This window comes from Lytechinus variegatus, chromosome 17, assembly GCF_018143015.1.
Source record: "Lytechinus variegatus isolate NC3 chromosome 17, Lvar_3.0, whole genome shotgun sequence".
NCBI classification, from domain to species: domain Eukaryota; kingdom Metazoa; phylum Echinodermata; class Echinoidea; order Temnopleuroida; family Toxopneustidae; genus Lytechinus; species Lytechinus variegatus.
Window position 1 is genome coordinate 13,601,032 of NC_054756.1, and position 131,590 is coordinate 13,732,621.

At 37.3% G+C, this 131,590-nt stretch overlaps 5 protein-coding genes across 5 annotated transcripts; 2 read left to right on the forward strand and 3 right to left on the reverse strand.

Moving 5' to 3' along the window:
- Positions 1-10,100: 10,100 nt before the first annotated feature.
- On the forward strand, positions 10,101-46,095 carry LOC121430636 (lysosomal-associated transmembrane protein 4A-like). Its single transcript, XM_041627954.1, has 6 exons — positions 10,101-10,396; positions 15,020-15,149; positions 30,226-30,440; positions 31,623-31,730; positions 43,036-43,122; positions 43,857-46,095. Exons 1-6 carry the CDS (start codon positions 10,304-10,306, stop codon positions 43,932-43,934), a joined length of 711 nt encoding a protein of 236 aa, XP_041483888.1. The 5' UTR covers positions 10,101-10,303; the 3' UTR covers positions 43,935-46,095.
- Positions 46,096-48,333: 2,238 nt separating this feature from the next.
- Positions 48,334-49,461, reverse strand: LOC121431025 (histone H2B.2, sperm). Its single transcript, XM_041628488.1, has one exon. It carries the CDS (start codon positions 48,901-48,903, stop codon positions 48,472-48,474), a length of 432 nt encoding a protein of 143 aa, XP_041484422.1. The 5' UTR covers positions 48,904-49,461; the 3' UTR covers positions 48,334-48,471.
- A 1,950-nt stretch (positions 49,462-51,411) lies between these two features.
- Positions 51,412-62,507, reverse strand: LOC121430948 (putative defense protein 1). Its single transcript, XM_041628385.1, has 6 exons — positions 61,387-62,507; positions 56,845-56,990; positions 56,075-56,166; positions 55,541-55,641; positions 54,980-55,012; positions 51,412-52,348 (listed from the first exon to the last, which is right to left on the reverse strand). Exons 1-6 carry the CDS (start codon positions 61,589-61,591, stop codon positions 52,272-52,274), a joined length of 654 nt encoding a protein of 217 aa, XP_041484319.1. The 5' UTR covers positions 61,592-62,507; the 3' UTR covers positions 51,412-52,271.
- Positions 62,508-66,042: 3,535 nt separating this feature from the next.
- On the reverse strand, positions 66,043-81,365 carry LOC121431248 (deleted in malignant brain tumors 1 protein-like). The gene is made up of 10 exons (XM_041628758.1): positions 81,290-81,365; positions 79,829-80,146; positions 77,584-77,910; positions 75,560-75,862; positions 74,478-74,804; positions 73,837-74,160; positions 71,677-71,997; positions 70,820-70,879; positions 70,099-70,180; positions 66,043-66,941 (listed from the first exon to the last, which is right to left on the reverse strand). The coding sequence occupies exons 1-10, from the start codon at positions 81,363-81,365 to the stop codon at positions 66,608-66,610; spliced, it is 2,472 nt and encodes an 823-aa protein (XP_041484692.1). The 3' UTR covers positions 66,043-66,607.
- A 21,108-nt stretch (positions 81,366-102,473) lies between these two features.
- LOC121431249 (deleted in malignant brain tumors 1 protein-like) lies at positions 102,474-129,574 on the forward strand. The gene is made up of 9 exons (XM_041628759.1): positions 102,474-102,519; positions 120,004-120,324; positions 121,026-121,331; positions 123,381-123,698; positions 124,389-124,715; positions 125,319-125,639; positions 126,133-126,231; positions 127,459-127,540; positions 128,551-129,574. Exons 1-9 carry the CDS (start codon positions 102,474-102,476, stop codon positions 128,756-128,758), a joined length of 2,028 nt encoding a protein of 675 aa, XP_041484693.1. The 3' UTR covers positions 128,759-129,574.
- Positions 129,575-131,590: the final 2,016 nt, after the last annotated feature.

The following is a 131,590-nucleotide window of genomic DNA, read 5'->3' on the forward strand; positions in this document are numbered from 1 at the left end:
CAACAAAACTTGTCATCTATGTTAGTCATTCATGGTAATTCTTAGATGAGAGAGGGGTGATATATAGTTAAAATGTATTCATCATTTTTAAACTGATGTGTGATTAGAAAGATATGTCAACAACTCATTTGCTGACTTTCATTCAAGTTAAGCACTTTTTGAAGATTGTTATTTTGTTATGATCAAGAATATAAGTTGACTTTACAAGGAAATAAATGCTAATGATAGCAGTCGAGGCGGAGTAGTATATCATCAACTTCAACTGATAGCAGAATTGAACAAAAAAACTGTATGTAAACTACATTGCAAAATTGTACATATGCCAATTTCTATTTATTCATTATTTTGAAAATTGAAAGTATGATGGTGGAGTTCATGTAAGTGGAAGATACATGGCTGGAAATATTATAGAGTACTCTTTATGGATTAGGTTGTAAGTAGGTCACTTTGAGTGAACTACCATCAGTAGGTTTGGAGTCTGTTTCATAGGTGTGATCTTGGTACATGTTATGTGTATTAAGACATGCATGTACTTGAGTTGCATGAAATGCAGCGCAACAGTCCTTGTTACTAAATTTTATTGTAAAATGATAAAGAATACAGCTTATATACACTTAGTTTCAATTTAAGCAAGTGGCAGAATGGGGAAGGAGATGGGGGGGGGGGGTGGTGGTGAAGGAGTGGTAGAAACGGGAAGGAAGCGAGGGTGGGGGAGGGGGTCTCTTTAGAGGCAAAGTTGTTAGAAAGACAGCATTATGAAGGGGTATGATTTGAGTGATGATCTTTTTTGCAGCTTGTCAGAGAACTTTTCCACAAAAATACTCAAAGAAAAGGTGTAAATACTTAGGGGGGGGGGCACTTGCCACATAATTTTGCACGGAAGAGTTGGTCTGTTAATGAGAGGTCAAAATTGTTAACATTCATAACGATATTTGATTTTTGTAATTCATTCTTTTGCATAAAAGTGTAGAAAAGTCTTGAACCTTGATTTGTATTCATTGTTCTACAATACAGTCCATTCTCTGTGTGTGTGTTGGATCATTTAGAGAGTATATGTGCACTTTATATCTGTAATACTAATAGGTATGTAAGCTGGCCTAATGTTGCCAATTTAGATGATGATTTATGACTTTCGCCAAATCATTATTATCATGTCTTTATTGTTTTGAAAAAAAGCAGAAAATATTTGAGAAAACTTCTTTTGCAATTTACTTTGAGATAATATCTAATTTCTTTTGTCAAGAGTTTTTCTATGAAAAATATATAATTGTAAAGAGGTTTAGATAATGTAAACAATGAATAATTTTGAAATTTGTTTAAAAGAGGTGCTTTGTTATAACTATATTATATGTATATAATATGGAATACACTTATCAGTTCAAATAACCTGCAATCAAGCCTATGTAGCTTATTACTAGATATAATTTAAGAAAAAAATGTTTAATATTTATACAATCTAATTGGCAATGGTAAACATGTGTTTATTTCTTTATTATCTTTATTTTTGTAATTCAAATTCATATCTGATAATAACTATTGATAAATATTCATTTACCTGGTACCCACATTCTTTCACCTGTGCACAATCATTACATAACTTGCGACATGTGATAAGTCACATGATCGAGCTCACAAGATATTGATCACCTGATGTAATTGATTTCATGGTCACAGGTGCCATGAGCCTAATTACATCAGGAGGGCTCAAGATATTCGTTCGACCCAACCCATTCAAATTTTTTTCAATTTGATGTTGCTGATTGACAAAACTGTATGAATATGATTTAAAATCTAACACTGATTCTAGAAATGGTTACTACTGAACTTCCTTCGACCAAATTGAGAAGATAAAAAAGTGACTTGGAACTACTTTTTTGACTGGCGGACTAATTAGGGCTATTTTACTGTTTGAGTCGATAAATTTGATCCGTTCATAGTTATCTTCATAAATGGCAATTTATTTTTTAAATGAGCTGGCTACGCTACCCTTTCCTGGTCAGATATGGAATGCCAGATATATATCCTATCCAATGGTAGTAAACATTCCACCCTCTAATTTCACATTTATTTTTTATGAATTTTTCAAAAGTGCCATTTTAACACACAAGTCTATGGGGAATGTTTTACGCGCGTGACACCTATAAGTAATATGGGAAATCCCTAGTAGTGGATGGAATTCCTGGCCAAACTCTTCAGTAGCAAACAAATTCTCACTGATATCAATATGTTTAGTCATCAAGAGGTGCAAAGAATTGATTTAATGGCTAGCAAGGCCATATCAGCTAAAGTTAGTAGGTCTGTGTATATGTAAGCCTATATGTAGACTGGTCAATGTATAGAGCGTCTATGCCTCTTTTTGTTCTGATTCATCATTGGTATGTGTTAATGTACATCACATACTTAATATTAGAAAGACCTTTACAAATTGCTCATGTTAAAGGAAAGGGGTAGAGAGGAGCTTTGAGAACTTTACTGAAGAGAACTAGAGTGGTACCTTCAAGAAGGTATTTAGAAAAAGGCACAGAGTAAGGTAAGGTATCTAAGGGCTAATAGTGCTCAACTATGGAGGGATGGGGGGTGTGGCTGTGTGCTCCAATCTTAGTCTACCCCCCCCCTCTTTATAAGCCATGCCATCTATGAAATCATCTTTCTCTTTCTATCTCTCTTTTTTTCTCTCTCTCTCTTCTATCTAATTTTATGTATCTCTTCCTTCTTACATCTGAGAGGCAATAGCCCTAGGAAAATTTTGATATGATAGGTCAAATGCAAATGTACTAAAGTAGTATGTTCTTATACTTTTATTGTTTCCTCATTCAATCTCATGTATATCTGGTAATTTTGTTTGAGGCAGTTCTGGTATCCTGATATCTACACAAAATTTAATACACCTTTATATTACAATTAATAGGGACCTATTGTCATTACATTCACTTCTGGGCTGTATGCAGGCAGGATATGTATGCATCCATATAGTGAATATAACATGTATGAGTAATACATTAAAATGGGTCATTGCATAGAAAATAGGCATTTTCAATGCATTTCTTTGTGCTAGTGTGAGTGTACAGATATGAAAGAATAGCAAAGTAGCTATTCAATAAAATAAAATTCATAGGTCATATAATATAGGTGCCATGAGCCTAATTACATCAGGAGGGCTCAAGATATTCGTTCGACCCAACCCATTCAAATTTTTTTCAATTTGATGTTGCTGATTGACAAAACTGTATGAATATGATTCAAAATCTAACACTGATTCTAGAAATGGTAACTACTGAACTTCCTTCGACCAAATTGAGAAGATAAAAAAGTGACTTGGAACTATTTTTTTGACTGGCGGACTAATTAGGGCTATTTTACTGTTTGAGTCGATAAATTTGATCCATTCATAGTTATCTTCATAAATGGCAATTTATTTTTTAAATGAGCTGGCTACGCTACCCTTTCCTGGTCAGATATGGAATGCCAGATATATATCCTATCCAATGGTAGTAAACATTCCACCCTCTAATTTCACATTTATTTTTTATGAATTTTTCAAAAGTGCCATTTTAACACACAAGTCTATGGGGAATGTTTTACGCGCGTGACACCTATAAGTAATATGGGAAATCCCTAGTAGTGGATGGAATTCCTGGCCAAACTCTTCAGTAGCAAACAATTTCTCACTGATATCAATATGTTTAGTCATCAAGAGGTGCAAAGAATTGATTTAATGGCTAGCAAGGCCATATCAGCTAAAGTTAGTAGGTCTGTGTATATGTAAGCCTATATGTAGACTGGTCAATGTATAGAGCGTCTATGCCTCTTTTTGTTCTGATTCATCATTGGTATGTGTTAATGTACATCACATACTTAATATTAGAAAGACCTTTACAAACTGCTCATGTTAAAGGAAAGGGGTAGAGAGGAGCTTTGAGAACTTTACTGAAGAGAACTAGAGTGGTACCTTCAAGAAGGTATTTAGAAAAAGGCACAGAGTAAGGTAAGGTATCTAAGGGCTAATAGTGCTCAACTATGGAGGGATGGGGGGTGTGGCTGTGTGCTCCAATCTTAGTCTACCCCCCCCCTCTTTATAAGCCATGCCATCTATGAAATCATCTTTCTCTTTCTATCTCTCTTTTTTTCTCTCTCTCTCTTCTATCTAATTTTATGTATCTCTTCCTTCTTACATCTGAGAGGCAATAGCCCTAGGAAAATTTTGATATAATAGGTCAAATGCAAATGTACTAAAGTAGTATGTTCTTATACTTTTATTGTTTCCTCATTCAATCTCATGTATATCTGGTAATTTTGTTTGAGGCAGTTCTGGTATCCTGATATCTACACAAAATTTAATACACCTTTATATTACAATTAATAGGGACCTATTGTCATTACATTCACTTCTGGGCTGTATGCAGGCAGGATATGTATGCATCCATATAGTGAATATAACATGTATGAGTAATACATTAAAATGGGTCATTGCATAGAAAATAGGCATTTTCAATGCATTTCTTTGTGCTAGTGTGAGTGTACAGATATGAAAGAATAGCAAAGTAGCTATTCAATAAAATAAAATTCATAGGTCATATAATATAGGTGCCATGAGCCTAATTACATCAGGAGGGCTCAAGATATTCGTTCGACCCAACCCATTCAAATTTTTTTCAATTTGATGTTGCTGATTGACAAAACTGTATGAATATGATTCAAAATCTAACACTGATTCTAGAAATGGTTACTACTGAACTTCCTTCGACCAAATTGAGAAGATAAAAAAGTGACTTGGAACTATTTTTTTGACTGGCGGACTAATTAGGGCTATTTTACTGTTTGAGTCGATAAATTTGATCCATTCATAGTTATCTTCATAAATGGCAATTTATTTTTTAAATGAGCTGGCTACGCTACCCTTTCCTGGTCAGATATGGAATGCCAGATATATATCCTATCCAATGGTAGTAAACATTCCACCCTCTAATTTCACATTTATTTTTTATGAATTTTTCAAAAGTGCCATTTTAACACACAAGTCTATGGGGAATGTTTTACGCGCGTGACACCTATAAGTAATATGGGAAATCCCTAGTAGTGGATGGAATTCCTGGCCAAACTCTTCAGTAGCAAACAATTTCTCACTGATATCAATATGTTTAGTCATCAAGAGGTGCAAAGAATTGATTTAATGGCTAGCAAGGCCATATCAGCTAAAGTTAGTAGGTCTGTGTATATGTAAGCCTATATGTAGACTGGTCAATGTATAGAGCGTCTATGCCTCTTTTTGTTCTGATTCATCATTGGTATGTGTTAATGTACATCACATACTTAATATTAGAAAGACCTTTACAAATTGCTCATGTTAAAGGAAAGGGGTAGAGAGGAGCTTTGAGAACTTTACTGAAGAGAACTAGAGTGGTACCTTCAAGAAGGTATTTAGAAAAAGGCACAGAGTAAGGTAAGGTATCTAAGGGCTAATAGTGCTCAACTATGGAGGGATGGGGGGTGTGGCTGTGTGCTCCAATCTTAGTCTACCCCCCCCCCTCTTTATAAGCCATGCCATCTATGAAATCATCTTTCTCTTTCTATCTCTCTTTTTTTCTCTCTCTCTCTTCTATCTAATTTTATGTATCTCTTCCTTCTTACATCTGAGAGGCAATAGCCCTAGGAAAATTTTGATATAATAGGTCAAATGCAAATGTACTAAAGTAGTATGTTCTTATACTTTGATTGTTTCCTCATTCAATCTCATGTATATCTGGTAATTTTGTTTGAGGCAGTTCTGGTATCCTGATATCTACACAAAATTTAATACACCTTTATATTACAATTAATAGGGACCTATTGTCATTACATTCACTTCTGGGCTGTATGCAGGCAGGATATGTATGCATCCATATAGTGAATATAACATGTATGAGTAATACATTAAAATGGGTCATTGCATAGAAAATAGGCATTTTCAATGCATTTCTTTGTGCTAGTGTGAGTGTACAGATATGAAAGAATAGCAAAGTAGCTATTCAATAAAATAAAATTCATAGGTCATATAATATAGGTGCCATGAGCCTAATTACATCAGGAGGGCTCAAGATATTCGTTCGACCCAACCCATTCAAATTTTTTTCAATTTGATGTTGCTGATTGACAAAACTGTATGAATATGATTCAAAATCTAACACTGATTCTAGAAATGGTAACTACTGAACTTCCTTCGACCAAATTGAGAAGATAAAAAAGTGACTTGGAACTATTTTTTTGACTGGCGGACTAATTAGGGCTATTTTACTGTTTGAGTCGATAAATTTGATCCGTTCATAGTTATCTTCATAAATGGCAATTTATTTTTTAAATGAGCTGGCTACGCTACCCTTTCCTGGTCAGATATGGAATGCCAGATATATATCCTATCCAATGGTAGTAAACATTCCACCCTCTAATTTCACATTTATTTTTTATGAATTTTTCAAAAGTGCCATTTTAACACACAAGTCTATGGGGAATGTTTTACGCGCGTGACACCTATAAGTAATATGGGAAATCCCTAGTAGTGGATGGAATTTCTGGCCAAACTCTTCAGTAGCAAACAATTTCTCACTGATATCAATATGTTTAGTCATCAAGAGGTGCAAAGAATTGATTTAATGGCTAGCAAGGCCATATCAGCTAAAGTTAGTAGGTCTGTGTATATGTAAGCCTATATGTAGACTGGTCAATGTATAGAGCGTCTATGCCTCATTTTGTTCTGATTCATCATTGGTTTGTGTTAGTGTACATCACATACTTAATATTAGAAAGACCTTTACAAATTGCTCATGTTAAAGGAAAGGGGTAGAGAGGAGCTTTGAGAACTTTACTGAAGAGAACTAGAGTGGTACCTTCAAGAAGGTATTTAGAAAAAGGCACAGAGTAAGGTAAGGTATCTAAGGGCTAATAGTGCTCAACTATGGAGGGATGGGGGGTGTGGCTGTGTGCTCCAATCTTAGTCTACCCCCCCCCCTCTTTATAAGCCATGCCATCTATGAAATCATCTTTCTCTTTCTATCTCTCTTTTTTTCTCTCTCTCTCTTCTATCTAATTTTATGTATCTCTTCCTTCTTACATCTGAGAGGCAATAGCCCTAGGAAAATTTTGATATAATAGGTCAAATGCAAATGTACTAAAGTAGTATGTTCTTATACTTTTATTGTTTCCTCATTCAATCTCATGTATATCTGGTAATTTTGTTTGAGGCAGTTCTGGTATCCTGATATCTACACAAAATTTAATACACCTTTATATTACAATTAATAGGGACCTATTGTCATTACATTCACTTCTGGGCTGTATGCAGGCAGGATATGTATGCATCCATATAGTGAATATAACATGTATTGTGTGAGTGTACAGATATGAAAGAATAGCAAAGTAGCTATTCAATAAAATAAAATTCATAGGTCATATAATATAGGTGCCATGAGCCTAATTACATCAGGAGGGCTCAAGATATTCGTTCGACCCAACCCATTCAAATTTTTTTCAATTTGATGTTGCTGATTGACAAAACTGTATGAATATGATTCAAAATCTAACACTGATTCTAGAAATGGTAACTACTGAACTTCCTTCGACCAAATTGAGAAGATAAAAAAGTGACTTGGAACTATTTTTTTGACTGGCGGACTAATTAGGGCTATTTTACTGTTTGAGTCGATAAATTTGATCCGTTCATAGTTATCTTCATAAATGGCAATTTATTTTTTAAAATGAGCTGGCTACGCTACCCTTTCCTGGTCAGATATGGAATGCCAGATATATATCCTATCCAATGGTAGTAAACATTCCACCCTCTAATTTCACATTTATTTTTTATGAATTTTTCAAAAGTGCCATTTTAACACACAAGTCTATGGGGAATGTTTTACGCGCGTGACACCACAATGTGTTTTGGTGGAGATGTAATTGCAGGAGCTCTTTATATCGTATTGCATATTGGACTAAATTAGAGAAACATTAAATTTGGCAAAATGATAATCATATTGATTGTTGTATGTTTGCAAAAGTGTTGAAAGCCATCAGCTATAATAGCTCTTATTTCTGTTTGTTCTTTGCCAATGTTGAATCATATACTGTATGAGAATCATTACAATATACAGTGCAAGTGTAATAAACTATTTGTGGAGTGTCTTGTAAGAAAACATTTTAGTTGTGATGTGTGCTTCTTGAGACTTTTGTTATTTCTTAACTTGACTGCATGGTCTTTTTTATTTTTCTCAAATTTCTTTCTGTCTAAAAACTGTCGTTAGAGTCATTACAAATAAATATTTAGTTTTGTTAAACTTGGAAAGAACAAATCCTAAAGCTTTACTCTAATTATCTGCACTTTGTCAAAATTGATCAACAAAATCTCCAAAACGCTTCTTGCTACAATATAGGTTAATCTGAGAGAGAGGGGTTGGGGAGAAAGAATAAGAAGAGAGATGGAAAAGGAGAAATATGAATGAGTGACGAAGGGGTAGAGACGGAGCTGGCAGTTGAAAGAAAGATATAGATTCAGAGAACTGAGAAAGCAATGTTGACATTTTGAGGTTCAATTATTCAAACTTTGACATGGGCATACTCTTCTAAACATGCTAAATGAGCCGAAGCTCTGATCAGTCTGAAAAACCCCGCCTTAATCTTGTGTGTGAATAAACTTCATTATTTCATCTTCTTATTGCAGGTATATAGCTCGAGAAAGGGTAACATTCTAAAACAATTATTTCAATGAGGATGTCCCGGCTTTACTGAACAGGGACAATTCAAAGAAAATGATTCATAATAATTTATATAGATCTCAAATAATCAACTATCAATTTGCAGTTATAGCTTATAAATCTGAATCACTAAAACTTATTGACAGAACTCTTCTGCTACTGAGATTTATTGCAAACCCTTTACATTTGTGGGTTTTTTTCACCTGAAGAAATTTCGGATAAAGCAATTTATCTGAATAATTGTTGATCAAAAGCCTCACAGTATTCATGCTATTTGTATGTTACAGATCAGAGACTTAGCATAATGTATGATACCTATTTGCCGCGGTCGAGACCCACATTTTCAGCCTAAATTTCCGTTCCAGAGTATTACCAATTTTGAAAGCCATCGGAAAATTTTCCCCCGTTCCAGACCCTCAAATTCGTGGTTTCATTGTTATCACATACTTTTCTATAATTCTCTTGTTACTCATTCTTCCATTACAAGAAGCAAAGTCAACAAAATAGAGTTGATTTTAAGAAAAGAGAAACAGACTACAATGAAAATTTCTTCCAAATTCTTTTTGTTTTGGTCATACAGTGTTAAACATAATATCTTGACTCCAACATAAAGCCTGCGGAAATGTTGATTCTAAATCAGATCTATTCAACCATGCCTACTCATAAATCATTTTCATTTAGGGAAGTGCATCCTTTGCAACAAGTGGGCTTGTGTGGAAAGAGAAAATCAAAGAATAAGATCTAAGAAAGTTTGAGAAAGTTGTGAGCATAGGAATATTGCAATCACTAATGCTATGGAGATCCTCCATTGGCAGTGAGAAAAAGATGTGTAATGTCACATGTGAATAACTTTCCCTGTGGGGGACTATAATATACCCCTAAATTGTCCTCTTTTTTTGCTCATTCTTATCCAAAATGACTGTATTCTTGAAAATTCTGTATGACGTGCCCTCCGAGAGGTATTTTAAGTGAATATATGTAATGCCGAAGTTGTTTACATGTGACATGACACATCTTTGTCGCATTTCCGACCGGAGGATCTACATTATGATAACTTTGTTATTATTTATTCAAATTTTCTTAAATTTTTGTTGATATTTTTCTTTGATTTTTCTGTTTTACTGGTTCTCAAGTGAGTAAAAACATGCCCGGGGTACATGCACATGAAGCCTTCAGCATATTACTCAATTTTTGCAAACTTTATCATGGCTTAATGTTTGTATTTGTGCTAATTCATGAGTCGTGACCTCCCCCCCCCCCCGTCTCCTACGCGGGGCTAGCTGGAGCTATATTATGGCGTGCGTATGAGCTTTAGGTGCCCCTTGCTTGCAGCAGCATGCTGCATGCATGCGCTATTGCATGCATGATAAACAATCACTGCGCGCACGGAACACTTCATTTATGACAACATAATAAAACGGGAAAGAAGTCTCTGCAATAGAAATACGTTCCAGTTATTTTCAGTAAAAATTGTGATCTATTCATTTGTATTTATCCAATTTTTCCTTTCCATCGCGAGCAAGGAATAGTGTTTCCGATCGTGGAGACCATATTTCTGCTTATAGTGTGAATTTTCAGCAATAATCATGAGAACAAGGTGGGGATCGCCGAATGCTCCGGCATGTTGTTTGTGTTTGGACGTGAGAACAGGATCTATCCTCATCGGATTATGGCATTTGGTAAGTCGTATTTCATAATAATATCCCATAGGCCTACATGAAATCACAAAAGATTATTTAGGTACGGTCGATCAATTTTACTTTGGTGTAAAAACTTTGCTATACTATCTTGAAATTGGATGCGGGTGGTGGGGGGGGGGGGGGGGGGGGACAGGAGGCTGATATCGTGCCATGGCATGGCTGGGCATGATGAGCGCATGCAATAATTGGCCACACAATTCTAATGGGGATGCGCACAGTTTCGTGTATCATGGTCATTTGAATTGCACAGGAATAAATCGGGGGGGGGGGGGGGGCAGTCAAATATATTGCTGTACACACGCGTGATAAAAAAAACACATTGAAAGAATAAAGCTAAAGGGGTGTTTTTTTTCAGTTTTGGGCGCAGTCCGCGCGTGGCCCTCGTCATGCTCGTAAAATTAAAAGGGTATGGTACTGCCTGGTAGTGGTATCAAAAACAGATTTTCAAGAAAAAGGGGTGTTTTTTTTCCTGAAAGACTGGTCAATGGTCGCTGGGTCAAATGCACTCATGGTTTCAATCGTCTCGTGTGTGAAGGATTCATATGCATCTGGTGCACGCGAATCTTTCACACCCTTTTTACTAAAATAACTATGACTTTACATCGTAGCTAAGCATTATATTTATTCTATGACACTTACCGAACCATATGGATCGTTTGTTGAATTCTGTTTGGTGTTGTTTTTAATAAAATAAGAGCATTTTTCGTGATCTTCACGTAGATGCCTCTTGATCAGCGTTGATATCAACTTTTGCCTAAAGAGGGCGCGCGATATTATTTCAAAGTCGGTAGGCACTTAAGAACCAAGTTTGAAAGGATACTCGTAAAATTATGTCACTCTTGCCGATGAATATTCATTAGATCGTGGTCGTGCGTGTTCAATACACACTGAGTGCATGCATGCAGAGAGTTTTTATTGAACACGCACGACCACGATCTAATGATTATTCATCGCGAGAGTGACGTAATTTTACGAGTGTCCTTTCAAACTTGGTTCTTAAGTGCCTACCGTACCTTTTGTTTACGGCGTTGCAAGCTAGCTGCATTCTAGGCGATCAACATTATTTTCTTGCTCGTTCAATCCACTTTCATCATCATCTTGTCAAAAGATGGCGTACTTTACCAATAAGTATATACATGAGATGCAACCTGTTGATTTTTGGTACAATTTCCTATTATGCGCTGACGACTTGAATTGAGAATGTTCGATACGAAAAATTGCTTTTCGATTGTTGTTTGCGTACTTTCCACCGCAGTATTAAGGACGGATCGAACGGAGTATCCTGGTTGAGACTTGGAGGTAAGCGATAAAAACACTTTTATAAATAATTTCCAATTCATTGAAAAAAAAAGTTAAATCATAAAAACAAATTTCCATTAGTGGAGAAATACTCAAATGTTTGGCGCTTTTCATTCCCTCACATTCGTGTGATGAATGAAAACGTCAAAGTCCACTATGAAACCACATGCGTGGTTAATACGCATATTTATGCTAATACGCATATTTATGCTAATTTGGGGCACCTAATTTGCATAATTTGTAAAATGGGTGTTACGTAAGAGACAATTATAAAAGCTCATAGAAAATGAAAACAAAACTTTAGACATAGGTGGGACATGGACCCCCAACATTTTATTAAAGGACAAGTCCACCCCAACAAAAACTTGATTTGAATGAAAAGAGAGAAATTCAACAAGCATAACACTGAAAATTTCATCAAAATTGGATGTAAAATAAGAAAGTTATTGCATTTCAAAGTTTCGCTTCATTTCACAAAACAGTTACATGTATATGCACATCTCAGTCGGTATGTAAATGAGGAACTGATGACATCACTCACTCACTAATTCTTTTGTATTTTATTATATGAAATATTTTTATTTTCTCGTCATTGTCATGTGAAATGAAGTTTCATTCCTCCCTGAACCCGTGGAATTCCATTATTTTAACATTTTGTGCTTCAGGCAAGGAGGTCCTAATTGTCAAATTCGTAAAAATTGAAATATTGTATAATTCAAACAATCAATAACAAAAGAAATAGTGAGTGAGTGACATCATCGACTCTCTCATTTGGATGTAACTGGCTCGTTCATATAACTATTTTGTTAAAAATAAGCGAAACTTTGAACTGTCATAACTTTAAAATATTTTACATCTGATTTTGATGAAATTTTCAGCATTGTGCTTGTCTGATTTTTGTCTGTTGATTCAAATCAACATTTTTCTGAGGTGGACTTGACCTTTGATTTTTTGGGAAAAAGTGGTGTCATCTAATTAATTATGCATATTAGGTCTTGTCCAAGGATGGAATGTCCCACGTAACATTTTGAGGATGTTTTTTAAGTTATTTCTCATAATACAATACTTGTATTGTTGCATCTCTGGGAAGTTCTAATTTATTAAACTTGTATGAAAATGTGATACCACAAAAAGTTTCAAATTAGAGTGTACTTTTTAATTAAAAGTTCATTACAAAATTGTTACGTATGGGACAACATGTTACGTATGGGACATTTACACACAATGTCAATGGGGAGATTTTTATACAAAATAAATGGGGAAAAAACTAATTTCAAGAGTAGGCCCGTTTTGAAAGTCCATTTTTGATGCACGTGTACACGGCATGTTTTTCGGTCGTGTACATGTTGTAAACACTGTGAGAGCAAGTTATGTTTTCATGTCGACACGGACCCGCATCAACATGTCATAAAAAGGGGTCTATATAGCCTAAGTCACGGTTTTAAAGCTTACCTGAGAAGTTTGAAGTATCAATCCACAAACATTTGTGCAAATTAAAAAGTTTACTCGACTTAGCAGCGCATTAAATTAACAAAGAATGCAAAAGAAAATCAGTGCAGAGCCCTAGCTAGCGCCGACGCTCGTTGGATTTTGTATACTGTACCGTACGTGCATGCACAGATCGCTGCAGAATTAAGTGTAACTGAAGTTATCGATTGATTTTCATTATTTTATTGCCAATTTGAGGAGCGTTTGTCACAGGCTTGTAGCACATGTGTACGAGCGTATAACATGTAAGTTGTATGTAGCAATGATCGCTGTCACAATTGGTGATTCTCAAATTGGCTCTGAGTGTGAGAGCAATGCTTTCGAGACCGGAGCAGACCCATTTCGTGGTACAAAAACTTGAGTCTCCAGAATGAATGTGGATTAAATCGGCGATTTTGGAAGTGAACTCACTCTAGATTAATTGAAATATATTGACATATTAGTAATTAAAACATGTGCAGTGTCTGAGAACTAAGATTTAATGTGAGGCTGTGAGCTTGTTCACTGACTTTGTAGTCCCATGCAAGCTTTATGCAGATGCTACCGTGTACACGGTGATGGAATTTAGTGCACGTGCACTGACTTGACCGTGCGTGTACACGTGTACCCGTGTACCCGAAACGGGCCTATTTATTTGCCTTTTCTTTTATAGTTTTTAAAGACTGATTTGTTATGAATACTGATTAATGGAAACAATTGAAGTGAAAAAATTGTGAAAATGGAAAAATATGAAAAAAATTGAATAGAAATATATAAATTCATGAAACCATGAAAAATAATGAAAAAAATGTAAAAATGGCTAATTTCCTTTTCAGTCATATCAAATACAATGTATGTCTCAATAGAACATTTTAAAAGAAATAAACTTTTTTTATTTCCATATTTTGAATTATTTCATTTTTTTAAATATGGGGAAAATTGTGTACGTTTTCTATGGGTACGAAATGTCCAATAAGTAACATGTCATTAATTTGTTTAATTAGAGTCTGTAATTAGAGGGATTTGGCTTATGACATGAAACGCCTTAGATGTACATGTACATGTACGAGAGTATTGGGACTTCTGAACACTAAGTTACAAGTTGTCAAATGAAATACTTTCAGAGAATTCTCAACTTGAAAAAAATGTTTTAAAAATTGTCTTTTTTCTGCGTCCCATACATTGTACGTAACGGCACATCTTTTCTCTCTAAAAGATCAAGGTCATATGTCACTATTTTGTGCATGATTGTTCTTCTGCTAGATATCTACCATCATGAGGGTATTCAATCTGATCAAAGTTATTTAACACTCTATTTTTTCAGGTCATTTAAGCCTCTGAAATGTCCCATGTACATGTATGTAACGTGCACAAATTCTTGGACTTGCCCTCAAGCAGAAATATTTTTCGACAGTTATATCGTCATTTGCTTAAAGATCTGTACCAATGTTAAAATGTGGAAAAATCTTCAGGATATTACAAATCTATAATTTTACAGGATTTTTTTGTTAAGTGTTAACTTTGTTTTTTTGATATACACTGTAGATCTAGGTACATGTATCATGCCATACATGTAGGCTATATGAAGCATTATTAAAATGTTGCTATGTCGGGTGATGTTCATCTTCCTCCAATCCTTTCCCTGAACTATTCTTTATTTTGCCTGACAATAACCAAAAGTAGGGGTTGGATATATGTAAGTACTGTAAGTAGCAGTGACAATGTTGAGTTTTATCCTGGTTAGCTGACCAGCATTCTTTCCAAGAATCTTTGATGTGGCATTAATCGTGTTTATGACAAATCCCCATATCTTCTTTCTCTCTTCATGTTATTCAGATGGGTCAGATGTTTGCCATGCTGCTGATCGCTTCCATGATCATGAGAGGAGGTGACAATGCTGTGATGAACATGGATTTAGATGACCCACCACAGGTTCCATTCAGTGCAAACAGTCAACATGATGCATGTAAGTTTGACAAATGATGATGATGGTGATGACAGTGATGATGATGTTGATGATGCTGATGATGCCGGGGGGGGGGGTGCAGTCAATTATATTGCTGTACACACGTGTGACCAAAAAAAATGCGTTTAAAGGGGTGTTTTTTCAGTTATGGACATGGGCCGTGCACTCGTTAAGGTTACCTCAAAACTGATTCCTTTTTTTTTAAAGGGGTAGTTTTGAAAGACTGGTCAATGGTCAATCGCAGGGTCAAACATATTTAGGGTATGTTTTTTTCCAAATGTTTTTTAAGACTAGCCAAACATGTTTAGGGTATTTTTTTCCCCCAAGCTTTTTCCAAGGGGTCATATTCTGGCAAAAACTTGTTCAGGGGCCAAAATGTGTAAATTAAACCTGCGAAAAACTTGTTTAGGGGGTTCTTTTGCACACAGAGAAAAACTCGTTTTTAATAGCCCATGTTTGGAAATAATTTAGCCACGTGTGTGTACAGCAATACATTTGACTGCCTCCCCCTCCCCCCCCCCCCCCCCCCCCCCCCCCGGGTGATGTTGATAATAATGATGATGATGATGAATTGATCGTTTAAAGCTGTATGATCAATGGACTGAATGATAATAGACTGACTGTGGTGCATGAGACTTTATTAGTCAAATTGGTAATTGGACTACTGGTTAACGGTTATTACCAAGATCTGTGGATAATTGAGCAGGTGGTATTTTGTCCAAATTGATGTACATGTAAACAATGAAGCCGTTTATTGGAACAGGTTCTATCCTCAATTCAATACCTGACTGCTATTTCATTAAAAGTACATGTATATGTTGCACGGATCAGTGAGTGGTGGTGTTCACAGCTTAACATCTTCAAACGCTCCCCTGCCCCTATGAAAGGAAAGGAAATCTTGATGGTGGCTTAGTGCAATTTAAGAGATAGAGAATGGCCTCTGTTACATGCACAGAATAACCAAATTTAATACCAATGTCGGATTGCATTCAACACCAAAAGCTATTGAAATTTGTAATGAACAGGGCTCACTGCTCAGTATTTCGAATTTGCAATCAATTGCTATTAAAATACAATTTAGCAATCATTACGGATATCAACTAATGGCCAATCAAGATCATTGGTGCATGCTTTATTTTATTCAAACACTATTAAGAGTCGATCAGTATTGCCCTTGCATAAATGGAATCCATTGCAAACCTGCAACCAGATACTCTCATTCATTCCATATTACAACATGTTTTGTTTACAGTAAAGTTCTGTACATGCACACCATCTGTGCAGTAATTTTACAGGGATAAATGAAAAATCAATTTTTTGAAGTGCAGACTTAGAGGTGTTCGTTAATCATTGCTATGATTTCTTTTTTCTTAGGGATCTACTGAGCTAAAAAAAGCAAATAAAGTTTTGGTTTGCTGTATATTATCGTTCATTCGTTCTAAATTTTTTGCGTTGTTGGCTTAATGTTTGATGAACATCAATGGTATATGTAGGGGAAGGCGGGGTAAGTTGAGCATAGGGGCAAGTTGAGCCACCAGCCCCAGGCCAATAATGAATGAGTCAGACATTGTGGTGGTGTCATGTATTGATGACCCATAGCATAACCCCTAACCCCACCACATTGTTTTCAACTTTGAAACAAAAAGTAGTTTTTTAGAGGGAAAAATATGAATTTCAGCCAAAAAAGTAAAAAAGAGTGTGAAATAGATAAGTGCTTTATAAATACACACGTCTTTAAATATAATAAAGACATATAACAACATTATTAATCAAGGTATGGATCCTCATTCTTGTCATAGTCTTTTATATGATGGATGCATAATAAATGTGTGAATACAAAATTATCGCACTAAGTTCGGACTGGGGTAAGTTGAGCCAAACAGCATGGGGCAAGTTGAGCCATGGTAATTCCTATGGTAATGTATCTTAAAAAACAAACCATAAAAATTGATTGAAATGCTTGCTGAAAGGAGCAAATTTACATGACTGCTCTTTTCCTTTTAAAGGATGTTAGTATTTATAGAGAATTAGCAAGTGAAAAAACTATAAACAAAAATTGACATTATTAATCTCCCCTCATACATTTTGTACATAGTTTTTGTGGCTCAACTTACCCCAGAAGGTGGCTCAAACTTACCCCATATATGGGGCAAGTTGAGCCATTTGACATCGTTTTTTTCAAAGGTCACGGTGACTTTCAGTGTGGGGATAGAAAGTTATATATAGGTGGAAAATATTTCAGAAGAATTAAATTTCAAGGCAAGGTACTTATTTCGACAAGATTATTAATCATATCAATTCTAACATGCAAAAAGCAAAAACTGTCACAACTTACCCCGCCTTCCCCTACACATATTCAAATCATGCCAAATTTATTTCAGTCATTGAAATATTAATTGTGCAGGGTATACAGGATTAGGCGGGGTCCACCCGCCAGTCATAAGGACCACTGGTCATAATACCCGCTAGTTATAAGGACCGCTAGTCATAATAGTCATAAGGGTCGCTATTCATAAGGGGCTTTGTTCATAGAGGTCGCAAGTCATAATCAACGATGGGGTTCGCCATTCATAATCAAACAAGAGGGTCGCTAGTCATAATAAAGGAAGAGGGTCGCCAGTCATAAGGAGGAAAAGGGTTCGTTGATCATAAGGGTCGCCATTCATAATAGTGGATGAGGGTCGCCAGTCATAATAGTAGAAGGGGTTCGCCAGTCATAATGGTAGATGAGGGTCGCTATTCATAATAGTAGAAAGGGTTCGCCAATCATAATAATGGATGAGGGTCGCCAGTCATAATAGTAGAAGGGGTTCGCCAGTCATAATGGTAGATGAGGGTCGTTAGTCATAATAGTAGATGGGGTTCGCCAGTCATAATAATGGATGAGGGTCGCCAGTCATAATATTAGAAGGGGTTCGCCAGTCATAATGGCAGATGAGGGTCGCTAGTTATAATAGTAGATGGGGTTCGCCAGTCATAATAATAGATGAGGGTCGCCAGTCATAATATTAGAAGGGGTTCGCCAGTCATAATGGCAGATGAGGGTCGCTAGTCATAACAGTAGATGGGGTTCGCCAGTCATAATGGTAGATGAGGGTCGCTATTCATAATAGTAGAAAGGGTTCGCCAATTATAATAATGGATGAGGGTTGCCAGTCATAATAGTAGAAGGGGTTCGCCAGTCATAATGGTAGAGGAGGGTCGCTATTCATAATAGTAGAAAGGGTTCGCCAATCATAATAATGGATGAGGGTCGCCAGTCATAATAGTAGAAGGGGTTCGCCAGTCATAATGGTAGATGAGGGTCGTTAGTCATAATAGTAGATGGGGTTCGCCAGTCATAATAATGGATGAGGGTCGCCAGTCATAATATTAGAAGGGGTTCGCCAGTCATAATGGCAGATGAGGGTCGCTAGTTATAATAGTAGATGGGGTTCGCCAGTCATAATAATAGATGAGGGTCGCCAGTCATAATATTAGAAGGGGTTCGCCAGTCATAATGGCAGATGAGGGTCGCTAGTCATAACAGTAGATGGGGTTCGCCAGTCATAATGGTAGATGAGGGTCGCTATTCATAATAGTAGAAAGGGTTCGCCAATTATAATAATGGATGAGGGTCGCCAGTCATAATAGTACAAGGGGTTCGCCAGTCATAATGGTAGATGAGGGTCGTTAGTCATAATAGTAGATGGGGTTCGCCAGTCATAATAATGGATGAGGGTCGCCAGTCATAATACTAGAAGGGGTTCGCCAGTCATAATGGCAGATGAGGGTCGCTAGTCATAATAGTAGATGGGGTTCGCCAGTCATAATAATAGATGAGGGTCGCCAGTCATAATATTAGAAGGGGTTCGCCAGTCATAATGGCAGATGAGGGTCGCTAGTCATAATAGTAGATGGGGTTCGCCAGTCATAATAGTGGATGAGGGTCGCTATTCATAATAGTAGAAAGGGTTCGCTAGTCATAATAATGGATGAGGGTCGCCAGTCATAATATTAAAAGGGGTTCGCCAGTCATAATGGCAGATGAGGGTCGCCAGTCATAATAGTAGAAGGGGTTCGCCAGTCATAATGGTTGATGAGGGTCGCTATTCATAATAGTAGAAAGGGTTCGCCAGTCATAATAATGGATGAGGGTCGCCAGTCATAATAGTAGAAGGGGTTCGCCAGTCATAATGGTAGATGAGGGTCGTTAGTCATAATAGTAGATGGGGTTCGCCAGTCATAATAATGGATGAGGGTCGCCAGTCATAATATTAGAAGGGGTTCGCCAGTCATAATGGCAGATGAGGGTCGCTAGTCATAATAGTAGATGGGGTTCGCCAGTCATAATAATAGATGAGGGTCGCCAGTCATAATATTAGAAGGGGTTCGCCAGTCATAATGGCTGATGAGGGTCGCTAGTCGTAATAGTAGATGGGGTTCGCAAGTCATAATAATAGATGAGGGTCGCCAGTCATAATATTAGAAGGGGTTCGCCTGACATAATGGCAGATGAGGGTCGCTAGTCATAACAGTAGATGGGGTTCGCCAGTCATAATAGTGGATGAGGGTCGCTGTTCATAATAGTAGAAAGGGTTCGCCAGTCATAATAATGGATGAGGGTCGCCAGTCATAATAGTAAAAGGGGTTCGCCAGTCATAATGGTAGATGAGGGTCGCTCGTCATAATAGTAGCTGGGGTTCGCCAGTCATAATGGTAGATGAGGGTCGCTATTCATAATAGTAGAAAGGGTTCGCCAATCATAATAATGGATGAGGGTCGCCAGTCATAATAGTAGATGGGGTTCGCCAGTCATAATGGTAGATAAGGGTCGCTATTCATAATAGTAGAAAGGGTTCGCTAGTCATAATAATAGATGAGGGTCGCCAGTCATAATAGTTGAAGGGGTACGCCAGTCATAATGGTAGATGAGGGTCGCTATTCATAATAGTAGAAGGGGTTCGCCAGTCATAATAGTGGATGAGGGTCGCTATTCATAATAATAGAAAGGGTTCGCCAGTCATAATAATGGATGAGGGTCGCCAGTCATAATATTAGAAGGGGTTCGCCAGTCATAATGGCAGATGAGGGTCGGTAGTCATAATAGTAGAAGGGGTTCGCCAGTCATAATGGTAGATGAGGGTCGTTAGTCATAATAGTAGATGGGGTTCGCCAGTCATAATAATGGATGAGGGTCGCCAGTCATAATAGTAGAAGGGGTTCGCCAGTCATAATGGTAGATGAGGGTCGTTAGTCATAATAGTAGATGGGGTTCGCCAGTCATAATAATGGATGAGGGTCGCCAGTCATAATATTAGAAGGGGTTCGCCAGTCATAATGGCAGATGAGGGTCGCTAGTCATAATAGTAGATGGGGTTCGCCAGTCATAATAATAGATGAGGGTCGCCAGTCATAATATTAGAAGGGGTTCGCCAGTCATAATGGCAGATGAGGGTCGCTAGTCATAATAGTAGATGGGGTTCGCCAGTCATAATAGTGGATGAGGGTCGCTATTCTTAATAGTAGAAAGGGTTCGCCAGTCATAATAATGGATGAGGGTCGCCAGTCATAATATTAAAAGGGGTTCGCCAGTCATAATGGTAGAAGAGGGTCGCTAGTCATAATAGTAGATGGGGTTCGCCAGTCATAATGGTAGATAAGGGTCGCTATTCATAATAGTAGAAAGGGTTCGCTAGTCATAATAATAGATGAGGGTCGCCAGTCATAATAGTTGAAGGGGTACGCCAGTCATAATGGTAGATGAGGGTCGCTATTCATAATAATAGAAAGGGTTCGTCAGTCATAATAATGGATGAGGGTCGCCAGTCATAATAGTAGAAGGGGTTCGCCAGTCATAATGGTAGATGAGGGTCGCTAGTCATAATAGTAGATGGGGTTCGCCAGTCATAATGGTGGATAAGGGTCGCTATTCATAATAGTAGAAAGGGTTCGCCAGTCATAATAATGGTCGCCAGTCATAATAGGAGAAAGGGTTCGCCAGTCATAATGGTAGATGAGGGTCGCTAGTCATAATAGTAGATGGGGTTCGCCAGTCATAATAATGGATGAGGGTCGCCAGTCATAATAGTACATTGTAAAAAATAAGGTGCTAATTTAGCGCTTACAGTGATTGTATAGTGATTGCACTGGGAGTGTTGGTTTTCTAGTTTAAATTTGAACTAGAAAATCAGCACTAGTAGTACAGTCACTATACAAGCACTGTAAGTGCTGAATTAGCAATTAATTTTTACAGTGTAGTAGGGGTTTGCTAGTCATAATAGTAGATGAGGGTCGCAAGTCTTATTAGTAGAAGAGGGTCGCTAACCATGATAGTGGAAGGGGTTCGCCTGTCAGTAGAAGGGAACTTTGCTACATAATAGCTGAGGTGGGCGCAAAGCGTGAGAACACAAAAAAATGTGATTTTCAAGCCTAATATGTATTATATTGTAGTTCAAAAAGGGTATTTAATTTCGAATAAGAGCACATTTTTATTTTGAAAAATGGGATTTTTTTTAAATCATAACCAGCAGGAGCTATTAAAAATGACACCCTTTAGAAAGATAAATTATCTCATGTTATTGACATTACTTTTGAAAAAAGAGCACATTTCATTTTGCCAAAAGGCTTTTTCCTTTTGAAAAAGGGCATTTTTTTTTACCTACGGCGATTTTTTTTTCATCATAACCAGCAGAAGTTGTTAGAAATGACACCCTCCCCTAAAAAAAAATCAAATTATCTTTAGGCGAAAAGGTGTAGATTGTGAATGATTCCAATAACAAGGAAATCTTCTTTGAATATATGCATTTAAGATAGTGTTGACCTAAACCTGTACCACAGTATTTTCTAAAAGCCTTTTTTTTTAATAGAGGTTTTTTTTTAAGAAAAATGTCTTTTCTATCTATATTATACTTTTTTTTAGTTGATGTTGAATATGATATGAGCATGAAATTATTCCTTCATATTATATATTTCATTTTTTGAAAAGGAAAAAAAACAAATATTCATTGTTTACAGGACACTCATTTTGTAAAGGATTTGGAAGAAAGCATCTTAAAGGAGTGGGAGGAAGGTTTTTTTCTCATATATATCATCTAATGCAATGCTATATTATTTGATAAAAACATACAACTTGTTATTAAGAGAGTAAAATGCGACACTGATGGAAAGTATGTTCCTTATTTCATTGATTTCATTGTATGGGCAAAATGACCCTAAATTTTTTAGATGTATTGAAAGTATCTTATTGGACTATGATGATCCTCATAAAATCCTATGTGGTGATTGGAACCTGGTCCAAAGTTTTGAGTCAGTGAGTTAATTTAGTTGATCCATGGCGTCAGTTAAATCCAAATCCAAAATGTTATACTTGGAGACAGCCCACACCATTGAAGCAAAGTAGAAAACATTATTTTTTTGATATCTTCAGATATTATTTCTTTGGTTAGAAAATGTGATATTTTTATTTATTTATTTTTTTTTTTTTAAACAAGTGCACACCTAGTTACCAATAATGCATACAGCATTTCCATTTATTTGAAAGCAGGATAAAAGAGCATTGTAGATTAAATGCCTTGCTCACGGGCATAGCTGCTGCGGCCGGGGATCGAACCCCGGACTTTCCATGTATAGCCAGGCGCCTTAGACCACTCGGCCACGGCACCTCCACGATATCCTAAATATTGATTTAGGATATCGTACCGATCACACAATGATCAGTTTAGAGATTGTGTTAGCTAAATGTTTTTACAGTATCTTGATATTGTCTTCATGGTAAAGCTTTTGAAACTGTTAGAAAAGAGAAACTCAGATTTATTATTGATTATCAGTTGTTTTTTTATACACTGTTCATAGGCGGATCTAGGGGGTCCGAGGGGCCCACCCCCCCCCCCCCCATTGGCGGAGCAAAAATATTAAAAGGGGGGAAGAAAGAAAGAAAGAAAGAGAGAAAAAAAAGAAAAAGAAGGGAAAAGAGAGGAGAAAAAAAGAAGGGGAAACACAAGAAGAGGAAGACGAGTGAATAAAATAAGATGAGGGGAAGCCTAGGAAAATGATTTTTAAAATCCTTAATGTCACTATAAAAAAAAATCTCTTGCGCTTCTCGCTTGCATTGCATGTAAGGTGATTTACATATCAATATGGAGATTGAAATATTAAAATTTGAAGTCAACATAGAAAACATATTTCAGCTCAGAAATCGTACTTTCATTATTTTGTTTGATTTACAAAGTGATTTTTAAAAAGTGCTCAGCAAAACTTTTTGTTTTATGGTCTGAATTTTTAAAAATTTCGGCTCGCGATTATGTAAAATGAGTAAAATGAAAGGATCAATTTAAAAAAAGTTTCATCAAAATCGGTTATGAAATAAGCAAGTTATGGGAGTTTGAAAACTCTTGTTGTACTTTCTAAGGGCATCCTTAAATTGGCAAACGTGCTTCAATATGGCTGATTTTGTGGACAACTCTCCATTTGTTTTGTACACAAATTTTCAGATTTTCCTCATTATCTTTCAAGTTGCATCTTGCCTCCTTCTGAGCACAACATATGTCATGGGAAAATATAATCCACACAATATATGTCAAGGTCAGGAGGTGATAATGTGAAATATGTAAAATAAAGGGGAAAATCTGAAAATATGTGTACAAAACAAATGGAGAGTTGTCCACAAAATCAGCCATTCAGTCAATTCTGCTCGCGCTTCACGTTCGTAGTAGTTATTTGCATGCACATCTTTTTCAGAAAAAATACAAAGGATTTCCAAAAAATTAGCTCGCGCTTCGCGCTCACATTATATAAATAAAGATGATATTGTCTATAAATGTTCATTCATAGGAATAAAGCTAAGAAGTGAGTATTAGGATTACCCCTTCAAAGAAACCAAAAATTATCTTCGAGTGGCCGATCGGGGAAAATATGTCTGAAAAAAATTCCGCCCCCCCCCCTATTCAACATTTGTTGAATTGATTCATGATAATGGTACAGTATTGCAAGAACAAACAGACATCTTAAGAGAAATTGGGTCATATAATGAACAGTTATATAAATATAAATATCATGGAAATAGTGATGCTGAAGAACTTTTTTTTATCTTATTAGAGAAGAGAGTTTCCATAGTCTTACAGAGGAAAACGATTCTTCTTTAGGAGAAATATCTTACAGTGAAGTTGATTTTGCATTAAAAAAATATGAAAAATAATAAGCCTCCTGGACGAGATGGATTTACAACTGATTTTTTTAAAGCATTCTTTCAGGACTTAGGTATATTCTTGGTACGAAGTATGAATTTTGCTTATATTTCTGGAAAATTATCCATCTCACAAACAATAATGGCTTGATAACATTAATTCCTTAAGGTGACAAAGTAAGACATTTCATCAAAAATTGGAGATCAGTTTCATTGTTGAATGTTGTTTGTAAACTGTTGTAAAGTTGTATTGCTCACAGACTTTAAAAAGTATTACCATATAATTATTCATGTTAATCAATCAGGATTCTTGTCTGGACGATTTATTGGTGAAAATAGGAAAATTTTGTATTATTTAATTGTGTATATGGAGAAGAAACATATTCCTGATTTCTGATTTTTCATGATTTTTTGTTTAAAACGCTTTCCATTTTTAAATTTGGCAAATCTTTCATGACATGAATAAAAATACTTGATCAGAATGCATTTTCTAGTGTTATAGTCAATGGGCAAATGACATTAAGATTTGTTTTTGTTAAGCGCTAGAAGTCTTGGGTTGTTAATTCGAAATTAACACTCTGCCAAACGAATTTATGTTGGCTTAAAAGAATACAAAGTTCTTTAAAATGCGGATGACACAGTTTATTTCTCAATGGTGCAGCTGCCAGTTTCTGTAATGTACTAAATATTTTGGATTCATTTGCTAAATGTAGTGGGTTGAAGGTCAATACGCAAAATCTACCATATACCTCAGCTACCATTTTGACTGGCGAACCCCTTCTACTATTATGAAAATCGACCCCCATCTACTATTATGACTGGCGAACCCTTTCTTCTATTATGACTGGCGACCCCAATCCATTATTATGATTGGCGAACCCTTTCTACTATTATGAATAGCGACCCTCATCTACCATTATGACTGGCGAACCCCTTCTACTGTTGACTGGCGAACCCCTTTTAGTATTATGACTGGTGACCCTCATCCATTATTATGACTGGCGAACCCTTTCTGCTATTATGAATAGCGACCCTCATCTACCATTATGACTGGCGAACCCCTTCTACTTTTATGAATAGCGACCCTAATCTACCATTATGACTGGCGAACCCCTTCTACTTTTATGACGGGCGAACCCCTTTTAGTATTTTGACTGGCGACCCTCATCCATTTTTATGACTGGCGAACCCATTCTCCTATTATGACCGGCGACCCTCATTCATTATTATGACTTCCGAACCCTTTCTACTATTATTAATAGCGACTCTCATCTACCATTATGACTGGCGAACCCCTTTTATTATTATGACTGGCGACCCTGATCTATTATTATGACTGGCGAACCCTTTCTACTATTATGAATAGCGACCCTCATCTACCATTATGACTGGCGAACCCCTTCTACTGTTATGACTGGCGAACCCCTTTTAGTATTATGACTGGTGACCCTCATCCATTATTATGACTGGCGAACCCTTTCTGCTATTATAAATAGCGACAGTCATCTACCATTATGACTGGCGAACCCCTTCTACTTTTATGAATAGCGACCTTAATCTACCATTATGACTGGCGAACCCCTTCTACTTTTATGACGGGCGAACCCCTTTTAGTATTTTGACTGGCGACCCTCATCCATTATTATGACTGGCGACCCTCATCCATTATTATGACTGGCGAACCCTTTCTACTATTATGAATAGCGACCCCTATCTACCATTATGACTTGCGAACCCCTTCTACCATTATGACTGGCGAACCCCTTCTACTTTTATGACTGGCGAACCCTTTCTACTATTATGAATAGCGACCCCCATCTACCATTATGACTGGCGAACCCCTTCTACTTTTATGACGGGCGAACCCCTTTTAGTATTTTGACTGGCGACCCTCATCCATTATTATGACTGGCGACCCTCATCCATTATTATGACTGGCGAACCCTTTCTACTATTATGAATAGCGACCCCTATCTACCATTATGACTTGCGAACCCCTTCTACTTTTATGACTGGCGAACCCTTTCTACTATTATGAATAGCGACCCCCATCTACCATTATGACTTGCGAACCCCTTCTACCATTATGACTGGCGAACCCCTTCTACTTTTATGACTGGCGAACCCTTTTTAGTATTATGACTGGCGACCCTCATCCATTATTATGACTGGCGAACCCTTTCTCCTATTATGACTGGCGACCCTCATTCCTTATTATGACTGGCGAACCCTTTCTACTATTATGAATAGCGACCCTCATCTACCATTATGACTGGCGAACCCCTTCTACTATTATGAATAGCGACCCTCATCTACCATTATGACTGGCGAACCCCTTCTACTATTATGAATAGCGACCCTCATCTACCATTATGACTTGCGAACCCCTTCTACTATTATGACTGGCGAACCCCTTTTAGTATTATAACTGGCGACCCTCATCCATTATTATGACTGGCGAACCCTTTCTCCTATTATGACTGGCGACCCTCATCCATTATTATGACTGGCGACCCTCATTCCTTATTATGACTGGCGAACCCTTTCTACTATTATGAATAGCGACCCTCATCTACCATTATGACTGGCGAACCCCTTCTACTATTATGAATAGCGACCCTCATCTACCATTATGACTGGCGAACCCCTTCTACTATTATGAATAGCGACCCTCATCTACCATTATGACTGGCGAACCCCTTCTACTTTTATGTCTGGCGAACCCCTTTTAGTATTATGACTGGCGACCCTCATCCATTATTATGACTGGCGAACCCTTTCTCCTATTATGACTGGCGACCCTCATCCATTATTATGACTGGCGAACCCTTTCTACTATTATGAATAGCGACCCTCATCAACCATTATGACTTGCGAACCCCTTCTACTATTATGACTAGCGAACCCCTTTTAGTATTATGACTGGCGACCCTCATCCATTATTATGACTGGCGAACCCTTTCTCCTATTATGACTGGCGACCCTCATCCATTATTATGACTGGCGACCCTCATCCATTATTATGACTGGCGAACCCTTTCTACTATTATGAATAGCGACCCCCATCTACCATTATGACTTGCGAACCCCTTCTACCATTATGACTGGCGAACCCCTTCTACTTTTATGACTGGCGAACCCTTTTTAGTATTATGACTGGCGACCCTCATCCATTATTATGACTGGCGAACCCTTTCTCCTATTATGACTGGCGACCCTCATTCCTTATTATGACTGGCGAACCCTTTCTACTATTATGAATAGCGACCCTCATCTACCATTATGACTGGCGAACCCCTTCTACTATTATGAATAGCGACCCTCATCTACCATTATGACTGGCGAACCCCTTCTACTATTATGAATAGCGACCCTCATCTACCATTATGACTTGCGAACCCCTTCTACTATTATGACTGGCAAACCCCTTTTAGTATTATAACTGGCGACCCTCATCCATTATTATGACTGGCGAACCCTTTCTCCTATTATGACTGGCGACCCTCATCCATTATTATGACTGGCGACCCTCATTCCTTATTATGACTGGCGAACCCTTTCTACTATTATGAATAGCGACCCTCATCTACCATTATGACTGGCGAACCCCTTCTACTATTATGAATAGCGACCCTCATCTACCATTATGACTGGCGAACCCTTTCTACTATTATGAATAGCAACCCTCATCTACCATTATGACTGGCGAACCCCTTCTACTATTATGAATGGCGACCCTCATCTACCATTATGACTGGCGAACCCCTTCTACTTTTATGTCTGGCGAACCCCTTTTAGTATTATGACTGGCGACCCTCATCCATTATTATGACTGGCGAACCCTTTCTCCTATTATGACTGGCGACCCTCATCCATTATTATGACTGGCGAACCCTTTCTACTATTATGAATAGCGACCCTCATCTACCATTATGACTTGCGAACCCCTTCTACTATTATGACTAGCGAACCCCTTTTAGTATTATGACTGGCGACCCTCATCCATTATTATGACTGGCGAACCCTTTCTCCTATTATGACTGGCGACCCTCATCCATTATTATGACTGGCGACCCTCATCCATTATTATGACTGGCGAACCCTTTCTACTATTATGAATAGCGACCCCCATCTACCATTATGACTTGCGAACCCCTTCTACCATTATGACTGGCGAACCCCTTCTACTTTTATGACTGGCGAACCCTTTTTAGTATTATGACTGGCGACCCTCATCCATTATTATGACTGGCGAACCCTTTCTCCTATTATGACTGGCGACCCTCATTCCTTATTATGACTGGCGAACCCTTTCTACTATTATGAATAGCGACCCTCATCTACCATTATGACTGGCGAACCCCTTCTACTATTATGAATAGCGACCCTCATCTACCATTATGACTGGCGAACCCCTTCTACTATTATGAATAGCGACCCTCATCTACCATTATGACTTGCGAACCCCTTCTACTATTATGACTGGCGAACCCCTTCTACTATTATGAATAGCGACTCTCATCTACCATTATGACTGGCGAACCCCTTTTACTATTATGACTGGCGACCCTGATCTATTATTATGACTGGCGAACCCTTTCTACTATTATGAATAGCGACCCTCATCTACCATTATGACTGGCGAACCCCTTCTACTATTATGAATAGCGACCCTCATCTACCATTATGACTGGCGAACCCCTTCTACTATTATGAATAGCGACCCTCATCTACCATTATGACTGGCGAACCCCTTCTACTATTATGAATAGCGACCCTCATCTACCATTATGACTGGCGAACCCCTTCTACTTTTATGATTGGCGAACCCCTTTTAGTATTATGACTGGCGACCCTCATCCATTATTATGACTGGCGAACCCTTTCTCCTATTATGACTGGCGACCCTCATCCGTTATTATGACTGGCGACCCTCATCCATTATTATGACTGACGAACCCTTTCTCCTATTATGACTGGCGACCCTCATCTACCATTATGACTGGCGAACCCCTTCTACTATTATGAATAGCGACCCTCATCTACCATTATGACTGGCGAACCCCTTCTACTATTATGAATAGCGACCCTCATCTACCATTATGACTGGCGAACCCCTTCTACTTTTATGACTGGCGAACCCCTTTTATTATTATGACTGGCGACCCTCATCCATTATTATGACTGGCGACCCTCATCCATTATTATGACTGGCGAACCCTTTCTACTATTATGAATAGCGACCCTCATCTACCATTATGACTTGCGAACCCCTTCTACAATTATGACTGGCGAACCCCTTTTATTATTATGACTGGCGACCCTCATGTATTATTATGACTGACGAACCCCTTCTACTATTATGACTGGCGACCCTCATCACCTATTATGACTGGCGACCCTTATGATTAATGTAGCCTCTTCCTTTTTATGACTAGCGACCCTTATCTAGTATTATGAATACCGACCCTCGTTGTTGATTATGACTAGCGATCCTTATGATCAATTACCCTTATGGTCCATTATGAATAGCGACCCTTATCTTGCATTATGAAAATCGGACCTTATGACCCATGGTCCTTATGACCTTATGACTAGCGACCCCTTTTGCCTATTATGACTAGCGAGCTTTTGGGTATAGGATTTTACACGTTATGACTAGCGGTCCTTATGACCAGTCAGTATTATGACTTATGGTCCTTATGACTGACGGGCTTATCCCGATTAGGCGACCCTAAAAAATGTTAAACCTGTATCTGGGGAATCTTTATTGGATACATGTAATGGAGAGCAAATGAAAAAGAAATTACCAAATCAAAAATGTATTATTAGGCAAAGCCAATATCCTGTATGGTTTTATCATGTTTTACAATACATGTACATGTACTTTATTTTCACTTTTATTTTCTCCAGCTGATTACTGCGTTGGTCTTGTGATTGTGTTCTGTTTCCTGCTAATCACCACCATGATGATGAAGGGGATCATTCAGTATCGCTCCGGGTACATCCTACCATTCTTCTGTCTTCAGCTCTTTGATTTCTTCATCACGTTCCTAACCTGCATCGGTGTCATGTCCTACTATCCTGACTTTGACTATGAAGACAGCCCTAAATTCCCCTACAACCAGGTACAATGCAATGACGACAAGCAATTACATGTACATGTATGCAGTAGAAATTATCAATATTCTGCCATAGTTAGAATAATGATTTTCTAAATAATCTTCAATATTGTTTGCAACAGATCTTTGGGCAACTCTAGAAAGAATGATTGCCCCAAAGCATGCATTTTGGGGGAAATTTAGGGCAGATCTGTACTGTCATGAGGGCAAAGTTGCCCATCGTGCCCTCGTGTATTTCCTATGCTGCAGTTGTGTAAGAAATATAAATTTTTAAATTTTCATTCTGATTTTGGGACCTTAACATTGACTTTAAATCCCCTTTTTGATCTTATGTGTCAGGCCAAGGAACTTCTGTCTTTATGATGTTAGAAAGTGCAAACATGATATGCTATAAGTACATGATGCGAAACAAGCTATTCTTTCTATCACCATCTGTTACACACTATTGATTTTTAGTCACATTTGGACAATTTGTCATTTTTGTTCATTTTTTAGTAACTCGTATTGCTGGTTTGATCTCATTCAAGTGATTAAAGGTCAAGTCCTCAGAAAAATGTTGATTTGAATCAATAGAGAAAAATCAGACAAGCACAATGATGAAAATTTCATCAAAATCGGATGTAAAATAAAAAAGTTATGACATTTCAAAGTTTCGCTTATTTTTAACAAAATAGTTATATGAATCAGCCAGTTACATCCAATGAGAGAGTCGATGATGTCACTCACTATTTCTTTTGTTTTTTATTGTTTGAATTATACAATATTTCAATTTTTACGAATTTGATGATTAGGACCTCCATGCCTGAAGCACAAAATGTTAAAATAATGGAATTCCACATGTTCAGGGAGGAATGAAACTTCTTTTTACATGACAATGATGAGAAAATAAAAATATTTCATATACCGGTGATAAAATACAAAAGAAATAGTGACTGAGGGATGTCATCAGATCCTCATTTGCATACCGACCAAGATGTACATATAATGAACAGGTAACTGTTTTGTGAAATGAAGCGAAACTTTAAAATGCCATAACTTTCTTATTTTACATTCCAATCTTATTTTACATCCAACTTTCAGTGTTATGCTTGTTGAATTTTTCTTTTTATTTAACTCAAGTTTGCGTTGGGGTGAACTATGCATTCTGAGTTATAATTTGTTATATTGCCATTTAACCTTTGACCCTAGGAATTCATGCACTGGAAGGAGAACCTACCTGTTAGCAAGTATGACATTGAATCACCATGGTTTACATTCATCGCTCTTGCAATTTTCCTCGCAATCATGTTATTTAAGGTAAGTGTTCTATTAACTGCCAGACAGTAGGTCCTACATGTAAAGGGATAGAAAGATAGGTTGGTTGATAGATAAGACAGTTATGTAAACACAATATTTTTCATAACTGTCTTTCAGATTTTTGATCCCTTAGCAAAGCAGAAAACATTCTTAAGTTATTATATTGATTGGGAAAAAAAAAGTCATAGATAGATAGATACATGTAGGTAGATGTAGGTTCATGAAGGTGTACATGTACAGTGTATGCACATTTTCTTTGTGAATAATGTAGGACAATGTATACTTGTGTGATTTACACTGTAATTGTAGCATTGAATTTATACAGAGATATATGTAAGGCAATAGCTTCTTGGAAATATTACCTTCGCAGATGTTATCATATCCTTCACTACGTCAAAGGTTTTGTAACTGGAGAGAAACGTGCATAGTTTACACTAATTCTTAGACTTGGTATGTGTTCACTGTTTCATCATACATGTACATTGTACTTAAAACCCATTCATGCCAGATGTATAGTTTACCAGTTGAAGAAAAGATTTGAGTGTTTACATGCATTTGGAATGATAGATGATGACAGTGTACTAGTACATGTAAATTACATTATTGACCTTTATGAAAGTTTGAATCAGGCTTGAAATATATACATACAACACTGTAGTACTACCCCGATGGGGTCACTCACCAGCAGAGGGGGACGCGTATGACCGTTACCATAAATGCAAGTAACCCCCTATTGCAGTCAATTTCAAGGACATTTCGTGAAATTTACCCCCCTATTTTCACGCAAAACAAGGACAAAATTGCGGTAAAATGGTACCTTGAAACACCCCTAATTATAAGATTGTAAGGACACTTTTGCCCATTTCGCAAACTTACCCCTATTTACCATATTTCAAGGACAGGGCATTTATACCCTTTCCTCATTAGAGGAAATTGCAACACAGGCGTCAGAGTGCTCAGTCCTTAAAGATAACCAAGAGCCATGTCATACTGATACAATAATCCAAAAGAACTTTATTTTTCTTGAAAAATAAGAAAAGTAGAATTCTTTGTAAAAATAAATGTAGAGTTGTCCACATAAAGATACAGAGCATGATGAGCGCGCCCTCTGCGGCTGGTGGCTCGGCGACGGATTTTACTTCCCGTGATCGTACTCCCCCTTTTCCTGACCCCTATTTCTATCAGATCGAGGACGGTAAGCACCCCTATTTTCACTACTTCGAGGAGTGTTCTGTCCACGGACGTTCCGTGAAATTGACCCCTTTTCCCGCAATTTTGGTAACGGTCATGCGGTCCCCAAGTCATATTGAGTAACCCCTGCGGGAGTACTACAGATACCTCTCAGCCCTCAATTTTGTAACATCCATGCATGCAAGAGCCTACATGTACATGTGAATTGTGATACTGATATCAGTTTGAATACAATAATGTACATGTACATGTAGAATTTGAGTGACAGGATGTTGATAATTTAATTATCAGATCCTTTATACCCTTTTTAGACAGGCTAAAATTTCCTTAACCCCGTACTATTGGTGGGGCTAAATGGCAATTTAGCCCCACCTATAGTACGGGGTTAAGCTTAGCCCACTTTCGTTTTACACAGCGTTTTTGCAAAGTGGGCTAACCCCACCTATAGTACGGGATTATTTGGCCCTGCAAAAAAGCAGGGTTATCCCACCAATTGCGGTGCTAAGAGCAATAGTACGGGGTTAAGATCGCATGTGTAAAACGAAAGTGGGCTAAGCTTAACCCCGTACTATAGGTGGGGCTAAATGGCAATTTGGCCCCACCTATAGTACGGGGTTAAGGAAATTGTAGCGTGTGTAAAACGTGTACGAGTGAAGCACTTGTACTACGAATGATCGACAAAAACCACTAGTCCGGGGTTAGCGAGTTTCGTGTGTAAAAAGCAAGCATTCCTTATCCGGGGTTAGCAATAACAATTTGGCATGTGTGAAAAGGAAAAAAAATAGTACGGGGTTAAGGATAGTACGGGGTTAGCGATAGTCCGGGTTAAGAAAATCCTGTGTAAAAAGGGCAATAGACAGCTTGTGCTTATGAATGGGAGGTACATGTATGGAATTCATAAACTGCTTGCAATGTCTGAATATCACAGATTTGCGAAGTCGTATTTGAAATTAGGAACTTTGCCAACTTTGTTGTAGAATAATACTGTTTACACTATTCATTTTCATTTTTGGAATGATGTCTATTGTCATGCAGTGATTTCTTTTTGTTTCAGTTCTTTCTCTTTCTTGGTATTGCATTTTATTTGCCTTTGATTCCTATTTCCCCATGTATAGTACAGTGTACTAGTATTTAAGTTCTCTTTCTTTTTTTGTTCGATTCTTGGTTTCTGTCTCCTTATATTTTTCTTCATCCCCTCTTACCAACTTCCATATATCCTTATATCCTCTTCCTTACATTGTAGTACTGATTTCTCTCAATATTGTTACATATATGAATAATTGTAGAAGAATTGTGAAAGCAATTACATTCATCTATTAGTTATTTCCCTTTAAGGATAGCCAAGAATTGTAAAGAACATTCAAGAATGTCTTTTTATTATGCAGGCCTTGCCTATTTAAAGGCCAAGGAGTTGTATTGTTATTTCTGAATAGAGATTAGGAACAATAGGCTTAGCTATGTTATTGACACTCTTGATTCAAGGAGGTCATTCAAGATTCAAGAGTGTTCTGGATTTTGACTGCTCCTGAAAGAAGAAAGTTTTTTTAAAGAAAATGCTAGAACCTTCCTTAATAGTGAGTTCTAGAAGAATAGCTGCAAACTATATAAAGCTGGTGGATTCTTCAAGATTATCATCACATCATATTAGATCACTTGACCACACCATCACATCATATGAGAGCAGGAGATCACATCACATCATATGAGATCACTTCACCAGATCAGATCAGAGCAGTTTATGCATCAATGAACTGTTTGCAGTTATTTTGAGAAATTATCAGTTCTCATCGAGATCATCAACATCATCAACCTGTTCAATGAACACGCTTCAACCCATGGATTACTGAAATTGACTGTTAATCATCATCAACATCGTCTTCACGGACATTTCAACTCGTAGCAGTGACTCTTATTATTCATCGGACTTCAACATCAGTTTCATCATCGCCATCATTGTGAATTTTCGCCAGTCAACTGGGATTTTTATCATTTGGATTATTACTTGGATATAGCATCATCACTTCGGGATTTTACATCGGACACTTCAAGAGATTTATGTAAGATCATTATTTGTTTTATTTTATGTATAATTATTTCCTGTAATAAAAAAAGGAAAATTCAAACTTTATATTTAAAAATCTTCTTTGTTATTTGTTGCAGTATCGTAACAAATAATTTTGGGGGCTTGTCCGGGAAACGAAAACCAAATTTGTACAAGCCAAGGCAATTTGAAACGAAAACCAAATTTGTACAAGCCAATTTGAAACTAAAAAAAAACCAGTTTTTCAGGAAGCGAAAGCCAATTGTGAGACGAAAGTCAGTTTGAAACAAAAACCAATTTGAATTGAAAACATTTTGGAAATTTTTGGAAAGTTCTAGAATATACTGTACTGTGTTATTACTTGGTTGTATTTGTGTATATTCACTATGGCTACATTTGATGTTGAAGAATTTCTTGCAATGACAGAATTGTCATATGATCATTTGAAGTCACTGAAGAAGGATGATTTGATAACAGTTTGTGATCGTTTGGGTGTATCTCTAGCCCCAGGTTTAAAGAAGGCAGAGATAATTGACTTGTTAGCTAGTCACATGAAGCTTACAGAGGAGTCTGAAACTTCTATCAATATTTCAGACGATGCTCAGATACAACTGGCAAACATTGAATTGGAAAAGGAAAGAATCAAAGAAAACCTTGAGAAGGAAAGAATCAAAGAAAACCTTCAAAAGGAAAGAATCAGAGAAAACATTGAAATGGAGAAAATGAGATTGGAGTACCAGTTAAAGTTGAAAGAAATGGAGTTAGCTCATGCAAATACTAATACTAACTCTGTTAAAGATAAATCTCCCCAAGGCTTTGATGTGGCGAAAAATATTCGCCTTGTGCCAAAATTTGATGAAGAGGGAGTTGATACATATTTTGTGTCATTTGAAAAAGTGGCCAAGAGACTAAATTGGCCCGAGGAATACTGGACTCTTCTCCTCCAAAGCGTTTTTGTTGGAAAGGCTGCAAAAGTCTATTCTTCACTCTCTGAAACGCAATCATGTGACTATGCTACAGTAAAAGAAACAATTCTCAATGCATATGAGTTGGTACCAGAAGCGTACAGACATAAATTTAGGAACATGCAAAGACAAACAGGCCAGACGTATGTTGAATTTGCTAGGGAACAAGAAATGATGTTCGATAAGTGGTACAGATCACTGAAAGTTGACAAAGATTTTGTTCACCTTAGGGAAGTTGTCCTCCTAGAAGAATTCAAAAAGAGTCTTCCTTTTGGCATTAAATCTCACTTAGATGACCATAGAGTTACTGAAGTCAGTAAAGCAGCCATAGTAGCTGATGAATTTGAGGTCACACATAAGGGTAGTGGAGATAGGCCTCCTTTCAAGAATTATTGGAAAAAGAAAGGTAAAGGGTCATTTGAATCCCACAATAAACCTAGTGAGGGAAAATATGCAAGCAAGGACAAAGACGCTAATAAGGATCAGGCTAGTGGGGGCACAGAATCAACCAAACGGTCTGAGAGTCGTAGTTCCAAAATTTGTACTCATTGTCATAAATCGGGACATTTGAAAGAATCATGTTGGAAATTGGTTGGAATGCCAACCAAAACTAAGAAAGACATGGGTTTTGTCAAGCAAACAAGTGTTCCCTCGATGGAGTTTGTTCCATCAGAGCCCAATCAAGATGTTGAGAGTGTTTCTCTGGTATTTGCTGATAAAGTTAAACAGGTTGATGAAACTTTTAGAAGTTTTTTTGCATGATGGTGAAGTATCCCCTTGTTCGACTGGTGCTGCTGGTAGGTCAGTGGTGATCCTTAGGGATACAGGGGCTGCACAGTCCCTGATGGTGCCAGGTGATTCGGCTCTTCCTCCGGAGAGTTCAGAGAATGCCAACGTCTTAGTTCAAGGTATTGGCCCAAATTTCATGTCGGTTCCTTTGCATAAGGTCGACTTAAAGTGTGACCTAGTTAGTGGTCCTGTGACTGTTGGTGTCGTTCCAGAATTACCCATGAAAGGTGTTGATTTCTTGTTAGGTAACGACTTGGCTGGAGATAAAGTTGTTGCATCTCCAGTGGTTTCGGAAAAGCCCGTTGAGGTAGCTGAAACTGAATTGTTGCAGGAAGATTTTCCAGGGATTTTCCCGGATTGTGTTGTTACTAGGTCTCAGACTCGTAGAGCTGAAAAGGATGATGCGGAATCTGCTGATGTAGAGGAGAGTACTGATGTCTGGTTAGCTGAAACCTTTTTCAAGGATTTGAATGGGGATAGTGTTGAAGGCTCTGTTGCTAACAATGATAGTTTGTTTAGTAAATCCTCCCTTGTACAGGCACAACAGGCAGACCCAGAATTAAAAAGCTTGTCACAAAAAGCATGTTCTGAGGCTGAGGCTGATAAGGTTCCTGAGTGCTTTTATGTCAAAGATGACATTTTGATGAGGAAATGGAGACCTCCCCGGAGACCAGCTGATGAAGATTGGTGTATAATTCACCAGGTTGTAGTTCCTCCTTGTTACCGCACAGATATTCTGAAAATGGCTCATGAGTTACCTATGGCAGGTCATGTCGGTATTCGGAAGACAGAAGATAGAATTATGAGGCATTTCTATTGGCCTAAGATGCACAAAGATGTTGTGCATTTCTGTAAGACATGTCACACATGTCAGATTATTGGTAAGGCACAGCCTTCTATCAAGCCTGCTCCATTGATACCCATTCCTGCATTTGATGAACCTTTTACTAGGGTTCTTGTTGATTGTGTCGGACCCTTACCCAGAACGAGGTCGGGTCACAGATTTCTCCTGACAATTATGGACTTGTCTACACGGTTTCCAGAGGCGATACATGTACCTTTGAGAAGTATCACTGCAAAGACAGTGGTGCAGGCGTTAGTGCAGTTTTTCACTAGGTACGGTCTGCCAAAGGAAATTCAATCTGATCAAGGGTCAAATTTCATGTCAGGAATATTTCAGCAAGTTATGAAGGAGTTGGGAATAAAGCAGATTAAGTCTTCTGCTTATCACCCACAGTCCCAAGGAGCGTTAGAACGCTATCATCAGACTTTGAAGACCATGATTAGGGCTTATTGTGAAGACTATCCCGATGACTGGGATAAAGGGATCTCATTCCTACTGTTTGCAACCAGGGATTCCCCGAATGAGTCCACAGGTTTCAGTCCATTTGAATTGGTCTATGGTCATGAGGTTAGGGGTCCTCTAAAGCTTATCAAAGAGAGGTTTATGGTTCAGGATGATTTATTTATTTATTTATTTATTTCACATCTTTATCCAGAGTAGCCTGTTCAGCTTCATACAAACAAATATGCAAAATTACACAATATATACAATTAAAATATTCATTAAAAATCGCTGGTCTTCCACAGGGCTCTGCATAAATACCAAAAAACATATATTTCATAACATAAAGAAAACATAAGTAAAGAAAATATATATACACATCAGAATAAGATTTGGAATGAGAAAGTAAAAGGACATGGTAAGATAGGAAGAAAGAGATAGAGAGAGAGAAAGGGCCAGAGGTAAACAGAGAGAGAGTTCAGGAGCAAAGGTAATTATGTAATATTTGACCAGTCAGGCATATTCTTAAGAATAGCATAAGATAGCATAGGATAAAAACCAAATCGAGGAAGTGATCATACATTTCTAATAAAACACAATACATGTAGCATGTGCTGTAAGTATGAGAAGTGATGTCATATTCTTATCTGTGATTATATCATTTTAGGAGTAATTTAAAGGAGGCTGGCCGCTTTTCTAGTCGCGTAGCGTCCGGAAGGTTGTTCCACTTTGTGGCACCTGAATAAAGGAAAGAATTTTGATAAAAAGAGGTGGAACATTTTGGGAGTCTCAAAATCAGTTTATTTGATCGTCTAGAGTTCCTCATTAGTACGGTGTCTAGAAGTACAATTCTACGTGAAAGTATAGGTGGGGCAAGTTCATGAATTATTTTAAACATTGTGCAGCAGGCAGATTTCCAAAAAAGTTTGTCCAATGTTGGCCAAGATAATTTATTAAATACTTCATTGGACGGGGTTTCCCAAGTTAAGTGTGAAATTAAGTATGCTGCCCTTTTATGTAGGCGATTAAGGATATCGTAATTGACATCACTTCTCCCTGTCCACACATTGCAACAATAGAGAATATGGGGCACTATATACCCCCAGTAAATCTGTGACAATTGTTCAGCGGAGAAGGTAGATCTCAGTCTCCTCAAAATACCCAACTTTTGCTTAACATCTTTTGCAACTTTGTTTGTATGACTCCTAAAGTCTAGATATGAGTCAATGATAACACCAAGGCATTTATATTCATTTACACATGCTATGGATTTTCCGTCTATAATAATATCTAAGTTTTTATTTTGTAATGTGCAAACTCTTTGACGTGAACCAAGTAGCATTGTCTTAGTCTTATCGACATTGAGAATAAGCTTGTTTCGAATTAACCATTCATGTGTTCGCTTCATTACTTCATTAAGCTGTGTTTCAATGTCGTGTTTAGATGTGCCTGATACAGATATGGTCGTATCATCGGCATACATGAACACAGATCCAGATGATGATGTAAACCTTCTAGACTATGTGTCAAAGTTTAGAGAAAGGCTCTCAAAAGCTTGTGATGTGGCTAAGGAACACTTGAAAGAGTCGCAGGGAAAAATGAAAGCTCATGCTGACAAAAATGCAAAAGAGCGAAGTTTCAAGCCTGGAGACAAAGTATTAGTGTTGTTGCCTTTGCAAGGTGAGCCCTTGAAAGCTAGGTTTAGTGGTCCCTACATAGTGAAAAAGAAATTGAATGATGTCAACTATGTGATCAGTACCCCTGATCGAAGAAAGTCTCAAAGAGTTTGTCATGTAAACATGTTGAAAGAATACTTTGAGCGAGAGGCTAGTCAGCCAATAGGTACAACACAGGTCAAAGAAGAAGAAAAACATGTAGATGTACATGAAGAAGAATGTTATGGAAAGACAGATAATGAATTGTCTTATACAGATGTATCTAAGAACGAACCATGTGGTATAAAGTTGTCTAACTCAGAGATGTTAAGAAACATGGATGAGGCATTAAAACACCTGCCTGAAGATCAAAGAAATGATATATCTGGCCTGTTAAGAGAATATGAGAATGTATGTAAAGACAAACCAGGTCGTACACCTTTAACTGTACATGATGTAGACGTAGGTGATGTAAGATCTATCAAACAGAATCCTTATAGGCTCAATCCAAGCAAGTTGGAAATGGTGAATAAGGAAATACAGTTTATGTTAGATAATGACATAATCGAACCGAGTCAGAGTAGTTGGAGTTCTCCCATTGTAATGGTTCCAAAGCCAGACGGCTCTCAGAGATTTTGCATTGATTACCGAAAGGTAAATGCAGTAACTAAGACTGACTCGTATCCAATTCCTAGGTTAGAAGATTGTATTGATAGGGTTGGAAATTCTGCCTATATCACAAAGATAGACTTGCTTAAAGGATATTGGCAAGTGCCACTGACTGACCGAGCCAAAGAGATATCAGCCTTTGTTACACCTGAAGGCTTGTTTCAATGCAAAGTCATGCCTTTTGGAATGAAAAATGCACCAGCAACCTTCCAAAGGTTGACAAATCAAGTGATTGCCGGACTTGACAATTGTGTCGTATACATTGACGACATCCTAGTATACAGTGATACTTGGAATGATCATCTGAATCATTTGCGAGCACTGTTTGACAGGCTGGACAAAGCCAATCTAGTAGTGAATCTGATGAAGAGTGAATTTGCCAAGGCAAAAGTCACATATCTTGGTCATGTGGTTGGTCAAGGGCAAGTGCTACCAAGAGAAGCCAAGATACAAGCTATCTTAGACTTCCCAATTCCCACAACTAAGAAAGAATTGCTCAGATTCTTAGGTATGAGTGGCTTCTACAGGAAATTTGTTCCAAATTTCAGTACAGTGGTTAGTCCTCTGACAAACCTGCTGAAGGCAAAAGTGAAGTATGTTTGGTCTGACGAATGTCAAAGATCATTTGAGAAATTAAAGGCCATTTTGGTGAATGAGCCTGTTTTGGCAGCTCCAAACTTCACAAAGCCATTCAAAGTAGCTATTGATGCATGTGATGTTGGAGTAGGAGCAGTATTGCTCCAAGAAGATGAAGAAGGCATCGAAAAACCAGTGTGCTACTTCTCTAAGAAACTCAATAGATTTCAGAAGAAGTACTCAACTATTGAAAAAGAGGCCCTGAGTCTCGTACTAGCCCTTCAGCAGTTTGAGGTGTATCTAACCAATGGAGAGATTACAGTCTATACAGATCACAATCCTCTTGTGTTTTTGGAGAAATTCAAAACAAAGAATCAAAGACTGTACAGATGGAGCCTAATGCTCCAACCATTCCCTTTGAAAATTGTACACATAAAGGGAAAGAATAATGTAATTGCTGATGCTCTATCAAGAGTATAAAAAGTGAAATTATTCATGATTTTGACCAAGTGTGTCATTTGAAGAAAACATCTTTGATGTTCATTTATTTTAACATGTTCGTTAAGTACTATATCTTTGTACACGATAACTGTAAATGATTTATCAAGATGACTTTGAACAGTTAAAAGAAAAAATAATCATAAAGAAACCTTTACTACGGTAAAGCTTTCTTTTCCCTGGTGGGGGAGGTGTTACATATATGAATAATTGTAGAAGAATTGTGAAAGCAATTACATTCATCTATTAGTTATTTCCCTTTAAGGATAGCCAAGAATTGTAAAGAACATCACATCATATGAGAGCAGGAGATCACATCACATCATATGAGATCACTTCACCAGATCAGATCAGAGCAGTTTATGCATCAATGAACTGTTTGCAGTTATTTTGAGAAATTATCAGTTCTCATCGAGATCATCAACATCATCAACCTGTTCAATGAACACGCTTCAACCCATGGATTACTGAAATTGACTGTTAATCATCATCAACATCGTCTTCACGGACATTTCAACTCGTAGCAGTGACTCTTATTATTCATCGGACTTCAACATCAGTTTCATCATCGCCATCATTGTGAATTTTCGCCAGTCAACTGGGATTTTTATCATTTGGATTATTACTTGGATATAGCATCATCACTTCGGGATTTTACATCGGACACTTCAAGAGATTTATGTAAGATCATTATTTGTTTTATTTTATGTATAATTATTTCCTGTAATAAAAAAAGGAAAATTCAAACTTTATATTTAAAAATCTTCTTTGTTATTTGTTGCAGTATCGTAACAATATTTTATGCCCCCATGTTATCTCTCTCTTTCTTGTTTTATCTATTTGATTCTTTTATAATCTGATCGCTCTGTCTCCCTCTTCTGTTTCCTTTCTATTAATCCCTGCCCCTTCGTACCCCTGTCTTTCTATTCAACCTTCCTACAGTGTAAAGTCTGTTATCTACCACCATGCTCTGCCTCTAAATGTACACATGTGCCCCCTCTTTCCTTCTTTTATCCTCTGTTTCCTTTCCATGTCTTTCTGTTCAATCATTCTAAATGTACATGTATCCTCCCCTTCTGTCTCCCCCTCTTTCATTCTTTTTTCCAAGGTGTTGACCAACATTTGCCACTCTCCACCAGTTGTAGTAAAATGGGTACCTGGTACATGTAGGAATAAATCATTCAATGCTTGAGTACCTGGGGGCCACTTTACAAAGCTGTTCGTAACATATGAGTAACTTTAGGAACGACTGGTGAACCTTTTACACGTGCTTAACCATCGCCAATGAATGTACCATTTGCCACTAGAAAGGATCACCAGTCATTCTTAAAGTTGCTCTTAACTTACAAAAAGCTTTATGAAACACACACTAGGTTGGTGTTTCATATTAAGCTGTTCGTAAAATACGCATGACTGGTGATCCTCTCTTGTGCTATGGGACATCCCTATGTAATTGGTATACATGTACATGGTTGACCTATTACATGTTCCAGTCGTGCGTAACTTTACGTAACTTTATGAAACACCCACCTGATCCTGGTAGCCATATAACATGGGGTAATTGCAAGCAGCATTCAAATATTGTATTAAGTTCGTTATTAATGATTTATTGTTATTATTGTCTCCCACTCTGTAGTTCTACTGCATTGCCTGTATCTGGGCCTGCTACAAACACACCGCCAGTGTGGAGCTGAGAGAGATCGAGCAATGTCCTGACACAGAGGTAAATATCCTGCAAACATTTGAATTGCTTGTTCTTGCTAAAGGCTAAAGTACCTATGTAACTTCTGAAGGTTTCCATGGCAAAGAAGAATAGTGTAGTAGGTTTCACAGTAGACCATGGACATGTATCTTTCTTGGGCAAAATTTCAGAGATTGGGTAGTCCTTTTTATGACCAACATTTACCTAAGATACATGGTGTAGGTACCGTGAAACCTACTACAATAAAGTACAGTACCTAATTGAACAAATTCATTTCCAACTTGTACAGTGTACAGTACAGAGGAGGGGGTAGATGAATACATGTAGATTATAGGAAGAATAGCTGAAGGAAGTGGATGGGGATAGGAGAAAGATTTGATTAACAGATCAACTAGATATATGGATATTATGTAGGAGAAGTAACAGTGGTAGTAGTAGAAGTAGTAGTAGTATAGTAGTAGTAGTAGTAGTAGTAGTAGTAGTAGTAGTAGTAGTAGTAGTAGTAGTAGTAGTAGTAGTAAGAGGTGGTAGTAGTAGTAGTAGCAGTAGCAGTAGCATAGATCATCAAAATACAATATTTCAGTTACCCCAAAGGAAATTCAGGGAATCCTGAATTATGAAAAGAGGGCAAGAAATAATTTTAGAAGATATGTGGGAATCGTTTTGGCATTAATATTTTAATCATTTATTTTGCAATACATGTCAAAATGTTGTATGTATACTTAATGATTTGACCTTTTTTATTTCAATTTCAGGCTCTCCTGCCTTCTTATGATGAAGCAATCAAAATCAAGATAGACAAGCCCCCTCCACCACCAGCCTACCAGGAATAGGCAACATCAGCAACAAGAGTTACAACATTGTCAACAAGAGCTACAACAAATTAAACGCTTTAAGTCTTGAATGACAAAAAAATATTTGCAATAGTATTATTTATGATTAAAGAATCTAAGAATAAAAAAAAATAACTTTGGTGGGGCTAATAAGCATTTCTTTCATGCATCATATGATGTTGACATTAAATCAACACAATCATGCAATGTTTCAATCCCAAAATGAAACGTTTCCCTTTTACAAGGTTAGGAGGAGACTTTGTAACATACATATAGTCATAGGCTTCAGTCTTATGTCATGGTAATGGGAATATTTCTTCATCCATTCATTGACTTCTAGGGACTTAATTAGAACCTAAGGTAAATGTATATATACCATATATTATACATTGGTTAAGAGCTGTATAATGATACGTATTCCTTACGTAAGTCCTAAAAATATTGAAAATTTTAAGTGCTATGGTGTTTGAGATGAGGGAGGATAGTGTTGCGTAAGAAGAAATTTATCAGTGACATAAAAGAAGAGAAATATTTCTTTGATTCGTCACTTTTAGTTGAATATTTATGTTCTATTAATAATAATCATTGCATACTTGACACCATCAGAAAGGATATTTGATTTTTGTATGATATCTGCACAGTACCTCTTACAATTGCTTGAGATTGTGAACGAAGTCGGCATTGAAAAGTTTCGAAATGTTCTTTCAAAAGAAGTAAATATCACTCATTTTGATGATATCAAGCATGTATATGTATTATCAGATTTGAGAGAATAATATCAAACTTTGATATTTTTTTTATTTTAGATAGTGAAATTTGAGGAGTTTGATGCTTATAAATATGTATCATATACTACATGTGATTATATTTACAGAAAATGCATAAAAGTTGAACAACAATTTGCATTATAATCTCTTAATTTTCACTTCTTTAGTATTTCTTTTCTCTCAGCTTTAGTCTTTTTTCATTTTCTCAATTTTTGTTCCATTTGTTTTCCCCTGCATATTCGCATTCCTCCTCGTACATTAATTTTCACCAGATTCTCTTGTATTCATTTCCAACCAATTCATCATATTTACATGTTCCTATATGTACTCCGCTGTGTAGCTGTGAAAATCACAACAAATCAGAGATCTCTGCAGAGGGGAAGAGGCAAAGCGCCCTCTTGCAACAGTTTGTATATTTTGAGTGTTTTCCATTTTTTTAAAGCTCCACTATTGAACAGTTTAAGAAATGTCACAGCAAGAATTCCTCTGCACAGCTACATAAAACAGTAGACACTTCATGCCAAGTTTATTGCACCAATCATAAGGAGTAGTGGTTCTGATGATTATTTTGTAATCAATTTTGGTTAATTAGCAATTCGTAGTGATAGTGAATTGCATGTGTCTAAAAATGCCATGGAGTTGAACATACTGTGATGAAGTGATTTAATGATTTCCACAAAAAATAAGGTCTTTCAGCTTTCTGTGGGCTACAATATAAGTTATTGTTGGTATGCCTGGTTTCAGTTTTGGCTAAATACACAATCTCAGTATCTGAATTATCATATTAAGACTTATAAGAGCTGATTTCTAAGTTTGATTGCATTGTATATTACATATTGTCAGTCTTAAAAATCAACCACACAAAAAATCGCTAAGCTTTATAATACATGAGTAAACCTGAAAAGGCTAGTGAATGATGTGTATATCTAGAATACAATCATTTATTTGTCTCATCAAACTGGTCAGACTTGAGCCATTTGTGGTAATCATTGTCAAAAATATACTTTGAAACATGGGCTAAACAATTTTTAAAAATTTAGAAGAAAAAAAAAGATTGCCTGTAAATTAATTACCAATTTATGTGTGAAAAAAAATGCTTTTAGAAGCAAAGCACACATGCTGAAACTGTGTTGTATGATAAATGGAAATGGGCAATTTAAATATGAGGACTAGTCCTTTGTGCAAAAGGAATAACTGAAGCAAAGAAATTGAGATAGTGTGCCAGGGGGTGGGAATATCACTTGAAACCATAGACTTTATCTAATGTAAAATGAATTGCAACAACAGAGAAAGAATGCGCTAGGAAATATCCATGTGTTTGTGAGTGATTTTCATTGTTAGGCATCGCACAGATTTTATTGTCACTTAATAAACGATTATCAATAATAAACGTACATTCATCCTTGGATAAACACTGTTTTATTTTTGAGTTTTGACAAAATTTTTGACATATCCGTGTGATGGTTAGAAAATTTATGTACATAGGGGTGAGTCTATAAAATAACTATGTCCGACTCCCTGTTTGTAGGTACTTTCTGAAATGATTTCTCTGTTTCTACATCACCTCAATTATTGTACTGCTCTCAAATGTTACTGATGTAGATAAGATGTGGTGAAATATTGGAGAGAAATATGGGTCTTTTGAACAAAAAGGTTATTTTAGAGAATACCCATCTTTTTCTTTTCTCAATTTATAAAGAGTCTAACAGTGGACCCCCTTTCCCACCCCCCCCAAAAAAAAGAGACGCATGCAATGATGTGAATGATGGTTGATATTGGATGCTGTTCACACTCAAACTCCTATCAGTTGGAACTGGTTATTGGGCGAGCATGGATGGTGTGACTGAATAGCAATCTTAGGATGCAAAAATTCTAAAGGTGAATGTGCCTCCACAGAATCTCTTGTCTTAAGTTTAACCAAGTAAATCTGAATGAGCTAATTGACTAGGAGAGTGTATGCTGCATGCATTGCATGGTGTGGTCACAAAATGAAGAGAAAAGATGCAGATTTAGTTTGATATGCACAGAGAAATAATGGATGTTACATTTCCTGAATGATGCTGTGCTGTAAATTGAAGTAAAATTAAACTTAAAAAAAATCAACTCTAGGTCTCCAGTTATACACATCCTTTTACAGACCTGTGTAAAAACAATAATACCTAGGATTATGTCTGCTCATGTTTTCAAGTTTGCTTTATTGTAATAATGGAACCTATTTAAAAGGGTTACTCCAGGCTGAAAATTTGATCAAAATATGCCAAGGAATAATCATGTCAAATATTTGCTTTATTCCGGTGAAACAGTTCTAGGTCAGTTTTCATGAATATTCATGAAGCAAACTGATGTCATATCCCCACTTATTATTTTGTATTTTATAATATGAAATTAGGTTTATTCAAAAAATTTCCTCCAAGAACTAAAAGATTGGATTGACAATTTAGTGCATTAGATATTCTTTGCTGCAATTTATTTCATTATAAGAGAGACATATCATTCAAACATGTATGAAAAAAATGTAAACAATTGGGATTTCATGTAATAAAATTAAAGAAAACAGAAAGTGGGGATGTGATCATCAACCCAAATGATGAATATTCATGATGGTGTGCATAACTGGTTTTACAATATATTGCTAAAACTTTAAAATGCAAGAACTTGCTATAGTATTTTCCTCTGATTTTTAATCTTTTTTTTTTCATTTATATATTAATATTTTCAGCACAGAGTACCCCTTTAATCTACAGTAGGCTTTTGTCAGGGATCGGCCCACAACGCCATGGATTACATTCATGTACATGAACATTTTTTTGTTCTGCTTAACCTAATAATTATATAAATTTGCTTTTGATCTAAAAACATACCCCGAAAGTGCATAGTTGACTTCTGCATTGTTCTATTGACTTTTATTATCATTTAAACAATTTTTTTATTTCAGTTGAAAATCAATAATTGATGAAAATTTTGTTTTGATCTAGATCTATACAAAACATACATGTACATAATGGGTTGCTGTGTGCAACTAGAACGAATATAGACTTACAAATAGAACAAAGATTTGTGATACTAGGGGCCTGGGAATGATTTCTTAAAGAGGCCTGGGCTGAAGGTTTTTTTTTTTAAGTTTGACAGATTTAGACAAGCAAAAAACAATTTCCACTCAGGAATGAAGCCAATTGTAATCAGAAATTGACACACCCATTAAAAAAGGGGGGGTGCTTGCAGACGGAAGGGGATTTGGGTAAAACCTGTTAGGGCCTACTAGCACACAAACCAAATTTCCAGAACACCCCTACTTCCTAGGTCATGGTTTTGGAGTTTTTTTCCTCATGTCCTATTTCAAATTATCGTTTTAATTCCCTGAAAAAAAATCCTAAACTGAGCACAAATTAAGACAAGGCAAAATGAAGTTTCAATTTTACTTTTATGGTAGGCCTAGTCCTAGTCTGATTTTGCAAACATTATCTGGAAATATGATCGAGATTTATCCTAGAGTAGACCTCTGTCTATTTCACAAATTCTTCTCTAGAACTATTTTTATTTTTCATAAGTTATTTTTCATTTTAAAATCGTTGGCTTTTCAATAAAGTTTCACCAAGGTCAAGGACCCTCAAGCACCACGTCCCAGACCCAGACTGTTAATAAGTGTTATTTTCGTTTCTTAGGTTACAATGGATAAGGGGCGAGATGACCTTTTGATTCTTTCTTGAATATGTGGTGGCTCTGATAAGAGCCGTTTGGTTATTTCCCAGCTAAACGAAAGCTGGTGAAATTTAGCGGGAGGTGGTATATTTGGTCACAGCCTTCGTTCCCTCAGATACAGCATGCTTGGCCAGTTCTCCTGGGAGAAGTAGGCGAACGGCAGTCTGGATCTCCCGGCTGGAGATGGTGCGACGTCGGTTGGCTTGACACAAGCGAGAAGCCTCCCCAGCGATCCGCTCGAAGACATCGTTGACGAAGCTGTTCATCACAGACATTCCGCGGCTCGAGATGCCAGTGTCTGGGTGGACTTGCTTCAGCACCCTGTAAATGTAGCTGCCGTAGCTCTCTCGTCGACGGCGGCGACGCTTGACGACGTTCCTACGGCGACCTCCTTTTCCAGCTCGCTTTGCTCCCTTTCCACCACGCTTCGGGCTGCCTTTGCGAGGACTCCCCTTACGAGGACTGCCCTTCCTTGGGCTACTCTTCGATGGACTTCTTGGCATCTTTCAGTAGTTCGTAATTCGATTGAAGTTAATCGGAAAACTATGCAAGTCACTTGAAACGATTTCCTATTTATTGGATATGTTATGCAAATTAGGGACCGTTCAAGGGAGGTGAACTGGCCAATCATACCACGCACAATAATGTAATGGAACTTTTGACCAATCACCGCATCGGATCCTAACACAAACGAGAGCCAAGCGGTCCAGTGCGCGTGTTCAAGCCACGCCCAGATTGTGCAATGAACACCTTATTTGCATGAGAGTGCAAGCAGAGCGGTGAATTTGCATAAACGCATTTTGCATGCGGTCTAGTAACAACTCCCCCCCGACATCGACATACCGCTGTACAAATAAATATCACGATGCTATGCACATTTTGACCACATTCGTCGACCCCATCTTTCCAGTTTTCTTTTTAATTTCAGCAGGAACTACCGCTTTTATCTAACATTTACTTATTTCCCCTTCTCATTTCATTTTTAGGCCTATTGTTATTACAAACAAATGAACAACAGAAGAAAGGAAAATCCTTTTTTTTCTTGCATCAACCCAAACTTCCAAGTTCCAGACCCTCACCCCCAAAATTAAAAGATTCAAACAGAACAAAAGTAAAGATATAAATGAAGAATGAAAGAAAAGAAGAAAGACAGACAGATAGGAAGAAAGACAGACAGAAAGGAAGAAAGACAAACAGAAAGAAAGAAAGACAGAGAGATAGAAAGGGAGAAAGACAGAGAGATAGAAAGGGAGAAAGACAGACAGATAGAAAGGAAGAAAGACAGACAGATAGAGAGGAAGAAAGACAGACAGATAGAAAGGAAGAAAGACAGACAGATAGAAAGGACAAAAGACAGACAGATAGAAAGGAAAAAAGACAGACAGATAGAAAGGAAGAAAGACAGACAGATAGAAAAGACAGGCAGATAGAAAGGTAGAAATACAGACAGATAGAAAGGAATAAAAAATGGAAAAGAAAGAAGGGATAGAAAAAAGAGACGGGCAAAATAAAGGATGAATGAAATAAATGGTGGGAGGAATACTTGTGGGTACTTGTTACTACTAGAGGCCATCGATTTTGAGAAAGAAAAAACGCGGACATCGTGAGATGTGATAACCCTCTAGCTATCTTAAATATTATCTTAAATATCGTGAAAGATAAGAAGGAAAAAAGATAAGAACGTTTTCAGAATACCACTTATCTACATTCTGTTCTTATCTTTTAGCGCGCTTTGGTATTATATGCGCGAGTTGTAAATTTACGCGCTCAGCATTGGGTGGAGAGCAAGATAAGAACAAAGATAAGAACAAAAGATAAGAAAAAGATAAGAACGTTTTCAGAATACCAATTTAAGAAAGTGACGTAGATAAGAACAAAATTAAGATAAGAACGTTTTCAGAATACCGCCCTTGGTCATTTACAAAACCGTATTGCCCTACATTTTCTGAATATCGGGAAGGGTAGGTATATTGTTTGTATTTTCCTCGGTCTCAATGCGCGTATTTACTTTGCATGCAGCGCAGAGACGACGCAAAATATACCTTTGTATTTTATATTTTCCCTGGTCTCACATCCGGGCATTTGTGGATGCGTATAAAGAGATACGCTTAATAAGGATCCGCCCACCAACAATATACGTCATAATAAAGACAACGCTGGATCAGAGCGCTTGCAAGTACGTCATAATGGTAAAGTGCAGAGCTTAGACAATAGAACTCTATTTTTAAAAGAAATATCCACATTATCATGATTTTTGCTCTAGATATCTGATTTGGATGATAATAAAAATATTGACTGGCTCTTCTTTCGGGGAACATCAAATATATTGCCCTTAAAAGACCCATATTGCCCTCGTCTAAAGACTCGGGCCAATATGATTCTTTTGCTGGCAATATATTTGATGTTCCCCTCAAGGCCAGTCAATATTATATAAATAATCACCTGACCTCAATACACAGTCAAATATCTAAAACATGGCAAAACTTGATTTTCTGGTGGGGCTCACTAACTTCGAGCACCACTGTACAATGTAAAATGTACATCAAACTCAACAGGAGGGGGGGGGGGGGGTCAATGCAGCAGCAGCAAGGCTAATTCAGTATACAATTCATTTAAACGGGTTGCATTATATTAAAAGAAAACCATGATCACTTTTTCAAGTGGCTTGATAATTTGCATCTCTGGGGGCAGAAAATATTAAGATTTCCTTTCGCGAGAGTATTCTTAAACGTCTTTCCTAAAGACTTTTAAACCGAATTAGTTAGATCCATGGATCTGTTTGATACAGAAGATTTTCAGTCATCAGCTCAGTACGGTATACAACCGATACATTAAGTAAATTACCCCTGCCTAAACACACCTTTCTCCAATTCTTTAACTATTTTGGTTTTTCACCCCCCCCCCCTTCTCGCTTCCGGATCTCGATCTGTAAACTTCAAGAATCAAATCCACTATTACTTCATAATATAAAGACCATGGTAAGACACGAGTTTGTTGATTTTTTTCTTTAATGCCATATAAAATCTATATAAGTTATTGCCCGTCATCATGATACGAGTACACATTATAAAATGGCACCAGGGTACTTTGATGGGGCGGGAGCAAGACAGCCTAAATACAACTTTTTTTTTACAAACGAATGATAGGGGTATAATATTCGTTACCCCACTCAGGCCTCTCTTGTAACACTTTTTTTTAAACTGTTTCTTCTTCTTTTATTATTGTTTTTTTTCATTTCCCCCTCTTTTCCCCTTTTTCACTACTAAAAAATCAACTAAGGGCGGCGGTCGCCCCTGCCCCTTTCTGTTGGCGCAGTCCCTGGCTGTAAACATGACAACCAGCACATGTTAGAGGGCCTATTAATCAATTCTCAACCTCTAAAATATATAATAAAGATAATGACCTAAGGTTCTACTGAGTCCATCATGTGACTCCTATTTTATAGTTGCGCAGAGCGCATTAAGGACGAGTTAAGCCGCTATTTCCCAAACCATTTTATAAATTATTGAGAAAACACCAGATGGCAGGATGCAGGGGCACTTTATCCCCAAAGTTTCACGACCAAGAAAAAAAGAGTATAGGGTATTACTTCTTACTTAAATATTGATTTTTTTTTAATCAAAATTAATCACAAAATTTAGAAATTAATTTCAAACTTTAAAATCGTCTATGTTGCTCCACACACACAACCAACCTGGAGTGTCCCTCCCCCATTTCGTCCTCCTTTTTTTAGGGTGGGGTAATTACGCAAACAATAATATGCGCGTAATTATAGGCGAGAAATTAAAAGCTCATAAAATCAGCATCATAATGTTCATTCACGAAGTCTACACCTCTATTGTGCATAATGTTGTGCGATAATGAAGGAGGATCATGATCCAACTAGCTGTATTGCTGCGAGTACACATGATGATAGAACAAGGAGGACCGATGAGCCACAGACAGCATCTATGAAAAGAAAAACATAAATAATTGTTTAAAATAAAAATGTTATTGATATATCGATGGATATGTTGGTCCTCGGATATCCGTCTGTTTTAAACTGAGGAAAACTCGAAAAGCCATCCATTTTAATTACAGTTGAGTCTGAGATGGAGGGGAGGGGGCGGGGTGAGAGCGTTTTGAAATAGGGTCAGTGGAATGAGGTAACAATCATGGGTTTCAAATAACACTGAAGATGAGGGGTTTTCGTGCATGGTCAATGATGTCAAGACTCCTTTTTTAGTATGAACTAATAGGCCTATACATCATTTTGCATAAAAAGCAAAACAAAAAAGAACCCTGAAAATAAATAAATAAAAGATTAAAACATAATGCGCACCAGGCCTATACATTAAACCTTTTGCAGCTCAGCATCGTTATTATTTAAGATGAAAAACATGCATAAGAAACTTAAAATTTAAAAGGACTGGGCTATTGAGATGTACTGAGGACGGGGGAGGGGGGGCATGATGCCCCCCCCCCTCCTGATCTCGGCCGCCGTATACGCGCGATCGCGCCGAATTTTGGCACGCATGCACATTCTTTACCAAATGCGAGCCAGTATATAGAAAATTCTGAAAATAATGATTTTTAATTTATTATGAATGATACATTATATGCAAATTTATTCGTGAAAATTTTAAGCATTGTTTGCATATTCAACTTCCAATTTCATTTCAAATTTTCAACTTTTTTCCAGATGTCATCTTCGTAATCTAATTTGAAGATTTCAAAATAACGAAAAATTGCGAAAGCCAATTTTTTCTATAATGTAGGCCTATTTCTTTGTTTTTAGAATTTCTTATGTATTTCTGTTTTTTTTTCATCTTTTGGTTTTTCGTCGTTTATTTTCAATGGAAATTAACCCCAACCAATTGGAACAAAACGTAATCGCCCATTATGAATTTTATCTCATATACTGTTCACAAAGTATAAAAATGAGCCATTTTCGGCATGATATTCAGGGCCGTCACCAGCTTTTTTCTAGGGGGGTGCTTTTTATGAAAAAAAAACACAAAAACACAAAAAACAACGTATTAACTCAATTTCATGCAGTTATATAGCCCGCCGGCCAGAATGGATATAGAAAGTACACACTGGTTTTTTTAATTTTTTTTTTTGGTTCTGAAGAGGGGTGCGTTCGCACCCTCCGCACCCCCCCTGGCGACGGCCCCGATATTGTCTCGTAAAAAGTCATGTGGCGTCGCCTACCCGTATTATCGCGAATTTGGTCTCAAAATTTGTGCGAAACTTTAAAGAAAAGGGTCAAACATTTTGCGGCGCTAACTTTTGGGGTTTTAGAAATCAGTATATCGCGCAAAGAGTTGACGGGGGGGGGAGGGAGACGCAAACCTTTGTCCCATCCTTGCGTTGGAAAGAACACTGTAAAAATTATTGTAACCCGGGGGGGGAGAGGGGCAGTCAAATATTTTGCTGTATACATGCGTGACCAAAGGCACCCCTGAACGATTTTTTTCTCTGTGTTCCAAATACCCCCTATAAAGGCCTAAACAAGTGTTTTTCATGCGCTTTATCAATTTTGGTTCCTAAACAAGTTGTCGTCAGAATAATGACCTCGGGGAAACTTGGGGGAAAAACTTACCTATATAAACAAGTTTGGCTTGTCTAAAAAAATAAGCTTTGGGGGAAAAATACCCAAAATACGTTTGACCTTGCGACTGACCATTGACCAGTCTTTCAAAACCATGCTTTTTCTTGAAAATCGGTGTTTTTTATGCCCTTAACATGTGCATGCGCGTCCAGCGTCCAAACCTGAAAAACACCCCTTAAACACGTTTTGGGGTCACGCATGAAATATATTTGACTGCCCCCCTCCGAATGTAAGTGGCAATGTTATAAACCGCCTTAATAATGAGCTTAGCCAACCACCATGGACACTATAATGTTTTTCCACTGAACCCTAAATAATGTCTATATACATCTCATCTACGACTGATTCACAGTAAAAAAAATATGATTATACAACGCTGTTTACTGTAACCTTACAGTAATTGTTTAAACACTTTAAACAACAAAGTTTAATTTTCAATATCTAATCTTCAATAAATTAAACATGATTGTTTAAACGGTTAAACAAATACTGTAAGGTTCATATATAGTAAACAGCGTTGTATAAAATCTTAAACAACGTTTTTACTGTGTGTCGACTGGTCTGCCAGACATGTTGTGACTGAGTATTGAGAGAAGGAATCAGAGTATAGAGGCAATGAATCGCAAAGATGGTGAATCTTTTTCACTAATGAATGATACCAAGATAAAGCAGCTATAGGGGTTTTCTTCGAAAGAAATGTGTTTTCATCCCCAAACTCACTTGCATTATTTCCATCATCGGTAGTCATAGTAATATCTCCTGCATAAATACAAAAGAAGTATGATCAAAATAATAGAAACAATCCGATTGATTAATTTTGAGGTTTCGTAGTCAAGTTACTTCGGCGCGACTGCGCGCGGTCAAAGACTGAGTTGCTGAGCCCTGAGACCACCCCCCCCCTGTATACGTAAAAGCAAAACAGAGGGGATAGTAGTACTCATACAACTCAAATCTATTATTCTTTTATTCCCATGAATTATACTCACTCGATCCGTTCCCGTTATCGGTAGTCGTACCTCCTGCATAAAGGATGATCAAATTGATATTAACAACCTTTTAATTTTGACACAACACACTCGAAAATTCAGATTTTCAGTTAATGGACGATATCATAATACTATAAAACGACTACTTAATTAAATAAAAATCGAATATCTGCATGCAGTACAGGTTAAAATGTTCTCATTTCAAACAGTCAAGGGTATAACAGAATCATTTTTATTGCAGTTCATTACAATATTATTGTTACTTTTAAAAAGAAATGGTACGTTTACGGGTAGGAAGGGTTTCACTTGGGGAGGAAGGCCTAATAGCAATAGAAAGAGTGATAAAGAGATAGAGAAATTGGGAAAGAGATAAAGAGAGCTAGGGAGGGGAGAAAGTAAGATGGAGAACTCTAAAAATAAAAGAGAACAAGTTTGTTTTAAGTAAAGAAAATGAAAGAATTATTCAACAGACCACAAAAGGAGAATTGACGGTGGGCCCTATACTTCTCCCAAACTTTTTTTTCTTCAAGGAGTGATATGGCATATTAGACCATTACTTACCCCCTGAACTGGTAGGACTTGCTGGAGCCCCAAAGGGTAGATTAGCAGAATACACATCAGTCCAATACCGATCACTACTAGGTCCTTGTACAATAGTTGCCCTGATATGCATAAAAAAGTCAAGGGTAATTATTTGAGATTTCACAGTGGACCACATACGCATTATTTATAATTCAACGCCCTATACTGCAAATTTCAGGGCCGAAAATAGAGCGTGTTCCCCCCCCCCCCATGATCTACGATATAAATTATCCAGATGTATTAGCCTCAGTACCGTTTTGGAGTCGATATCCATTTTTGTATGACCCCCCCCAAAAAAAAAATAATGATAATAATAAATATAAATAAATAAAAAGGCGCGCTTGCTTCTGTTATTGGGTAACAAATTCATTTCGACAAAAGGTGACATAAAGTCATTACCCACCAAGGACACAAAATAACACTCATATTTGTATGCAACTTAACTACATAGAGCCTATACCCCCCCCCCCCCCTTCGCACAATCTCGGGATAGATTGTAGCCAACGAAAATACCTGAAAGCTATCGTCCCTTTGTCCTCAGATGGCGCTGTCCAAATTGCCGATTCGCTTGTCTTCGGAGCATTTGTCTTGTGCGACCAGGCATTCTGGTAAAACAATAAAAATAAAACATAATCCAAGATAAATAGCGACTTGAACAACATCTTATAGTGATCCGAGTTAAGTGACAAGATATTATTAAGTACAGGATGATAGAATACTGATGATAATAGAGAAGGAACCATAATAGCAAACTTTACCCTTGTCAAACTTTTTTTTTTACCCGCCCCTCATTAATCAGTCTTTCAACCTTTGGCAACCCCCCTCGATCCGTGTAATCGATACGAGAGTAGAAAGGGGAATCCCCGTATTTTAATCTCTATGGATGAATACGTCACGACGCGCGCCGTCCCACATTTTAGTGACGTCATAATACCGAGCGTACGACTACTGAGTTATAGCCGGTTGAACGAACTTTCCTCAAAATGTAAACAAAGGTGCCAAGTGCAAAAAGGCATTCTCGGGTACTAGTACTAAAAAAAAAAGAAATTAAGACCGGAGCTGAGCCAAACATTGTTGGCTGAAACACATATAAAACATCAAACCCATACGATCGATGGAAATATAAAATGCATATATAGATGGAGATAAAAAAGTAATATATGCATGGCTTTCAATGATATTAGAAAGCCATGCAGATATTATTTTCATCTCCATCTATATTAATATATATATATATTTCATGACCATTGGTTATAATAAGAACTATGGTGAATTCCACTCACGTCTGTACCTCCAGTGCAGTCTAGTGTCTTTCCAATGTTGGTATTACCCGGTGTAATGGTCCCTTCTGCAGTGTTCATGTCACTCCCAGCATCCCGCCGCCTTGCTTGAACGAAGAATCCAATGAACTGGGCGCCAGATATGGTCACTGTGTGAAATAAGACAACCTTTAGCAATAAAAATAATCCAAAAAAATAATATTCATTGCAGCTATTATTGTTCAATATTATGTCCATGAACATTTTTTTTTCTTCTCATTCCTCTTTCAAACTCTGTTTTATAAAACCTTTATAAGAAGTTAATGCATGCTAGCTGTCCCATTGTTAATAAGTGTGTTTTTAGGTGTGGTTTACCATTAAAAGATACCATTATTTCGCTCAAAATAGTCATACTGATACACTTCCCGTCATTTATAATTCTATTGCACGTAACACTTTCCCCTCAATCTGCTAGCACTCCTAAAATTTTGAGATCATTGAAAATACCTTACTTCATCGATAACAATTATTATGCGCTAAATAAATACCATCTATTATAATGTTTATTGCATATTCACGAAAGGGGGGGGGTGCAGTAACTCTAATCTAACTGTCCAACCAGAAAATTGGTAAGAAGACAGAGCACGGTACCCGCGCCCATAACCAGAACCCCTCCCCTATCACTTACATACGGCAGGCCCGGGCGGTGTCACGGGGGGGGGGGAGAGGGGAGACCTATATATGCTTTTTTCCCCCTGTAGTATAACAAAAACAAAAAAGGGGAGAAAAGGGGAGGAAATACTAAAGGAAGAAAAATTCAGAGCAGACGAGTGGACATGTATTTATGATAAAAGATGTGACGTCAGATAATGGGTCATCCCCCCATGCACCCCCTATTGAAAAATTGCTTGCGCTTCCCCTGATGTGTACACACGTTGCTTAATAGCTTGGCAGTAGATTTGAAGGGGATGGGTGAAATCATATAGATTCTTACTGAGAGGATGTCGGCTGATAAACACCCGTCAATTATTAAATTACTCTGACAAACTCGATTTGCGATCCGCGACAGGAGAGCAATTCTTAGGCGTTAAGTCACTTTATACCCCATCTCTTTTAAAGCGTTATTCCAGGCTCTTACTTCATCACGTTCGTTCGCATGATTATGCGCGTCATGACTGCGTCTGTCCTGCGGATGATATGAGATAAAAAGTTGTTTGTATTTTGCGCCATGGACATAGCCACAAATAAATAACCATAAAATTCCATCTTTGTCCGCAGATTGAGACATAAAATCATTAAACATGTAAAAAAATGCTCTATAACGAATAATACAATCATTACCGAAATGGGAGTTATAAATCTTCAGATTTATATCCAAATCATTACAAGGACTAATTCACCTGAAAAAAAATAATGGAAATAACATATTTTCGGAATTTGGATTCAGCCCATGCAATTCACATTATACATTAATATTGTCACAATTCATGTACCCAAATTATTGTACTAGTAAAGTATATACATGTAGTAGATACTTCTGAGTCACTTTTATAAGAAATTCTTGCCGGTTTGAAAATTGGTTGAAATGATTGAAATAAAATGCTATAATAGGGGAAATGATATTTGCTCGCCTTGTTTAGAACAAGATATTAAGCAATAATCTGGTCTAATACCGGTATCATGTTGGATGAAAACTTTTCGAATGATTGATCACTAGTTCTTTTGTACTCGAAAATGACAAGCGATCCACCATGCCCATGAGTATGTCACTGTCAACATTGTCTTTTCATAGTAAATGAAGCGTGACATATTGAAATTGCGGAATCTAAAAATACATGCATGAAAGCATAGAACAAGTCGACCGTGCACGATATATGAAGTCTCAATGATATTCTGCACAAATTATTTGCAACATACAATATATAGAAATACTGTTTGTTGTGTAACTCGATCAGCACGTGAAATACAAAACAAGCGCCGCGTTTAAAATGTGCGGGTTCTGATTATATTTTTCTTTTTTATTTCCTAGTAGAATCTAAGTTTACATCATGAACTGATAAATATAGACAAAGAAGGAAATGAAGAAAGAAAGAATGGAAGAATAGAGGAAAGAAAGTGAAAAAAGGACGGAAGGAAGGAAGGAAGGAAGGAAAGGGGCAAGGTACATGAGGTAGAAAAAGGAATTAATGGATGCTGTTTTCTCAATAACTTTTGTCTATACATGCCGAGTCAGATTTCCATGCAATTTGTAATAATGCCGATACACATGGGATGAAGAAACGATGCAGTGAAAATAATTTTAATAATCATTATTCTTGTGGTTTGATGGTCAGAATAAGCAACAAAGCTTGATTTCCTTTCTTTCTTGTTTATGCTTTTAGAAGCGGTAAAACAAATAAAGAAAAACATACGAAAGAGACAAAAAGACTGTTGAGCAAGCGTTGTATACTGGAAAAAAGAGTGTACTGAAAAAAAGTATACTAGAAAAGTGGAAGTAGATGTAGGAAAGGATGCATGGAGCAGAGGAAGAAAGGGGAAAGGAGATGAAGAAATAGAAGAAGAAAGAAGGAGAAGGAGAGAAGCAGGTTTGAAATTCAGGAAATTGACATTCCATGCAGTGTTAAGTCTAATTGGTATTGGGTGATTCATAAAAATTATTAAGGTCACGTAGTAAAAAAAAAGCATTATAAACTGCTAAAAATGTATAATTACCAAAATTTGATTATACTGTAAACTGTAAAAAGTTTTTTTATGAGAGTCGCGCACAAGTTTTAAGAGGTACTTTGTGTAACCATGATAACATCTGATTTAATAACAAGCCATCAACCTATGACAGATGATGCCCATGTAAATGGAAAATTCGATAAATATTATAGGTTGTTCCATTGGTGAGACCAAGGTGCTCTTTGGTGATCAAAATTTATGTCAATCAGTGGCGTAATGGGCCAAAAGTTGTAAGGGGGCTCAAATTGGCGTACCACGTAAAATCAATTAGTTACAAAAATCAAATTAGTTTGTGATAGATTTGGACATATTCGGAAATAATATATTTAACCCTTATCCCTTTTCTATTATTTACTATATTTTTTTTCTTGGTCGTGAAAGATTTTGGGGAGTTGGGGGGGGGGCTCCAAGCCCCCATCAGTACGCCCGTGATATCAGTGCAAAACCCCAAAGCATCATCATTCAATGATTATTTAGTCATTTTGTAACGAGGCTTTTCAGAAAGACTTATCAATGATATCAGTTGAAAACATTTAGGTAAAATAGTCATGCTTAAAGCAAACGGGTGGAGGATTGTTACGACTTTCCTTTTGGAAATATTTACTATGATTCCGATTACAGTCATGATGTTTGTGATAATTCCTGTCTTACTTTCGCATGCATTCAATTATTAAGGTCTTTGGATATGATAATCATGAACCACTGGTAAATAAAAAAAAAAGATGTAAGCAGACGGCATCAGAATCATCGTTCATTGCATATTCATGGTGACATAATGACGACACGTGCAGCACTCTCAAACAAATTCAATCTTGAGAATACTACAAGTGCCATTAATTATAATTATTTCGATTTTTCTTAATGCGATTTTTAAATTGTTTATGAGTACATAGCTAATTTTCTCTCATTATTCAAATCATAATTTCGAGTCATGGAGTATACGCCTTTAACAAATTCGTCTTCACGCCCCCCCCCCCCCCCGCCGATCACATCGCCTACTGTGAGACGAACGCTTGTATTGAAGCAACTGTCTTGGCGTATTAGAAACAGTTGTTATGAAACATTTCCGATCAACTATTATACACCAGCATGGTACCAGTGAAAATGGAAAGTCCTCCCACCCCCACCTCCCCTCGACACCTGGATTCCAAAATGATTCGCATGCGCCATTATGAAACAGGAGGAAACTTCAACAACATTTCCATCGGTATTTCACTTAAAAAGAAAGATAACATTTACAGCTTTATTAACTAGAACGAGTGCGATTAACACTGATATTCATCCAATAGTTAATGCACTTTTCTTTTGTTTTGTATTTTTTCAAAGAAGACAAATATTCGAGGGGCTTCTTTGCATAAGGTTGATTGTTATGATAACTTTTCCATCCAATGCTTATACTATCATGGTAACGAGGCAGCCAGTATAAACAGATTCAGAGTCAGTAAAATTGATAAAAGGAAACATTGGCAAAGGGCACCCCCTCCCCCCTCAAAAAAAAACAGCGATGCGCATATTAATTATACTTTAGAGTAATCAAGGCATACTTTATCTCACTCCTCTCTCTCTCCCTCTTTCTAATTCCTCTTTTTTTCCATAATCCCCCTTCCTCTCAAACATAGTGCAGGGCCCCTTGGTAGAGCAGTTTTGTAACTGAAAGGGCTACCCTGCTGAAATAAAACGGAAATAAATAAGCTGTTGTACATGTGTAATTCCTGACACTCATTATACAAGTACCTCTCTCTATCTGTAACTTACGTCTCGTGCACTCTCTTAAATAATCATGCTATAGGCTAAGAGTCTATCACGTATATCTACTGAAAATGTTTGAGATGATCGCCTCACCTTCAATATTTTCTCCAGGGTTATAGAAGGTAGTATTGGCTGTGATGGAGAAGGGCGTGGTCCCGGTGAGTGTACTGGTACCGTGGCCAGTGGGTCTCATGTCCCTACAAGCCGAGAGGGGTGGTCCACTGGGGTACGCATCTACCAGGAGCATCCCTGCGGCCAACATCGCGACCACTAAAACAAACGGCGCCACGGATCGCATCTTCGGAATTAGAGATGGGTGAAAAGTTTGCCCGACGACGAGATAAGTAACTTCCTTGGGAGATCAGCCCCTCAACGAATCCGAGAGTAGAAGAGGAATTTCAGTTCGACCCACCTGGCTTTAAGGCATTGGTAAGTTGACTCTTGACCGGTATGAAATTTTATGGTAGATAATCTCGACTTTTAATAGGTCCTAACCGTCGGTTTATGAGTCGTGTTCGTTAATAGATCATGAAATGTGGAATCCAATAACTATCAGTAAACAGCAATGAACTGTCATGTAAACACCAATTATGAAATGGTATTTTGGAAGACGGCTACAGTTCCTGCACAAACACAACACCAGTGAACGCACGATTTACGGAGAGCACGATTGCTATAAAAAAAAACCGATCGTCATAAACTGCGTTAGGTCTTGTAAGAGCTGGTGGGGCCAACACTCATCTCAGAACAAAAAAAATACAGGCCAAGGATTTCCGATGACAACTGTCCAACCCATCATCATCAGCTAATGAAGATAGAGCCTTGTTTCCCTTCATCTCATCAGGCACGCATCGAGACGTCTGCAGCTGTTTACTTGCAACACTAAATACGCCGGATACCTGTACAATAAACTCACGTTTTGTTCGTGCAGTGAAGACGCACGCCGGGTTTAATATACAAAGAAGTTGAGCTTTAGAAATTCGTGTTTTTGTTTTCCTACCACTTCGCCTATACACCACACGCTAAAGAATGCCTCTTATTACTGTACCTATACCTTGTGTTGTTGAGCAAGTGCAATTATTCCGTAGGGTGATCGCGACGTTGTTCTGGAGAATTGCTGTCAAGTTAAATCAGCCGATTTTCCGGGTTTCCTTATTCAGACCATGTAGGTCCATATTCAGACCAATGCATGTTATGCAATACTATAAGTGTAGAGGTACATATAGCATGTAGTGTTATACAAAAGACTACACATTGCAAGTTATTATGTGAGCACCGGGGTGGGCACTCAGGCATTCATTTATATTCTTTGTAATTTCGATTGGGATTCTGATATTCAGAAGGCCTACAGTCGAGTCTGACAGGAAAACAGGAAGTGTGACTTTCGGGGTTTTACCTTACCATGCTTATACCATGAACAATGTCGGAAGTGACGATATTGCTGTCATGCAGTGAAAGCCCCCCCCCCCCCTCCATCCCGCATAACTAGATGTTGCCGCATGCAATGGAATAAAAAATATAGCTTGCCAAGAATTTCCGTTTTCCATTTTCCAGGGCGCGTTTATCTCTAAGGTATTATTTTCAATTCGAACCATTAAGATTAAAGGAAGCATGCAGAAGAAGATGATAAAAAAAATAAAAAAGACGGAAAACTGAAGAGAGAAAGAAAGAAGAAGACAAAAAAGGAGAAGCAGGAAATGGAGGAGAAGAAGAAGAAACTAGCCCCCCCCCCGGCATAAAAAAATTACCTTCAGTGTCTGTAAACTAAAAAGAATGCCCATTTTGTTTAAGATTGTTTAAGATATCAGTTAAAAATGTTTGGCCAATCATCGCGTGAACTGGCGTATTGTATACAAACTTCCACACTGGCAATTTCTTAAAATAATCCACCATTTTGTTAATCCTATACCCAATATTTTTTTTCGCTTCATGAATTGCTCAAGCCAGGGGCCGGTTCAGCATTTTTCAAAAAGAGGGAAAAAATTGACAAAAAAGCTCCACACACAAAAAGGGGGTGGGTACACTTTGTTTTATATGTCTCTCAAACTGTGGGGGGGGGGCATGGGCCGGCTGTGCCCCCCGGACCCGCCAGTGGCTCAAGCCATATGGTATTTTAAAAGCAATTCACTTTTTTTTAAAGAAAAGAGAGAGACGAGAGGGGGGGGGGTGTCGAATCAATTCAGGAAAAACCCATTTTACAGGGGGTTGGACGAGTAAGTTTGTTTTGGTTTCACATCGCTTTATTCTGCCCTAGGCTAGAACAAAAAGAAAAATATAGGAGCATGTGTGTATCAGAAATAATCATATAAATATAACATTTTCCAAATTATAGTAATTATTTTAAGTTGTAAATGTAATTCTTAAAGGGATACTCGGAGCTAAAGATATTTATATAGAGAGTAAAATTCATAAAGCAAAATGCTGAAAATTTCATCAAAATCGGAAAACAAAATAAAATTTAGCAATATTTTTGTGAAAACAGTTTTTTGTGTGAAAATGCTCGTCATTGTGAATATTCATCAGGTGGGCTGATGATGTCACATCCCCACTTTCTTTTTTTATTATGTTATTATATGAAATCATGACTGTTTCATTTTTTCTTACATGATTGTGGATATGATGTGCCATCATTATAATGAAATAAGTTTCAGCAATAAATAACTAATGCACTTAATCTGTGGTCAATCCAATTGTTCTTGGGTGAAAAATGTGAATGAACCTCATTTTATATAATAAAATACAAAATAACTATTGGCGATATGGCATCATCAGTTTGCTCATTGAATATTCATGAAGATATGCTAAGAACTGTTTCACCGGAATAATGCAAATCTTTAAAATTCAATAACTTTGCTATTTTTTATCTGGTTTTGATAAGATTGTCAGCATTTTGCTATGTGAATTTTACTCTATTTATTGAGATATGAATGTATTCAGCCTGGAGTATCCCTTTATTCAGGGGACTTGGAAAGCATCTAAACCCAGCTCCTTTTCAAAGAACATGCAGACATTAAACTCTCATAAACACGATAAAGACTGAAGTTAAAGTTCAAGCTTATATAGTTTAAGTTTGTGGAAAGGGGGCTTTTCATATTTGATCAATTTCCAATTTAAAAACAAAAAAAAAATTACTACTTTGTGAATTAGAGAACTTGTTACTTAGCTATTATTACAAAAAAAATCCAACATGATCTTGTGACCTGAATCCAGCAGCTTTATTAGACAAAAACAAACAAATTTAAACGGTTTTATTATCATTATCACTTTATTCGGAAAAAATCACAGAGAAAAATTCATGCCAAGCAAAATAAGAGAAGTATTTGAAAAAAATCTACCTTTAGCCTTTATGATAGTTTGTAAGCAATGGGGTGATTAAACTAAAACAACAAAACCATACAAGTCACCACACTGAAAATGAATATTTGATTATCCCAATTAATAAACGTGATAAAGCAAAATGGTGAGCATTCCTTGACGTTTAAGATGAATTTTAAAATTTAGCAACAATGCAAAGTTATAAATTAGAAATATCACGCCGGTTATTTTACTTCGTATAATCTGGCAATAAATATGACAAGATTATTTTTTCAAATAAGACAACTTTTTGACTAATCATTTTTTCCGTCTAATATACTCATGTGATAGATACAGAAAATAAAAGATCAAATCCAACTTACTTAAAATATTATGACAACGCAAGAATGCTACATAGACCTAATCGTGCTAATCAACTACTTAACCAAATTGTGTAATATATATTACCTCATTTATTTAAAAGAAATTATTAAACATGTTTCAAGAAACGACACCTATATACCGTATCGCACAGGTTTCCTTCTACATTTATATGTACCGCATGACACTTTCTTACTTGTGAAACCGACCCCAAACAGACCAAGCCATATTACGTTATTTCCAATGGCATACCATCAGTCGGTTCGGGATCAGTTTCTTTGGTGCAAATGTTCTAAGACCCATTACCGTGTTGCTCCGGGAAAGAGGGGGGGGGGGGGGGTGCATGTAATGTGCGCGTGTCGAAGGAGGGAAGGGGAACAATATTTTAACAAATCATAATTCTTTTTCTTTTCCTCATTTCTTTCTAAAAATAGCACACATGCAGTTCTAAGACCCATTACCGTGTTGCTCCGGGAAGGGGGGGGGGGGGATGGTGCATGTCATATTTCTGTGCGCGTGTCAGGAAGGGGGAACACTGTTTAAACAAATCACATTTCTTTTTCTTTTCCTAATTTCTTTCTAATAATAGCACACTATTGTTACAGGTGTCTGATACCCTCTAAACGAAATCTGTGTAAATACTTCTCTTGAGGTTCTTCCAACTTAATTATGCATGATTGTCTGATTTTCACAGTGCACGTTTCTCTAATATATTTTAATCTCGCCTGGGCCTACTCGATCTAAAAAAAAACACTGAATTATTATGAATGTAATTTTAAATTAAAACTCCACTTCAGAAGTAGAAATAAATTCTATATTCTTTGCGTGTTTTATATAAAAATAAAACACAATTAAAATAAACACATGCATAGGGCCTATGTGCTCTAGACTTGCAAATGGGTGCTAACAACAATTAGTGTTTCTCAAATGTACAATTTTCAAGATAGTATCCGATAATACAACCACAAAATAGCTCAATTGGGTTTCTTTCAATTGTTAATGAAACTTGTTTCATGAAATCTAACTTCCTACAAACATGGACCTATTACAAGTGTTTTACGCAATAAGGAAATAAATGACTCTCAATGTTTTCCTTCAAGATTCGTCGTAGATGGCGTAGTTGCTGCTGCGTCACGACGAAGTGATCAAAAAATCAATGTGGAAGATTTTGGATAGGCTCCCTTTAATGCAAACCTATTCATCTTGAAGAATTGACTCTGGAACGCACGATACTTTTCTTTCATTGGATGTTGTCTCGTAGAAGCCAGCGATGACGCTTGGCACCACCCTTTCCCATGCAGATGGAGTAGTGGCAATATGACTACTGATGACCCCCGATGACAGACTCTCTCGTCAGGGAAGTCACCTGTTGGTAATAGATGGTAACCACCTTCTCGACTTTCTTTGGATCACATGATCGCAAACTTCCTCCCTGACTCAGCAATATAATTTTTTTTCAATCAATGTATGACCCCCCTTTTAGCAATTCGCCGTGCATTCATCAGCAACAACTCCCCCCATAAAATAAGAATAATTGATTATCTATATCATAGAGTGCATTATGACCATTACAAGTGTACATTATGATTCGAATTTGATGGCAAACCGAAACAGGTTAACTATCATTCGTTTCAAAAGCCTAGCGACTTAACTTAAGCTTGTCAACAAGAGAAGTCAGCATCCCCTTCTTTGAGTCATTAACTACTACTACAACTGGTTTATCGGGTCCAGAACCCTTAGACCCTTTCCCATCATTTGGCTTGACCTTTCCCTTACTTCCAGTCTTTCCTTTCTCATTTTCCTTCACAGTTCCTTTGCCAGGTGACGCCTTAATGATGGAGAGACTTGGGTACAGTCCCGCAGGAGTCTTGGCTGGCTGGGCGTAGCTCCCGTAGTGGTTGGTCTTCAACACATGACTTGCTGGACGAGGTTGGACAGGACGCCAACGTTGAGGGCGTCGTAAGGACTTGTCCCTGCCATAGTAGGATAAGATTGTAAAGGCGTGGTCTTATTCAGATCTCATTCTGTATGCTACAGTCATAACGGCGAAAGCTACTCCAGACCAACAAAATCTCTTGTTTCCAATGACATCATGGGTCGGTTTGAAGTTGGCTTTCGTTGACTGACTGCAGCATAAATCATAGGTGTAGGATCGAGATCTGTATACATAACATCTGAATGCTAAAGAGCTAATCTTTAAAGGTCCCTAATAACGCTCGACCTCACCGAGTGAGACGAGGGACCAGTCACTTTGGAGTGCTATATAGTTTAAGTAGGGTGAGGATGGTGGGGAAGAAAATGATTGGTGATCCGTTTGTTATCCAGTTCGCAAATTACGCATTTACTCGTTTAATCTTACTGAAGACGCTCTAAGTAGTATTTTAGAAGAAATGTCCATCGAGACTCGATTCCCAATCATAATGCGATATCAGAGGCGTCGATCCGGGGGGGGGGCTGGCGAGCGCCCCACCAATGAAAATATTGGGGGGGGGGGCAAACTTATCGTTTTGCCCCATTCCCCAATAAATCCGGATGTGCAAAATTAAAATAAGATTGGAATGTTCAGCAAGCTAGATTGAGATACACAACTCGTTCTTTATTTTAAATCGTGCTCAAAATGTCCGCTTTTCAGATTGGAATATAAAAAATTTCAGCGCGCGCTTGGCGCTCGCATCATTTCTGTAGCAAAACCCATACTTTCACGATTAATATGTGAATAGAATGTCCCGTTTTCAATCCTAAACCTCAAAAAAACTCCCGCTTCGATTTTCAATAATCTTTTGTTGGATATATATCTTGTTCTTTATTAAAAACGTCCATTAAACTGTCTTTTTTTTCAGATCGAACTATCAAAATTTTCAGCTCGCACTTCGCACTCGCATTAATTTGTTGGTGAGATACGTGTCTTTATCTCAATATATATATATATATATATATATATATATATATATATATATATATATATATATATATAAATATATATGTGTGTGTGTGTGTGTATAAATATATACATGCCTGTGTGTATGGGTATTTTGTTGATTCATGATTTTGCCCCACCCCCCATTTGAAAAATAGATCGACGCCCCTGTGCGATAGACCCTCACCTTACATTCCAATTTCACCTCTACATTCATAATTGTTATTAAAAAAGGCGTACAAACATAATCGACAAGTTCATGTTTGATATTAAAGTAAGACTAGGACCACTGTTTCACCAGTCAAATTGAATTTCGGTTCTCAGTGTTTTATATCTTGAAACATCCCCAAACACTATAGGTTCAAATGCGATCATGTCCTTTTTTTCTACGAAATATAAAGCAGCTTTTTGGGAAAGTTATTATTCTTGTAACGAAATACAGTAATAATTGAATTGCGTAGCATGCTATATCCAAAGAAACTTTAGATGCTACATCCTGGCCCTATGAATCTTCATTATAACATCTTTGACAAAACATCCTGAAAGTATCAATTCTTCATCTTCTTGAAATAATGATTATTATCATTTCTCTTGGATACTACTTGAAATAATCAGTTTCATATTAAACTGAAATGGTGTTAGTTCCTGGATAAGATATACCGCAACAAGGAAATAATAAATATATTAATTCTTTCTTCGAATTGTATAGGTCATAAGTACTTTTTGTTCTTGTGAACCCTTAAAGATACCAGATATCGTAATTATTTTATTTATTTTTTTTTTAAATCAGATGTGAATGGAACATTTCATTGGAATATCTTTTTTCACAAAAAGTAAACGAATGTATTAATGCTATTTAACAAGAGCAGGAATATCTAAGTATAGGCAGAAAGATGGAGAGCGAAAGAGATAGCGAGGCCAGTGGGAGGGGGGGGGGGGGGGGAGGGTGGGGGTGACCTTTAGGATGCCTTGTTTTATGTAATATCGCGATGAATTCGTTCTTTAATAGCCCTATCGAATCATTGTATCACCCTGGATCTTTCCTAGTGTTTTACGCCATTGGAACCTGCTCCCTGCCAGTGTAACATCTGCTCCTTCTCTGGAACAGTTTAAGAGGCAGCTGGACGGGATAACGCTGCGCCAGGCTTAGATGGAAAAGGAGTTAGTTTTTACTTGCACAAGGAGCACTTTTACCTAATATGTACATACACCTTTAACCTCATAAGCATATTACTGAGGTTTGGCAATGCAGCATGGCACACTAGTTTTTCAGCACTGCATAAAGTACGAAAATACTCTACCTAGAGGTCTGTACTACATCCGGAAGAAGAAGATGTAGACAAAATTTTTCATGAAATCAAAATAATGTTAAACTTTCTTTCAGTCTGTTTCCCCGGGGGTAAAAATGAAAAAAGTTAATGAAAAAGTCATAGTTTTTCAAAATCTTGTATATTACTTATGACCCCCTCCATGTTGGTAATTTGATTCCTTCAATTTAGTGTAAAAGGGGTAAAGAACCCGGCAAATAATAATTGTCTCCACAATCTGTTAGTCAAGGGTTTTTTAACAAGGCTACGAGGAAAAAAAATAAAGGCTTCAAGTTTCAATATATTCATGTCCTCCAAACTATAAAAGAAAAAAAAAATCAGCATTTCTGACATTTTACAAAATGGACATTTCTGGTTGAGTAATTGATAAAACAATAAAAAAGAATAAATGGAGGTTACCTACATCTTTTTCATTAAAATAAGAGTGCATTATAGCAAATATAAAAAAAGTGCCAGAAAACATTCAATCAACATAAAGTTATCATGATCACGACAATCGGCTGTTCACAATCTGGAATATATTTTCAAAAGAAAATGTGACGTATAATAATCTAATTAAGGTATATAAAGAAAACAAAAATATATATTTTTATGCATTGAAACTTCAGAATGAATGGCACAGTGTTATCATAGTGATCATTGTGATACACGAGGTTTCGTTCTTACTTCTGTACTTGTAGTTAGATTAGTTTTGGTCAGTGATCCCGGGTATCGTTCTTTACTTGCCTGTCTTATCGGAGTTTTTGTTACATGATGCTTCGTATTTCCCCCCTGTAACTGCCTGGCCTGCAATAAAATTGTCTGTTGCATGATGCTTTGTTATTACCTGTCACTGCCTGACCAATCAGATTATTTGTTACATGATGATTGATAGTGTTTACCTACCTGTAAACTTTCACCTTATTGACCAGGAAAGTGGACACCAGGAGGAAGATGACCAACAGAATACTCAGGCCTCCTAGCATACCTACAACGTGATGAGAGGTTAATTGTCATGTGACTATGATACAAGCTACCGAAATCCTGCCTGGCAGGGGTATACTACACGAAAAGACTATTATATAACGACATGCTTTCTAAACGAATCGTACTTTGATTTGAACATGACAGCTCAAAGAAGTAAAATCATTTCATTTGAATTTCCGCAAAATGCTAGGAACACTAACATCAGAAATGTACGTGGCTGCCATTTAGCCTCTTGCTCGGAGAAAAGGTGACAGCCAATGCTGACGTCATTACGATTTGTAACAGACTGGAATTTCATAATGCTAATTATTATTTCTTCGAAAATCGGATTGCATAATGTATATTATTATTTCTTTGAAAATGGGGTTTCAAAGATATTAATGCATATTGGTCATCCTGATAATTATAACAACAACAGATACACTAACGCATGTGCTGACTATACTTATTGCACCTTTTCACAAAATATAAATACTGAACAATGCTGAATTATCAGCATTGAATTTTGACATGTCCTTTTTGTTTCATGAATGAAGACCACCAATTATAAAGAGCTAAACAATTACAAGATGCCTACTTCTTGTGTTTCGGTATTTGCTGAAAAAATTACTCTTTTGCAGTTGGAAGAGATTTTCATTACCGTATGTCAAAGTTGTTTTGAGGGGTATTTCTGATGTGTCACTCTTTAATTCCAGCGGTTCTGTGATGGGAAGAATAATAGGATTAAGTATACGTTATTAAAAATTAAGATAGAGAGATATGCATTCGGGAAAGATCAGGTACATATCGGTATTCCTTAGAGAATTAAAACAAAGATTCTGGAGTCTTTCAGCACCAAAGCCAGTGGCTCGTTGCTGAAAGAATTGTAATCGAACGCTACTCTCTGAAATTCATAGTAAACTTGATTTTCAACCAACCAAAATCGCGCATTCTGTACTTGCGCGGTGTTGTCAAAGTTTTGTTTGAGTGTTTTTGCAAGGGGCCCAGATCTTTTACCCTTCCTGAGCAGGACAGGGACCTTAGAAGAAGAGAAATATCACTCTACAGATAAATGTTTGATGACTTTAAGATGGTTAGATCATTTTACATTGATTCTAACGAGGTAGCTACCCTCTTTGCTCTACTTTGACAAAGAGAAGCAATATTTTCAAGTCAATTTCAATTCATTTTATTTATTCAACCATTATCAGGTACAAACAATAACAGAAATACATACCAATGTAGATAATTATACAAATACTAAATATAACAATAGAATGATGGTTTGACCCCGGAGAAAGCAGAGCTTATAAGAAGGGGCCACCTTTTACCCCCTTGAAAAAGTCATCAATGTGTTTATATTTAAAAAATATGTCTTCCAAACCAAATTTATTTAAAAAAAAAGAAAAAAAATCCAGATCCTGCTGGCTCACTATAGTTCTATTAAAGGCCACATTATTACACTAAACACAAGCAATGTAGCATAATGGGAGATTCTTTTGAAAAGATCTTCCTTACCCCTTCCGATGCAGGTGACCCCGACATCCTCCGAATGGGTGCAGTCATGCACCCCTAGAACGTTCCTCATGCACTCCCCGAGGTTGGATTCTGTACCCTTACAGTCCACCTCATCCAACGCGATGCCACCGGAACCTTGCCCGAAAGCACCGCAGCAGGAGACATTGGTTGCCCTCTGATAGCCTAGCATTCTGCAGACAACGTTGGCATCGTTCAGGTCGAAGTGGTCGTCGCATACCGTTCCCCAAGAGCTCTGGTACTTCACCTCAACGCGGCCCTCGTTACGAGATTGCGATCCAACCAAACGAACCTGGAGAGCATCTAAGATATTATTAGAGAGAACAATATCAACATGATGCAATGATCATTGAAAGAAAAGATACCAAATCATAGCAAACACAAAGTTCGCTTTTACCATGTCCAGGGGCCCGTTGCAGAAAGAGTTGCGTTTAAACGCAAGCCAGAAAATCAACTGAAAGTCCCAAATGCGCGCTGTTGATTGGTTGAAAATAAAGTTGCGAATGATTTTTAGAGTTCAAATTGATTGCAACTCTTTCTGCAACGGGCCCCGGATGATAACACACAGGGGCGGCGTGCGAAGTAGCAAGCAGGTCAATTGCCCCAACCAATGGAGCGTTGTGGCCCAGTGGATTAGTCTTCGGACTTTGAAACAGAGGGTCGTGGGTTCGAATCCCAGCCATGGCGCAATTTCCTTCAGCAAGAAATTTATCCACATTGTGCTGCACTCGACCCAGGTGAGGTGAATGGGTACCCGGTATGAAGAAATTCCTCGAATGCCCGAGCGGCCGATCAAGGTAGCCGTGCTAAAGCCGGGGTAATAATAGCACGGCCCGCTGGGAGAACAGTTTTCGGAACTGAAGTGGCTACCCTGGGTAAATATGCCGTTATTATTATTATCATTATTATCCTTTGGTTTTCAAGTTGTTAAAAAAAAGTAAAAGGAGGAAGAAAGATTAATGATGAATCTCAAAGTAAGACGGATGTGTTGTGTATATAGCCCAATATCATCTCTTATTAACTAAATGAGATCAACTGGCATTTTAGTTGAATTTCTTCCCCCTTATAAAATAACACAACATGTTAACATGACTTCACATCTTCAGTAGATATGAGGCATGCTACATCAATCAAACAGTTTTGAAATCAATAGGCCTATATTGAATTTGAACTTTGTCTTATTGTATCATGACTCCAATATCAATTGATATCACTCAGTAGACTTCTAAGCGTATGAATATATTTGGTAAAAACAGCAACACTGTGATACCTCATAAGGATAGGACGTTAAACATGTTAAATGGAGGCCCCGTATAGAGGACTGGAGAGTCACCACCATTAAACGTTAAAAGAACCCACTACACTATTCGTAAAAGAGTAGGGGAAACCCCGAAGAAGTGGTCTACCTGCTATCCCCTAATCAGTAATATTTGGAGGAGAGACCTGCGGGTCACAGTGATTCGGTTTGCTTTTCGTCTTCCAGGCACAGGTGACGCCAAAACAAAAATAATGATGAATACTAATCTCGATTTTAAATAAGAATAATAGGTGCATAGGAGTGTTGCTTTCCTGATTAAAATAACCTACTACGCAAGCCACTGTTCTTTTTAGTATATGAGTCTATCAAGCTGTACTCAATCTTTTTCTGTCAATAGTTACGCGTTTTTAGTGTCTATACCGCATCTGACATTAAAATTAAGGTGGATCTTTATGGCCTTCCAGTAATACAAGGAAAAGGAGGGAAGCAGTGGCGTATCTAGGAATCTTTGGGACCGGGGCAATCAAGCGCTGAAGCCACATCCCTTCAAATAACCACCGGGCCAGCGTCGAAGCCACCCCTCCCAATAAACGGCAAGGCAAGCGCTGAAGACATGTTCCTTACAACTTTTGACGGCTACAATTTCTTAAGCCCTTCATACGATCAAGTTTCATGAATTTGTGTTTTAATTTTAATATTCACCCCCACTTTTGCGCTCCAAGAAGTGGCACCACGCGCCACGTTTCCCCCTTGCCCCCATAGTTCCCAGTGGATTTTTGAGAGTTTGTGTGTGTGTGAGAGGGGATGGGAGCGCGTGGCGTGCGTGTGTGTGTGTGTGAGTACGTTGCATTATTCTTCTACTACAGTCCACAACAAATGCTTACTCGGTCTTAAGCAGGTAACCCCTATATCCATCGTGTGGTCACATTCCGTGATGCCCAGTGGGTAAGCTTGGCGGCAGTCCATAAGGGTTGATTCTTTTCCTGAGCATCTAGGTTGTCTGAGGAGAACACTGCCGCTTCCTGGACCGTATGCAGAGTGATAAGCAGTGTCTAAGACATCTGGGTATCCCAGCATCCTACATACAACCCTAGAATCAGCCGAGGTCCAGTTGAGATGGCAAGCTGTACCCCATGCTCCGAAGTAGAAGAGTTCTACTCGTCCCTGCGCTTCATCTGGCCCACCTACCAAACGGACCCTGAAATCACCTGCAAGGGACAAAGACAACACGAACGACTTTATTCAGAGTATCCAACAAGACGGATGGTGAACAACAAGCCAATGCCTCACTTCCTTTCAGCATCAATAGGATCAAGTTTGTCTTCAGGCGTCCACTGTTTTTTCCTCTTTTCTAGTAATGCGTAAGAAACTTATGACAACAATAAACAAACAGTTCATTTGGAGAAAACTGCAAAAAAAAATTGCAGTACATCGTTTATTATCTTCTTATAAATCAACATGTTTACATTTCTTATTTTGATCTCTTTTAGGGGTGGATAATGAAACACAAATACATTGATCTTACTTTTCCCATCGCAGACGACCCCCGCGTCTTCTTCGTGATCACAGCTTACTTGACGGAATCCTCTGTGCTGACAACGACCGATGTGCGTCTCATCACCTCCACACTGAACTTGATCCAAAAGAACTCCTCCTGTAGGAACATCACCCCGTCCAGGAAAAGGATTGGCAGAGAGGGCTTCGGAGGCACTTCGATATCCGAGCATATGGCAAACGACCATGGCGTCGTTGATGTCCCATCTGTCATCACATATCGACCCCCAGGATCCTTCATGATAGAGCTGAACGCGACCTTCGTTAGGACTTGAAGAACCTACCAGGCGGACAGGTACTGAATGGAAGAATAGCCAAGATTGAAACAAACAAGCAAAAGTGACATTGAATAAACTTAGTAGAGGTTAGCATACTTCCCCTATCATATCAAATAACTCCCCACGATTTTAATGAAATTTACCCTAAATGAAATAGTCTACCCTACCATGGTTCCGTTGGATGAATATGTTTCGTACTTTGGGACCTCAGCAAACTGAAATGGGCCCTTTGACGCGAATGCATTCTGCATGGATTTGATACATTTCTATATTGGAAACCATTCTTATGGCTGATTCCACAGTAAATATACATCACTGTCACTGACCCAGCGACAGTTCTTGCTCGCAAGAGTCTCTCAAGAACGAGAAGCTCATTGGTGACTCTATAGTAATGGGTGTTCCACAATAATTTCACACCGACTTTATAATGTAAACCCATACCATTGTCTATTCCTGATCCACATTGAGGACCCACTGAATCACAATACAACATAATGAAGTATGTGTTATATTCTTTGTGATCTATTATTCCCCTTTTCCGATTATCCATGTAGCTACATGCTTACGGTATAAACCCCAGGCTTCCGAGCTCTGTGAGACTCATCTCAACCTTCCAGAGAGATTCGCACTATCAAATCCGTCTAACCAAATAAAATAAATTGATTTCTTTTCAAATGACGACATTTGCAACCCTTTATTATTACGGCCATGCTTCATGCTTACGTACATCTCTCTTCGAATGTTACTTTGTTCAGCAATCCCAATCATCACTTACGTTCAACACATGTGACTCCTATATCTTCATTGTGACCGCAGTTGTGTCCGTCCGTCTTTCGACGGCATTCCTGAATGTTCCTCTCTGTACCCTTGCATTGTAGATCATCCACCACGATGGCCCCGCTGCCTGGCCCAAACTCTATAGAGAGCGACTCTGCATGTGAGAATCCTAGCATCTTACACACGACGTGGGCGTCATTCTTATCGAACTGGTCATCGCAAACGGTTCCCCATTCGCCGTTATAGAGCACTTCCACACGACCCTCTCTTTCGCTGCCACCACCTCTTAAACGAGCTGACACTGTAGTGATAGATAATTATGACCGAATCCTTTGAGACCACAAAATTCTGTTCAACTAAGTCAAAATTCAACTTGAAAGGGATAACGCATTCACATGTATTGCGAGATTTAGTATTAGTATACTAACCTCGCACCATGAACCCGCGTTTGGCAGTGGATTTCTAACTAGTGGGTCGCACGTGCTGCGATTTCACTTCTGCAGCCTGTTGCATAAAACTTTTTACCTGAGGAAACTCCGGTAAAAACTGAAAACTAAGGTTAGTCTGATTTCTGCCATTGACTTTAACACAGGGCAAAAACTCAGGTAAAAAATACCTGAGTTTTCTCAGGTAAAAAGTTTTATGCAACATGCCCCAGTGTCTACAGCACACGACTTCTATGACTTGATTTTTCTGTGCGCGGCGGCACGTAATGAACCCTTCAGTGCCCCACAGACAGGATGGTAATAACAGTTTTATTTCAAGTGACCAAGTATACTTAACAAATGACAATGATAAAGAGAATATATATTGAAGGACAAACCCTGAAACTGACTGATAAAATCTAAAGTCAAGGCATTTTATTAAGTTATGAGATAAACATAAAACAGAAAAATCACTTCAGCAAACAGAGGGTTGGACTTTACCGAAATGTATAAGTAACGCATTCTGAGCCCCGTTACACAAAGGTTAGCTATGAATCGCTAGATGAAATAGCCTTTAGATCTCTGTTGCTCGCACATTTTGCTAAGTAGACTGACTAGGAACCAAACATAATTGCTTTTTAAAATCAACGATTAATCGCTAACCTTTGTGGCAGGGTCCTGGGCTTCACCTCATGCGATTCTTTGACTTATTGAAGGTAGACGTAAGCAGACTCTACTGTCTTGCAGCGACAAACTTGCAATAGGGACTATCAACAATACGTCCAAACTCAAGGTATATAAGCTAAGTTGAAGTGGGTGGCTATGTAGATGCCACAATTAACTTGAATTGATGATTCATAATAATTATGTCTGTAACGTATGTCACGCCGGGGTAATAATATCCAAGTCCTTTGGAAGCGGAAACGTTATTCATAATGTGTTATGCACTATACCAGAACTACTATTACTATCATCATCATTATTATTATCATAATTATTATTATAATTATTATTATTGTCATCATCATCATCATCACAGAGACAGAATTATCAAGCTCTCTTTTTATGGCCCTTTGGGTGCATATAACATTATCCGGACAATATGACTGATTTACTTTATGAGAAAGCATTAAAAACAATTAAATAAATTGGTCTTTTTCCAGGGTATAATCATAGCCGCCTCCCCCTTGGTGGATTTTGACAAGAGATGTTCGTTTTTTTCGATATCATACAATTTTGTCATTTATTTCCGTCTTATGATCACCAGGTTCCCTGACAGGGGAATTGTCTATATTTCTGTGAGAAATTTGGTGATTTAGTAAAATATAGGCATACATAGTCACACCCATTTTGTCTGACAAAGTTAATTCCATAAATCACCCAATATTATGGCATTGAAGATAGGGGAAAAGCGGGGTGTCTGGAAAAGAAGTCTTTAAAATGATTAATGATTATACATGTAGTTGTCATGGTTATCCTTAAATGCATTATGTACAGTTTGGAAGTACTAACAAATTATTGGGTTATCCAAACACGTGTTAAACAATATTGAAATAAATAATATTAAAAAAATGATTAAAAGCAAAAAAGAGCTCACCAATCCCTTCGCACACAACACCCGCATCTTCATGATGTCCGCAATTATGTGCTTTGTAACCGTCCCGATGGTACTGGCAAAATGCGATGTTTGGTTCTGACCCGGTGCAGAGCACATCATCCAGGATGATATCACCAGTCCCTTGGCCGAATGCTGCACTCTGGTTATAAGCCGAAGCTCTTGCGTATCCTAATGATCGGCACACCACATGGGCATCATCGATGTCCCAGTCGTCATCACAAACGGTACCCCACCCGCCATCATAGAAGACTTCGACTCGACCCTCGTGTGGTCTACTTCCACCAACCAGGCGGGTAGGTAAGGGATCTGAAAAAACCCGAAACAATCAATACGAAATATAAGATCAAAGAAAAATTAATGGGCAGTCGCAAGAAAATATTTGCAATTAATTCACATGCGGGCGCGTCGTGGTCTAGTGGTTCTGACTCTCGCCTTTCAAACAGAGGGTCATGGGTTCGAATCCTAGCCATGGCGTGTTTTCCTTTAGCAAAAAATTAATAATAATAATAATAACATTTGTAGGGCGCTTTATACTAGTGTTTCAAAGCGCACAGGTTGGCAGATTATAATAATATACAGTCAATCGGTCAAAAAAAATTATGAGAAAAGGTGAGCTTTCAGTGATGATTTGAAAATTTCTACGGAGGGAGCATTTTGGATATGAATTTGGAGTTTATTCCAGAGGGTGGGAGCAATTACAGAAAATGCACAATCCCCATATCGGGTCTTAGTGCGAGGGCCATGAATTAAATTATTGGAATATGATGATCGTAAGGATCTGACAGAAGAGGAAGAACGAAGGGAAATAAGGTCTTGGAGATATTTGGGTGACATAATGGGTAACTTTGATTACACACATTGATCCACACTGTGCAGCACTCGACCCAGGTGAGGTGAACTGGTACCCGGGGTAATAAAAGCAGCACTTTGTATCCTCAGGCAAAAAGTGATTTATAAATTTATATTATTATTATTATTACAAATTGAAAATTTCAGTTGCGAATATACAAGTAATCATCAATTTCGAAAAAATATCAATATATTCTTGTCGATGCAGGACGCAAACAAGTGATCAATAGCATTGGCGGCGGAAGCCCCCCATTTTTTTTTTTTTTTGGGGGGGGGGATCTGTCCCCCCATCCCCCACCCCCGCTTCCGCCGCCTATGATCAATAGTAAAGTCGCGATTGATTGCAAGTCTTATGATTGAATTGGTGGAGCTGAAATTGACTTGCAAGTGATTGCAAATTTCTTGCAGCACTAAATCAAGAAAACAGTTTCCATAACACATTTGAACTCCTTGCCGTTCTCCATTCCACCCCCTCATATCAAATTTAAAAGTGAAATGTGATTTTATATACACGCGATGCCAAGAGACGTTGATCCGGGGTGGGGGCAGGGGGCAATGGACCCCTAATAAAAGTAATAAAAGAGGGCGGTAAGCATATCGATATGCCCCCAATAATTTTTATAACTTGTAAAATGTACAATATGCAATTGATATGTTACATTTAAAAAAAACATCGGAAAGCATTATAAAACCATTTAACTTGGTATAAAAATAATATTGTGCATACAATAAAACATCGAGTAAAAGAAACCAATATCGGGTCGAAAGTGAATTTGTTTGCGAAGTATCCCTCCATATTAGTTAAAGAGCATGCTTTAAGGGTAAATTTCAACCCAACATTGAGCAAAATTTACAAAATTTTGTTATATTTTTTACCCCAAAAAATGCATGTTCTCATTTTACCCAATATAGAGAAGCTTTTTTTAGAGTGTGTCAATTTTTGGCGTCCATAAATTCTGTATTTATGACTTTGGGATTTTTTAAACATTGTTTTCCACTTATGCCCCCCTCCTATTCAAAACATGGATCAACGCCCTGACCATCCCTATCTATAAGGCCCTACAACACGATATGTGGAAGTGCCCATAACTAGCAAGTGCAATACAATGAAATATTTTTTTTTTATTTCAGAAGATACATAAGAAGACATACAAAGGAGAAACATAAACTGGCAGATCTCTTAGCTTCATATTGACGAAATTATCCCTCTTTTACACGTTCACAAATAATATCTCCGCGGCAATCTCATCCTTCAAATAAATACTGATAATTCCTAATTAAGAAAATAAATATTATGTGACATTTAACACCAACCGAATTCCAAAATCATAACAAAGCTATAGCAATTATTAGCAAATGAAGAATAAAGATATACCTGCACCCTTGCAGACAACCCCGGCATCTTCTAGATGGGTACACGTATCTACGGAGTTCTCCTGAGAGCAATAAGCAAGGTTGAGTTCGGTACCAGCGCAACGGACATTGGATAGAGCTATCCTTCCTTCTCCATGTCCGAACGCGGACCGGTGGTTGAATGTCAAGGCCCGTGAGAAGCCTAGACTTCGACATACCACATCGGCATCGTTGACATCCCAGCCGTCATCGCAGACCGTACCCCATGCGCCATCGTAGAGGACTTCGACCCGCCCTTCATGAGGACCGCTCCCGCCCACAAGACGAGTTCGAAGAGGTTCTGAGATAAGATTATTAAAAATAACAATTATGATGATAATACTAGTAACAATAATAATAACAGACATTATCTAGAGTTTCTAGACAGTTCCATGTTGTTTTGTTTTGAACACCCTAATCCAATACTGATGTGCTATTTTCAATCGTATATTGAATATATCATACATGTATTTTAAACTTTAATTGCTCAAGTTTGATCAAATGTTCATGTAACTGTATGACAAATGCATGTTTTTATTGGAATGATTCAATAAATTGAACAACAACAATAATAACGTCAAATTTACCCAGGGTAGCCACAACATGTCAGAAAACAGTTCTTTTTTTTCTTTTTCAAAGAAAGTCTTTATTCAATATTTCTCCACAACGCATATAAACAAATGCAAAATGTATGTTCAATATCATACATATACACAATACATAATTTAAATAAGCTCGATGTGCCTCGATTCATCAAGATATACAATAAACTTATTTTGTTGCATGTGCATAGTTCGTTCTATCTCATGCTGATACTTTAATTTCTTTTGAAATGATGAGAATGATAAGTTTCCTTTTAAACATTTAGTTGAAAAGATATAATATTTGGCATATAAAATATCAAAAACAGTTCTACTACTGGGCCCTAGGTGAGAGTGGCAAATGCATTGATAAATCCCTTGCCAAAGAATGCGAGTAGGCCTAACGTGGTCGGACTCGAACCCAGGACCTCAAGGTTCAGAGTCCGTGCACTTATCCACTCTTCCACAACACCCAATGAAAGGATTAATTAAATGGACAATCATGGAAATCAATAATCGCAGGGATATATACCTTGTCTTAACGAACCTGTTACAGGGCAATATGTAGTGACGCTGGATAATACAGTAATATACAGTAGTATACAAAATACAAACATAAACAAGAGATATCAACATAATAACTTGGCTATAAAAGGGATTATTCTGAAAATAATGGCGTTGAACAAAAATAGTAAAAAAAAACATGAAAAGACTGGGTCCTTATCGACCCCATGAGAACCTGCAAACTCCAAAGTTAAAAAAAAAAACAGAGCGACAGCTGCTCCAATATTTCAGGAAAATGGATAATTCTGAAAATGATGGCATTCAACAAAAAGAATAAAAAAAAAACCTGGAAAACTTACCGACGCCAAAAGTATATGTAAACTCCAAAAAGAAAAGCAGAGCGATGATAGCTCCTTTATTTTCCATCTTAGACATGTCTGAACTAAGTATTGTTGCGACCATTGATATAATCGTGTGACCAATGCTGATATGAAAAACAGAATGACCACTCGTGTCAAGAATCATTTTTGTGAAGGAAATGCAATGTGTTTGTGAAAATATTGATTTACATTTTAGTAATACTAAACGCGGCACTAAGTGGGACATAAACGAGGAAATGGAAATTCAAGAGCGAATTTGAAATAAATCTTAATCACAATTGTCAAATCATACTCGAAAGATATCTTATGTAAAAGATGTAAAGAAATTAAGAGAAAAGGTCGGGTGCGGGAAAATTTTCATTGATTGACGTAAAAATACACAAATCTTCTCACTTCAAATGTTAAAATAAGGAATCATGTTAAAAAGAAAATCACATACCACATCATTTTGTGTTTATTTCCCATCATTATATTTGTTCTTAGATCAACGATAATTGCTCCTCTGCGAATTCCACACATTAATGAAGTGACCAACTTCAATCCTGGATTTACCATATCCTGAACTTAAAATGAAACCTTATTGCAACCCCAACCCTACATCTTAGACGAAATAAATCCCGGAACAATTGTCGCCAGAACAAATGTCGTGTCACCATTTAGGGTTACCCTATACTTCTTTGTTTGACAAAGTTTACAATTTTACAAATGGGCATTTCTTCTCTGCGTTGCCATGGTTTTCCGCAAATCCAAGATTAATTCACATATTCTTGGACTCAGAAAATACATATCACTATTTTTTCCCTTCAATTATACCGTGTTTACACATGGACTCGGCTCGGGTGTTGAATCCGCGAGCCGGGTTAAACACTGCGAAGAAGGGATCAGAGATCGCGTTTATACAGTACGTACATATAAAAAGGCGAGTTCAACACGGCTCGCGGATCTCGAACGGAAGAAGAATTATGACGTCTCAAATTAAACGCGGGAAATTCACCGCCGGAATCGAATCTTGTCCGTGCGAACAACAACAATGCCAAAAGTGAAAGCGCGTGCAGTGACCTGGTCAAGAGAGTTCGACACGGCTTTCTGTTTACACACGAAAAAATTGCCGAGTCTGACTCGGCTCGCGGGTTGAAACCTACGATTTTGGCGGATCCAAAAAGCCGTGTTCGACACGGCTCGCGGATCACACTGATCGCGTTTACACAGCATAAAATTGCCGTGTTGAGCACGGCTCGCGTGTCGAACCCCCGAGCCGTGTCACTGTGTAAACACGGTATCACTGACTTAATTTTAACATGATAAAGTAATATTTATGTCAACACGATACTCTGAACGGATTCAAAACACTTCACTCTGGATGCCAGAATTATGACCGTACGCAGAGGATGACGCGTAAGAATTTTTGAAGAAACTAGGAAGCGAGGGAGCGAAGTGACCGAGCATGTCATCACGGGGTGGGGAAGGTTAATAAAGTGAAATAGGAGATTCTGCACATTAAAAAAATGAAAATTTTCATTAAGTTTTCTATATTTATAGGGGAAGGGATATCTGCACCCCAAGGCGTATGGCCTTTGCCAGATTTTTACATACAATCAAGAAATTATAAGATTCGACTATAAATTACCATGGATACTCTTTGCTGTAATCTGATAATGTCCGAAAATAAGTAGGGACCTTTGCAAAAAATTGGTGCAGCAGATTTCCGAGACCATTAAACATTTTTTTACAAAACACTTGACCACCCAATTGAGACCTAAATAAACAACATGGTTTAAGTTTCCGCACCAATAAGGAAACGATTAGGATTTCTTTAAATAAACAAATAAAAGAAGGAAATATACTATCTTTTATTGAAGAAAATTATCTTGAGGCAGCTGATGTTTCAAGTACTCAAAATTCATAACATTTCTTCGACCATAACCGGTTTCGGTGTCACTAGTCTATACAGTGCGTATCAAAAAAAAGTTTACACTCAGAAAAAGTCCTGTAAAATTATACATTTGTAATATCCTGAGGATTTTTCCACATTTTCACATTGGTACAGATCCATTTAAGCAAATGACGCTATAACTGTCGAAAAATATTTCCGCTTGAGTGAGCACCACTTACTTTTGAAAAGTTAGTGAAAAATGATTTGCGCAGAACTTTGAAATAGTTATGCGAATAAAAGTAGACCTTAATCATGAAGAACACACCGAGGGCCATCGTGACGATATTTGCTTTACACTGAACTGTGATTTACATGAAATGGCTCAGGCTTGATTTTCATTTTTTTTAATCATTGTCAAGCTTGGGAAAAGTGTGGAGAAACAAGTATTAAATGAAAAATGAAATGTAAACCCACTTTAAATGATAAAAACTTTGTGAAAAAATGCTGGAGATGTCTGATATAAATTTTTGTTCAGATTCAGTTATGTCCTCAGATCCAGCTGGCACAAAAAGGGTAAAGGTTGTGCTTACTAAGTATTGAAATTCCAATTTGGGTGGCAAAACTGTTACAAAATGTTTGAATGTATCCGTTTAATTTCAATTGACTAAAAGTGCAAGGGAAATGTGTGAGAAATGTTTTGCAGGGTAAGTTTGATTTCACCCTTTCTCCTGGACACAGCGTGAAAACAAGCCTTTCTGCGCAAACAGATTTCTACGAGCTTTACAAAAATGGTCAGTGCTCACTCAAGTGTAACATTCTGTCAAAACTTTTACTTTCATTGGATAGATGAGACCCAAACCCAAGATTATATGTGAAAAAAATTACCCACATGTTGTATATTTTTTAATTCCCAGAGCTTTTTCAAAGTGTAAACTTTTTGTTGATAGGCACTGTATAGATGCAGGGGGGGGGGGGCTGAACCCCACATGTTCCACGATTAAGAATAGGACAAAAAAGGGGGAAATAAAAGTACATATACTGCTATAGCTTGTGACTTTTTAAAGTTTTTTTTCCTAATTAGGGATAAAGGCCACCAATTGGTCATGACAACGTACGTTTATCACGCAAATTTACCGTCTCCTCTCTTCAGCTTTATTCAATGATTATTCTTTGTTCTTTGCAACCCGACCTATAAAAAATACTGCCTAAACTCCACCCCGGACTCCACCCAACCTAGCACCCAACCATCTATCCTAAGACATTGATACTCTCTGCTACCATTGCCTGAACTCCCCCTAACCTATCACCCCACCACTGAACCTATATCACGTGATACCCCATCCAACCATTTCCTTAACTCCACCCAACCGAGCACAACCCAACTGAACCTTTCACCGTGATTGTGATACTCCAAAGCCTGGGGCCGATTGCACGAAAGGGTCTTTGCAAGGACCGTCTTTCGTGTCGCCCATCTTTTATGATGCGCCATGTGAAATGCATTTTAAACCAATCATCTGCAAAAATATTATATTCGTCCGTTAAAATAAACAGGATATTTGTTTATAAAATGATATAATATATTATGCAATTGTATAAAATTTGATTTAGAAGCAAGCTAACGAATCTTATTTTTTATCATAAATTTCGGAAACACCCCGCTTATAGCGTATCATAAAAGATGGGCGACACGAAAGACGGTCCTTGGAAAGACCCTTTCATGCAATCGGCCCCTGAACTCCACCACTTCCTCCGAACCTTTCACCACCCGACCTTAAGTCAACACAACCTCGCACCCCTATCATGGTGATACCCTAAACTACCATTGCCTAGCGCCCCTCCATTGTTCATGAAATCCTTTGTTTTGATTGGCTGAAAAGCACTGGTCCCTGACTGTTACTATGGCAACTGATTACTTTTCAGCATGGTCAGTGTTAACAATATTCATCATCGTTTTCAATACAAATGTTGACAATGCCCAGGTATTCGCTAATCCACCAGATTTTAAATATTTCATTAGAAGATTATTTTAACAGGTACAGAAGATCAGCACAAAAATATTTTCCATCGATGCCCTAAAAAAAAAAAAAAAAAAACGCACAAGGAATAATATTTCACATGCATAACACGCCATTAGAATTTCATGAAAATATACAAGAGATGAAACTTGTCGATATTCCATTCTGAAAAACATATACAAAATGTTATTGTAAGGGAATATGTAGCTGTTAACTAGAGATTTGATTTATCTTCAATGATAAAATGGAAATATGAAATACGGTAAATAGGGGGCGCTATTATTATACATGTCATGGCGTTTAAAAATAATTATATTCGTGTAAAAGTAATGAGTAGTCTAGGCTAGAAGAGGCATAATCTCGTTTTTTTCCATAACAATATGATTGTACTTAACATTGTACATAATACTGTTAGGCCATTTCTATTTATGCTCATTTCCATTTATGCTCTATATTATACTGTCTTTTTTCTGTTTTACGAAGTATGAATGCCCTATAAAATTGTACTTGATTTGTATTGCTTTATATTACTTTGTATTATGTTTTGAATGGAAGTGAAATAAAGAATTGAATTGAAAAAAAATGGTGGCCATTATGAATATGAAAATACATGATTTATCACATACATGAAAAAAGGTATGATAATTTCGTTAACAATCATGTTTCCATTCATTAATTCAATCTCTTATCACAATTGCTTGCATTTTAGTGCTTACTTTTGTGAAAATTAGTTTTCCCCATTGACAATAGAGTATACAGGGGTCCTTCGCGGCCACTTTAAATGAATATTTTGTTTTACTCCTGCAATACAGTTACATGAATTTTATAGCCTATGTGTGCGGGCAATGTTATGATTTTCATGGGTAATTTGCATATTTTGGGGGCCATATTTGATCTTGGCAATTTGCGGAAATTGCTCAAGGTTTCACGAGTGGCATCATTCAGATTCGTTATGAGAACCTTCGGGTTGACAAGAAACCATAAAAAAAATTCATTTTCCCCATATGAAATTTTAAAAAAAGAGATTAGGTCCATTTTCAATGGGGCCTAGCCTGGACGATTATATCTGGATTACAATTTTGTTTGGGTTTACTTTTTAACACATTTACTAATTTTTATACTTGTTTTTGTATAATGCGATTAGTGGGCCCTATTTATTAGTTAAAAAGCGCTATGGAAATATCATTGCTAATGTGACGTTATTGTAATAATAATACCAACATGCTTATACAGTGCGTATCAAAAAAGTTTACACTTTAACAAAATTCTGTAAAATTATACATTTGTAATATCCTGAAGATTTTTCCACATTTTAACATTGGTACAGATCCATTTAAGCAAATGACGATATAACTATCGAAAAACATTTCAGCTTGAGTGAGCACCACTTACTTTTGAAATGTTAGTGAAAAATAATTTGCGCAGAACTTTGAAATAGCTATGCGAATAAAAGTAAACCTTAATCATGAAGAACACGTAGAATTTAGCAAGTAAAATTGATTTGAAGATATCTTTGACCTCTTTTGACTCGTTTCCTTGCCCAATACACTTCGAAGAGTGAATTGCGCCCCGCCCACTCCCCCACACACCAAGGCCATCAAGACGATATTTGATTTACAATGAGCTGTGATTTACACAAAATGAATTAGGCTTGATTTTCTTTTTGTTAATCATTGTCAAGCTTGGGAAAAGAATGGATAAACAAGTATTAAATGAAAAATGAAATGTCAACCCACTTTGAATAATAAAAACTTAGTGAAAAGGTGCTGGAGATGTCTGGTGTAAACTTTTGTTCAGATTCAGTTGTGTCCTCAGATCCAGCTGGCACAAAAAAGGGTAAAGGTTGTGCTTACTAAGAGTTGAAATTTCAATTTGGATGGCAATTCGTTTAAAAATGCTTGAATGTATCTGTTTTATCTTAATTAACTATAAGTGCAAGGGAAATGTCGGAAAAATGTATCGCAGCGTAAGTTTGATTTTATTTGCCCTTTCCCCTTGACACTGCGTGAAAACGAGCATTTCTGCGCAGATTTCTGCGAGCCTTACAAAAATGGACAGTGCTCACTCAAGTGTAACATTCTGTCAAAACTTTTATTTTCATTGGATAGATGAGACACAAACACAAGATTATATGTGACAAAATTACCCACATGTTGTATATTTTTTAATTCCCAGAGCTTTTTCAAAGTGTAAACTTTTTTTGGATACGCACTGTATATCGCATATCACTGCCAAATGCGTCCCTAAGCACTCAATTGGATATCATTACCCTGGCTTTAGCCCCTGCAGCCTTTTACAGTGTGATGGCAGTTCAAGGAATAAATTCCTGCCTGGTACCTATTTACCTCACCTGGGTTGAGTGCAGCACAATGTGGATAAATTTCTCGCCGAAGGAAATTACGCCTTGGCATCAAATCAAACCCACAACCCTCTGTTTCAAAATCAGTAGACTAATCCACTGCGCAACACTGTAAAAACTGTGGTGTTAAAACTGACACCAATTGGTGTTAATAGAGGACCACACCCTGAGGTGTTAAAATAACACCATTGAGATTCAACATAACACCAAAGAGTGCAAATGTAACAATCATAGGTGTTGTAATAACACCTATAGGTGTAAAACTAACACTACCAATCTAACACCGGTGTAAAATAACACAGTTTTTGCTGTGCACAATGCTGCAAAACTGCGTCATTATTATTATCATGATTTTCCCCGCTCCGTTTCATCGTGATTTTCATAATGAATATCCAAGTCCTTTAGAAGCGCATAGGGTCGTTATATCATAATGTATTTATTGTCTTTTTTTCGTAAGTGTAATTTCATAGACATTAATAACATTTATTATGTCATTTTTGTTGTTGTGGGGAAAAATTGGGGACATTTACATGTTTTGTGATATCGTCAACATGCTGAAACAGTCTTTTCTTCTCTAGTAATCTCATTGTGCACAATGTTTATTCAGTCCCAGCATGCAGGTAGGTCTGTGCAAACAAATTGCGCCTCAAAATATGGAATATTCCCAATAACCAGGAAATAATCTCCTGAATTATTCAGTGTCTCAAAAATCGTTCTGAATAAGTCATGCCAAAATGAAGGAGCCTGAGAGATTTAGGATGATTACTTTGTTTCTTTTCATCCAATTGCTGGTGTCTGTGTACGCAGTTGGTGAGTTTTGATATCAAATCATCTTCATTTTCCTTTTTTAATAAAATAAGACCTGTTTTATCATGTCAATCAAGGATTTTCAACGAACAATGTTGATGGATCATTGGTCGTAACTCGTATGTGACAGTCCGAAATCTCGTCCAAAATACATGTTTTATCTTGATTTTGAATGATGTATTTTTTCCATAATAAGACCAAAAATAGTAGTAGGGGATATTGTATCCCCCTACTATTTTTTCTCCCCTGGGCTTTCCGCCCATGTTTCTTTACTTTGATAACTATTGTTCTTCGCTGTCTCATTGTTCAAGTTCAAACTAATTTCATTCACACTTTTTATTAAGGGATAAAGATCATAAACAAGAAAATTCACAACCTCAGCAACTAAAACAATCATGCAATCTTACAATATCATAATAAATCCCAAGAGAAATGTAATACATTTAAAAGAGTGATGGGGTGAGCTATAAAATAAATGAGAACTTATACTATAGTTTGTCTCTAATAATTGCTAATGATATTCAATATAGATGTACCATTCATGCTATCAGGTGTTCGGAACGACGTGAATAAAACAGAATAAATCATAAAGAAAGGGGATGGGGTAAACGAGCATTAACATTTTTTGAACACAAGATACAATTACATTTTTCTTTAAAATGCTTGGCTAGTTTTGAAATTTATGAGAACGGAACTTCATATTCATTCGACCAGAAAAAGAAGATGGCATTTTTTAATCAGAGATACAAATGTCGAAGCGCTTTGTAACCATAAGCGAGATTAATCAATTAGTCATTAGTTGAATCAATAAATCAGTCGATTACCAATCAATCAATCCAACAAATAATCAATCAATCAGTCAATCAATCAATCAATCAATCGATCAATCAAACAAATAATCAGTCAATTAATGAGTCAATCAATCAATCAATCAATCAATCAATCAATCAATCAATCAATCAATCAATCAATCAATCAATCAATCAATTACCAATCAAACAATCAAGCAATTAATAAATCAATCATCAATCGATAAATTTATAAATCAATCAGTCAGTAAATCAGTAACCTAGCTGACCATTCGATAATTCACTCAATCAATCTACCAATCGAAAACTCACTCACTCATTGAATCAATAATAAATCAACCAGCAAATCGCCGCTCCTACGCAAAATGATGTTTCTCAAGACACTTTTCAAAATTTACGCATGAAATGGCTGTAAATAATCATATCTAAATATTAATGAGTAAAAACAAAATCACGCATTTTGTCATGAATATTGAGTAGTTGGGCCGATAATGAACTCCCTCTCCCCCCCCCACTTTCTTTTTTTTCTTATGTCATTACATGACATTATAATTATGTCATACATGACTGGTACGATACTTCTTTCTTATAATGAATTTAGTTGCATCAATGAATTCAATTCAATGTTTTATTCAAGTACATCCAATGCATTAGATTGGTTACCATTCCTTTCTTTTTTAATTCTTGGGGGACAAAATTCGAATAAACATGATTTAAATATAATACAAAAGAACAAATAGAGATATAATACCGTCATTTCTCGTATTAAATATTCATGAAGACATAAAGATAGAACTGTTTTACCGTCATGTTATAATGCAAATATTTAAAATGTCATGACTTTTTTATTGTCCACCATCGCCTCTCTGCCCCCCATGTACCGCCAACCATGAGGGAAAAAAATGCATTTAGTTTAAATGGTTTATCACGAATTAAGTCCCTTTGTGACGCATTATGATCCATTTTCTCACGCTGATCTGCTGATGTGGTTCAATGATTCTGACCCGGAACTACGAGCTGAAGATATACTCAATCTAATCACGGTACGTGAATATGAAATATATGACAGGCCGTTCATGCCATAAACCGTCATTCATTCACTCATTCGAGCATGCTGAGTGGTGAATGATTTGTACGTATTTTACCATTAATCACGCTGGAGAGTGAGAGACTGAATAGTTTTATTCAACCAGAGAGTAACAATCGTATGGAAGCTTAAAAGTGCCACCGAGATGTTGAGATAATTATCTTGGGAAGTCGACATCTTGATAGCAAAAGAAAAGATGACGAGATCCTGGATCTCATCATGTCGACACCTTTAGAAGAGATGATGAGATGACAAGATCCCGGATCTCATCATGTCAACATCTTTTAGAAGAGATGATGAGATGACAAGATCCCAGATCTCATCATGTCAACATCTTTTAGAAGAGATGATGAGATGACAAGATCCCGGATCTCATCATGTTGACATCTTTTACGAGAGATGATGAGATGACAAGATCCCGGATCTCGTCATGTCGTCATCTTTTAGAAGAGATGGTCAGATGACAAGATCTTCGATCCATGATCATGTCATCTAATCATCTCTTCTACAAGATGTCAACATGATGAGATCCGAGATCTCGTCATCTCATCATCTCTTCTAAAAGATGTTGACATGATGAGTTCCGGGATCTTGTCATCTCATCATCTCTTCTACAAGATGTCAACATGATGAGATCCGGGATCTTGTCATCTCATCATCTCTTCTACAAGATGTCAACATGATGAGATCCGGGATCTTGTCATCTCATCATCTCTTCTTAAAAATGTTGACATGATGAGATCCGGATCTTGTCATCTCATCATCTCTTCTAAAAGATGTTGACATGATGAGATTCGGGATCTTGTCATCTCATCATCTCTTCTAAAAGATGTCGACATGATGAGATCTGGGATCTCGTCATCTTATCTTTTGCTATCAAGATGTCGACTTCCCGAGATAATTATCTCAACATCTCGGTGGCACTTTTAAGCTTCCATACAATCGTTATCGAGACTCACTGAAGTGGACAACCACTTCAGTGAGTGAATGAATGATGGTTTATGGCATGAACGGCCCGTCATAGCAATACACCTTGCTGGCAGCAGGCATGCATGGTCACACCGCCCGAGCGTTGTTCGAGCGGTCGTGGAGCGGAAGGGAGAGAGGGTCGAATTTCGCTCACAAAATTGGGGGAAAAATCGAAAACAAAAATCGAACCCCCCCCCCAAAAAAAAACAATCGAAATCAAAAATGGTGAACGGTAACGAGCGGTAATGATTTTTTTCTCTCCGCTCCACGACCGCTCCAACAACGCTCGGGCGGTGTGACCATGCCTTAAGCCTCCTGTCGAGACCCTTGCGGCTTGCCGGGGTTTCCCCTACTCTTATTCGAATAGTGCAGTGGGTCCTTAACCAGGGGCGGATTCAGCTTTCGCCTATAGGGGGGGGGGGAAAAATATTTTCATCAACATTTTTCTCGATTGGCCGCTATAATCTGATTTTTTTTTTCGGGGGGTAGTCCTAACTAAAGACTGAAGTTTTAAGTACATGTTAGTTTTCATTGTTATAAACAAGATAAGGTATCACATGTTGTCATAAGATAATTCGAGCGCGAAGCGCGAGCTCAAATTCTTTGATATTTATGTCCTTAGACCCGAAGTTTCTGAGGAGATTGTATAATCATGAAAAAACGATAAGTATCCAACTAAACAATGCGAGGGCGAAGCGCGAGCCGAAATTCTATTATATTAACGTGAAAAAGGGACTCAATTAAGACTGTTTTTTAGTGATTAATGAAGATACAAGTATCACCGATTAAATAATGAGAGTTCGAAGCGCGAGCTCATATTCTAATATTTCGACCTGAAAAATGGAGTCTAAGCGCGTTTTTATTTAAATAAAGAACAAGCTGTGTGTCTCAAACCAGGCGCGGATCCAGGAATTCGTAGGGAGGGGGGGGGGGGGGGGGAGCAAATTCGACCTGATTTTGGCGCCCCTGTGTACTTTTCTGAAAAATGGCGGCCCCTCCCTCCCCCAGGCAATCATAAGTGCCTTAAATGCATGGTAAATTATCTTTATTTCATAGGCACATGAATCAGGGGCGGATCCAGCCTTCGCCGATAAAGGGGCTCGGAATTTTTCTTTCAGCCATATTTTCCCCGATCGGCCGCTCGAAGATGTTTTTTTTTTCGTTTGTTTCTTTGAAGGGGGTAGTCCTATAAGTCACTTCTAAGCTTTATTCTTTAAATCAACATAAATGTATAATATCATAATCCTTATTTTATAATGCCTGCGCAAAGCGCGAGCATTTTTTTTTTAATTCTTTGTATTTTTTTCCTAAAATTTGAACATTCTGAAGATGTGCCTGCAATAATTACTGCGAACGCGAAGTGCGAGTAGAAATTTTTGATAAACGTTTTGAACTGATCGGAAAGGTAGGCCTACCAGTCCTGTTATAGACTACATACCGTTAGCCATGAAGACGTTATATATTTCAACAATCAAATAATGCGAGCGCGAAGCGCGAGCTGAAAATTTTTGACATTTCTACATAAAGAATGGAAAACTTTAATCAGTTTTTGTAATCATGAACAGGATAGCTATACAGTATAACTAAACAATTGATACGAGCGCGAAGTGCCAGCGGAAAAATTCTAGATTTATACCTAGAACGGGACACTCTATTCATGTTTCCTAAATCATGAAAAAGATGAGTAAGAGGGGATCTTCCTACATTAATAATGCGAGCGCAAAGCGCGAGCAGAAAATGTTTGTATACGTTTTGAACTGATCGAAAAGTGCCTTTTAAGGACTGCTTGCATTTAGTCATGAAGACATTACATATTTCATCAATTAAATAATGCGAGCGCGAAGCGCGAGCTGAAAATTTTTGACATTTCTACATACAGAATGGAAAACGTTAATACAATTTACTTAAGTACAGAAAAAACAATTCGAATCTGTACTGATTCCTAATATTTATCACACACAAATCCATTATTCCATAAACTAAAGACTCTAACAGTATTTGACATAAATACACTTCAAAGTTTACTACTTATGTTTAAGTATGTAAATAACATGCTCCGACCTTCCATCATTCCACAAGTTTTATTCTCTGAATACATCTATTCGTTCATACCCTACCCGTAACTCTTCAAATTTCCATTTAATCAAACCCAAACTACTTATTGCGCAGAGATCCATAAGACACCATGGTCCAGATTTGTGAGACTCTCTACCAGCAGAGTCTGTGAAACAATCTTCGTCTCTTCACTCATTTAAGGCAAACGTTAAATCTATGTTATTATCAGAATGTTTGAAGTAAAATTTCTGTGTCGTATCCTTTTTACCGTGAATGTATTCCTCCTTCGATTTAGTCATTACTAATATCTTCATCATGACCACCATCATCTCCATGGCCTTCATCATCATCATCATCATAATCATCACCATCATCATGAACATCATCATCATATCACCGTCACCCTCAGCTTATCATCTTCATCTCCATGCTATAATACTGCATGAATTCATGTTTCGTATTTGAAAATATATGCCAATTCTGCTTTATAAATGTTTTAATTCAATTAGTATAAGTTTGGGATTGTCATTTTTTTCAAGCAATCTGCTTATGATGACAATCCTCCTGCAAATTGTGAATATCATATAGTTAACAATTTTTGTCTGGAATTATTTTTTTAGTACTCTTTATTTATGATTCATGCCAAAAATGCTAACATACTATGTTTATTTATTATTTTGTGCAAAATGTATTATACGAAAGTGTTATGGATGCAGAAGAAAACATCAAATCAAATCAATTGATGCGAGCGCGAAGTGCGAGCGGAAAAATTCTAGATTTAGACCTAGAACGGGACACTCTATTCATGTTTCCTAAATCATGAAAAAGATGAGTAAGAGGGGATCTTCCTACATTAATAATGCGAGCGCAAAGCGCGAGCAGAAAATGTTTGTATACGTTTTGAACTGATCGAAAAGTGCCTTTTAAGGACTGCTTGCATTTAGCCATGAAGACATTACATATTTCACAATCAAATTATGCGAGCGCGAAGCGCGAGCGTAAAAAAATCGAGATTTCGACCTTGAACGGGATACTCTATTCATGTTTTGTAAATCATGAAAGGGATGAGAAAGGGGATCTTCCGACATTAATAATACGAGCACAAAGGGCGAGCAGAATTTTTTGATATTGTGATCTGAAACTGGATAACTGAATGAAAATGCGCGCGCGTGTTTCAGATTTAGACCTAGAATCTAGGCATTCTAAACAATCTTTTATCATGAAAATAAAACCGAGCGCGAAAAATATTAAAATATTTGATATTCCGATCTGATATTTCAAACACTTTGTAGGAAACTTGTAAGGTGGATATAAATCGCACTTGATAAAGAGCTGATATGTTTAATTTTTGAGACATAGGACCTTGACATCCTTAGGACATGTTATCATATGAATATGATGACTATATATCTTCCTATTTATCTTGCTAAGCGCAAGATAAAACAAAAGTGACAATTTAATTATTAAATTGATATCTTAGTATTAATGCATAATGAGGGCGCGGAATCCGATATTATTGCCTGAACACTGAGCATTTCAAGCACCTTTTTATTTATGAATAGGATGCATCATTAATTATTTTTAACCATTAATGCGTGCGCAAATCGCGAGCCGAAATTTTTGATAAACTGTCATCAAAGGGGATTTTAAGTAGTTTGTTATACAATCAATATTGAGACATTTGATTTGATTTATTTATTTTCCGTTTCACAATAATATAATGAACATAGCAATAATATAATAAACATAACAAAACAAGGTCGAAAATACTACGAAATATAATATGTATACATAAATAATCATAAATTTAAAGAACACAATTGAGTAAATAAATTTATCTGAAATGACATTTGTATTTGAAAGTAAAACGGAGGGACTTGCCGAAAAAAGCAAAGCTTGTACAGGAGGCAAGCCCCTAACTTAGTTTCAATATAAAACTACAATAAATAAATATTGGTTCGTAATAATAAGTTTGTTTAAAAATAAAAACAATTTTTGTGCACTTGAAAAAACGTAATTGATGGGTCATGTAAAGAAATATTTACGTTATACAATATTTTAAGAGAGGGGAGGTGAGGGGGGGGGGGTACAGAAGGGACAGAGCAGTGCAATGCACTAAGTAGAAAAGAAAGATGGCAGGCAGCAGGAGCAGGTACTTGGCTAATTGCAGTTTTAAGAAGAAAAAAGAATGTAAAACAAATAATATACATGACTATATGTATATAATATAAACACATATACATAAAAGTTGAGTATAATTAAATTAGTTATTTTAGTTATTCAGCTTGACCTGTTTGCGACGAATATTTCAGAATTAACATTTTTTTCAGTTTGCGTTTAAAAATATTTACATTAGGGGATTCTTTGAAATCTTGAGGCAGAGAGTTCCAGTAGGCAGGCCCGGAGAAGACAAACGAGTTTTTTTGCAAATAAAGTTCTTGTTAAAGGAAGATGATAACATTGACGTTGCCTTGTTGGGTAGCTGTGTACGGAAGCATTTTTACGGAACATATTTAAAGAAAATGGCGGGGAGATCGTCCCTGCTTAATTTAAACATAAATTGACTAAGTTCGAAAAGATATATGTCATTTACTTTAAAAATGTTATTTTCAAAAAATAAGACATCAGTATGTGATCTAAAGTGTGTTTGTAAAATTATTCTTAGAGCTTTTTCTGGAGAAGTAATATTCTATTTATTTGTGTTTGTATTGCACATCCCCACGCAATAATTCCATAATTAATATATGGTAGAATAAGTGTGTAATATAATGTTAACAAAGTGCGGGAAGGGAGAAAATGTTTAAGTTTATTAATAATTCCAATGTTTCTAGAAATTGTTTTATTTCTATTTTTATTGTAATATAATGTTAACAAAGTGCGGGAAGGGAGAAAATGTTTAAGTTTATTAATAATTCCAATGTTTCTAGAAATTGTTTTACATATACTATCGATATGAGGCTTCCAGGATAATTTGTCGTCAATAAGGACACCCAAGAATCTAGTGGTGGAAACATTATTAAGAACAAAATTATCAAAGAAAATCCTGTCAGTTAGAGTATTGACTTTATTACTGAAAAGCATGTAGTTTGTCTTCTGGTGATTAAGTGAAAGTTTGTTGGCCTTGATCCAATCTGTAACATTTGTTAGTTCAAAGTTTAAGGTTCTAGCGAGTTGGTTAATATCATCATGGCAAAAGAAAATATTGGAATCGTCAGCAAAAAGTATAAATGAAAGTAAATTTAATACATGTATTTTTAATATCATTGATGTAAGTAATAAAAAGAAGTGGGCCTAGTAGGCTACCCTGGGGGACACCGCAAGTAATTGGAAGAGTAGTCGAATTGCAATTATTCACTGATACAAATTGGGTCCTATCAGTGAGGTAACTCCTGAACCACTCCAAGGCCTTCCCTCTAACTCCATAATGACACAGTTTATGGAGGAGAATTTCATGATTTATAGTGTCGAAGGCCTTGGAGAAGTCCAGGAAGATACCGACAGTATGACAACTATTATCGATGGAAGTGGTGACTTTATTTATAAATGACAAAATTGCATGGGAAGTACTGTGATTTTTACGAAATCCAAATTGGAAGTTTGAAAAAATGTTATGTAATTTGAAGAAATCACTAGTTCTGGTATGGACCAGTTTTTCTAGAATTTTAGATAGTGAAAGAAAGTTAGTAAGGATATTGGACGATAGTTAGAAACGAGTTGGCTATCACCTTTTTTGAACAGTGGGATGACTTTGGAGATTTTCATTTTATTGGGGACCCGTCCAGTGGTAAGAGAGATATTAAAAATATGTACCAATGGATCAACGATGGCTGCAATGATTTTTTTTAGAAGAAAGTTTGGTATACCGTCATACCCCGGGCTTTTCTTATTCTGTAGATTGCTAACAATGTTTATGATTTCCATAGAATTAGTAGGGCTGAAAAACATAGAATTGGGGTTAGGGTCGTCAGGAAATCAGAAAAGGATTTGTTAGTTCGAGGTATATTTTTAGCCAAGTTGTTGCCGACATTTGAAAAATATGAATTATAAACTCTCCTGTGATTTTATTAGCGTCGTCTGTAATAGTATTATTTGACTTTATTTTTGTGATTGTAGAGCTTTTTTTCTTTTGTTCAGTACATTATTAATAATCTTCCAAGTATTTTTCATATCATTTTTGTAAATGTTCAATTGGGAAGTGTAGTATTCCCTTTTGGCAATACGTAATAATGTGGTAAGGGTGTATTTTTATAACAAGTGTACTTAGAACGAGAGTTTTCGTTAGGTTTAGAAATATATTTATAATAAAGATTATTTTTACGATTAATAGATCGTAAAATAGATTTAGTGATCCACGGATGTATTGGGATTTTTTTTTTATAATACATACATAATCCGTCAATCAAAAATGCAAGCATAGTAGCGCTAGCTGATGCGTTTTGACAATCAGACCTGAAAAGGGATATTTTGAAAACTTTATGGAATACATGAAAATAATAGGTACATGATAAATCAAAATTCGCGAACGCGCAGCGCAATTGGAAAATGTTAATATTCAGACCATAAAACTGGCATTTTTACAGAGCACTTTTTAAAAATCAATATGTAAATCACAAAAATTACTGAAAGTTCGATTTCCAAGGAGAAATATGTTTTGTATACTGACTTCCAAACTTGATATTTAAGCTCCGTGTTAACAGGCAATGCGAGCGCGAAGCGCGAGCGAAAATTTCATATAGTGACATAAAATATTTTGTCCAAGTCTTCCTCTCATCTTATTTTATTCATTCGTCTTCCTCCTTTTCTTTTCTTCACTTTTCTTTACCTTCCTTTTTGTTTCTTTCCCCCCTTTTTTTGCTCTACCAATAGGGGGTTCCGGGCCCCTCAGGTCCCAACCTGGATCCGCCTATGCATGAAGAAGAGGCAATTGAATAATGGTTTTATAACGATGTATTCATGAATAAATGTAACATCACTTTCAAAAATAATTAATGCGAGCGGGAAACTCGAGCGATTTCTATTTTAACCATTTGATGCTTTCAATTTCGTTTAACTTCTCATCAGAGTAGGCCCTGCTAGAATTATGTGAGCGTGAGCCAGGCGCGGATCCAGGATTTCTTAGGGGCCCTAATTTCAAGTCAAGTAATAATAGTGCCGAAATATTGACTCCCATTGCCGAATGGGTAATGTCTAGTTCAGTTACTTCTCACAGAAACCTCTAGGCATTCTTCGTTCTTGTGGGTACTCCATTTTTTTCTTTTCTACTTTTTGCTTCAGGGATTGAAAAATCTTACGGGGATGACGCCCCTGTATCGCCGCGTATGAAAACTGGTTGTGCAATAACTAAATTGCATATTCTGCATGAAAGAAAATTTGTATTATATTTGGGTAAGATATTCTTGAAAAGATATAAATTTACATGCTTTTTATTATACTTGTATAGTTGAGGTAGACTCATGAAATGAGGTCTACAGAATGGGTTGAAAGATGCATATTGTGAAAGTACCATGTATGAGAAAGTGGCAACAGAAAAGGGGCAAGTCGTTGTTGCGTCAATTTGAAGTACTGACCGGATTAACTCGAACACTGTATATCAACGTTACGGAGGTTAATCGTTAGCATTGCCCACTTATGTTACTCGATTAAATCACTTTTGAAATGATTAGAATTGAAATGCACACAATTTAGTTTCAGTGTGGTATCAACAATTTTATCTCTGAAGCCAAAATGTTTGCAAGATTTAAAAAGATGTTGTTTAAAGGTTTGCATGGTGGCATGTACAATTGCTGATGTGGTTTACGGTACACCATGTGGAATGTTATAGAAGCAGTGGATAGAAGAAGAGAGGAAGTGGATAGGCGAGAAAGTGGAGATTTTGAGAATAGAGTATTCTTTCTTGAGAATAGTCCTGAAAAGGACTGTAAACCAGAAGGAATGTTGAGTGAGAACAGCTTGAGTAGTAGAGCTGATGAGGAGATGCTGGCTCTACTACTCATCATCTCTACTCGCCGACGCAAGCCAGCATCTCCTCATCAGCTCTACTACTCAAGCTGTTCTCACTCAACATTCCTTCTGGTTTACAGTCCTTTTCAGGACTATTCTCAAGAAAGAATACTCTATTCTCAAAATCTCCACTTCCTCTCTTCTTCTATCCACTGCTTCTATAACACTCCACATGGTGTACCGTAAACCACATCAGCAAAAGATTTAAAAATATTCAATATTATTTTTCAGAAGCAGGATTTTACCAAATAACATATAACAAAAAGTACCATAAAAATCCTTGGCACATCTTTCGTTCAGTATAATGTTCATAATTTGAATGAGGCAACCTTAAAATAAGTTTCATCCATAACCTGAGATCCTAAGCAATGCATGACCAATGCTGGGAATCCAAAGATAGTCTACCATTAAATTCTCTCGATGGCATTTAACTCTGTCAATCTTCGTTACGGAAGTTAAAATTAAGTTACAAGTTGCAATACTTATTTTGTTAGCTTAGGAACATCCATATCAAGGTATTCGTATATAATTTTTTAAAGATTAATGTGGAACGCATTTCTTAATCCCCCCAAATAAAAAATGTTAAAAATAGAACAGGAAACGGACAACTGTCATTTTTGTTGTCGTTCTTGGTCACAGTTAAAATGAGAAAACCGAATAACCGGGCCACAGAATTGTAGTTCATCTTAGAAGTTTCTGGCCTCAAGTAATCCTAATATAAGCAAGATCCTAAGAAATGCATGACCAATTCTGAGAATCCCAAGATACTTTACCATCAAATCATCGAGTGGCCTTTACCCTTGTCAATCTTCGTTACGGAAGTTAAATCAAGTTACAAATTGCAATATTTATTGTTAGCTTAGGAAAATCCATATTTAGGTATTCGTATTACCCTTTTTTTAATAAATAAAGATCAATGTGGAGCGCATAGCTTAATTTGCCACCCCCTAAAAATGTGAAAACATAACACTAAACGGAAACTGTCATTTTATTGTTCTTGTTTAAAGTTGGAATGAGAAATCCGAATAACAGGGCCACAGAATTGTAGTTCATCTTAAAGGTTTCTGGCAATAAACAACGTATAACAATCGTAGTCCCGTAACCAGGATGAGTTCTCTGGGTTACGAGGAATCCCGCCGCTTGCCAATAGCCAAAAAAGATAGAGAGAAAAAAAAGAAAAAAAAACATTTAAAAGGACATGGGGAAACGAATAATAATAAAGTGAGGTAAATGAAACAAGAGGCTAAAATATCAGAAATACATAAATTATTAATGGAATCTATATGATCTAATCGCGATTTTTGTTTCATTATTTTGTTTCATCGAGATACCCAATTACGCATCCTGTTACAAAAATGATTTACAAAAATGATGAATGCCAAAATGTTTGATTATCGAAATACGTATTTCCACAAACCTTGAGTGTTTGAATACCCCTTTCTACGTTTTCATGTAGGTAGACCTATATCAAATATTTCAGCTCTTTTCATGTGCATTAAGGGGTCATCCAGGTTCAAAAAAATATGTTTTGAACAGATAATAATAATAACGAAGTAATGCCATTTTAAAGATTTGCATTATTTTAGGGGAACAGTTTGGTCTATGCATATCTTCATGAATATTAAAAGAGTTGATTGATGGTGTACATACATGTAACCCCCACTTGTTCATTTGTATTCTATTGCATGAAATTATTTTTTTATTCAATTTATATCCTCTTTATTTGAAAGCGTGCTTAAAATGTCTGTTTTTATATTGGAATGACACATTTTCAGCTAGCGCTTTGCACTCGCTGCGCATCAGTTCCTTAGCAAGACATCCAACCTTTTTATGATTACAAAAAGTTAATAGAATGTCCTGTTTTGAGTTCTAAACTTCCAAAAACGCGCGTTTTACCTTTTCAATAATTTTTTATTGGATATATATCTTGTTCTCAAATTAAAACGTCCAAAAATGATTGTTTTCAGATCAAAACATATCAAATTTACAGTCGCATCAATTAAGATACCCATCCTTGTAATTGGTACAAACTCTGTTTAGAATGTCAAGGTTTCAGTCAGAATACTAAAAAAAAATCAGCTAGCACTTTACTCACATTAATAGTTTATTCAGATATCCTCCTGATCATTTTTACAAGAATGCTTAGAATCTCAAGTTTTCGGGTTAGACTATACACAAGTTTTAGCTCGCGCTTTGCGCTCACATTTTTTATCGGTGAAATAGCCCTCCTCACCATTGATCATGAGTCATTGCAAATAGTTTTCCTTTCTGTTTCCTTGTCCATGAAAGTTTAATTGTTTCTCCTTATATTCCATTTCTTTCCACCGTTTCTGCGGACTTCAGCATTAGACAAAGCCATTTCACATGTTCTGGAACTAGAATCGTACTATCAATCTCAGCAAAGTACATCAAAGAAGTGTATTAACTTCCGTAACAATAATTGTTACGGAAGTTAATGCACTTTATATAGCAAAGGAAGTTAAAATTGTTAAATTCAAAAGAAGATGCCATTATTCCAATTTTGTAGTATGAATTATTTAAAATTCCAAAAGCATTAAATATCGTATATAATTCGCGGGAAATTGTTTTCGCTGGCAATTTTCCCTCTTTACAAAGTGATGTCGAAAATAAGGTGTGTAATAATAATTTTACAAGGATGAATAGCTATCATTTTTATGGGTAAGTAGGTGGAGGGTACCTTATATGATTTATATCTGTATGATCCTTGGTGATTTAATATAGCACAAATTTGTAGCATATTCAAGAAAAAATGTTACGGAAGTTAATGCGTTACGGAAGTTAATGTCTTTATGCTTTAAGGTCCAACGTGGTCCTTATGTAGCAGCCCTAACTTTGCAAACTGTATTTATTATGAAAGGTGTCTCTTATTCTATATAATGCTGAATTCTCAACAGAACTGCTAAAGTGCATGTTTAGTCATACATTTCATTTTGTAAGAATAGTCCTTTATTTTCGTGTAAAACAGGAAACACATATGATAATTCCCTATCAATTATTTATTATTGATTATCACTCTACTTGCAGACACATTATCATATAATATAATTCAGTTTGAAAGGGAGAAAAAACTTGTGGCAGTATTCGTTACGGAGGTTAAAATAAATTTGGGACAAAGTTAAAAGTGAAATTAATCACAAAGTGATCATCAAATACTAGGATAAGCGCAGTATGTCAGACGTTTACACCATGCTGCCCTCACCAGACATCAATGTAGGTAAGAAATACAGAGTACTTATAAAAGAGAATGATAGTAAAATCTAAAACTGACCCGAGACAGTGTCTATTCTGACAAAAAGCAAAACTAAAACGCTTTTGTAATAAAATTAGAGCTTTGCAAGTCACTGATGGCATATGCTTTGTGAAACTAGTCTATTATTGTCATTTTCTTGATAAAAAATTTGTAGAAAATGTTTAGGGTTGTGAAGCTAGCGGCCATAAGATAGTCGAGACACGTTTTTTGTGAATTGTATCATTTTTTTTTAGAATGACCCAGCAATGCAGTTTAGGCCTGAGTAAATCCACGTAATAGTTTGAGTGGAATTCGTTTTAAAAAATAAAACGTGATTTCCCACTGTAGGTTGGAAACGAAAAGGTGTCGTATCATCAACTGTATATATCTGTCTTTTACGCATTACTACATGAAACAATAATAAAGGAACGATATAAACCATAGAGTTTTTTCATTTATGTGAGTATTTGACGATTTCTTTTCTACTGCACCCCTAAATTTCAAATTGAACCCCTAGGGGTGCAATTTTGAACCCAGGGTGCAAAAATGCGCATACATTCGTAATTCCGAAGCTTCGTAATTCCGAAGGTTCGGTTATTCCGAAGGTTCGTATTTCCGAAGGTTCGTAATTCCGAAGGTTCGTAATTCCGAAGGTTCGTCAATCCGAAAACGAAATAAGGTTCGTAATTCCGAAGGTTCGTTAATCCGAAAACGAAATAAGGTTCGTAATTCCGAAGGTTCGTTAATCCGAAAACAAAATAAGGTTCGTAATTCCGAAGGTTCGCTAATCCGAAAACGAAATAAGGTTCGTAATTCCGAAGGTTCGTTAATCCGAAAACAAAATAAGGTTCGTAATTCCGAAGGTTCGCTAATCCGAAAACGAAATAAGGTTCGTAATTCCGAAGGTTCGTTAATCCGAAAACGAAATAAGGTTCGTTAATCCGAAAACAAAATAAGGTTCGTTAATCCGAAAATTAAATAAGGTTCGTATTTCCGAAAATGAAAATAATTCATTTTGGTAACAAAAACGATGTTGTCATTACAAGATTACACGATATTATGCAATGATAGTAATAACGATCGATGATGTGTGTTGGGGCCAAAGCATGTATTTCATTAAGAATGGCGCCCTGATCAAGCATAGGCTAATTTCGATTTTATCTGAGCAATTGCTGCCTATGAGCAAATGGTTTAATTAAAGATGCAGGGGATCAAGTGTGTTGGAAGCGTGCGAGCAACCTCTAGATAATAGGATTTGTATTGGAGGGGATGTCATTTTTAATAACAGCTTCTGCTGGTAATAAAAATAAAAATAATACTAATAATGATCCTTGTGAGATGTTGAAAGCGCGAATCGCAAGCTGAAACTAGTAGACATTTCATGTAACAAGACGTGAAGTGAGCATTCGGAGCATTTTTTGTAATCGTGAGAAAGATGTGTATCTTTCTAAAGAATTAATGCGAGGGCGAGTTGTAATTTGTTTATATACTGACCTGGGGCCCGTTGCATGAAACCTTTTACCTGAGAAAACTCAGGTTGTTTTTACAGGATTTTTTGCCCTGTGCTAAAGTAATTGGCGGAAATCAGACTAACCTTAGTTTTCAGTTTTTACCAGAGTTTTCTCAGGTAAAAAGTTTTATGCAACAGGCTTCAGAAAGTAATCTTTTAAGGACTGCATTTAGTGACTCATGAATAGAATATATATCTCACGAACTAAATAATGAGAGCGCGAACCGCAAGCTTAAAATTTGTGATATTCCAACCTGAAAACTGGACATTTCATACTTCTTTTTTGTAACCAGGAATAGAATGAGTTCCTCAATAAACAATACTTGATGCGAGCGAGAAACGTGAGCCAAATTTTTCCGATTTTCCAACCTGAAAACTGGACATTCTATAGCATTCTTTTTAAAAAAATAATAATAGCTGGGAGAATAGTTTTCAGAACTGAAGTGGCTTCCCTGGGTAAATGATATCTTTATCAATATCATCATTCTAGGCCCACATGAAATTTCCAAAAGTTTGAGCACGTGATTCGCTCGCAACATCTCACAAGGATGCCCTTTTCACAGTATTGACCAAAAAGGTGAATTTTACATCTTCAGATTTGACTTTTTCCCCCAAACCGCTTGCTCTCTACGCTCGCAGAAATGAAACGTAAATATAACTTTAGCATGTTTAGTGATCACTTAAAAAATTGTGCTCAATTTAGTTACTACAAAAACACACAACCTCTTTACACAGATGATAATCTAATGGTGAAAATATCCGTTTGCACCAATTTGCCCCTATTGGCCCCCTTTTTTTACTTTGCCCCCCCCCCCAAAAAAAAAAAATACGTTCCGCCGCCATTGGCTAAAACACGCATCGTCTTCATGGCTAACTGCAAAAAGTTCTTAAAATGTCCCCTTTAGATCAGATCAGAGCTTATATATTTAAAAATTCTGTTCGCGCTTCTTGCTAGCAGTTATTATCTAAATTTAGTTACATATAGGCATCTCGCTTTGAATATCACAAACATATTGCCCATCATATTAACAAAAATATAGCTCGCGCTCGCATTATTTAAAAAGGGTTTATCATGTTATTACATATTTACTTTATTTTATAAGGATAAAGCTAATTATTGACTGTTAGGACTACCCTTTCAAAGAAACAAACAAAAATCAACTTTAAACTGCCGATCAAGGAAAATATGGCTAAAAAGAAAATCCCCCCCCCTCTATTTGACGAAAGTTGGATCCGCCGGGAGGGAGGCAGGGGGCATCAAAAATGGAATAAAAAACAGGGGAATTAATATTTTCCAAAATGGGAAAGTTCCTTTTTCAAAAATAAATATGCCGTTTTTCATGTTTTTTCGAAATAAAATACTCTTTTAAAAGTATACAAGTTAAGTTAAGTTTTCAGGCTGGAATATTGAAAAATTTCAGCTTGCGCTTCGCACTCTCATTCGATTGGTGAAATATGCATCCTAAAGAGGTCACTAAATGCTTTCTTTAACAGGTTCCTTTTCTGGTCAGTATGTTTAAGCTCGCGTTTTGCGCTCGTGTTAATTCTTTAGTTAGATGCACATCTTTTTAATGACAGCAGAAATCTGCTCGGATTTTTAAAAACTAATTTTCATTTTTTATTGAAATAACCTAAAGTTTAGCTTGTGATTCACGCTCGCAACACCTCGCAATAATGCCATTTTAAGAATAAATGACCACAAAAAACGTTATACAACTTCACCTTTGAATTTGTTTTACCAAGCCGCTCGCTCATTATACTCTCTCCCGAAAAATAAAGCCTAAATATACATTTTGCCATAATAAGAAGTCACTTCAAAAAAAGTTATTCTCTACTTAAATAATCACTATCAAACAGACAATGACTTCAAGCAGATGATAATCTTAAGGTGAAAACATCACCACAGTCCCAATTTTGACGTATGAGTTTCATTTTTTGGCTTTACCCCCAACGAAAATTCGTTCGGCCGCCCTTGCCTTCCCATCCTCATAATGATAATTGAACGGCAACAGTGTCCCCCGCCCCCCTCCCCTTGCCTCTGCCTCTGCTTTCCCGGTTTTCATTTTTCGGATTAACGAACCTTATTTTGTTTTCGGATTAACGAACCTTATTTTGTTTTCGGATTAACGAACCTTATTTCGTTTTCGGATTAACGAACCTTCGGAAAAACGAACCTTATTTTGTTTTCGGATTAACGAACCTTATTTCGTTTTCGGATTAACGAACCTTCGGAAAAACGAACCTTATTTTGTTTTCGGATCAACGAACCTTATTTCGTTTTCGGATTAACGAACCTTCGGAAAAACGAACCTTATTTCGTTTTCGGATCAACGAACCTTCGGAATAACGAACCTTTTTTCGTTTTCGGATTAACGAACCTTCGGAACAACGAACCTTATTTCGTTTTCGGATTAACGAACCTTCGGAACAACGAACCTTATTTCGTTTTCGGATTATCGAACCTTCGGAATAACGAATCGTCGGAATTACGCCACAAATGTTCGGATTAACGAACCCTTTTTCGTTTTCGGATTAACGAACATCGAGGTATAGGCAATTTACGTGTTTCGGAATTACGAACCTTCGGAATAAAGAACCTTCGGAATTACGAAGCTTCGGAAATACGAAGTGTAACCGCAAAAATGAACCCCAACCGCAGGGTTCAATTTTTGAACCCCAAATCAGGGGTTCAATTTTTTAACCCATAGGGTGCTGATTTTGCATCAACCTTTCGGGGTTTAATTCTTAACATTTATTTCTGTGTGTGTGCAAGTAAACTTCAAAATTTCTGTTAATGATATCTATCAATATATCCATCAGTGTTGTAGTCAAGGCTCAAACCTCCAAGGCCAAGGCTTTAATACCCAAGACCAAGGCTTCAATCCCCAAGGCCAAGGCTTCAATTCCCAAGGCCAAGGCATGGAAACCCAAGGCCTAAAAACCTCAAGGCCAAGGCATTTCAAACTTTCAATATATGGAACAATGAGCCAACAACAAGGCGGCAGTTCGAATATCAGTTCGGCGCCCCTAGTTTGAGTATCAATTGGCGCCCCCTAGCTCGAACATCGATTCGACCCCCCCCCCTCCCTAGTTCGAGTATCGATTTGGCGCCCCCACTTCGAACATCATTTCAGCGCCCTCCTAGTTCGAATATCAATTCGGCGCCCCTACATGTAGGTCCAACATCAATTTGGCGCCCCTAGTTGAATATTGATTGAGCGCCCCTACATGTATATAGGTCGATCATCAATTCGCCCCCCCCCCCGTTCGAAAATAAATTTGGCCCCCAGTTCGAACATCATTTTGGCATCCCTTCGAACTCAATTTGCCTTCCCTAGTTCGAATATCATTCCCCCCTAGCTCGAGTATAAATTTTGCGCCCCCTAGTTTGAACATCAATTCGGCGCCCCCTAGTTTGAGTATCAATTTGGCGCCCCCTACCACGAACATCGATTCGGCCCCCCTCCCTTGTTCGAGTATCAATTTGGCGCCCCATTTCGAACATCATTTCGGCGCCCTCCTAGTTCGAATATCAATTCGGCGCCCGTACATGCAGGTCCAACATCAATTTGGCGCACCTAGTTCGAATACCATGTCGCCCCTCCCCCTTGCTCGAGTATCAATTTGGCGCCCCTAGTTCCAACATCAATTTGGCGCCCCTACGTCGAACATCAATTCGCCCCCCCGTTCAAACATCAATTCTGCCCCCAGTTCGAACAGCATTTTGACATTCCTTCGAACATCATTTCAGCGCCCTTTTGGTTCGAACATCATTTCCTTTCCTCCTCTTCCTCTTTTTTTCTTCTCGTCCTTCCCCTCTTCCTCTCCACTTTTCTTCTCTTCTTTCCCCCTTTCTTTTTTCATCTCTTCTTTCTTCCCTCTTCCTCTTTCTCCTTTTTTTCTCCCCTCCCTTTTCTTCTCTTCCCCCTCTTCTTCTTTTTTCTCTTTCTTTCCCCTCTTCTTTTCCCCTTTTTGTCTTCCTTTCTTTCCCCTCTTCTTTTTCTTCTTTTCTTTCCCCTCTCTTTTTTTCTTTCCTCCCTCTTCCTCTTTCTCCTTTTTTCCCTTTTCTTTCCCCTCTTCCTCTTTTTTCCCACTCTCCCCCTCCCTTTTCTTGTCTTCCTTTCCCATTTTCTTCCCCTTCTCTCTCTTTTTTCCTCTTCTTTCTTCCCCTTCCTCTCTTTCCTTTTTTCTCCTTTTCCTCTCTCCTTCCCCCGCGTCCTCTTTTTTTCTTCTCCCTCCCCCTCCCTTTTTCTTCTCTTCCTTCCCCTCTTCCTCTTTTTTCTTTCCTCTCTCCTTTTTCTTCCCTTCTTCTTTTCTTTCCCCTCTCTTTTTTCTTTCTCTTCTTTCCTCCCTCTCCCGGCCTCCCCCTTCTTTTCTTCTCTTCCTCCTTTTCTTTCCTCTTTTTCCTCTCTCTCTTTTTCTTCTCTTCCTTTCCTCTCTTCCCCTCTCTCTTTTTTTTCTCCTTTTCCTTTCCCTCTCTTTTTCCTTCTCTTTCTTTCCCCTTTTCCTCTCTCTTTTCCTTCCCTTCCTTCCCCCTCTTCCCTTTTTCTTCTTTTCTTCTCCCCTTTCCTCTCTCCTTTTTTCCCTCTTGTTCCTTCCCCCTCCTCCTCTCTCTTTCCCCCTCTCCTCTCTCTCTTTTCCTTTTTTCTTTCCTCCCTTTTCCTCTCTTTTTTCTTCCCTTCTTCCTTTCTTCTTTTCTTTCCCCTCTTCCCCTCTTTCTTTCCCTCTCTCTCTTTTTTTTAGCCGAAGGGGGGGGGGGGCAAGGCCCCCTCGGCCCCCATGGATCCGCGCCTGTCTCAAACAATGCAAGCGCGAAGCACGAGCTTAATTTTTTGATATACTGACATGATAAAGGAGCATTTTGACAAATTTTGGTAAGAATTTCCAAAGAAGATAGGTTACTCACAAATCGAACACTGCAAGCGCGCAGCACGAGCTGAAAATTTTGATATGTACAAACAATTTGTATAAATCAAACAAAATAATGAAAGCTTGATGTGCAAGCTAAAATATTGTGTGCACATTGATTTCAGAACTGGATATATAAGTGCCATTTAATCCTCTTGAATGGGATTAATTTCACTGGCAATGCGCGAAGCGCGAGCGAAAATTTGTATATAAAGTCTATTTTCCAATTCTTCCCCTCACCTTTTTTTGTTTCCTTTGGGGTCGGGCCGGCGGCCGTTACGAGGCTGTAAATTACACGTCATGGGTATAATACCTCTTTCTTACTTTTCTTTCTGTTCTTCATATTTTCTATCAAGGTAAAGAGTACACTTTTTTCTGCAGGTTGTCAAAAAATAGGGGGGGGGCGGGCCCGGCTCGGCCCCCTCCTGGATCCGCGCCTGTTAACGTGCAAAGGTGGTGATTCTCCTTTACACGGGGCCTCCATGTAACGTCATATCCGAGGGACGGAGTGTTTCCACTTTAACTAGCCTGCATCAATGAAACAGGGGAGAGATGTTTATACACAACGCACTGGCTTCAGTCATCCGCCTGGGATGGACTCGAACCCACGATCTTTGGTTCGACGGGCAAACGCTTTATCGACTGAGCCAACTTCGTTATTTGTTATCCGATTTTGATTAAATTTTCAGCATTCTGCGTTGTGAATTCTACTCTATTTATTTAGATATAAATATCTTCAGCCCGGAATATCCCTTGAAACAGAGACGGAAATCAAATCGTCAGTCACAGTCTTCCAATGGGCTCTATAACCTTGCCACGCTGGTGTGTTATCTAACCTGCGCCGGCACAAAATTGTGTATTAATAGCGTCTGAATTGCAACAAACAAAACCTATACCCGTTCAGTTGTTGAATGAAAAAAAAAATATATATATATCGATAGCATAGAATAAAGAAACAAGAAAAAAAAACAAAGACAGTCCATAAGGACATTCCTAACTTACCTAACTAAAACAAATATTAATAACGCAACAACCATCAAATCAAAATGAACCAGGTGGGTGTTTCATTAAGCTGTTCGTATTTAAGAACTACTTTAAGAACGCCTGGTGATCCTTTCTAACGCGCTTAACCATCGCCAATGAATACATTTGTCGCAAGACTTAAAGGATCACCAGTCGTTCTTAACATACGAAGAGCTTTATGAAACACCCACCCGATCCCTTGCAAAAATATCTCATTTTGTGTCAATCTTATTTGATTTTCTGGGAATATGGTATGACACATTGGTGATGTAGTCAGGTCCAGATTTTAAAAAATGTGCTCAGAAAAAGTGTGTTAGGCATTTTGTGTTAATGCTGATTTATCAATTGTTTTAAGGTAATTCAGGGGTGCTGAATCCAAAAATGCTGTTTGCCAAACTTGATTCCGACGTTTTCATCCTCAAATCGGCAAAAAACAAAATGGCGGCATTTTTAATGTAGTTTCCCGTATTAAACGATTTTTATGGGTGATTATATTTATAAAAAAATTGGGATCTATGCGTTATTTTTTATACCCAGGGTCGCAAACATAATGTGTCCGATAGATTCGTCAGCCATCTTTAATTCCAAGATGGCTGCCATGATTCACAGCTGCTGATTTGATAAATAATATGGCAAAATGTTTGATAATTTGGGGGCGATGCTGGCATATTCACATTGGATATCTTTAACGTTTCCGCCATTTTTTCCTCGCCTGCATAGCAGAAGCAAGACATGGACGTCGCTTTTCCGACGGCGGCGGCGAAGTCAACATCAAATCTTAACCGAGGTTAAGTTTTTGAAATTTCATAACTCTTAGGGTTTAGATGTCTATTTCATGAAACTTAGGCATGTTAAGATTAAACAAAGTCTATTGACACAGGTTATAGTTACAAAACGTTGTCAAGGTTACCTGGAAATCCAACATAGCGTCCACAACGGCAGTCGTTGTTGTACCATCAACTCCAAAAATAAAATAAATCCTCAAAATCAAAATCATCAAAAAAGCTTTCAAGGCAAATAGTGAATCAAGCCATGTTTACAAGATAGTCAGTGTGTGTGTCAGAGAATCCAAGATTACCTTCCAAAATGACGTTGTAACTTTGTAATGCTCCAAATTCATGTAATATCCACCTGGTAGAAATAACTTTGGGGTCTACCGAGAATAAAATAAAACATATTAAAAAAATCATGATTCAAAAGTGAAAAATTACATTGGAAAAATTTCAAGGCTTATCATTGGTGCAGTTTTGCCCCCCCCCCCAAATAATGATGACTTAAAAAATAGTTGTTATTTCTTTAAAATCTGGCTGCAAAGTTCCTATACTATCCACCTACAATATAAGAACATTTTTGTGCCTTTCTCATGATTTCAAGGGTCATATGACATAGGTGAAGACAGATTACAGGGAACCATTGTTGTCCATTTTGTCAAAAAATTGAAGAACGATCAAAAAAATTACATTCAAATTGGCCACCATTATTACAAAAATGACAATACTTCATATCCCATCTAGTGCCACTATTTTGGTATCTCTGTTTCTAAGACTCGTGAAAATATGTTTTATAAGAATTAGTGATATAAATAGGTGGTGGTGCAACAATGAGTAAACATTAAAAAACAAACTTTAAAAAATAAGGTACACTTTCCTCTAAAAATTTCCATAATTCACTGATAAGTATTTCAAGACCCGTCATTTTTGTGCTCAGGACTATCCTATGGTTTCATGATTAGGGGACAGTAGTCATTTTCACGCAATTTTAGAAGTCGCTTTGGACTCTTTACGAAGAAAAAGAAACTTACCATCTTTTTTATTTGCTCCGATTTATTATTTCAGCCTTCAAACCACAAAACATGTAGTGTAGATTTTGTTCACCTAATTGATACTATGTTAAGCTGATGGAAGTCTTTTAAGACTCACTTTGAAAGCCAACTTCAAATAATCGGCAAAATGGACTGCTTCATATCATTGTAACTAATCCAAAAGTATTATTCAACCCTTGAAATCATAGTGTAGACAGCAACATCATATTTCGCAAATGGATTTTAAATAGATTATGTCAATTTTTGAGTATCAGCAGCCATTTTAGACTCCTTAATTGGAAGCCATCTTTGATTTTTAGACATACAGGACCATTTATTGCCCTTGTAACTTATCCTAGTGTATTACTTGACCATTTAAACCAAGGGTGAGACAACATAATCATATACCCCAGGCGGATATTAAACAAACTATGACAGTTTTTAGGTAACAGTAGCCATTTTAGACTCCAACTTTGGAAGATGTTGGATTCTTGGACATGCTGGACCTCTGACTGTCCTTGTAACTTGTCCTTATTTATTACTTGACCCTTTAAACCATTGGTTAAACACCAAGATCATATACCCCGGGCTGATACTAAACAGACTATGTCAGTTTTTCGGTGAGAACGGCCTTTATAGACTCCATTTCTGGAAGCCATTATGGATTTTTGGACATGATGGAACCACTAACTGTCCTTGTAACTTGTCCCAATCTAGTACTTGACCCTTTAAACCATGCGTTATACTAAAAAATCATATTCTCTAGGCGGTTATTAAACAAACTATGTCGGTTTGTAATTAACGGCAGACATTTTATACTCCATTTTTGCAAACCATCCTGGATTTTTGGACATGGAGGACCATAGACTGTCTTTTTTACTTGTCCTAACGTATTTCTTGACCCATTAAACCATGGATTAGACACCAACATCATGTGCCCAAGGCAGGTATTAAACAAACTATGTCGGGTTTGTGGGTTTTTTTTTAGATAACAACAGCTATTTTAGATTTTGGATTTTTGGACATAGTGGACTGTTGACTGTCCTTGTAACGTGTTCCGGTTTACTTCTTGACCCTTGAAATCACCAATGAATACAATCCAAAAAAAAGACACTAAAATACGTAAAAGATGAATTATGAATTTTTAGGCTATGGCAGCCATTTTTACGCAATCTTGGATTTTTAGGTATCCTGGAGTGCTTACAATGTATGTTCACTCTTTCCCTTTTTGCCCTCCACCATTGAATACATGTATGCACCGAAAAAGGTGTCAAGGGTAGATAAAGTGCCGGTTATTTTAATTTTCAGTTAATGGCGGCCATCTTAGACGCCATCTTAAGACGCCATCTTAAAAATAACCACTTTCCCGGATACGGATTTTGGTGGATTTTTAATATGTTAGATTTGAGATCAAATAGTACCAAAAACCGTCGGCAAACATTTTTGTTACAAGTTTTGGGGGTCAGAATAGAGTAAAAATGGGTGTAGAATGGCGGCCATTTTGTTTTTGCCAATTTGAGGATTTTAACGTCAAAATCAAGGTTGGCAAACAGCAAATTTCGACTCAGCGCCCTCAAATTATGTGAAAGCACTTCTCAATTCAGCATTAACACGAATTGCCTAAGGCAGTCTACTTTTCTCAAATCTGGACCTGACTAGTGGTGATTTTTTACCTGACTGCTAAGAAAGCATGAATGCTTGTAAGCAAGCAACCAGAGGACCGACGGCTTAAGGTCCTCTCCGAAGGACCTGGTACTGAGGATTAATGCCTTACCAAAGGGCACTAGCGCACCAAGTGGGAATCGAACCCGGGTCACCGGAATACGAATCCCCCGCTCTACCGACTGAGCTATCGCGCCTCCTTATTGGTATTGAATGGTGTCGAAAATGTAGCCTCGATATTCCAACACCAAGCAGTTTGGATCATGCTTTGAATCTACCCCTGCTCTTTGTGCAGAGTCTGTCCTCTTTCTACCTCCTGGGTGCATCAGCAACAACACGAGAGCCCAAATACATACGCTTACTAGTATTCTTACGCAACCTCCACACCAGGCGCGGATCCATGGGGGAAGGGCCGAGGGGGCCTTAATTGCCCCCCCCTTCCGCTAAAAAAAGAGAGAGGGAAAGAAAGAGAAAAGGAGTGGAAGAGGGGAAAGAAAAGGAGTGGAAAAGGGGAAAGAAAAGAAGAAAAAGAAGAAAGGAAGAAGGGAAGAAAAAAGAGGGGGAAAAGGGGGAAAGAAAAGAAGAAAAGAGAGGAGAGGGGAAAAGAAGAGGGGAAAAGAGAGAGAAAGAGGAGGAAGGAAGAAGAGGAAAAAAAAGAGGAAAGGGGTAAGAAAAGAAGAAAAAGGGAAGAGGGGGAAGGAAAAAAGAGAGGAAAAGGGAAAGAAAGAGAAGGAAAAAGGAAAGAAAAAGGGAAAGAGAGGAAGAGGGAAGAAAGAAGAGGGAAAAAGAGAGAGAAGGGGAGAAAAGTGGAAAGGAAGACAAGAAAAGGGGGAAGGAAGACAAGAAAAGGGAGGGGGAGAGGGGGAAGAGGAAGAGGGGAATGAAAAGTAGAAAAAGGAGAGAGAGGAAGAGGGAGGAAAGAAAAAAAAAGAGATGGGAAAGAAAAGAAGAAAAAGAAGAGGGGAAAAAAGTATAAAAAGGGGTAAAAGAAGAGGGGAAAGAAAGAGAAAAAAGAGGAAGAGGGGGAGGGGGAGGAAGAGAAGAAAAGGGAGGGGAGGGGAGAAAAAAAAGGAAGAGGGGGAGGAGAGAGAGGAAGAGGGGAAAAGAAGAAAAAATGAGAAAGAGGAATAGGGAAGAAAGAAGAGAAGAAAGAGAGAAAGGGGAAAAGAAGAGAAGAAAAGGGAGAAGAAGAGGGGAAGGACGAGAAGAAAAAAAAAGAGGAAGAGGAAAGAAAATGATATTCGAACCAAAAGGGCGCTGAAATGATGTTCGAAGGAATGTCAAAATGCTGTTCGAACTGGGGGCAGAATTGATGTTTGAACGGGGGGGGGGGGGGTTGATATTCGACGTAGGGGTGCCAAATTGATGTTGGAACTTGGGGGCGCCAATTTGATACTCGAGCTAGGGGGGGGGGGCGAAATGGTTTTCGAACTAGGGGCGCCAAATTGATGTTGGACCTACATGTAGGGGCGCCGAATCGATATTCGAACTAGGAGGGCGCCGAAATGATGTTCGAAGGGATGCCAAAATGATGTTCGAACTGCGGACCGAATTGATGTTCGAACGGGGGGGGGGGGGGGGGGAGCCAAGTGATGATCGACCTACATGTAGGGACGCCGAATTGATATTCAAAGTAGGAGGGCGCCGGAATGATGTTCGAAGGGATGTGAAAATGATGTTCGAACTGGGGGCGCCAAATTGATACTCGAACTTGGGAGGGGGGGGGGGGCGAATCGATGTTCGAGCTAGGGGGGGGGGGGGGGGCTGTTACACCCACAAATGTAATAATCGCCACAAATGTCATAACACCCACAAATGTAATAACAACTTTACCCACAAATGTAATAACGCCCACAAATGTAATAACACTTTACCCACAAATGTAATAATGTATTTTACCCACAAATGTAATAATGACTTTACCCACAAATGTAATAATTTGATGGGATTTTTGGCGAAATCCGTTCTAAACTAAAATCTATAGTAATGCGTTCATATAGCACAAAAGTTCAGTTTTTTTTCCAGACCCGGTTAATAAAATATTACAATACAAGTCCAAAGTCTTTTTCCAGACCCGGTTTTTCAAGATTATAATATACGTCCAAAGTCTTTTTCCGGACCCGTTTTTTCAAAAATTGTAATATAAGTCCAAAGTCTTTTTTCCAGTCCCGGTTGTTTCAAAAATTATAATATACGTCCAAAGTCTTTTTATCAGACCCGGTTAATCAAAAACTTATAATATACGTCCAAAGTCTTTTTCCAGACCCGGTTGTTTCAAAAATTATAATATACGTCCAAAGTCTTTTTTTCAGATCCGGTTAATTAAAAAATTATAATATACGTCCAAAGTCCTGGTTAATTCAAAATTTATAATGCAAGTCCAAATCTTTCTTTCAGACCTGGTTGTTTAAAAAATTATAATATAAGTCCAGAGTTTTTTTTTTCTTGACCGGTTGTTTCAAAAATCATAATATACTTCCAAAGTCTTTTTCCAGACCCGAATGTTTCAAATTTTTTTTTATATATAAGTCCAAACAAAGATACGATAGTGATATTCTTGTGGAATAAAAATGAGCATCGAGCTTAGTATTTTCTCCAGACCCAGTTAATTAAAACTGGTGGAAAGGTAACAGAGACCCCAACTCTCTTATTTATGGTAAATAACATGGAAATATAGCGTAGTCTTTCATCCAGACCCAGATCTTTCAAATAACAAATGAATAATAATAAAAAAAGCAAACAAAGACCCACGATCCTATTTATGTAGAATAACATGGAAATATAGCGTAGTCTTTCATCCAGACCCAGATCTTTCAAATAACAAATGAATAACAACAATTATAATAATAAATTAGTAATAATAAAAAAGAAAATAAAGACCCACGATCCTATTAATGCTGAATGACATGGAAATATAGCGTAGTCTTTCCTCCAGACCCAGTTATAAAAGTCATTTAAAACACAATAACTACAACAAACAAAGACAACGTCAGACAACTCCTTTCCATGAATCGCTCCCCTGGCCCTAAGTTTTGATTTTTTTTATCATAAATTTATTTGCCTGGAAGAAAAAGTGAATGCTTATTAAATCATGTATTACAAGATGTTAGGCTGGAAGAGGGTTAAATGTTTTTTTCTGTATTTTTTCAATAAACTTGTTTTGTCAAATTAAGTATGCTGGGGTCTAAGTTTTAAGATTAATGTTTCGCTTAATTTGTATTTTTAAGAGAACTGGGTGAGGGGTAAAGACAACACTCTAAGCCCAAGCATTTTAAGTGGGTTTAATTTTGAAGATTGGTCTTAGCTGTGATTTTTTTATATATTTGTTTAGCTTTTAGATAACCGGGTCCAGTCGAAAGACTAAGCATAATACTCGTGTTGTTCCACAAGAATAAGAATATGAGTCTTTTGTTTTTAAGATTGTTTAAATCATTTTTAAATCACCGGGTCTGGAATAAAGACAACGCTCTAAACATGTGCTTTACTACATACATGGTCTTAATTTGGAGGATTGTTGGTTCTTAGATTTGTTGTTGGGGTTGAGTTTTATTGATTTTTTATTCCTGAAATAATTGTGTCTGGAGGAAAGTCGATCTTCGACAATCGGTCTTCATGTTGTTCCACAGTAATTAGATTATTGGGTATTCGTTTTAGAATATTTGTAAAAACTATTTTATTTTTCAAATAATAACCAAGTCTGGAGAAAGGATGTCTGCTTTACCCACGCGTTATTACAATGTTTTGTAGGGGTAGTAGTATTATTTAAAAAAAACTGGGTGTGGTGTAAAGACATATTTTTACTGGGTGAAACTTTGGAAAATTGGTCTTAGATTTGAAGTTTTTTAGTTATTTTTTTTAATAGCCGGGTTTGGAGGAAAGAGTACGTTTTAAAACTCGTGTTATTCCACAAGAATAAGAATATAAGGTCTTATGTTAGAAGATTTTTTTCGTAACTGTTTTAGGTCTGGAATAAAGACAACACTCTAAACCTCTTTTTAAAACAGGTTCTTAGGTTGAAGGTTTGTTTGGTCTTAGACTTTGATTTTTTTTTAAATTCTTACTATTAGCGTTTTTTTGAGAAAAAAAACTTGGTCGGGCTGAAAGACTACGCTATATCCAGCATTAATAAAATTATGGGGTCTTTATACTGTTTTTAAACTGTTATTCATAATGTTGAAATAACAAATAACCGGGTCTGGAGAAAAGACTACGCTTGATTCTCAATTTACTCTTAGTGCATATATTCACAATATACACCATATAAGTTGAAACAACAACAAAGACATTAATTCCACCAGTTTTAATTAACTGGGTCTGGAGAAAAGACTAAGCTCGATTCCCATTTTTTCCACAGGAATATCATTATCGTATCTTAGTTTGGACTTATATCATAAATTTTGAAATAACTGGGTCTGGAAAAAGACTTTGGACTTGTATTAAAATTCTTGAAACAACCGGGTCTGGAAAAAAGACTTGGACTTGTATCATAATTCTTGAAACAACCGGTCTGAAAAAGACTGGATTTATATAACAATTTTTGAAACAACCGGGTCTGGAAAAAAGACTGGACTTATATTATAATTTTAGAAACAACCGGTTCTGGAAAAAAGACTTTGGACTTATAATATAATTTTTGAAACGACCCGGTCAGGAAAAAAGACTTTGGACTTGTACTTTAATGTTTTATTAACCCGGTCTGAAAAAAGACTCTGCAATTTTGTGCTATATGAACGCAATTCCATAAGATTTTAGTTTAGAACGGATTCGCCAAAAATCCCTTCAAATTTATTACATTTGTGGGTAAAGTCATTATTACATTTGTGGGCGATCAAAAATTATTACATTTGTGGGTAAAGTGTTTATTACATTTGTGGGCGTTATTACATTTGTGGGTAAAGTGTTATTACATTTGTGGGCGTTATTACATTTGTGGGTGCAACAGGGGCGCCAATTGATACTCAAACTAGGGGGGGGGGGGGCACCGAATTGATGTTCGAACTAGGGGGCGCAAATTGATACTCGAGCTAGGGGGGAATGATATTCGAACTCGGGAAGGCAAATTGAGTTCGAAGGGATGCCAAAATGATGTTCGAACTGGGGGCCGTATTTATGTTCGAACGGGGGGGGGGGGGGGGGGCGAATTGATGATCGACCTACATGTAGGGGCGCCAAATTAATATTCAACTAGGGGCGCCAAATTGATGTTGGACCTACATGTAGGGGCGCCGAACTGATATTCGAACTGCCGCCTTGTTGCTGGCTCATTGTTCCATATATCGACAGTTTGAAATGCCTTAAGGTTTTTAGGCCTTGGGTTTCCATGCCTTGGCCTTGGCCTTGGGGATTGAAACCTTGGTCTTGAGTATTAAAGCCTTGGCCTTGGAGGTTTGAGCCTTGACTACAACACTGATGGATATATTGATAGATATTATTTACAGAAATTTTGAAGTTTATTTGCACACACTAAGAAATAAATGTTCAGAATTGAACCCCGAAAGGAGATGCAAAATCAGCACCATATGGGTTCAAACATTGAACCCCTGATTTGGGGTTCAAAAATTGAACCCTGCGTTTGGGGTTTATTTTTGCACCTGCGGGTTCAAAATTGTTATGGGTCCTTCGGTCGTCGGCTTTACCTTATTTGGTTTAGTACGACCTCACCTTCTACACCTCGCGCAAATCGGACTCTAAACACGAAGTGTTGGGGCAAAAAGGACATCCTTTATAAAACATTTTAATTTTGTTTTATCCTCCCCCTCAAATTCGACCCTAAACACGTAATTTTCCGAGCGAATTTATACCCTTTTTTCATTATATTTGTGTTTTTGACACCCTCATCACGTTACGTACGTAACGTGCCCTATCGTGAAAAGGACATCCTTTTTACGTGTGTTTTTTGGTCGCGCATGGTATCCACTCGTCAATGTAAGTGGCCCCCGGGCTTAGGCTTGATTTTCATTTTGTTAATCATTCTCAAGCTTGGGGAAAATGTAGAGAAACAAGTTTTAAATGAAAAGTGAAATGTAAACCACTTTAAATTACAAAAACTTAGTGAAAAAAATGCTGGAGATGTCTGATATAAACTTTTGTTCAGATTCAATTATGTCCTCAGATCCAGCTGACACAAAAAAGGGTAAAGGTTGTGCTTACTAAGTGTTGAAATTTCAATTTGGGTGGCAAAATTTTTACAAAATACTTGAATGTATCCGTTTTATTTCAATTGACTAAAAGTGCAAGGGAAATGTATGAGAAATGTTTCGCAGGGTAAGTTTGATTTCGCCCTTTCCCCTTGACACTGCGTGAAAACAAACATTTCTGCGCAAACAGATTTCTTCGAGCTTTACAAAAATGGACAGTGCTCACTCAAGTGTAACATTCTGTCAAAACTTTTACTTTCATTGGATAGATGAGACCCAAACCTAAGATTATATGTGAAAAAATTACCCACATGTTGTATATTTTATAATTCCCAGGGCTTTTGCAAAGTGTAAACTTTTTTTGATACGCACTGTATAATTGCCTATTAATATTATCGTTATTATTATTATGTATTATCAAATTACAGAACCTCTCCAGACCCGTTTAGTTGGTGGACGTGGATCCTTTGAAGGCCGAGTTGAGGTTTACTACCATCTTTCCTGGAGAACTGTCTGTGACGACGGTTTTGATCTAAATGACGCCCATGTGATTTGTCATACATTGGGATATCCAAGAGCTTCAGCTTATAACTTAAGTGCATCCTTTGGTGAAGGTACAGGCGAAATCCTCCTGGATAATGTAGAGTGTACAGGAACTGAGTCAAACATCGCATTTTGTCGACATAACGGTTACTACAATCACAACTGTGGGCACCATAATGACGTAGGGGTCATCTGCGACGGCGTCGGTAATTCTTTGATTGGTTGAATGCTAGAAAGATTACGTTTTCCATCCATTCAGTCAGTGAAGATGATGATAATAAACAGTAAACCGAATACCCTCAATTTCAATGAATCTTATTATTTTTAGCCTTCTTACATTCTGTTAAGAAACTGCAGGAAATCTCATTAAAACATTTCAGCCTTTGCCATTAGCGCTCCTTAACTACGCAGTGTCAATAGTGTAAACGAACATAACCAGTGGAGAGCCTTATAAAAAAACGATTTCGTGTCATCTTGATTATCCTTCCAGAAATCATTTCAACGTGCTTGTAAAGGAGTTTCCAAATAACAATCATTTTCTTCTAAAATTTAGTTTGGCAGGCCATTGGGTATCAAATAAGTTTCAAGGGACTTCCGCCTCTAAATCTACCGCTTCTGCTGCGTAAGTAAAGACAAAATTTACACATCGGCTTGGATATTCTTCTCGAAAGGCAATTTTAGAGGTCATGGGGAACACCGGCCTAACACCTTACAAAATGACATACATTTAGCGACGTATTTTGCCGATTTAATCCGTCGTTGAATTTTGAGATCGCTTTTAAAACTATTTTCACCATTGATTAAAAAAGAAAGAAAAAGGAAGATGATCACAGAATACGACGCAAAACATTCTCATTAAATTCCGAAGATATCAATCAATTTTCTGATATTATTTTTCTTGTTTCAGTTTCTACACGTAACTTGTACTACTACAAAAGAGAAGGGCGGGTGGATGTTAACTATCAAGGTTCATGGGGAACTGTTTGTGCCGATGGCTTTGGACTAGCAGAAGCGAACGTGGTTTGTAGGATGGCAGGTTATACCTTTGCCGAGTCTTACTCGTCATGCTGTCCCTATTTTGAAGAAGGAGATGGTGACATTCATCATTTCAATTGCACAGGAGAAGAAGTGAATATTGGACACTGCAGCCACAATCCTTTAGGAACCAACATTTGCGGACACCACGACGATGTTGGAGTCACATGCACAAAACGTAATAATGAATGAATGAATAAATACAAAACAAACATTCAGATTTCAAATTCGTATTCATATATTTCCGACAGAAAAATATACATTCGATATTCTGTTAACTAAAATTTAACCGGACCGGGCATGACAACGAAGCCATGTGACTGTCCTGTCATTGATACTCTCATTTTTGGTTTACTTTGACTGTTTTCCAGCATCAGATGGTTTACTGACGGTTGGTCTAATATCACCTTGTCCAATCATCAGATGGGCTAACAACATTTGGGCTAAACCCAATTGGTCCAATTCTCTTTTAGTCTAACAACCTCTTGGTCTAATAGCCAACTTGTCTAATACCCAGTTGGGCTAACCGTCACTTGGTCTAATTTCATTTTGCCTCATTGCCATTTCGTCATATTTATTTTACTGTCACTTGGTGTACAGGGGCGTAACAGGGGTCGGTGGCTGGGGGGGGGGGGGGGGGAGGGCAAGAGCCAAAATTTCCTGTCATATCATGGAACAGGCAATGGCGTCATAAGGCAAACATATCTGAGGGGGCGAAATGGCGATATATCGGGCCAAAAATTATATAAATGCGAGCGAGCGATCTTTCATAGGTGTGCCCCCTCAAAACATTTGGATGATACAGTACACAACTGCATATTAAGTTGTATGAAAGCTCTATGATGATTATACACGCAATTTCATTAAAATTAGAGGCCATCTGTAAGGCTTAAGATGGCTTTAATATCAAGAGATAATTCGAGATCAAATGAACAATAATGAATAGTGTTATTTTAGAATGAATAGACATTAGACCAATTGTGAATTAGACCAAGTGATGATTAGCCCAACTGGGCAACAGACCAATTGGCGATTAGACCGAGTGGCCATTAGACTATTTGCCTATTAGCCCAGTGATCAGTAGACCGATTGGATATTAGACCATAATTTAGACAAAATCAAAATTAGACCAAGTGGAAATTAGCCTAAGTGGAAATTAGACCAAGTGGTGTTAGACCAACTGGAAAAAAGACTAAATGGTTTTTGTCCATCTGCTCATTAGACGAATCGGATATTAGACCAAGTGGGAATTACACAAATATGCCCAACTGGTTATTAGCCCAAATGGAAATTAGATGAATTGGATATTATATTAGACCAAGAGGGAATAAGACGAATTTGATATTTTAGAACTGTTTGTAGACGAAATGAGTTTAGACTTAGTGAAGTTCAGTGAACAAAGTGTTAAGAAGACCAAGTGGTATTAGACCATCCGATAATTCACCTATCAGATTCTGAGGAGATTGACATTATTGGGACCCACGATAAAAGAGTGATTTATTGCCTAGAATCATGAGGTACAATTAATCTATGTTACTACAGTTTCGATTAGAGAAACTGAGGTAGCGAAGCCACACTTGAGACGGAAATTACTTGGGGAATCTGCATTGGGCCTTTATCTCTCAGAAGGCCAAACTGGCGACTTTACTGAGAGGAAGACTTTGATTGGTCGATTCGAATCGTTGCCATATTCAATTTCAGATGTTATACGAAGTTATACGAAGTGTTAACATTAAAGTTCCTTTATGAATATTGGCTAAGAGTATTTTTTTGTAAACCAAATTAAAGTCATACACACTAAGAAATGTTTGAAACCTCTAATGAAGCACTTGTACCAACCTTTAGGGGTGTAATCTTGCACCCTAAGTGGCAAAAGGTGAAAAATGCACCTTTTTATCATTAAATGCACCAAGAATGCTCGCTTGCACCCTAATAGATGCACATTATGAACATGTTAAGGTGCAAAGTACTTGACATTAAAAAGGGTTCAAATTTGAACCTTTATCACATTGTTCAATTTCGCACCCTATAGGGTTCTTAACATAGCTAAATGCACCCATAAATTAGCATAATTATCATTAGCACACCTTTGGTTGCAGCTATTGTACCAACCCGGAGGGTTTAATTTTGATCCCCTATTTCTTAGTGTGTAGGTGACCTTCACAGCATTATTCTATGAATTCTAGTTGAAGATGCCCATCTATTGCGGAACTTTTCCTTTTAACAGTTCCAGTTCGCCTTGTCGGTGGCGATACACCGAATGAAGGGCGAGTCGAGGTGCTGCAGCCAAATACCCGAAGTTACTGGGGAACAATTTGCAGTGATTCCTGGGATATCAACGACGCTACCGTGGTTTGTCGAATGTTGGGATATCCTGGGGTTTCTTCTGCAATGAAGAGCTTTGGCCCAGGCTCAGGGGACATCATCCTCGACAACGTCGATTGTGATGGATCAGAAACACATCTTACACAATGCAACCATGCTGGATATCTGGTTCATAACTGTGACCATATTGAAGATGTTGGTGTTGTTTGCAGCGGGCAAGGTGACTTTTAACTGCCAACCAGATTTACAAAGGTTTTAGTCTCACTAGATAATAAAGATAGGTAAATGATATATGGTAAGCGACCTATATAGGCGCACTTTTAAAATAAGCAAATGATGTCATTTATTGGAGTCATATTGGCACAATTTGAATTTTTCATTACAGAATTTTTCATTACAGCGAAAAAAACACCGTGATTGTCCAAGCGAGAGCACATGATTAAAATTCTTCTCCATCAGTTGCATCTTCGTTCAGCACTGACTTTTTTCTTCAGTGCAAGTACCAAAATGAAAGAAAAGACTTATTTCAAGCAGCAGTTTGAATTGAATTTTCCCAAATAAATGATTGTTTTCTTAATGATTGAGGATAATTAATGTGTAGTTTCAATGAATTGATAACTTAACCAGACTTCTTACTCGAGGTACACGAAGGGAAAAGTAGTAAGACACATGAAATTATCAGTGATTCCTTCAACATGTTCAAGAAGAACAGTTCTAGATTTTTTTTTGGTGAATAATTGCCTATTATTTAAACAATATCTTCTTTCAAACTAATTTTGTTTGTTCTTCCCTGACTATTTTATACTCATTGTCTATTTTTTTCTTAATACTTGTACATCAAATTTTATATACTTTTCAAATATCATGAATATAATGATATAAATTCCTATTTCCTATGTCGTTTTTGTAGCCGAGCTCGGGGTTCGTCTAGTAGATGGCCCTGATGAGAGCCAGGGACGTGTTGAGTTGTTTTACTTTGGAGCATGGGGTACTGTATGCCATTATAGCTGGACGCTTCTAGACTCGCATGTTGTCTGTAAAATGTTAGGATTCATCGGTGCTACAGGATATTCAAGTTCTTCAACATACGGTCCAGGGACGGGAGAAGTATTGTTACGCAATCCTAGATGCACAGGGAATGAAGCAAGTCTTCTTGATTGTAATCTGGGTTACAGTTTTGGTGTCACATACTGTTATGATCATACACGCGATATTGGAGTTTCTTGCTTGAAATGGGGTAAGAAATAATGAACGATGAGTGCTCACTACAAGTAGAAGAATGTTGGCCTTTTTTGAAATTAATAAAAAAAATTGTGTATATATAACGACCGCAACTGATTGCAATCTCGACCCCGTAGGTATTAACCTACATACAACTGTGATCGAGCAAATGTAAATGTATTGGTCAATAATTGTTGCATTAATTTTCAGAATAGAAATAAGGCGAATAAGGACATCCATTTTTGCAAAAAGCTAGTGGTGCTGCATGGAGAAAATGGAAAAGAAGAAGTTGACGAAAAAGAAGTTGATGATGAAGAAGAAGTTGATGAAGAAGAAAAAGAAGACGATGACGAAGATGGGGAAGGAGAAGTGATTTGTTATCAGTCAAGCTCTGTTCCGAAAGATGTACAACGTACAGTATTGGAAATACGAGAAATCACATATAAACAAAATTAAAGTGTGGGATTCCCGAAAATATCTAAAAACTTTTGATATTCTATTGAAAAAATAGAAGTAATAAATTTGCCAGTAGCAGGAAGGGCTGTTTACTCTTAATCCAAAGTAATTGCATCTCTCATGATCTATGATACTGGATATTCATTGTTTTTACTTGAATTAGATGATCTTCAGGTTCGTCTGGTCAATGGAAGATCCAACAAGGAAGGCCGTGTAGAGGTCTTATACTCCGGTACTTGGGGGACAGTGTGCGATGACAAGTGGGATCTTGAAGACTCTGACGTGGTTTGTAGAATGCTCGGATTTGAACGGGCCGAGAACTTCTCCTGCTGCGCTGGCTTTGGACCAGGATCTGGACCTATACTGCTGGAAGATGTGGAGTGCGAGGGGACGGAGTCAAACATAGGCCACTGTCGAAGAAGTGCGTACGAAGTCCATAACTGCGACCATTCGGAGGATGTTGGCGTATCGTGCATCGAATACGGTAGCTTATTAAATTTTCTCTTCCATAAAATGAAACTTGTTAATCTTTCTCTCATTGGGGATGGTCATTCATTTAGAGCAAAAGATAAGTTAAGTGAAATGTTATACATGTATAACGAACACACAGTCGTGCTACTTATGCTGTTATATGAATGTATTTGTCCGCGTACCTTCTCCGTATTCCATAAACCTTTTATTCACCTTTAGAGAATAGAAACTACTCTTAAAACCCGATGTGATATTTATGTCTGTATGAATATGCCTGTATGTTGAAGATTACCTATCGTAAAATCAATCTCGAAGACTGTTTTGTACTTTCTCCGATAAAAAATCCGGTAACAAACCCTCAGTAAATTTAAGCGATTGGCGAAGTATAACTGCAATATTCTGTTACGAAAATCGATGAGATAAATTATTTGATATAATTCAAAATAGAAAATATGAAACTTAAAGTAAAGAACGTTTTACATGGAATCATTTGACTTCATCAACAGAAGTGGACCAAGAATCCTCTACAACTATGGCAGCGGAGACGACAGAGACGCTTTCTTCTAATGACGGTAGAAATAGCATATCACAGGCTGCCGCAAAGGGTATATTCTGTTATATATTTTGGGTTTAATGTTAGGTTCAATGTCTTATAATATGATTAAAGTTTAAAGTTTAATAATTAATTAGCAATATAATTTTTATACACCGCATAGAATCTTTCGACTATCATAAATTTTCCCCGATACTCCATGAATTGGTCCCCTCAAATTTTTGGCTCATTATACGCTACTGAAAATAATCGCTTCTACTCGAGCCCGTTTATTTTCTCTTATTTGAGAAAAATGGCGAGTACTGACAGGACCATGTCTATTCCATTGCATTGCCAACGTGCATGGCCCTCGGAAGCGGGGATGTTCGGGTGATGAAGCGCCCCAATACTTTCTTGGGGGTGCTGCGTGTATCTTTCTCCATAGGTAGCACCCCTTGGAATTCTGGAAGGTGTGAAAAAATGGAGAAATGTAACCGAAATGATCTTCATTTTGTAGTGAAACCTTGTTCTTTTATGTTAATCAAATTCCACGGGATCTTGTTTTCCTTTTCAAGTTTACATCTGCACCCTCAGTAACTGAAAATATAGTTCCAGGGCCCTGCCAATTTGATAACAGAATAGAATCGTACAATATTATTCACTTTGGAACAGGTATCTCGAAAAACAATTGATATCCAACCGAACTCTCACTTTGCGTAGTTGCAGAGACTTGTCACAAACATTATTCGGACAAAATTTTGAGAGGACACAACATGGGGGGGGGGGGTATTTCTAATTAGTCGTGATAGAGCGAAGCGAGACGTGAGCCAAGGAGCCAAGTGTTTGAATTGAAATATATTTTGTGACATGCAGGTTTCACGACGGAAAATAAACAGTAACCTGTTTTATTTTATTTCCTTTCTTTCCTTATTTTTCCGGTCATGGAACTTTTTGGAGTACGGTCTCCCATTTCCAAAGCCCCATCTACCATGTCTACGCCATTAATGCATATAAGAGTGGCAGGTGGTAAAACAATGATGGGTTTACAAGGGGAGTGTTTCATCAACATTTTCATCCGACAAGTTGTCAGATCTGACATCTTTCTCTGATGTTGATTGGCTGAGAGGTACTTTTACTATGGTAACTGTCGGATAAAATGGGACTTGTCGGATAAAACGTCCGACAAGTTCTTTCATGAAACGCCCCGGGTCTACAATATCATGAATTCGGCACCCAATGCTTGATATTCATGTTTACGAATAGATTCATTGATTAATTTTCCCTTTTCCCCCCTTCGTAGGTACAATCGGATTCCTCTCTGTCTTAGTCATTGGTATTCTACTTGTTTGTATCATCATGACAGTAGTGATGCAGAAATACAGGTATGTCTGGAAACCAATCCCACTTTTGAAATAAGAGTGAAGGTTGAAGTGCATCAGACTACTGTCGCAAATAATATTTTATAAAAATAAAAATGCAGAAATATAACTGCCATTATTAGAATTTTGACAGTTCCTATAATTGCATCACAGGTTTATCTAGTTGTAATATAATATTTGTAAACGAACATGGACCTATAGTAGCACCAACATTTGCTATAATGTAGATTACGATTATGAAATATTAACTCATTGGTCCCTGATAAGTGTGTAAAATAAAATGCAATCTTCATTGGCTATTATTTTTTTTTTATTGCAAACGCTGTTTTACGTAACGGAGCCTTCGTGCGTTTTACGCACATTCATAACTTACGCAGACATCCACCGGCTTACGGAAAGCAAAATAATATTACAATCATCATATTATGAGAAGGGAGATATTCATTTCCCTCACATGCCTGAGGTTCCATTTCATTTACTCCGCCGGAAATTTCTCCGATTGAACATTGCACGTTAAACCTAGCATAAAATCTTACCTCCAAAACAAAATAAACTCTAATCCTCATCTTTAAGGGCACACTTTTCGATATCCAGGTGGGTGGGTGGGCTGAATGTTTTTTTTTTAAATGCTATATAAGCAAAAGAAAAAAAATGACTTACCATCATAGCAAAAAAAAATGGTCCTCTGACAAATCATCTGAAAGGGGAAAAATTGTCTCAATGGAATGAAGAAAAAAAATACTCAAAGAAGAAAGGGAAAAGAAATGCATCAACCCAAACTTCCAGCAGCCCCCCCCCCTCCCCTGAGTATCTAATGGCGCGTCCCTTATACCATTCTGAGCCAACAAATCTATTATAACCCCAATCCTAACCCTATACCCTTTAAGATATTAAGACCGGAGCAAAAGTCACAGATGCAAATTCCGTGTCACCCCTCTGCATGACGTACCCAATCATCTAGGCTGGAGAGATATACATGATAATCATTTTATCTTTACAATTGTCTTCCTTAGACGCATCGCAATGAATCGTCAGCCTTCAAATCCAAACTGTTACGACGGACCACAACGCGGGAAAGATGGCACCATGGAGCTTAATACTGTCTCTGGGTCCAGGATCAAAGACGAATCTTCAACCAACCAAGCCGATATGTATGAATCACTTCAACATGTTGACAGTAGAGATTTATCTTATGAAAATATTCAGAAACGAGATAAATAAACGAATTAATCGAAAGATATTCAACATGCACTGTTTCATAATGCTTGTCAGATCTGATAAGCTGTCATTATCCGACAGTTGCCAATAAGAGGACAGTGATTTCGTGTTATTCAAAATCAAAAGATCTTTTAACGTTTCCGGACCTTACTGGTGACAGCTACCATGAACTGGTGCTTAAAAATATATCGCATCCCGGTTGGTTCTCACACTCATAATTAATGTAAACTTTAATTAATATGAAATCTAGATCTTCAATATTGATCGTCGTCATCATCATCATCAGCATCATCAACATCGTTATCATCATCACCATCATCATCACCTTCATCGTCAATCATCATCATATTCAATATTCATACTCATAGTCATTCATAATAATTTGTTGATATATCTTCGCTCAGTGGACTTGGCGGCAGAGCAGTGATGTGGTAAGCATTACCACTCTGCACGAGTGGGTAATCCAGCCATTCAATATGTATTAATCGTAATTTTATGCTGTAAATAGCTGAGCTAACTCTTTTTTTTCGTTTGGGGTATGTTTTTTTTTATTTAATACAATAGGAAAATTATATATGTATTCTTTAGAAAGGGTTTAAGTGTTGCTAATCTCAACCGTACCTAAGAAATTGATATTTTAGTTTTTAAGTCTATGTATTTTCCAATATTCACTAAGAATGGGTTTCCTCTTTATTGCTATACATATCCTGCATGTACATGGTGTTCAGAATGTTAATTTCGAAAGGATAATTTCACCTAAATGCGGGTTAAACCATGCAAAAAAAATTCTTGTGCACACAGTCCCCACTGACACAATAGGGGGGGGGGGGGGATATTGTCGTCGGCCTTATGCCAAAAGGGCCTTAACTGCTTTTGGCCATTCCGAGATAATGGCGTTTAAAGGTTTTGGCCTCTCTAATAATCAAAAGTTTGTGGTCGTTTTTTTTTTGCTTTTGAAGCCAATTTCGATAAACGTGTTAAGTTATTAAGTTTTACATGAAATGTGTTAAATTTATTATAAAATATTCAGAACCCTTAAAATCGGGTTAAGGCCCTTTTGGCATAAGGCCGACGTTGTGTTCCTTGCCTTACAAATGGTGATGGGAGTTTAAGCCCATGACAGGGGAAGATGTAAATGTTAACTCGACATTTCATTTTCTTCATTGATAAAATGCAAAAACGATAAGTAGGGGGCGCTTTCATGGGAATGTACATACGTGTGGATCAAATGAGTAGGGCTCTATGAAATTGAACTCCTGACTTTCCTTTTTATTTGCAGTTTCATATTTACATCTACGTTCATGTTTCGTTATATCATAGTTACTTTGTGTACTTTACACTTTGGACCTTTTGTCTTTGTGTAACGCTATTTGTAATCTATCGAGGAAGGCCGCTATAGAAATGTTGATAATAATTATATCATAATCATGAAAATATTTTCCTTCCATAGACAAAATACATAAAGTCATTCTCTACTAGTGGGGGAATGTCACAGTATAATAGTCCCCCCCTTCCAACTTGGACAGTACGGTTTGCTTCGTGAGTTGATATCAGTGTTTCCTCCAGTAGGCCCTATTTCATCAAGAATTGTAAATGTAATTTAACAGAATTTGATGTTACGTTTGAATAGTGATTTTTGATGTTGTAGGTAAAATTTGGGGGCATTCACATTTTGTGATATCGTTAACCCCAGCGAACAAATGGACGTTTTCTGAACGTTCTTATTACTGTCAAAATTCGGACGTTTTCTAAAAACGTTTTTAGGATTTTCGTTTGTGGAAGGCCTTCGTTTTCTTTATAACGTTTGAAATTGACAATTCGAAAAAAAAATAGATGTAAAAAAACCCTTTTTTGTTAAGATCTCAAGGACCTACTGAAAACCTATCGAATGTTAAGGACGTAACACAACATTTTGAAATCTTCACAACGTTCTATGGAAGTTCAACGGACGGTCAGAAAACCTTTAGAATCTGTCTAGAACATTCAGAAAACGTTGAACTTGTTAAAAACGTTTTATGAACGTTTCGAAGCGCTGTGAGTATCCTTTTGCTAATAAAATTAATGAAAAAAAATTGTTTATTATATACCTGTTCATCTTCATTCCCCTGTGATACCCTTGCTATTTCAATATCTTTCCTATACCTAGATCCTATAAACTCTCCTATCTACGTACTTGAAATGTTGGGCAACATACTGACCACTGCATGTGTAGGACAGTGTATTTTGGCAATTATTATCCAATTGAGCAAATTTATTACCCAATTTGGGCAGATTTTAACCAATAGTTGAGTGGAAAGTATATGTTGCCCAGGGTTGTTTAAAAGATGGGCATTTTTGCCCAACTTTTTAAAGAGTGTATCCTTTATCTATATACTACAAGCAATCAGGTCTTTTACATTATCAGGTAGGGATCAGATTATGTACCAATGAAATAACTCCCTGAATTGCATTATGGGCTTTAGGCCTCTGCAATCTATGTCAAATCATTTTGCATTATAGAATTATGATAGCTTGTCATTTATTATTTTCAAAATATGTTTTTGCTAAACATGGTATGCTAATATTAAGGTATTATAATCGAATGTTTTCCAGTCTAATAACGTTCTTGAAACATTCCTCAATATCGTTAAGAATACAACCAGTCCAATTCATTTAATGGTAAAGCCTACCCAAACAAAAAAGTCGATTTGAACATGGACCTAGTCATGATATAAATAAATATAAAAAAACATCAAACAAATCAACAAGCATGATACCTACTCAGTTTTTTTTAATTAAACTTGATTAAAATGAAGTATCTGGCTCCATCAAAAATTGCTCATTACGCCACTGGAA

Excerpts from the sequence above, each read along its gene's own strand:
- LOC121430636 (XM_041627954.1), top strand. The coding sequence starts at position 10,304 with ATGAGAACAAGGTGGGGATCGCCGAATGCTCCGGCATGTTGTTTGTGT. Across the intron at positions 30,441-31,622 it reads CTAAATTCCCCTACAACCAG|GAATTCATGCACTGGAAGGA; the intron begins GTACAATGCAAT and ends CTTTGACCCTAG. Across the intron at positions 31,731-43,035 it reads TCGCAATCATGTTATTTAAG|TTCTACTGCATTGCCTGTAT; the intron begins GTAAGTGTTCTA and ends CCCACTCTGTAG.
- LOC121431025 (XM_041628488.1), bottom strand. The coding sequence starts at position 48,903 with ATGCCAAGAAGTCCATCGAAGAGTAGCCCAAGGAAGGGCAGTCCTCGT.
- LOC121430948 (XM_041628385.1), bottom strand. The coding sequence starts at position 61,591 with ATGCGATCCGTGGCGCCGTTTGTTTTAGTGGTCGCGATGTTGGCCGCA. Across the intron at positions 56,167-56,844 it reads ACTGCACTGGAGGTACAGAC|AATGCCTGGTCGCACAAGAC; the intron begins GTGAGTGGAATT and ends TTGTTTTACCAG. Across the intron at positions 55,642-56,074 it reads AAAGGGACGATAGCTTTCAG|GGCAACTATTGTACAAGGAC; the intron begins GTATTTTCGTTG and ends TATGCATATCAG.
- LOC121431248 (XM_041628758.1), bottom strand. The coding sequence starts at position 81,365 with ATGTCTAAGATGGAAAATAAAGGAGCTATCATCGCTCTGCTTTTCTTT. Across the intron at positions 80,147-81,289 it reads TACATATACTTTTGGCGTCG|AACCTCTTCGAACTCGTCTT; the intron begins GTAAGTTTTCCA and ends ATCTTATCTCAG. Across the intron at positions 70,181-70,819 it reads CAAAACAACTTTGACATACG|GTATGCTAGGAGGCCTGAGT; the intron begins GTAATGAAAATC and ends ATCACGTTGTAG.
- LOC121431249 (XM_041628759.1), top strand. The coding sequence starts at position 102,474 with ATGTCAGACGTTTACACCATGCTGCCCTCACCAGACATCAATGTAG. Across the intron at positions 123,699-124,388 it reads TGTTGTTTGCAGCGGGCAAG|CCGAGCTCGGGGTTCGTCTA; the intron begins GTGACTTTTAAC and ends TCGTTTTTGTAG. Across the intron at positions 126,232-127,458 it reads ATCACAGGCTGCCGCAAAGG|GTACAATCGGATTCCTCTCT; the intron begins GTATATTCTGTT and ends CCCCCTTCGTAG.